The 139,809-nt window shown below is 51.1% G+C and overlaps 3 protein-coding genes and 1 long non-coding RNA gene across 9 annotated transcripts; 2 read left to right on the forward strand and 2 right to left on the reverse strand.

Moving 5' to 3' along the window:
* The first annotated feature begins 161 nt into the window (after window positions 1–161).
* Meak7 (MTOR associated protein, eak-7 homolog) lies at window positions 162–15,653 on the forward strand. Of its 5 annotated transcripts, none has more exons than XM_013115715.3 (8): window positions 162–240; window positions 4,767–4,935; window positions 6,307–6,537; window positions 7,288–7,432; window positions 9,663–10,091; window positions 12,422–12,540; window positions 13,846–14,025; window positions 14,448–15,653. In XM_013115715.3, exons 2-8 carry the CDS (start codon window positions 4,789–4,791, stop codon window positions 14,562–14,564), a joined length of 1,368 nt encoding a protein of 455 aa, XP_012971169.1. In that variant the 5' UTR covers window positions 162–240; window positions 4,767–4,788; the 3' UTR covers window positions 14,565–15,653. The 5 variants fall into 5 exon arrangements, with proteins under 5 accessions (XP_012971169.1, XP_005073147.1, XP_012971170.1 ...); XM_005073090.4 differs by having other exon boundaries at window positions 188–313; XM_013115716.3 differs by having other exon boundaries at window positions 200–384.
* A 4,867-nt stretch (window positions 15,654–20,520) lies between these two features.
* Atp2c2 (ATPase secretory pathway Ca2+ transporting 2) lies at window positions 20,521–77,552 on the reverse strand. The gene is made up of 27 exons (XM_005073089.4): window positions 77,352–77,552; window positions 60,236–60,346; window positions 57,097–57,213; window positions 54,135–54,224; window positions 51,874–51,909; window positions 51,709–51,770; window positions 48,983–49,091; window positions 45,141–45,290; window positions 44,984–45,052; window positions 44,521–44,596; window positions 40,880–40,946; window positions 35,990–36,114; window positions 35,704–35,801; window positions 34,169–34,270; window positions 32,956–33,045; window positions 30,523–30,624; window positions 29,935–30,091; window positions 29,020–29,190; window positions 28,316–28,413; window positions 28,174–28,224; window positions 26,877–27,043; window positions 25,185–25,253; window positions 24,979–25,095; window positions 22,957–23,104; window positions 22,613–22,711; window positions 22,195–22,336; window positions 20,521–20,839 (listed from the first exon to the last, which is right to left on the reverse strand). The coding sequence occupies exons 1-27, from the start codon at window positions 77,442–77,444 to the stop codon at window positions 20,721–20,723; spliced, it is 2,835 nt and encodes a 944-aa protein (XP_005073146.2). The 5' UTR covers window positions 77,445–77,552; the 3' UTR covers window positions 20,521–20,720.
* Window positions 77,553–78,929: 1,377 nt separating this feature from the next.
* Window positions 78,930–99,334, forward strand: LOC121136189. Of its 2 annotated transcripts, XR_005873311.1 has the most exons (5): window positions 78,930–79,521; window positions 82,082–82,412; window positions 83,517–83,564; window positions 93,580–93,675; window positions 99,120–99,334. It is a non-coding gene; the product is annotated as an uncharacterized LOC121136189 (long non-coding RNA). The 2 variants fall into 2 exon arrangements; XR_005873310.1 differs by lacking the exons at window positions 93,580–93,675; window positions 99,120–99,334 and having other exon boundaries at window positions 83,517–84,134.
* On the reverse strand, window positions 91,261–110,573 carry Wfdc1 (WAP four-disulfide core domain 1). Its single transcript, XM_005073088.4, has 8 exons — window positions 110,446–110,573; window positions 110,161–110,321; window positions 99,328–99,517; window positions 97,948–98,031; window positions 96,999–97,139; window positions 94,456–94,497; window positions 92,980–93,052; window positions 91,261–91,538 (listed from the first exon to the last, which is right to left on the reverse strand). Exons 2-7 carry the CDS (start codon window positions 110,278–110,280, stop codon window positions 92,994–92,996), a joined length of 636 nt encoding a protein of 211 aa, XP_005073145.1. The 5' UTR covers window positions 110,281–110,321; window positions 110,446–110,573; the 3' UTR covers window positions 91,261–91,538; window positions 92,980–92,993.
* Window positions 110,574–139,809: the final 29,236 nt, after the last annotated feature.

Raw genomic sequence — 139,809 nt, forward strand, 5'->3', positions numbered from 1 at the left:
CATACGCAGGTGCTCCTCCGGGGAGACTCAAATTCACCGCTCCCAGGCTCCGCCCACTCCCGGTAAACTACAACCCCATTGGTTGAGCTCTTTATTGGGCTCCGCCTTTGATTTGCCCTTCCCCAATTGGTGCTCAGGACCGTCCGTCAGCGCTGTTGCTAGGGAATGGGCTGGGCGACCCGGGCAACCTTGGCCCCTTGAACGCACCGGAAGGAGCTCGGTCCCTGTGAGCCAAGGCCGGTGAGCCGGAGGTTGGGCACACTGAGGGAGGCTAGGGACAGCTCAAGGAAGGAAGGCCTGCGGGGTGGCCTGAGTAAGTCCCCAAGGAGCTTTCCCTCGGTCAAGGCTACTGTCAGAAGCAGAAAGAGCCTGGGAAGGGCGAAGGTGGGCGTGCTCAGGAGTCTGTGGGCCGGCTTTATTTTCCAAGACAAATCCAGCGGAGTTCCTTCAGAGCCGAGCTCAAAACCCCATTAGGGAGAGGCGAGGGACCTCCCTGGCCTGCACCCTGAGGGGGCCCCGCTGGGCTGGAAGGAGAGCGGCTAGTCGTACAGGCGCCATTGGGCTCAAGGATTCAAATATGATGGGGCTGCTCAGATGTGGTGGTGGACATTGACCCCAGGAACTGGACAGAGAGGGGGTCATGATCCCTTGGAGGCCTTATGGAAGAGCCCCGAGGCGCACCCCGGCTCGCCACCAGGAACCTGGGGCTGCAGAGAAGCTACCCCGTGCTTTAGGACAAGCTCAAGGAGCCCCTTTTCATTATTGTGGGCCCACCTGCGTGTTTTTGTCCTCTAGGAAGCAGGACCAGGTACCCTTGGATGGCTTCGTTCAATCTGAAGCCCTAATGTTAAATAATTCACCCGAATTTACTAAAGCATGGTAGGGCACACTCCTCAGTGCGGTGGAGTAAAGGCTTGGTGATGGGATTTCACAATGGAGGAGAGGCTGGGCTCCTCTGGGAATGGATCTCCTGGCTGGGGGAGGAGAAAGGACCTGATTGGCTAACAAGGGCGGTGGCGTATTGCGGATGGGCTGTTGCTGAGACTGGGTTGTTCAAAGAAGTGCACGGGTAGGTTTAGGAGACTTAAGGTACCTCGAGGCAAAGGCTTGCTCCTTGATTGTACCCAGGTATGGTTATGGAACAAGGTGGGGCCACCTCTGCTCAGGTTGTGAATGCAGAGCTCTGGCCCTGTGTGGAGAATGGCCAGGGCTGTGACTATGGGTGACCATCAAGGGGCCCCTCCTGTTTGATCCCTGCCCGGTGTTCTCAAGCCATGGCTGGAAGCTTTGTGGTGGGTGAGGTTCTGGGCCCTGTAAAGTACCCAGAGGCAGTGTCCCTGGCCTCTGCCCAGTGGATTCGAGCAGCATCCTCCCCTACCGCCATTTCTGATAAAGACAATGGCTCTGATCCTCATCGAATGTCCCTTCTGGTTTGTAAGGCTGACACACACTGCTACAAGTGACCGTCCAGTAACGGAGGTGTCTTCACCTAGGAAGGGTGATAAGTTGGCAGGGGGAAGGCTGTCCCATGTACTGAGGTGTCCCCATGGAGACCCTGGACTAGACAGAGTCTGCCTCGGATTGCTATTTGGACATATAAAGGACCTTCCTCCTGGAATCTGACAGATTTATGGCCACATTACAGAGCTTGTAGCGTGCAGGGACAGCGGGGGGGCGGCGCGAGAGCCATCCTTGCTGCAGCTGTGGAAGGAGACGGGCTGCCTTTCAGCTGTAGTGGCTGAGGTGTCTTCCCTGAGCTGTGGGCTTCAGACCTGCACTTCCCCTGTAGGCTGGCCCCGCAGACAGCGGTGTCTGACTCTGTCCTGGCATTTGGCCCTGTCTCCTGCTGCCCCTGGCTTGTTTTCTGTTCAAGGTTGGGTGCTTAGCAATTGATTTCTCAGTAAGGTGGGTCCGCACTGTGGCTCCCTGTTGGCAGGCTATAGCTATGTAGGTGATATCACTGAGCAGGGGCAGGCAGGCCTTGCGTGCTGGAGCAAGTGACGCTGACCATGGGACTCCTACAGGTCACGGTGGGCTTGAACCCTTGGGGGCTGCTTCTTGGGGTTTGGTGGAGAGTCGGCACTGGGAAACCCACAGAGTGGAGGGAGAGGGTGCCACTACCTTTCCTGTCACTGTGACCTGACACCTGACAAAGCGATTTAAGAGAAGGAAGATTTATTTGAGGGGATACAGTTCATCACAGTGGGGAAACCACAGAGGCAGGAGCCCATGGCAGCTGGTCACACGGCGTCCACAGTCAGGAAGCTGAGAGAGAGGAACACGGGTGCCCAGCTGCTTTCTCCCTTTTGTTCAGCCCAGGCCCCCAGCCCTCGGCTTGGTACTGCCCACAGCTAGGGTGGGTCTTCCCGTGTCAGCCAACCTAATCACAGAGACCCTTCGCAGACTCACCCAGAGCTGTCTCCAAGGTGATTCCAAATTCACCTTGATCACAGCCAAGATTAGCTATGACAGAGCAAACCACGTCCTGAGAGACTGCAAGGGAACAGACTCAGCCATCAGCACGTGTGTCTTTGTCACCTCAGGCTGAGGCACTGGATAGTGGTCATGAGTCAGAGTTCCCTTTTGCAGCCTTCACATTGGAGCCAGGAGTCAGACGTGGCTCGGGGAAAGGCTGTGGGGTGGGGGTCAGGGTCCCTGTGGGGCACAGAGCAGGACGAGGAAAGGACAGGGCTTGCCCCTGGGTGGGGACTACCAGGGAGGTCTTCGGAGGAAGTGACCTCTGAGCAGAGTGGTGGCATCAGCTTGTGGCATTTGGTGGCACCTCACTGGAGTCAGCGGACTCAGTGCCGCGGAGCTCGTGGTCAGGAGGGCAGGAGGGCACAGAGGCCACGCAGCGTAAGTGGGAGGGGCTTCATGAATGCTGAATTGTTAGATATGAGAGCTGGAGGTCAGAAGGAAGCCACTCTGAGGAGGACACCCACGATGCCTCAGGAGCTTGCTGGGGTAGGAGCAGCTACCAGCCGGCCTTGAGCCTCCATGCCTGACAGGAGGCTACTGTCTGCAAACCATTCTCTCAGTAGGCTTCTTGAGGTCTGCCACTTACACGAGGCACAGCCCTCAGACTTCTGATGCCCACTTGATTCTAGGTTGATCGATTGAAGGAGACAGGGCCTTATGTATCCCAGGCTGGCCTTGAACTCACGACCCTATTACAGTCCCCCAGGTGCCTAGGTTTCAGGTGTCACTAGCAGGCCAGGCTTCCTTCGGGTTTTCTAGGAGGGGGATGAGCATCTGAAGGCCTGAGCCTTGACCACCAACCATTCCTCCTTCCTAATTCTGTTCTAGCCCTCTGTACCCTCTTGCTTCTCAGGTGGAAAGGAAGCTACTGAACTGTCCCTTCCCTTGGAGTCCTCCCCGTACCACTCAAGACAGCTTGATCCCATTCTGAGCCCTCCATACACCCTGGTCTACTGTTCTGACCCCAGGCCTGGAGCCGTGTTAGCATTTTCCAGTGTCATCATCCCAACCCCACCTTAGGACACTTGACAGTGGCTCCCACTTGGTTCCTGATGGTCGGATGGCTTCAGTGAACTGTAGAAGCAATGTCTCCTTCTCTGCACTTCCAAGCCTGGGTGACTGACAGCTGTCACCCAGGGCATTTGAAATCCACACTTCTAGCTGTTTGGAAGCACCCTGTTCTTCACTGTCCCCTCCTGAGCACAGGACTCGGTATCTTCCCCAACACTGCGTCTGGAGACCACCCTTTCTCTCCTTGCTGGAAGTCAATCGCTGTTTTGTTGCTGTTTAAAATTCAGCTGGGGTGACTGATAACCTGACTGAGTCCCAGATGGCTGAGCTGCTGCTTAGGGTTGCAGTCCCCGGGGGTCTGTTCCGTGTGACAGCATAGGCTGTGTCCCTGGAGGGATGGGGTTCAGCTATGCTGCTGTCTGGTTTGGAGGTGAGGCCAGCCTTGTGCTCCTGGCCGTGGAATGTAGCCTGGACTTGCCTCTGAGTCTCTTTAAAGTGTGTAGGGGGGTGGGGGCTGGGTGAGCCCCCTTTCCAGTCTGCCTTTGTGAGTAGTGCCCCGATGAGCCCTCTGGAGGGACGTGTCTTTGGGGAAACTTGATAGCATGGAAGCCTGTCAAGAGCAGGGCCCTACCTCCCCCCCCCAAAAAAAACAGCAAAGCCCAAGGGTTGGCAGGGCTGTGGAGGAGGGACGAGCTTGAGCTGGTGGGAGTATAATGGGAGGGCACGGTGCAGCAAGAGTTCCACTGCCCCGCGTCTGAGGCTTGAAGCCTGTGGTGGAGTAGAGCGACCCGAAGAGAGGGACTCGAGCACATGGGGTTGCAGCCGTGCTATCTGTGATAGCCCTACAGTGGAAGCAGCCCAGATGCCTGCAGTCAGTGTTGGTGAACAAAACGTGGTGTCCACACCATGGCATGTTATTGAGCCGTGAAAAGGAGGGAGGTATTGGTAAGTGCTAAAGCATTACTACGTAGCCCATTCTGACCTCAAGCTCAAGGCCACCACTACCCCTGATTCGGTTTCCTGACTGTCAGGATTATGGGCTAGGCCACTATACCAAGGAGTGTGGTTTTAAATGAAGGAATGAGGTTGCTTCAGTTCACTCGAGGGATCAGGATGGGGCCGTGGTACTTCACACATGTCAGCTGTTAATTTCTGCCCCATCAAATCAGGATTTCCATCAAAAGTATTTTAGCTGCATTTTGTGTCATTTGCTACCATGGGTTTTCAATATCTTGATGAGTCTCACGCTGTAACTTTTCTCTCTTCCTGGTCTGCAGAGCGCTCCAGAGACCAGGCAAGATGGGGAATGCCAAGAGCCTGTCGGGCCAGAAAATGTGCTCGAAGTTCCTGCCCGAGGAGCAGGCCGAGGTGGACAGGCTGTTTGATGTCCTGTCATCTAATAAAGGTGGCTCAGCAACGGGGACATTCTCTCTGGAGGCACTGAAGGCAAGAGGGACCATGTGGTGGGGACCCAGGGGTCTGCAGCTGTGCTATGCACTGAAAAGCTGGGTTTTGGCGAATGGCCCTGTTTTTGGCATCGTGGGCTCCATGACTATGTCACAGCTATACTGCTCTGTCCTTGTAGGGTGGAGAGCAGCCACGGGCCATGGATGAACTACGCCCCCACTCTGTTTTTTGAGACAGAGTCTTGGTGCATAGCCAAAGCTGGTCTAGCCTGGAATTCACTGGATAGCCCAGGCTGGCCCTGAACTGACAGTGGACCTCTCCCCCTCAGTCCTCTAAGTGCTGGTGTAAAAATACAGTGTCTCGTATGTAGTAAAGCAGGGGCTGGTGTCAGACATGGCTGTGCATGTCTGTGGTCCACACACTCAGGAGCCTGCATGGTGAGGCCTTGGCTCAGAAAAACAGGAGGAAGGGTCAGAGGGAAAGATGGAAGGAAGGAGAGAGGGAACTTGGAAGGCACTGTGACTGGTCAGGGTTCAGGATATTTGTAGTGACATCAGACAGGAGGGACAGCCGCCTCCTGGGGTGGTCTAGAGCCATGCTTGATGCCTCAGCTTCAGTTGCCTCTAGAATGTGGCCTTGACATGAGGGGAGTCGTGGCACTCCTCACTCAACACCAGTCTCAGTTTAAGAAGTGAGAACTGGCCATGTCTTCAGGGTGACTGCCACGCTCCTCAGGACTTGGACATAGTAAACATCAGCTTACTCCCAGAGATTGGGGATGGGGTAGCCTACAAAGCCATTCTAAAGCTTTGTCTTCTACAGCAGTGACCTATAGGTCACGACCACCTTGGGGGCTTTGAACAACCCTTTCACAGGGGTCATCTAAGACCATCGGAAAACACAAATATTTACATTATGATTCATAACAGTAGCAAAATTACAGTCATGAAGTAGCAATGAAAGTAATTTAACGGTTGGGGGTCATCACAGCCTGAGGAACTGTATTAAAGGGTTGTCATCAGGAAGGTTGAGAACCATTAATCTAAAGCCTGCAGAAGGGGCTTTGTGGACCCACTGCTGTGGTCAGCTAGCCAGCTGCTCCAGATGCTCTGGGAGCCCCTCATGTGGTGTATGCTCCACCACTGCCTGGCTTTTCTCCCCCTCCCACTACTAGAGATCAAGCCCTGGGCCTTCCATACGGCAGTGAGCTCTGCCACTGAACTCCACCCCAGCCTGAGCCAGTTCACTCTGGGACCCCTGGTTGGGGACCCCCGGTTGGTGGGATGGTGCTGTGGGGACATAGGAAGGTTATGTATCTGCAGGCGGTGTCTGTGGAGCAGTGGTTGGTCTTGTCCTCAGCTTGATTTCCGGTGGACCCTGCCTAAGGTCTCTTCTGTTTGTCCCCAACAGAGCCATGTCAAGGAGGCTCTTCCTGCAGTGATGGTCACCAGACTATATAACGGCATGTGGAGGGTCAAGCCGACCCACAAGGCACATGAGGGCTGCAGGAATGTTTCCCGGGAGCAGTTCACAGTGTTCCTGTCCCACCTGTTAAAGGGGAGCTTCGAGGAGAAGGGCCGTATGGTTATGAAAATGATCTTGGCTGCAGAGGGTCCTGTGAAGGCCAGAGAAGTCCAGGAGGTAAACACTCAGTGACCTGGTAGGGGACTTGGGACGGCCGGCTTAGGTAATGATGACATCATGATGCTGGCCAGTCTCAGGGAGCTGAGCCCACACAACAATTTGGTTGATTTAGAACTCCTGAACTAGTTCTGGCAAACTTTTAGGTGAACTAAGAGTGTTATTAGAAGATCAAAAGCCGGGGTCTGGAGAGATGGCTCAGTGGTTAAGTGCACTGGCTTCAATTCCTGGAAACCACACAGTGGCTCACAACCATACATGCAGACAGAGCACTCAGACATAAAATACATAAATAAAATCTAAAAAAAGAAGAAGGAAAAGCCATGCCTGGGGGCACAGGCCTGACATCCCAGCTACTGAAAAGGGTCAAAAGTCAGCCTACGCACCTTGGTAAGACCCCGTGTCGGGATTTCACACAAAGAGGAAGAGGGCTAGGAATGTGTTATCATTTGGTAGAATTTTCACATAACATCCACAAAACCCATGGCTCCATCCTCAGTAGTTCATATAACAGGTATAGTGGCCTACATCTGTAATCCCAGCAGGCAGAGGCAGGAGGATCAGGAGTTCAAGGTCATCTTCAGCTACATAGCAGTTTTGGGGCCAATATGGACTACATAAGATGCTAAGAAAAGAAAAATAATACCTGGATAGCTACACAAGGTGGGCGATGCCCCTGCTGAGGTCCACTGCGGTAGATGCTGGGAGTGGGTCGGAGAGGTTTGTCTTTAACAGTGAAGTGTCTCCCAGTTCACAGAGGAACTGGTCACCTCTCTGGTACATGTGCTGACCCACCGGCATGAGCTTCGAGGCTGGACCCGGAGGAACTCCACTGTGTCCCCCACCAGTGTGCAGGTGATGACTGCCCAGCTGCTCTCAGAGATGAAGTTTCAAGGCAAGTGTGGGGCCATCCTCTGCAATTCCAACCTTGGCATGGTGGGGCGCCACAGTTCCTGGGACTGTAGTCTCCCGGGGGAGCTCTGCTGTGGTGTGTGCCTGTCTCCCTTGCTCCATGACTGCTCTGTGGGATGTCCTTGTGAGGAAGCCATTGTGACGACATCACACTTCCTCCTCTGGTTTCAGTGTCTGGAATCTTTCTCTTGGTCAGTGCAGTAGAAAGGGTCTCAATATTTTTGTTGAATTTAAAGAAAGATTTATTTTTAGCCTGGGTGGTGGTGGCGCATGCTTTTAATCCCAGCACTGGGGCAACAGAGCCAGGTGGATCTCTGTGAGTTTGAGGCCAGCCTGGTCTACAGAGCGAGTCACAGGGCAGCTAGGGCTACACAGAGAATCCCTGCCTGTGGAGGCCAGAAGAGGGCATCAGATTGGAGGGAACTGGAGTTGCAGGTGGTTGTGGGCCTCTTGATGTGGTGCTGGGAACCAAACCCAGGTTCTCTGTGACAGCCATCTCTTCAGCTCTTTTGTTAGTTAAAAAGAAAATCTTTTTTTTTAAACGTCTGGGTGATTCTTCTCTCCTGTCTTCCCAGTCCATTTTACTGTTTATTATTTGAATTAAATTTGCTTGTGTCTCCTTATTTTCTCTCTCTGTGGTGTGTTTAGGGTAAAACAGCCAGCAAAAGACACACCCTGGCCTGAAACCAGAGCCAAAGAAACACACTCTGCTCCTGATGAACTCAGCACAAAAACCAACCAATGCCTGAGTAGTAAAGCCAGCCAGTCTCTGAGAAGGAAATCCAGCCAATCTCTGAGATAGTCCAAACTCAGCGATTGAAATCTGGTTAATTTCTACCCTGAAAATCTTCACCCGGAAAAACTCTGCCCCTAAGAGACCCTGTATAAACCCTGTACTTGTTGAGTTGGGAGCTGCCTTTTTCCATCCTGACAGAGCAGCCACCCTCCTGGATCCTTGAATGAGGTTTGGGTGAGACCATCTTTTCCTTGGAGTGGAGCAGAGCAGAAAATAACAATTTTCACAGGAGCTGGAGCAGAGCAGAGTAAAACTGTAACAATTTTTTGGGGGGGAGGGTGTGTGGGGTTGAGTGGGGGCAATGCTCCCCCCTGCTGGAGAAGAGTCACTACATTGGGGAAACCTTTACCTGGAGCAGGGCTGTAAGCTGCTGTGCTTACAGTGACTTTGTGGTATTCCTTGGCTCCCGACCGCCAGGATCTTTTTCCATCTGAGCTGCAGTGTTTACAGTGTATACAAGTTCATGTCAGGCATCTTCGAACTCTCTCCATCTTATTACCGAGACAGGGCCTCTCAGGGAACCTTGGGGCCCACCAATTGGTTAGGCCGGCTGGCCCAGAATTCCCAGGGAGCCACCGGTGTCTGTCTCCATTCCCCAATACTGAGGTTAGACACAGCTGGGGGTCTGAACTCAGGTCTTCAGGTTTGCTTGGCAGGTTCTCTACCAACCAAGCTATCTCCTCAGGCCCCTTGTTTCTTAAGGTTTAAGTGGCTAATTTGTGGTCTCCCTTCTTCAGTTTAGGTGTTTGTAGCTGTGAAATTGCCCTCCAAATGGTCCTTTCGCTGCACCCTGAGGTTGCCATGGGCAGTGTATTGTCAGTTTACCATCTATTTAGTTTTGTTATATGTCTAGTATGTACACATGCATGTGGGTGTCTACAGAGGCCAGAAAGAGGGCATCGGATCTTCTGGAACTGGAGTTACAGGCACTTGAGAGCCACCAGACATGCGTGTTGGAATCCACCTTTATCACAGGGTGTGGTGGCGCACGCCTTTAGTTGCAGCACTCTGGAGGCAGAGGCAGGTGGATCTCTGTGAGTTTGAGGCCAGCCTGGTCTACAAAGCAAGATCCAGGACAGCAAGAGCTGTTACACAGAGAAACTCTGTCTTGAAAACCAAAAATAAAAATAGAACAAAATTATAGAAATAAACAAAGATGTGAGTTTTGCTAATATATCCAAAATATGCTTCTAACCTATATAATGTAGATATTGTTGTATTTTACAGTGTATTTTCATACTGGCTGTTTGAAATTGCAAGTGCTCATTAGACTTAGGACATGCCTCAGCTCAGATGAGCCACCTCCCCAGTTCCACAGCCTCGTGTGACTTGTGGCTCTTAGATTGGTTATCGCAGGCTTGGATGGTTGCTGTCAGGTGACACGGTGTGCTCACTAACGCCGATTCCCTTTCCTTAGATGGCCACAAGTTTCTGGGGCCTCGGTGCCTGGACCAGATCTGCGACCAAACCGTGATTGAGGACTGGGTGTTCCATGTCCCTCACGTGGGCATATTTCTGAGTGTGGTCATCCATCGGGGCCTTCACCTCCTGAACTCATGCCTTGACCTTTCGACGCTGATCCCTGAGTGCCACACGGACCCAGGGCAGCAGTTTGAGAGCATTCTGGATGTGCTCTCTGTCATCTACCTCAACTCCCACCTGGCCGTAGAGCAGCGGCACTGCTGGCGCCTGCTCTTCTCCACACAACTCCACGGACAGAGCTTTTCCCAGCTGTGCAGTCACATCACACACCAGGGGCCCTGCCTGCTGGTCCTCGAGGACAGCGACGGCTATGTCTTTGGTGGCTTTGCCTCCTGTTCTTGGGAGGTCAAGCCTCAGTTTCAAGGTACGACCTTAAGACCATAGTAGGTGCGGTGCTAGTTGGGGTTAACTGTCAGCCTGGCACAGTGTAGCATCTCCTGGGAAGAGGTTTAGGTATTATCCAGAGCAGGTTGTTAGTTGATGTGGGAAGACCCTGCCCATTGATGGTAGTGCCATTTTGTGGGGTGAGCCTAAACTATGCGGGAGTAGCCATCTGAGAGCAAGTGGGCATTGCAGGTGCAGCGTTTTTCCTCTGCTGTGACTGTGGTTGTGGTGTGTCTAGCAGTCTGAGTTCTTGACTGACTTCCCAAAATGATGAACCATAACCTGGAATTATGAGCCCAGTAGCCCCCTTTCCCTATGTTGCTTGTTGTCTGGGTCTTATCACAGCAACAGACACGAAACTGGGATACTTATGTTTGTTGCTGTGACTGGCTACTTGACAAAAGAACAGCCAGAGGAAGGGAGGCTGCGTCATGGCTCACGGTTTGTGGGGTGCAGTTCATCGTGGGCAAGGCGGGGTGGTAGGAGTGGGTGGCTGCTGCTTGCCTACATCCTGATGGGTTAAGAAACACTGTAGTGAGAGGTTGGAGAGATGGCTCAGAGTTAGAGCACTGGCTGCTCTTGCAGAGGCGCTGTGGTTTGATTCCCAGCACCTACATGAAGGCTTACAACTTAGCTCCAGTTCCAGGGGATCTGATGCCCTCTTCTGGCCTCTGGAGGCACTAGGTACATACATACATACATGTAGTAAAGCACACATACACAGATTTTTAAAAACATGCTGTGAGGGGCTGAGCAGAAGGCACTGGGCTATAACCGCTAAGAACTGTCTCCCCAGCAACCCTCTTCCTCCTCCTCTGCGTAAGGTTCCATAACCTCCCCAAACAGCTCTACTAGCCTGGCACCAAGTGTTCAGACAAGTGAGCCTGTGGGAGACTTCTCACACTCAAACCTTAGCAGAGACCCTAACTCTTGAGTGCTTGAAGAAGCTTGGGAAGGGCTGGCCAGGTGGCCACTACCTAGGCACAAGCCCTGGCTTTCATATAGATCTACACACACACACACACACACACACACACACACACACACACACACACACACACGCATGCACACGCTCACACGCATGCACACACACATGCACACACACAAACACAAACACACGTACACACACACACTCAAACACACGTACATGGCTCCTGACCTCCAATGGTTTCTTGACTGAAGCTGCAGTGTTGGTATTATGCTCCTCTCCGGCATCACAGACCCCTTCTTTGACCCTGGCAGGGGTCAACTCTGCTTCCAGGTGACAACAAAGTTGTCACTGATGGAGGCCCAAGAGGGGATGAGAGCTGTTCCTCATGGGGACGCTTGCTCTGCACTGCCCCCCTGCTTTTCTGTTTTTGTGGCTTTGTTAGCTGTAGAAGCGCCATGTGTGACTGAGTCAGTTGTAACCGTCCCTCACTACCCTCACAGGAGCTGTCCTTTCTGGCTGCCCCCAGGCTCCTCCATAGGTGGCAGACTGCCTCCTGTGCCCACAGATGACCAGCTTTCACCAGGGTGCCATCGTGGTGCCCTATGGCACAGCGTGTCTTTGGCCTTCCTTGTCTTCATCCGACAGATGCTGCTCTGGAGGCCAGGGGGCCATGGGCAGGTGTGACTGCCATCCCTGGACTTCTTCCGGTCAGGCTGGCAACCACAGGCCTGGCAGGGAAAAGAGCTGTTGGTTGAGGGTTGTCTCATACGTGCTTACACACACATGTGTTCCCTTGGTTCCCTAGATCAGGTATGCATAGGGTTTGATTTACTGCTACGTTTGGGGTGTTTGAGACCTTTAACCTGTTCAGGGAATGGTGGGAACGGTCCCCAAGTCCAAGTTTCCAAGTGTTGCGAGGCTGGCAGGTGGGTCTGTCTAGAAACAGCAGCCTCAGGATATGCAACCTGTGCTGGTTGCCTTGTTGTCCTAGGCAGAGGCAGCACTGCACCCCACTGGAGACTCTACGGCGGGCTGCACTCCACCACCTCACTGTGTCCCTGCAAGTCAACTCTAGGGTTGAGTGAGATCACAGATGAACGCGATTTCCTCCAGAGCCTTTGTGCTGACCTCAGACAGGGCTGCAGGTCTCAGATCCTTGAGCCCTCAGCTTCCCTATCCAGACTCCTAGACATCCATGCAGCTTGTCTTGTGTGGTGTCTGGGACCTGCCCTCTGATCACCAAGACTCCCCTCCACACCTCTCCTGAAGGTGCATAAGGTCTTGGTTGCTGCCTTCCGAGATGTAGCCCATTGGTGTTTGTATTCTTTGTGTCTGGTTCAGAAGCAGTGACTATTTCTTCGCCTCTCTGTCACTTCCAGGGGACAACAAATGTTTCCTGTTCTCCATCATACCCAGCATGGCCATGTACATGCACACGGGTTACAATGACCACTTCATGTACTTGAATCAAGGACAGCAGACCATGCCCAATGGACTGGTAAGCAGGTGGGAAGGGGCGTCCCGCCAGCCAGGTGGGAGTGCTTTCGGTGTCTGTCCCTTCAGTGGTATAGACTGAGAGCCCATGCCAGGGCCCATCTTCCTTAGTGATAGCTGTGCCTTTGCTGGACTTTCCCCTGGTTTGTGTGCAAATAACCTGGCCCTTTTCATGGACCCCAAATGATTGACCTGTGTCCCGAGAGGGAGTTGGTAGCAGACCCAGTACAAGGCATTGCCATGTATGCTGCGCCTGCACACCAGGGCTGCGTGCTGAGTTTGGTGGAGGTGGGCAATCCCTGAGTCCAGGGCTCTCGGCAGTGAGTTTGGTCTTTGGTAACTTATGAGACAGAAAATAGGCTATGCTTGTGGTGGACATGTTCTTGAACGTTGATAGCCACAGGAAAGAAAAGGGAGAGGAGGGAAGGAGAAGAGAGAAGAGGAAAAGAGGAAGCTGGAGGCCAGGCCAGAAATGGCAGCTGGATGCATGATGGTATAGTAGGGTGGATGCCCACAAGGATGCTTGGCATGGGTGAGAGCCACCCAACCTGCTGGCCTTTTCCTCTTGTCTGTTTCTTGATGAGTCTTCTGGGGAGGCTCAGCTCTGTGCTCGCTGAGCTGAGAGCCAAGGAAATGGTCTCTTCGGCTAGCTAGAGAGGGTCAGAGGCTCCCTTCCAGGCTGTGGGAGGGACATGCGCCCAGCTTCTAGGACACCAGAGTTTAGGCACTGGACCCCTCTCAGAATGAGTCTGGCTGTCAGCCCCAGGAGCAGTCCCAACATTCACAGGAACCTAGGGACCAAAAACTGTTTCTTGACATAGTTCAGATCCCTACACATCCAAGATGGAAGCAGGTCATATCATGTGCTCCAGGCCCACGACAGAGGTGACATCAGGACAAAGCTGTCAGGGGGCAGGGTAACAGCTGGCTTGAGCCAGGCAGTGGGAAGAAAGAATTTGAGCTGCCGCTCCTAGCCTGCCACCTTTCTTGAAGGAGAGTGGTGGGGACAGGACACAGATGGGTTTCCAGGGTTCCCTTGCTCACCTCACCCCTGAGTAACTGCTTGGGACACCCAAGGAGTCTGCAGATTTCCTAGTCTGCTGTCCCCTCTGTGTGGATTGTGATCTGCTGGTGTCCATGACCATTTAGTAACTTGGAATGTGATTATAATCACAGCCCAAGAAAACACCACCACATCCCTACTTCTCCCGTGTCTCAGGCTGGTCAAGAACTCAAGACCCTCCTGGTTCTCTGGTGTGATTGATCAAGCATGGCTGCTGACACTCATCTGTCTCCACTTGCTCCACAGGGCATGGGCGGGCAGCACCATTATTTTGGGCTTTGGGTGGCTGCCGACTTTGGGAAAGGACACAGCAAAGCCAAGCCCACATGCACCACCTACAACAGCCCACAACTGTCCGCCCAGGAGGACTTCCAGTTTGATAAGATGGAGGTGTGGGGGCTCGGCGATCTCTTAGAGACATATTCGGTGAGTTCTGCATGTCAGTGACCTCACGAAGAGCCATGACCTTTCTGCTTTTTCTTGTTACTTTGCCTGCTTCTTCATCTGGGGAGGTTTATCTTTACCAGCTTTGGACCATGCCAGGGTCCATGTAGCAAAACAGAGTGTGTGTTTGCCTGGGAAGTGGGGACCCACCTAAGAGGTGCACCTGGCCCAGCTAGATGGCCCTTTGCCTTCCCTACCTGTCTGCAAGAACACTTGGTTTCTGCATTACCCTAGCGATTTTATCCCAGCCAGGGAGGCTTTTGGGTACCAATGCCACTTGGCCTCTTTGTGGCTCCAGTCTGATAAAGCTGACCGCTGGGAGGAAGTCACTGTGTGGCCCAGGTTGGTGGGAGCTGTTAACTCCCTGTGTAGTCCTGAATACACTCACTCCCCTTCTTCTCAAGGCGAAGAACAAGAAGAGCATCCTTGACTCGAATCCCACAGCCCAATCCCTGTTGGAGATCAGTGGACAGGCTCGTCACAGTGAGGGACTTCGGGAAGTCCCTGATGATGATGACTGAGGCTCCTGAACCATGCACTTCCTGGAGCAAGGGCTGGACTCCCCCCAGGGATGCACAGTGTCCAGATTCCTCACTGCTGGGTAGGCAGAGCCCCTCAGACCCTCTGCCATGACTCTGGATTAGCTTTAATACACAGCCACATGGCCACCTCCAGGCCATCATGGATGTACTTAATCAGAACACAGCCATGCCAAGAGAAACCCCTCTGAAGCCATAATTGATGGGGGTTGCCTCCCTGGATCCTTGAGCATAGGTTAGAACTTTGGCCTTATACTTTGTTCATTTTATGTCAGTGGAATCCAAAGACAAAGAGGCTTGAAACTTGCTGGAACTGGTGATTGTTGGGGGCATGTATTCTTGCCTCAGGAGGAGGCTGTGTGTGGCCTTTGCTCTGGATCCCTGTGAGTGCCCTGATGGCCCATTGTGAGTGGAAAGACGGAGGTGCTCAGATGAGCATCTTGTTACTTTGGAAGAATACCCCCACCCCCAGCATGGAATTTCTGGGTTTGTAGCTAAAGATCTGAAGGTAATGTTTCTGAGGGAAGGATTTCTCTGAACAGGTTTGTGTTGGGGGTTCCCATATAGCTTTTCCAACACTTTAAATGAGTCTGATGGGCAAATGGGAAAACTTGACCTATCTGCCCAGAGACCAAGCCATTACAGTGCTGCTAACTCAAATATGGGGGCGTTTGGAGAGAGTTGAAGTCTCTTCAATGGATGCATGAGACCCATCCCTGGAGTCAGTGGTGGGTGATGTCCAGTGTTGACTGGGCGTGGCAGCCTCCAGCTACCTTCTCTGAGGTCACAGGGCATCTCAGAAAGATGATGAGTGATGGGACAGTGCAGATGTACTTTAGGCAGACCCCAGTTGTCCCAGAAGACTGAAAAGTACTCAGATTGACAGGCTGCCCATCACACTGAGTTATTGTCACCCACTCAGAGGAGCCATGGGCCCCTCTCTGAGGCTCCTACCTCGTCTCATTGCCTTTTGCTGTAAACTGCAACCTTTATCTGATCTGATCTGATCTGATAAAGGTTCTACCTTTGATTGTACAGTTTGCCTCCATTAAAAGCCATGGTAAAGCCGGATATGTGCATTTTTCCAGTTCTGTGTTTTCTACCCAGGAAGCTCCTGGAATACTCCATGTAACTCTCGAGCACAACAGCAGGTCTAAGGCATGTACCTTCCAAACCGAAGTGCTGATTCTATGCATGGAAGGGTAGGTGTGTGGTGTAGACAAGAGATGGGCCATTTGGTTTTCTTGGTAAGAAGCTGGTTGTCATTGGTATGTAGGATAGAGAGAAAATACTGGAATCTTCAGACAACCCCATTGTAATGTCACAGTGCTATGGAGTGTTTTTAATAAAAACGTAGTCATGTCTCTCGTTGGTAGCAGGGCTGTGGTGCCTATGACTTGGTGTGACCCATTGGGAGGTCATGACAACACAGCCCCCATGCTTTCTGACCTCTGGGTTGACTTGAGCTCAAGCCACGGATGGGATCCTGCTTCTCAGAGCAGCACCTTCAAGATGGGAGGCTCTGGTGTCCCTTTTGGAGTGGGGGTGACAGGCTCTGCTTCTCAGCATGCACCTGTAACGGGTCTCTCAGGGCATAAATGTGTGTGGGGTGTCAACCAGACCCCAAGGAACTCCTCATCTCTTCCAAATGAGGAGTGTGGTCTTTTGTGAAACTGGAACAAGAATTCAGCTGTGAGCACCAGAGACCTCCTTACACATGGGGCCTGGAAGGGCAGGAGGAGGAGGTAAGAAACACAGCCCATGCTGCAAACATGGCTGCTGTTAGAATGAATGTTTGAGCGAGGTGCTGGAAGGATGGAGATGGGAGAGGACAGCTCTGGGAAGGCATGCCCCCTCCTCCCTTGGGCTCCTCTGGAGGCCACCCTCTGCACACTGGGGCACAGCTGTGTTTGGACACGGTATGTTTTTCAGTGGGAGTCACTTAGGGTTCCCCATCTCCTTTTCCACTGTTTCTGTCAGCTGAGCAGATGCTCCATCCTGTTTGGCAGGCCAGCATCTTACTGGAGGCTAATTGTTGCCATAGTGACCATCATGTGTCTGGTTGGCATTGTGTCTCTAGGATGAACTGAGTGACTAGTTGGTTTAAAACATGCCCCCCCAATTCTTTTTGGTAATGCTGTGAGAGGCCACCCAGAACTTGGTGCATGCTAGGCAAGTGCTCACGGTATGATGTGTCCCCAGCCCTTGGCTTTTGGGGGCAGGGTCTCCTATGTCACTTAGGCTAGCCTTGGAGTCATGATCCCCCTACTTCTGCCTCTCGAATGCTGTGACCACAGTTGTACCCCACCATACCTGGCTGAGATATGACAGAGTGCCTCCTCACCAAGGAGTGTCAGTGGTGACATTCTTCAGTGTCTGCGATGGTTTGAAAGAAAATGGCCCCCAAAGGGTGTGGCCTTCAGAGGCGTGGCCTTGTTGGAGTAGGTGTTGCCTTGTTGGAATAAATGTGTCACCCTCTTGGTGACACACTTTGAGGTCTCATATATGCTCAGGCCATGGCAGTAAGAAAGTTTGCTTCTTGTTGCCTTTTGGTCAAGATGTAGAATTCTCCAGCACCAAGGCTGCCTGCTCACTGCCACACCCCCAGCTGCCATGTTCCCCACCATGTGACAATGGACTAAACCTCAGAGCTGTAGGCCGCTACCTCAGTTACATGCCTTTGTTTAGAAGGGGTTGCTGTGGCCACACAGTGCCCTCTGGCTTTCTCTAGGGTGTCTTTCTCCACCTTGATTTATAAGAGCATTTTCTTTTCTGAGGGCCAGAGAGAGCACTGGCTGTTCTTCCAGGGGACTGGGGTTCAATTCCCAGAACCCATCTAGCAACTCATAACTAACTGTTACCTCCAATTCCAGGGGATCCAGTGCCCTCTTCTGACCTCCACAGGCAGCAGGCATACACACACACACACACACACACACACACACACACACACACACACACACACACACACACACTCAGGCAAGCCAACATATGCATAAAATAAAAATAAAAATTTCAAAAATTAAAAAAAAGATTTTGTCAAACAAAGCAAAAACTATACTTATTTGGAGTGGTTAAGATTCTTCATAGTTTATTCGGCTTTATCCATGGCGTTTTTTTTAAAGATTTATTTTATTTATTACATATACAGAGGGCACCAGGTTGAATTGTAGATGGTTGTGAGCCACCATGTGGTTGCTGGGAACTGAACTCAGGACCTCTGGAAGAGCAGTCAGTGCTCTTAACCTCTGAGCCACCTCTCCAGCCCCTATCCGTGGCGTTTTTTCTGCATATAAATCTTAGATGTTATATCACATTTGTCAGCATTTTCTCTTAAGCAAACTGCACACCCTCCACTCAGGGGATAGAAAAGGTCACTTCTGCTGTTCCCGTGGTTTCTATTTATACATCTTTGGCCCAAAGTATTTTTAAAAAATATATCTCATCCCTAAAGTTCTACTGCCTTTAAAATTTTTTAAAAATGTGTTTTAATGAAGTTATGTGCGTACGGAGGTCAAAGGGCAATTTGAGGAGTCAGTTCTCCTTCCCACCTGTTGTCAAGGGTCTCTTGTTTCTGTTGCCTTTCTGCACACTGCAGGCTAGCTGGGACCCTGGGAGATTGTCCTGCCCCTGCTGACGCCCTGCTGCAGGGTCGTCGGGTTACATATGTGCACTCCTGTAGCAGGGTCTTTAGGTGAGTTCCAGGGGTTGAACCCGGCTATCAGGCTTTCTCAGCTCCACTCTACCCACTGAGTCTTCTCCTCGGCCTGATAGACACCCCTTGTGTTAAATGGCATGACTTTGCTCTACTTCAGACACCCCTTGTGTTAAATGGCCTAGGTATGTCTCTCCTCTACTTAAGATACTTACTTTAAATTTTTTACTTCTTTATTATATGGAACTGGGTCTTTTGTCTGTGTATATGTCTGCACACCAGAATGGAGCATTGGATCTCATGGGGCTATGGTGACAGATGGTTGTGAGCTGCTATGTGTGTGCTGGTAATTGAACTCAGGTCCTCTGAAAGAACAGTCAGTGCTCTGAACCACTGAGCCATCTCTCCAGCCCCTTAAACTACTTTCTAATCAATTGACTTTCTGTGTGAATTCAGGCATCTTCCTCATGTTTTAATACTGGAGTTTTAGGGATAGGTGTGGTGGCACAGGCCTTTAATCCTAGCATTTTTCAGTGGCATGGTGACCATTTTTAAAAAGCCATACGGCTGAGGTTGTAGCTCAGAGGTAGAGTCAAGAGCCTGCTTGTGTCCATTAACCACTGGTTAAGAAAATGTCCTCAGAAGCTCACCTCACAGAAGCTCACCTCACAGAAGAGTCAGCTGTAGCCAGATGCTGGCATGAAATGAGTGAGCACGGGAGCTGTTGGGAAGATGCTGTGTGGTTTGTACAGGTACAGGCTCACATGTGTGTAGGTGCACATGTTGTGTGACATATACCTGTGTGCACATGTGCATGTGTGATGTCTACCTGTATGGACATGCATATGTGCAGATGTGATGTATGCCTATGTGCAGGTGCATGTGTGTGTAATGTATGTCCTTGTGCAGGAGTGTATGCGTGTGTGTGTGTGTGTGTGTGTGTGTGTGTGTGTGTGACATATACCTTTGGGCAGGTACACATATGCATGTATGACATATGCCTGAGTGTGGGTACACATGTATGCCTGTGTGCAGGTGCTTGTGTGTGTGTGTGTGTGTATATGTCTATGTACAGTACACATATGCATATGTGACATATGCCTGTATGTGGGTACACGTGTGCGTGTGACATATGCCTGTGTGCAGGTGCTTGTGTGTGTAATGTATGCCTGTGTGACTTATGTCTGTGCTGGGTCTGTGTGTGTGTGTGTGTGTGTGTGTGTGTGTGTGTGTGTGTGATGTGTGCCTGTATGAAGGTGCAGATCTGTAGGTGCATTTCACTTGTGCATGTGTGACATATGCCTGTGAGTGTACTTGAGCACACACGGGCATACGTGTGTGAGATTTATCCCTGATTCTTGCTGAATCCTTTTGTCTGCTATTAGTGACTCAGGATCACCTGTCCAGCTTCCTGAGACAATAAAGCTTGGGCTTCACCTCTTGAGAGGAAGTGTGGGGAGACCTGAGAGCCCATGCTGCCAGTTAGTGATGCTACCCACTGCAGGCCCCAGCTCCCTCTGCCAGTGGCCACAGTGGTTTTTGTTCATCTGTAGATTGTCTTGAGTGTGCAGGCATTGCTCCTCTGGTGGCATTATCACGCATTGTGCCATGATTCCTTTGTGGCTTTCAGCATTGGACTGAGCCCAGGGCCTCATTCATGCCAGGCAGACACTCTGTTTTTACTCAGAGGCAGAGGCATGAGTCCCACTGAGTTCCCAGGCTGGCCTTGAACTGCGATCCTTGTGAGTGTGTGCCCAGCTCCATGACACCGACACCTCCACCACACCCTCCTCCCTCTCATGGAGATGCTCTGGTCTTTCTCCATGAGGCATGATGCCAGCATGTGCTTTTGAGGTATCTGGTTTATTGCAGGGGATGGAGCTTCCATGTGTGCTAGTGTTTATGAGGCTTCCATGGCGTGAGAGCTTTGCACACACAAGGCATCCGTGTTCTTCATCACAGTGAGTGTGTAAGGGAGCTGCTCTGTGGAGCTGAGGCTTTTTTGATGACTAATGTCCTATCCCTGCTTGGTGACAGCACCATTTGTTTTCAATAAGATTTTACATAAATCATACTTGTAGAGTATTTTTTTCCTGAACAGTTGGGGATTCAACTCCAAATCATGAGTCATAGCTCTTTGGAGAACTGTCCCTTAGCTCTCATCTTAGATGAGGAAGCAAGGCCTTGAAGGAGACAGCTGTGGGCAGAGTGACCATATTCCTGGTTGCTGTGAAGCCCTGTGCCATCACATGGGGCTGCATTGTTCAAGCACAGACAGACAGGTTAAATAAAAAACACGGTGGTTTAATAAATAGTGTCATGTTTTAGTAAGCTCCATCCTGTCCCGTGCATCCCGGCAGGTCAGGAGGACATGTGGAGCCAGGGTCCTGAGGCTGCATGGTCCTAAAATCTGCTCCTTGGAGTGGACAGACCACAGGCACCCAAGGACACAGGTCACTCAAGGCTGAGACACAGTGGTTCCTTTACACAGCCTCTGGGAGTGTCTGGGTGGTCCTGGCTCCAGAGCAGAACTTTTCACACAGCTTGAGCAGCTCCGACAGAACGAAGACGGACGAGGCCAGGCTGGTTAACAGCAGCAGATCTGTGGGAAGAGAGGCTCAGGCGGCGGCAGTCACCTGCCACGTCCTGCAGTGTCTCCCTCCATGTGGTCTGCCTTTCCCCCTCAACCCAACAGACTTGTGGGGGCTGAGGGGAAGGGGCTGGCCACTCTTGAAGTGGCCAGGGTCCTTCTGTGACACAGGACACCCAAACAAGTCACCATGGCTTTGGCAGGCTGACTGTCTTCCCCACCGTGGAAAGACGGCATAGAAACTTGCTTGGGGGTGGGGGTTCCTTGTCTTTCTGAGACAAGGTAGTTCAAGTTAGCCTCAAACTTACTATACAGCTAGGATGCCTTTGTACTCCCGATCCTCCTGGCTGCCCTCTGGTGCCAGTGCCCGGAGTACAGGCGTGCCAAGGTTATTTGGTGCTGGGTATGGAGCCCAGGGCTTTGTGTGAGCCAAGCAAGCACTCTACCAACAGAGCTGCAGCCCCAGCCCATGGTTTTCTTTGTGTGCAGGCTTGCAGGAGCGGTTCTCACACTGAACCTGGAGCTCACCGTTTTCAGCTCTGCTGGCTGGCCACGGAGTCCCCCAAAGTCCTCCTGTCTCTACCCCTGCACCAGCACTGGCATTACTGGTGCATGCATTCTGAGGATCAGATTGGGGCCCCCCAAACTCCTGGGTTCCTTTTCTTTGCTTGCTCCCATAGGGCACTCGGGGGGCTGCAGTGGTTTTAGATCACAGGGAGGGATGCCCATCCTGGCTTTATCTCAAGTGCTCTGTCTGCATATCCTCACACCCGGGTGACCACGTGGGGTCTGTAGTGAGCTGTGCTGGAGCAATGGCTTGCTCTGTACTGGATCTGGGAGCTAACCCTCTGTCCTCCATTCCTGGGTGGGGGTGACAGGAGGAAAGGCAGGGGACCTACGACTGCTGTGCTTGGGCAGGGCCTGTCCCGGCAGGAGTAGGGACTGCTTGCTTCCTGTCTCCATGTCTCCACTTGTCTTTGGCTGCATCCTGGGCTCCAGACCAGGGCATGCACACAGCGACCTTTGGGCATCTCAGATTGTAAAGTAAGCCCCTTTCACCAAGAACTGTCTGGTGGCCAGCTCAGATGAGCAGCTGTCAAAGTCGCCCCAGCCAACCCCCCAGACTGTGTGCGTCCTGAGGTTCGGGATGGTGCCACCCAATCCTAAGCCCAGGCCCAGCGTTCAGCAGAGGGGCCTCTCTCTGGGCTTCGTTTGTGTTCCCTGTGTCTGCATGTCACCTTCCTACCCTATGTGACAGAGAAGATGCTGCAGACCAAACTGTCTTTGGAGAGTGGCTCTGAGAGTCCCCACTCCGCCCCCCCAGTTGGTGGCAGTCCCAGGTGAGTCTTGCTGTTCCCATCACTCACCGAGAGCTCTCAGGTTTTCCGTCTGGAAGACCTTCTGCAGGGGCGGGGCATAGATCACGGCCAGCTGCCCCAGAAGGGACCCAAGGACTGAGTACAGGAACATGCGGTTCCGGAAAAAGCCAATCTCAAATATCAGCTTGGTCTGTGGAGAAGAGAGGCGTGAGTGGGCTTGCGCAAGCGCGCGCAGTGTTGGGTCAGGGACACTGTGCGGTCTGTGTTCCCCCAAGGTGGCGCCTGGACAGAATGAAGTGCTGAGGCTTGCTGGAGCCACTGGGGACATGAAATCTGATTCCCGTACCCCCTCCCCAAAACTTTGCTAAGAGTGTTGAGAGGCAGTGGAACAGTCCCCATCCACAGGGCCCCCTGTCAGGGTTGGGTCTGCAGGGGCGGGGCTTGGGGCGGGGTCAGCTCTGCTCACCTGAGAGCGGCAGCTTAGGGCGTTGAAGAGGTCGAAGAACACGAAGCAGGTGAAGGCCATGGTGGTGGCACGGGGGGTGCTGGTCCCAGTCTCTGGGATCTGGAATCGGTACACAGGTGTGTTCATGGCAGAGAGGGAGAGGGACTCCCTGCCTTAGAGCTGAGGGGTATGCTCAATGTGCCAGGGGTAGCCTGTGGGTGCTGCCTGAGGATTGCTGGTCAGCCCAGTCCCTAAGCTGTACCCCAGAAACTGGCTCTGTGCGGGGGGGGAGAGAGGAGGAGAGCTCCCAGTCCTGCACAGGGCTCCCAGCCATTCCTGAGCAAGCCAATGCCTGCCTTGCTCACCTCTCTCCAGAAGATAAAAAGGGTCCCTCCTATGATGATGGCAGCTGACAGGAGGACCTTCAGGATCAGGGCTCTGTTCAGGATGGTGTCCCTGATGCTCCGTGGAGGCCTCCGCAGGGCATCTCTGTCCACAGGCTCCACCCCCAGGCTGTGCAGAACAAGACTAGTGACACTTTGAAATAGCAAAGGCCACTTGGAAGCAGGGCCAAGGTGGCACACACCTGTAATCCCAGCTTTTCGGAGGCTGAGACTGGATGAGTTCAAGGCCAGCCTCGACTACATCGTAAATCCCCCAGCTAGCCTGAATGACAGCATGAGAGCCTGCCTCAAAAAGCCAAAAATTTAAAAAGGACACCTGATATTTCCAATAATTTTAGGGTGAAGAATGTTTCTTATTGTAAGAGGGATATTTTCCACAACTCCAAGGGGAGTTCTTTTTCAAATGTATTCAGTGTGGACCTATAGAGTTTGGTTTAGTTATCACTGGTTTTGCAGAAGACCCAAATTGCTTCCCAGCATCCATATTGGATGACACACAAATACATATAACTTCAGATCCTGGGATTTTGATACACTCTTCTGGCCTTCGTGGATACCTGTGTGTATATTGTACATTTTAACTCATGTAGCTTCACATATACAAATAAATCAATGAATGAATGGGTAGATAGACAGATGGAGAGATGGAATGAAAATAAACTAGTGATCAGTCAGTTTCATGGTTTTATCAGATCTTGGGGAGCATATGAGGTTCCTTTTTCTCTTCAATGAAATGAACCCTTGATAAATCCCCAGTATAATACAAATAAGCAGTTATGTCCTATTTGTATTATATTTTTCTCTTTTCTGGTTTGATCAATATACTGAAAGTATTCTACCCTTGTGAAAAGCTGGAGGAAGTACACATGCAAAATGTCTTCATTGGTGTTATTATTTTAAAAGAGATTTACTAATAAAAAAAAGAATGGATGTTTTTGTTGGTGGCTGTCTGTATGTGCCTGAAGATGCAAGAAGAGTGTCAAATCCCATGATGTTGACATTACAGGCAGTTTGAAGCTTTCCAGTTTGTATTTGTGGGGACTGAATATAAGTCCTCTGGAACAGCAGTAAGTGTAGCTTGTTTTTAAAAAAAATAAAAAGGACTCCTGAGACCCCGCCTCAGCCTTGCCCTCCGGATTGTCACCTTGAGCAGGGCCGTTCTTGTCCCCTGTGACTACCCCACAGATAGCCACAGCTCTGTACTCGTCTGTCTCCAAGTGTTTAGATGCAGAGAGGCCAGGCTGCCTAGCAAGGGCCAGCAATGGGCTTCAGCTTTCCCCATGCATGGCCTCCTGACCCCCATGCAGTTCCCACTGCCATGAGGGGGTCCTGAGTGGGGCCTGGAGGGTCCACTGTGTCAGACACTCAGCATCTGCCACTCAGGCACATCAGGAGAGCCCAGCTGCGCATGGGGTAGAGACCTGGGAGCTACCTCACCTGCTGTCTCTCACATACAGGGAGCCTTGTGGCAGCTGCAGCCCTTGCTGAGATCTGGGCTTCCCTCTCTGTGTACCACAGCAGATGATGCTAACAGTAACATTGGCCTCGTTTGGAATGATACTTCCCTGTGCAAGGAACCAAGGCTGCTGGGCACACAGGTCTCCTGTGCCATCAATGAGGTCATGAGCATCTATGTCATGAAAACACCATCCTAAGGGTCAAGGGGCATCAAGTCCATGGTAACCAAGCTACAGTGGGGATGGATCCAGTCAACCAAAACAATGACACTTTCCCCTCCAGGGAAAAGCACGGGCAGAGGCCCAGGGATGAAGCGATCACTGTTAGATGGATCAGGGAGGACTTCTTGGAGGTGGTGACCAGAGCCATGGGCTCCAGGAGTGTAGTGGAACTGAGGGAGCTCGAAGTTCCACCCCTGCTTTCCTTTCCATTCTGCCCTTGAGGAAGCTGCTCACACTTCAGCAGCTGGGAGATTCCTCCACAAGAGGGAGCTCATGTGGTCCTGCCTTCGGCTTGCTGCCTCACCTCTGCGCTGGCGGCCCATCCATGATGATGTTCACCCACAGGATCTGCATGGCATTGAGGGGGCTGGGCAGGTTGCACACGGTGGACAGGGTGATGAGGCTCAGGGCAGCGATGCTCCTACGGGGCACAGGCGACAGGCAGCCCATCAGTTCCTGCACCGGGATGGAATGCCCGCTGACTACGCAGGAACGTCCGACCCTGCTTACGTGCTCAGCTGAAAGCGGACAAAGTTCTTGATGTTGTAGAAGATGCCTTTGCCTTCCTCCACCGCACTCCTGAAAGGAAGCCAGAGTGTTTGTGGGCAGAAAGGCCCTGGGGCTGGGGTGGGGGGCTTAGCCACACGGTGTGGTCAGCCCATCCGCAACAGTGCAGGCAACTCTGGGATACACTGGGGGGAGGTGATGTCAGCCCCTCTATGCAAATCCTGTGTGTGACCCCGCTCAGCAGGAGCCTGGGGCCCCCCTGTGCTCAGGATGCCGAGTGTACAACCCACACAACAGTGAGAGAAACCCAAGTCCCACACTCCGGAGGCAGAACAAGAACACATCACCGTCTGTCCGTCTGTCTGGTGTGTATGTGCAGTTTACGTGTCAGAACATGTTGAATGCCCTGCTGCCTCTCTGCCTTACTTGTTTGAGTCAGTGTTTCACAGCCTGGAGCAAAGCTGGCAGCCAGCAAGCCCCAGGGATCCTCCTGTCTCTGCTCCTCACAGTGACACGGTTACAGGCACACTCCTACGGCTATGTCTGTGGGATGGACGGACAGACAGACAGACACAGACAGACGCGCACACACACACACCACACACACACACACACACACACACACACATGCACGCACACGTGCATGCTCTAAATCATTCTTGGAAGAGTATTTTTAATGGCAGAGAAATGTTGTTATGCTGGTGCCTGTTTAAAACACTCCTCCAAAAGTTCATCTGAACTCTATAATTAAGATTAGTCCTAATTATCAACTAAAATTAAATCCAGAGAAGGGCAACTTTAATTCTCCTGCCTCAGCCTCCTGAATTCAGGAACCACAGGTGTGTGCCTCCTTGTTGGGCCCCCAACTGTGACTTATTTGTGTAGGTGTGCCAGAGGACAACCTGAGTGTCATGCCCGGGAAGGCTGTTCTCTTCCTTTGACACAAGCTCTCTTACTGGCCTGGCGAGGCTGTCTGTGGCAAACCCTGGGGCTGCGGTCTCCTTCACAAAGCAGGGTCAGCAGCCTGTACCACCCAGCCTGCGTTTTCACATGAAAAGGGTCAAACTTGGTTCCGCACGCTCTCAGGCCAAGCACTGTGTTGACTGAGCCATCCCTCCAGCCCGCAAACATGATTTTTAACACCTGTCTCTTGTTACTGGCTAGTCAATGGCTCTAGGCTCTCTTTTTCTTTTTCTTTTTTGGTTTTATGAGACAGTATTATTTTGGAGGCTGTCGGTCCAGCCTGGCCTCGAACTCACAGAGATCCGCCTGCCTCTGTCTCCCGAGTGCTGGGATTAAAGGCGTGTGCCACCAGCGCCCGGCACTAGGCTTTCTTTATATCTCACAGTGACTAACGACAGGATGACCCAGGACCCTGCTGTTTTTGTTTTTTCTGAAACAGGGTTTCTCTGTATTGCTTTGGAGCCTGTCCTGGGACTGGATTATGTTGGTTGACCTCCAACTCACAGAGACCTGCCTGCCTCTGCCTCTGCTTCCTGGGTGCTGAGATTAAAGGCGTGCACCGCCAACACCCAGCCCAGGACCCTGTTTTGAGAGACTCCACACATTTGGAATGGGCTCATCATCACAGTGATGAGCTTGGGATGCAGTTTTCTCCAGGGAGTCCCCTAACCCAAGAAAGCCCCCTCATATCTGCAACAGCACATCCTGGGGATGTTAGTTATAGCAGCTCACATAATGGCTGAGAAGTCGTCATCCACCAGAATCATGTTGGCAGCCTCTTTGCTGACGTCGGTCCCTGTCTGGCCCATGGCGATCCCGATGTCCGCAGACTTCAGGGCAACTGAGTCATTCACACCGTCCCCCGTCATGGCCACAATTGCCCCTGACTCCTGCAAAGCCTTTGGGAAGAGCAGGTGATGAGGTACCACAGTCTGAGGACCCTCTTAGACATTGCTTGATGCCCTGCCTGGTGTACCATGGGGGCACCCGCCACCCACCCGCTAGATGCTGCAGTCGGCTGGCCTAGCCACAGTGGCTCTGCTGCAGTGGCTGTCAGTGTGGGCATGGTCCTGAGCTACTCAACTTTAGTTTCTCCATCTGCAAATCAAGTGACAGCCACCATCCTGGCCTCACAGGCTGTTGTGACACCCAAGCTAGGACGAAAGACGTGGCTTGTAAAAAGTTGCTGTTAGTAAGCAGTAAATGAAGCCATATCTCTGGGCTGGCAAGATGTCTCAACAGGTAAAGGAGCTGGTCACCAGGCTCGATGACCTGAGTCATACAGTCACATGGCTAATAGAGAACTGATCGCCACAGGTTGTCACCTGACCTCCACATGTGCACTGTGGCCTGTATGCACCCATATTCATACATACAAAATTTGTTCTCTCTCCTTTTTTTTTGAACAGGATCTTTCTGTATAGATCAGGCTGTCCTGGAGTTCACGATCCTTCTGCCTCAGCCTCATGAGTACTGGGGTGGCAGTTGTGAGTATTGGGGTGACAGTTGTGAGCCACCATATGTGATTGGCATTTATTCTTCATCACTAAAAACTAAATACCTCAGAACCTCCTCAAACAGCATCCAAGAACAAAACATGGCCACCAAACAGCTCAGCGAACTTCCCAGTACAGCCGCGGGAGAGCTCTGAAACTCACAGGCTTGGCTGACAAAGAGGAGCCATGCAGCTCCGTGCTGGCCTCAGTGTTTTCTCTTTACACCATCTAATTCCCAGGGCCGGTCCCAGTGTCTGTGGCCAGTGGTCCCCAGCCTCCCCACAACTCCATAAGAGGACCCACCCCTGCTTTAACTGTGAAGTGCCCATCCCGCTGGGGATGGCATTTCCCAGCGTCCTCTGCAGCTAAACATGTGATAGCATTTTGGCCAGCAAACAGGGACAGAAACATGGGATGAATGCAGCTGTCTAGAACCTAGAAAAGAAAGCTTAGCAGCCTACTCCCTCCATCCCTGTCACTTGGCCAGCTGAGAGCCTGTTACCCTGGATGGCCCCGTCATTCAGCCCAGTTACCTTTATGATTTTGACCTTGTGCTTCGGGCTGGTCCTGAAGAATATAGACACCTGGCAGAGGGAGTCAAAGAGTCATCAGCGGACATAGGGCTGGAGGACCTCTCTGCGCAGCCCTGCCCCGTCTGCCCCCAGGGGAACCCACCTGCCTCACTCGGGCAGCCAGGGCGCCCTGCTCTGCACCTTCCACCTCCTCCCCTGACATGGCGTTCATCTTCTCCCTGCCCAGGCCGATGGTTCTTCCTTTGGGAGAGGAGTTAGAGCTGAGGAACACCTCCAGGGCCCGAACTGTGGTCCTGTCCCACCCAGCGTGTGGCACACCTGACTTTAACTCGTTTCAGTCAGGGTCCGATAATCACAGTGAACCTGTGTTTGCCCATGATGAGGAAACTACGTGAAAATTGGCTTCCCTGAGGCCACACTGCTGGGACATGCCGCTGGCATCTCACGTGAGGATTCTGATATGCTGGCCTGTGACCTCACAGCACGGGACTGAGTTGGGCAAAGCCAACATGACAGCTCTTAGCGGGAACGATGAGAGGAGGAGAGGCCGCCTGTCATCCCACTGCTGATGGAGAGACTTGGGGAGCAGAGTGGCTCTAGGACTTGTCAAAGATACCCAGCCAATGGACAAAGCCAGACTGGAACTACATGGTGTGGGATGCCACCTGTGCAGCGAGATCACAGTTGAAAAGCCCCTAAACACATAGTAGGTCCTCAGTTTGCATGTGGACTTTTCCCCATTTTGGACATGAGCTGGAGTAGGGAGCACTGGTCTGCACAGCCCAGAGCTGAGCCCTTTCATCTGGGCGCAAGGGTCCTTCACTCCCGGCCGCTGGCCCTGGTTACCTATGGCCAAGGCCGTCTCTAGAGCATCTCCTGTCACCATCTTCACGGACACGCCAGACTCAGAGAGCACCTGGACCGCTTCCTTCACGCCAGCCCTCAGGGGATCAATGATGCCCACAAGACCCAGGAATGTCAGCCTCTCCAACTCGGGCCCAGACGCCAGGGCCAGCACTGTGAGAGACACAAGGGCAGGTTTCTGGGGGTTGGTGACCATCTTTAGTCCTAGCAAGCCCTATTGTGACCTCAGGGCAGCACAGGTACACTGAATAGGGAGGGAGAGGTATGAAAAATAGCTCAGGTGACACAAGGCTGACTGTCCAGCTGAAGCCCCTGGAAGATGGCCGGCAGGCATCTGGGACAGCTTTACCTGCCTCAGAGGCTCAAAGCACACTCATCTGTCCCCAGAGTAGAGAGGCCAAGGTCATGGATAGCGTGAGCCCAGTGCCTCTCCTAGCCCTGCCCCATGGAATACAAATAGTCCCGAGTGTTATGAGATGTTTTCTCCAACAAGGGACAGGGCAGCCAATGGCACAAGGGTTTTAACATCAGCCTGATGGGGAAGACACTGGCCCTGAGCTGAGAAAACGGCACATGCCACGAAACAAAATGTTCTAGATTTTCGTGGCACGAGGCAGGGAGTGAAATAGTGCCTGAAATTAGTGTGCATGGCATAAGCCTCATATGCCCTGGAGAACTTGGCAAGCAACACCCCGTCCATACAGAAGCCACACCTGGGTGAGCCGGTGTCATGGGCGGCTAGGGGTGAGGTTTCCCGTTGGGAGTGGCTGTCAGTTCACCCCTGCCTGCATTCTGACTGGTGGCAGATTCACCAAGGCCTCTGCTCTTGTTCATCCCAGCAACACCACAGGCAAATTCAAGGCCCCAGTGGGCAGGGCAAGGAGCCATGACACCAACCCCGCAGGCCAAGCGAGCCCATCTTCTTCTCTTCCTGCAGCCAGTAGGACTTCTGTTGGGGCGTCAGAGGCAGGGGGATGCCCCCATTGTTATACATGCTACAGTGATGGATCACTTCCTCATAGGCCCCCTTCATGAAGTAAAGGTCTTCCCCATCCTTGGAAAAGAAAAAGAAAAAAAATCTGTTGTCACTGGGTGCTGCCTTCTGCATAGACAGCTAGCTGCCCCACTCTTGAGAGTCCCCAAAACAAACAGGTCCCCGAGGCGACACCTGGACTTTCCAATGCAGGTCCACAGGAGCCTGAGACTCCACATTGCTAATCCCCAGGGACACGGGTGTGGCTGGCTCAGGGTCCCCACTGTGAGCACCACGGGTCACAATGCCAGGTTCGTGGCTGCCACTTCACTTTTGGAAGGCGCTGGGCATGCCATCCTCTTCCCCCAGGTGTTTGTGACTCGTTTTGGTAAGGGAGGACAGCACAGCCATGCTGTGCTCCGGCCATCCCAGCTTTCCATGCCGAGGCAGGAGGCTCCCAGGCCAGCCTGGGCCCCACAGTGAGACTCTGTCCCAGCAAAGGCCGAGCTCACCTCGTTCTTCGGGCTGCACCTCACTGCCATCCACTTCTGCTCTGAGCTGAAGGGAATCTCCTTTCTCCGTGTGTAGGAATCTTTGGCACCACCTAAGTTCATCTAGGGTGTAAGATGGGTTGTTTTCAGGGAGTCATCCCAAGCCAGGCTGTAGGCCAGCGTTCTTCAAGTTCCCTAATGCTGCGACCCTTTAATACAGATCCTCACGCTGTGCTGATCCCTAACCATAAGGTTATTTTTGTTGTTACTTTATAACTGTAATTTTGCTTATGTTATAAATCAAATTGGAAATATGTGTTTTCCGATGATTTTAGGTGATTCCTATAAAAATGTCATTTGCCTCCCAAAGGGTTATGGCCCAAAGGTTGAGAACCACTGCTACATGCTAAGCTCTGTCTGTGCAAATCAGCATCCAAACTACAGAGACCAAGCAGTAGCTACAGGAAGGCTGCCTGTTTTCAACCGTCTTACCCAGGAAACAGTTTCTTTTCTCTTGTCCCAGAACCAAACCTTTGCCTAATTGCCTTTGGAAACTTCTGGGGAACAGGACATCTGGGAAGGTGTAGCCTGGGACCTGCAGAGCCATCACCTGTGTGGTCGTGGTCTTTGATGACCCAAAGGTCAAACTCAGTTTTCCAAAAGCAAACCAGTGTTAGCCAGGCATCTCATGCATTAGAGACAGTGTTTGAGAGAGAAAGGAATTCCAGAAAGTGGGAATGGCTTGGGGAAGGTGGAGTTCTGAGGACCCTGCTGCTCTATTGAGACAGGGTTTACTCTGGCATCCCTGGCTGGCCTGGGATTTACTATGTAGATCAGGCTGGCCTTGTACTCACATGGATTTGCCTAGCTCTGCTTCCCCAGTGCTGGGATTAAAGGTGTGTGCCACCATACATGGAAAGAGTTCTCCCAATACACAGATATGCCAGCAGCCCCCACAGTGGTGAACAGTGGTTGTACTGTGGAATGCTGTCCTCTGAGGAGGGCAACCATCACTATCTGCATCCTAGAAGCTCTGACTCATCCCAAGAGACCCTCAGAATGAGACCTGTTTACCTTCCCTCTGAAGGAGGGGAAGGGCCGGCATCAGACCCTCACCTCCTCAACCCTACCTCACCTGCAACAGGGAACATTCTAGAGTATGTGGAAGGCAGAAGGTTCCCTTGTGTGTGTGTGGGGGCATCAGATCAGGGCTGGGCTCCACAGAGATGTGGCTCTTTGGGCAAACCCAATGAAGTCATTCACCCATCAAGCCGGGCCTGGGTGGAATTGATTCTTTTGGGGGTACCCTATCTGGTTGAGTAGATGTTTGTTTGTGTCACCCCAGGAGATGTGGAGACAAAACATGGAGATGTGGTGGTGATCAGGGTGTGCCTCTAATCATAGCTACTCAGAGGTGGAGGCAGGATTGTGAGTTCAAGGCCGACCTGTGCCACACAGCAAGCGTATTTCTCAAAGTAAAACGGGCTGGAGTTTGGCTCAGGCAGACATGATACGCTGGGTTCCATTCTCCCTACCAGAAACTAATAAAATTGTAAGTGACGTAATATCTAGGGCTGGGGAGCTGGCTCAGCAGGTAAGAGGCCTTGTTGTGTAAACATGAGGACCTGAGTTCAGATCCCAAGAACCCGTGTATACTAGTCAGGGTCCTCTAAAGGAACAGAATTAATAGAATCAATATAATTACACATAAAAGAAAGAAAGAAAACATGAGTATCTGCTTAATATATGTGTATCTATGCACAAACACATTCTTAACAAAAACATGACAGAACATTCATCGATTATCCACCTTGTTTCTGCAATTGGTCACGTGGCCTTAACTGGTATTTATAACTACTTTCCTCTACCACACATTCTGTATTCCCTTTATCCCCAGCAAGCACCTCAGTGGGGCTTTCCCTGGAGAAGCAAGCGATTCACACCTTCATTCCTGAAGGGTCTGTGCCCTCTGTCATCCTGCCTGGATTGGGTTGAACTTTCCCACTGGCTTTAATCACAGGACATGGTAGCACCGAGAGATACCCTAAAGGATCCCCTGCACTCCAGGCAAATCTTCCTCACCACCATTGTGGGGAAGCAATCCATTTTCGCCTTGGTAATCAGGATCTCACAACCAGGGATCAAAAACCCAAAGTGGCAAGCGCGAGCGTGTGTGTGTGTGTGTGTGTGTGTGTGTGTGTGTGTGTGTGTCTGTGTGTGTCTGTGTGTGTGTGTGTGTGTCTGAGCTTCCAGTTCAATGGAATATTTGCTGTGTCTCCTGGCAGGGACACTCTCTCTTTTGGAACCTGTACCCTCAGAGCTGTCGGAGGACAGGTGGGTAACAGGAAGATGGCTAGGGTCTGCTGGCTGCCAGCCTGACTTAGGTTCAGCGAGAGACCCTGTATGAAGGGAACAAGTGGAGAGTCACAGAGATGTCCTCTTCTGACCCCTTACCTTCATGGCCAGCACCATCAAGGCCCCTTCTGTGGGCTGTCCCATTACAGTCTTCTTCCTGATGATAGCATTGTTGGCGATGCAGCCTGCCTGAAGAAGGGTTGGAACATCTGCAGTCAGTACTGGGAACCAGCACCCAGGCCCTGGGCTCACCCACACCATGAAAAGGTTGGATACTGCAGGCATGGCCTTCAAGCTGGGCCAGGCCGAGAGCGTTTCCTTTAAATAAGTTGGTATCTTAGAAACCCACGTGTGTTATTCCCGCCCCCATCTTCAGGTGCTGAACCAGTCCTCTCACATGGTAGGCAAGCTTCTACCACGGAATGGCACCCAAGATTTGTCTTTAGTTTTTTTATTTTGAGATAGGGCTTGCTCAATTGCCTAGGTTGGCCTTGAACTTGCCATCCTCCTGCCTCAGCCTCCTGAATAGCTGGGATGCCAGGCATGTACCACCAGGCTTAGAAGGAGTACTGTTTCCGGATGCTGTTGTAGGGGAGCACTGGGCGCAGTGGACTAGAGTCTGAGGTAGGGTGGCAGGATGGTAGTGACAGCTAGTGTTTCTCCACTTGGGGTGACACTGCCCTGGGGCTGGAGGGTGCCAGTGGCTGCATGGGAAGGTAAACAGGCATCCCTCAAGTCACAGGCTTTGTGGAAGTGTTCTGCATACACAGCTAGCTTAGAGGAAAACCAAGAAACTTGGCAGAGCGTGGGCGACTGGCGCTTCCCCGCCATCCTGGCAGAGCATGGGTGACTGGTGCTTCCCCGCCATCCTGGGAGAGCGTGGGCGACTGGCGCTTCCCCACCATCCTGGGAGAGCGCGGGCGACTGGAGCTTCTCTGCCACACTGGAGCTGAGCTCAGCCCTCCAGTGGCTTCTCTGAGTTTGTTTCTGAGGGGGCTGAGGGGAGGCAGCAGAGCAGGGCCTACCTGGAGGGGGGACTGCTCTGGAGGAGGCCCTGACTTCCGGGGGCCACTCACCATGCAGGGAGGGCAGATGACTTTCATGGAGGAGAACCACACCTGACATGGCTGGCAATGCCAATAGTGACCGCGCAAGGACCTGCACCCACAGGCCCAGTCGGGCTCCACCTTCCCTTCCCCGGCCCTCCTTCTCATCCATTTGGGAGTGATGTCTGCAGCTGTGACAGGCTAACGTCACCTCCTTCATGCCAGGCAGGCTGCACACTGTTCCACTATGGCAACCCAACACTCACCTCCACCAGTTTCCCCACGGAAACGTTGCTGAATTCCTTGACTACTTCCTTGGATGGCAGGAGACACACGGCCCCTTCACCGCTGTATCCAACTCCACTGACCTGGAAGTACACAACACATGGAGGAGGTTATCAAGAGCCAACCCACAAACCCTGGAGGGTACCCGTTCCCTCTCCTAGGGTCCACCCCAAAGCCATGAGCCTACACGTGAGGATAGCTCTGCAGACTGTCTGCTTCCCAGGGCCCGCCCTGACAGTAGCGGCTGCATGCACCATGGCAAGCTGCGTGGCACTCCTGGTGGAGGCCGTGGCTGCACAAGGGTGGTACAAGGTAAGGTGCAACCGGAGATGCTTGGGAGAAGCTGCACCCAAGCCAAGAGGAAATATCCAGGCCTCTGCAGCTCATAAACCTGTCAATCAAGGTAGTGCAGCCTGAGGCTGAAAAGCAACGAGCCATGGAATGTTTACAGACGGCCGTGACAGTGGGCCAAGAACATGGTATCCAGGGGCCAGAGAGGTGGCTCCCTGGTCTTGTTAGGAACCCAAGTTCAGTTCCCAGCACCACCACTAGATGGCTCCAAACTGCTTGTAATGCCAGCTTCAGGGGATCTAACGCCTCTTCTGGTCTCCAAGGATTCTGTAAATATGTGCCTATACCAGCACACAGACATATAGATATACACATAAATAAATCTGGCTCAAAAATAATCTTTAAAAATTAAAAAACCATTATGACAAGAGAAGGCCCCCATTTGCTCACCCTTTACTCTAGAAAGTTCTGTGGAAAAATATCCAGACACAAAATTGCTGGTTAAGTGAGCATGCAGCTGTGCCATGTGAGAGACAGAGAAGCACAGTGACTCAGGGTCAGTTTGTTGTGGGTGGTGACAAGTATTTCTGTAGCTTTTAAATTTTGTAATGAGCTGGGTGTGGTGACTCAGGTCTGGAAATCCCTGCACGTGGGAAGTTGAGACAAGAAGATTTACCACAATTTCCAGGACAGCCTGGGCTACAGCATGAGTTCCAGCCCAACTCAGGCTACAGAGTGAGGCCCTGTTTCAAAAAACCCCAAAGCAGCAGGACCCAGTGGCCCAAGGCTGTAGTCATAGCTTCTAGAGAGACCAAGACAAGCAGATGTCAAGTTCAAAGTTAGCCTGGATACCATGTCTCCAAATGAAAGCGAAGAGTGAGCCAGGGAAGACGGCTGAGTGGCAGAGTGTCTACCCAGCATGCCAGGCAGTCCCCAGAACCACAAAAGCGTGGGATCTTAGGGAGGGGTTGGGAGTGTGGCTCAGTCCTACAGTGCCTGTTTAGCATGGAGGAGACCCTTGGTTCCATCCTGAAAAAATATGAAAAAAATAAAATTTGATAATTAAAAAAATCAAAGAGGCCATCTTCAATTGGTGACAGTACTTTCTTAGACAGACTGCCAAGGTCTTTATTTCTTCCTCGCTGTTCTAGGAGAGTCTGTGTGATCTCTCTGGGCAGGAGAGGACTTCTTTGTCACCTGCCTTGTGAGACAGCACGAGGCTCACCTCAGCGTGGAACCCATCAGATGTGACGAGCTGGGTCGCTGTCATTTCATTGGCTGTCAGAGTGCCTGTCTTGTCAGAGCAGATGACATTACAGCAGCCTGGCACCGTGGGAACAGGTTTAGAAAGATGAGTTGTCACCACCAAGCCTGAGGTTCACGGAACACTCTGCGTGTGAGCAATCCCAGCCCCACACCTCCACCTGACTTAGTCTGCATTGGAGCAGGGTGGGGTGGGGTGGGGTGGGGGTAGGGTGGGGTGGGGTAGGGTGGGGTGGGGGGACCCTCACCAAGAGTCTCCACAATGGGCAGCTTCTTCACAATGACCCGCTTCTTAGCCATCCGCAGCACCCCCAGGACCAGCGTTACCATGACAACGATGGGCAGCCCCTCTGGAATGGCTGCCACAGCCAGGCTGAGTAAAAAAGTCAAATCAGGCTCAGTATGCCAAAGGGTGATGCACAGCTCAGCTAACCCTGGTGATGATGCTTTCTTGTATCGAAGCTTGTCTTTGCCCCGGAGACATTCTGTTCAATTTCTAATCCCACAATGATCTTGCCTCCTTCACTATTTCTGCCCGACCCCTTCCCTGGTAAACCACGTCCCAACCAGGGACAGGACCCCTCCACGCAGGCAGTCACATCTGTGTGAGCTGGTGCCTGTTAAGTCCTTTTACACTTCAGCCATTCTCATTTATCAGCGGCAGAGCTTCTCGGGAAGCACTTGGCAATTCCAGAGTCAGGGAACCAGAGGGAGGGGAGACTGTGGTTGGAGGTTTTGGTTTGTAGACCCTTTTATGGGTCCCTTCAGTCTCAGTAGCGACTGTCCAATGGTTTAGCTACTTTTTCCTGTGGAGACCAAAGAAACCAAAGCAGAGCTTGCTGGCACCCCTGAGCACACCTTCACAATAGAGTAGATATGAAGTCTGCTTCCTTCAGTACCGCCCTCTCCAGTGCTGTGAACCCCACGCTGAGATCTTGGGAGAAGCAGGCCACGCCCACCACACAGTACCCCCCCCCCACCATTTGCCCCTAGAGTGAAGGTGGATATGTGAGACTTGTAACCACAGCAAAATCTCAAGTATTTTCATTAGAGGGAACCTTGCACAGTAATTTATAGAAAGGGACTACTTGGGGTGTGAAAGTGACAGGACAAGCTCTGTTACCTGAGAAGCCACACAAGAGATAAGAGAGGGGACAGCCCAAGTCATGCTGAACATGTGACCTCCAGGCCAGGCCTGCCTAAGGCAAGTCGTCTGCCCAGATGTCTGGGACAAGAGTATTGCTAGACCAACTATCCTTCACAAGAAACTGGAGGCCCAGGTACCATTTTAATACAGTGACCATATTTATTTTTACAAGATAGGGTCTCCGGTAGCTCAGGCTGACCTTGAACTCACCTAGTAGCTAAAGATAACCTTGATCTAACTTCTTGCACCTCACAAGTGTTGGGATGAGACATGTGCAGAGCCACATCTGGTTTCCGTGGCGCTGGAGTGGAACCCGGGGCTGCACGCATGCTAGGCCAGTGCTCAACCATGAGCCACACCACATGTCCAGCCTTCCAAGGACCTAATTTTTAAGCACTGGTAACAAAAAATTGAATATAACAGAGTTCAGATGAAAAGCCGTTTCTGGCAACACTGTTGCAGGGCAGATCTTTCCCTTCTGTGCTCCTCAGGCCGAGGTGTTCAGTTGACACATGCTAAAGGGACAGGTGTGACTCATGCTGGTGCAGAGTGAACACTCAGCTCAGGCAAGTGCAAAGCCAGAGAAATTGTCGGGGCTCACAGGATCCTCATCACCCACGGGACCTCACTGCATTAAATGGTGAAGGCTGTCACTATTTGGTGTCCCACTGAGAAAGGAAAGAGAGTTTGGTGAAATGGTCTAAGTGATAAGGATATCTGGCACCAAGATCTGACAAAGATCTGAGTTCCTTCCCGGGGACCCACGTGGTGGAAGGAGAGCATTGTCCCCTGCAATTTGTCCCCTGACCTCCATATGTGTACTGTGTACCCCCACCACCAAATAAGTAAATGTTAAAAAAATCAGTGTTATGTGTGTGGTAGTTTAGGGTTTCAGATGACATTGGTATAAGCTGCCTCCTGGACAAGCATGGTGGCTCATACCTGCAATCCCAGCACTCAGGAGGTAGAGTCAGGGGGATCACGAGTACGAGGCCAGCCTGAGCGACACTGACAGACCGTGGTCTTAAAAAACACAAAACAAAAAAGGAGAGAGAGAGAATAAGAATAGTGACCTTTCACCCGGAGACAATGGGCCATTCAGAGACAAGTTATATAAAGCAAGATTACTGAATTTGGTCAAGGAGCTTAGGGTGGGGTGGGGGGCATTTCCATGGTGACAGTGAAACCAACTTCCTTGGTTTTATGGCCCGGGCTGGCCAGACCAGCTAAGCAAACATTTACATTAGATTATGAGGGGACACCCCCATATGTCAAGGGATGGGTGTAGTGTGCACACCTGGATATGTTCATAGCAATAAAAAATTAATCCATAAACTAATAAAGATTAGGAGAGATCAGGAATAGTGAGTTCCTTGGATCATCTTTACTAACACTCCGGTCACCAGGGCCAGAGGTGAGATTTTTAGAAGAATGATTCTCCATTTTTATTTATTTTGGAAAGTTTCCTTGTTGCCTCAATTGCCCTTTCGTTCATCCGTTCTGGTGGTTGGGGTGACTAATTTATCACAAAGCTGGAAGGTTTTGCCTATTCAGTGTTCCAGGGAAAGAAATGGATTCTTGTCCAGGTCACCATGAGCCATGTGGGTTGGATCAATGTGGACACTGGGACTTTGTTCTTTATCCTTCAAACATGTCTTTTTAAGCTCCTGAAACTTTTGATGGTTTATAAGATGGGAGAAGATACAGAATAGTAAATTTTTGCTTAGTGGTTTGGATGAGACCCAGAGCCTTTTGCACACCAGGCCAATCCCCTGTCCCTGCACTCTGCATGGTCAAGCCGCACCCTTCTGTGGAGAGTGGTATTGCCCCAGCTCGACTCCTGAGGGCTCTGCTGTCTTAGTAGCCCCTCAAGGCTCAGAGTCCCTCCTCCTCTGCCTCTCTCCATGGCTTCAAGACAGGGCACTGCTGGGGTGTTAAGACCTGCACCTCTGTTTCCGCTTATGCTGGGGCCTGACTGGGGAAGGTTCTAACCCCAATTATGGAGCATGCCCTGGGACTGGCACCCCAGCACTTCTGGGAGCTTGTTAGAGACAGTGTCAGGTGTCAGTGGTATCCTCCTGGTGGCACTGATTTGTTATGCACTATCCAATCCCAGGGCCTTGATACTGCCTGGTGCTTCCTTCCTGCTATTCTGTTCCTGCCTGGTGCTCCCTTCCTGCTATTCTGTTCCTGCCTGGTGCTCCCTTCCTGCTTTTCTGTTCCTTCCTGGTGCTCCCTTCCTGCCTGGTGCTCCCTTCCTGCTATTCTCTATTTTTTTTAAAGATTTATTTATTTGATATGCATACAGTGTTCTGTCTGCATGTATCCCTGCAGGACAGAAGAGAGCACCCGATCTCATTACAGATGGTTGTGAACCATAATGTGTTTTTTGGGAACTGATCTCAGGACCTCTATTTAAAAAAATTTACTTAACTTTATTTTATGTGCATTGGTGTGAAGATGTCAGGTTCCCTGGAACTGGAGTTACAGACAGTTGTGAGTTGCCATGTGGGCGCTTGGAATTGAACCCTGGTCCTCTGGAAATGCAGCCAGTATTCTTAACCACTGAGCCACCTCTCCAGCCCCTGCTATTTTCCTAACTGGCCCTTCTTAACTCCCTACTTTCAATATTACATAGAAAGCATCCCTGATTACCTTCCCAGTCCCACACCCCTTCCTGTCTCCCTCTCAGTCTCTCTCACTGTTAACATTACCCATGGATGCTAAACTGTAATTGCATTGTTAACCCAAACTTAAATTCTTCACAATCACTTTCTCCACCTGTTGAAAACCCCATGCGGGCCCAGCTGTAGCTCAGTCAGTGCTTTGATGATGTAACAGGTAGCCCATCAATGCTCAGTCAAGGTGGGCCGATGGCTGCCTGCTACCAAGGATCCCGTCCTACCTAGAGTCTATCTTCCACTCCTCGATTCTGTAGCCATGGGCAACCACGGAGCCTGAATCTGTTTCCCCACTGTAAAGTGGAGCATGTGTGACCTTGAGGAAAGACCAGCTAGGACCAAGTGTTCAGTTCCAGATCCAGACGCCCACTCCTGGCCACCTAAAGCCCTGGGTTCAATTCCCAACAAGGCTTAAGGCAGCTACATGCAGGGGGATCAGAGCTTCAAGGCCATCCTTGGTTACCTAAGAAGTTTAAAGCCAGCCTGGGTTGCATGAGATCCCCATCTTAGAGACAGAGATCGACCGATTCATCAGTTCCTAACCCTGGATGTATGGCTGACTTTATCCGAGAACTGGGTCCTTGCGGATGTAATCAAGTCAAGGTGAAGTGCTGTGTTGATCTTTTGCCGTGCAGAGATGGAACCCAAGGCCTTGCGTATGCCAGGTACCTACTCTACCACCAACTTTCACCCCGGCCCCTGTTAGAGTCGTCTGGACCATCAGCTTGATTGGATGGAGAAATAGCCAGGAGATTAGTAAATCGTGCCTCTGGGCATGTAGAGGATTGACTAACAGAAAGATCCACCCTGTGTGTGGGCGGTGCCATTCCAAAGGGCTCAGATGCAATGAAGGGGAGATGGGGGGGAAGGGCAGGGGGAAGGGGGACCCGCTTTCTGCTGCCAGGAGGAGCTCTGGCTTGCTACACCTTCTGCCATCATGTCCTGCTCATCACAGGAGCCAGGTGGCCACAGTAGAACTCTCTGAAGCTTTGAGCCAAAATCCATTGTTGCTTCCTTTTCTCGGGCATTTTGTCCCAGTAACTAGAAACTGATTAACAAAGGTCACGCCCTGCCTTGTTGGAGGCACAGTCTGTTCTAGGTGGGCTGCTGTGTGGCCCCGGCCCTCAGCTGGATAGATCCAAACCCTTAGCAGAGAAGGATGAGAAGGGGATCCCAGGCTCTATACGGTGCATCCCACATGCTACTGGAGACCCACTTCGGTGGGGTCAAAGCGTCTCCCGCTCTCTGCATGCCCTGCAGCCCGCCACCTGCTCTGCTCAGGAAGGGGCCTGGGAGCCTTGACTACGCACCTGACCCCGATAGTGAACATGCTGAGAAGGGGCTTGCCTTGTATCCAGCCAACCAGCATCAGGAGACCTGCAAAGACATGACAGTGTCAGCCTGGGCCCCTGTGTCCCCATGGCCTCACCATGCTTTTAGCCCACTTCTTGAGGGGCCTTCTGGGACCCCAAATACTGGAAATAATTAGTGACCTCAGGAGCATGAAACCTCTGGGCTGGAGACAAAGGATGGCCCAGCACGCATGAAATCCTAGGTCCAGTCTCCAGGATGGGGGGTGTAGTTTAGAGGGATTTATATGTAGGCATAGGCTCCTACTTAAATCTCAGTGCTCAGGAGACTGAGACAGGAGGATGGCAAGAGTTTGAGGTCAGCCTGGACCTTGTTTCAAATGAGCAAAAACAAAGAAATAAAAAGAACCTGTAACCACTCACCTTTTTTTTGTTTAAAGAAAACACATTCTATGGTGGGGGGGGGGATCCTGTTGTATTCTTTTAGAAAAGATTCCTGCCAAGCTTAGTGTGAAGACACTGACCACCAGGTCACACCAACCATTTCCGTTATACTCCCATTACTCTTTCAGGGGTGGGTAAGACTCTGTTGCTTTCTCTTGGCCATTCCCGTTATACTCCGTTACTCTTTCAGGGGTGGGTAAGACTCTGTTGCTTTCTCTTGGCCATTCCCGTTATACTCCCGTTACTCTTTCAGGGGTGGGTAAGACTCTGTTGCTTTCTCTTGCGTATGTGTGGTTCCCCCACCCCCCAGTGCTGGGATGGCACCCAGAACCTCAGCACACCAGCAAGTTCTCTACCACAGAGCTGCACCCCAACTCCTGGATCATTGTTTCTGAAATATGTCTTAAGTCCAGATAAAATTTCCTCTTCCTCCTTCACCAATCAGTCATCAAATGTTTACTAAATATCGGGGATTGTGCTGGGCTCTGGATGCATAGGGACAGAAGTGACCTGAGCTACTGCAGGGACTCATGAACAAGTTCACAAGATGTTCCAGCAATGCAGAAAAGTACTGGGGGGTAGTCAGAGGTAGCCTCAGTTTCTATACCTGTAAAATGGGAACATGACTACACCTCCCTGTCCTTAAAATTGATATAAATGACAGTGAGAAGGAAGGGGGCAGGTGGCTTGGTGACTGCACTTAGAAGACGTGCTAAAGGATGCCAACTTTGCTCTGCAGGGCACAGGAAACTGAGAATGGCCTATGTTAGCATGTGCATGTGCATGTATGTGTATGTGTGCCAGTAGAGTTCACAGGATGTGACTGACTGTAGAACTCAGCCCTCTACTGAAATCTTTGCTGGGACCCAGATGAATCAAGATGAAACTGGGGCTGGGCAGGGAGTCCAGAGCCCCCTCTGGAAGCTTCGTCTGCCCTTGCAGCCAGAAGATGCTGTGCTGGCTGGCAAGGCCTTGCAAGGGTCCCATGGCTACCTTCAGTGACCTACCATGGATAGCTTGAAGTTGGCCATGCCAAGAGGATCTAGCCAAGGGAATCGGCAGACACCTCATCTCCTTGAGAGCCTCTGCTAGCTTCCCCACAGCTCCTGTGGGCCCCCAGGAGTCCCGAGAATCCAGCTGACATCCGTGTGATGAGGGCTCTTCCAAGAAGAATCCCCCAGTGAGCACAAGTCTTTCTGTGGGCATGCCGTGGGACTAAGCTCTACTTTAACCCAGGAATAACCGTGAGCCTTCTACCAGGTCATCTGTGTGTGTATGATTGATTGAGTGTGTGCAGGTGCCCATGTGTGTGCATGGGTGTCCATGTGGGGGTCAGAGGACAGCCTCAGCCTAGTTCTTCATGGGGTGTCTATCTTGGTTTTTGAGATGTAGTCTTTTGTGGGCACTTAGGGCTTGCAGCTTTGACTTGGCTGGATGGCAGGAGAGCTATAAGAATGCATCTGTCTCCACCTCAGTGCTGGGATTACAAACACATACCACCACACCCAGTTTTTATTTTGAATATTCCTTTAAAAGTTTTTAAGTTACAAATATCTTTGTGTGTGCTGTATATGTATGTGTACATTTGGATGCACACGCCATGACATACATGTGGAGGTCAGAGGACAACCTGCAGGAGTCAGTTCTCTTTTGACATTTTGACCTTGTGGGGTCCAGGAATTGAACTTAGCTCATCATTGGGATTGGTGGCAAGAATATTTACTCACTGACCCATGTCAATGGCCTTCACCTGGCTTCTTAAATGAGAGTTTTGGGATTTGAACTCAGGTCCTCATGCTTACAAGGCAAGCTTTTCACAAACTAGCTAACTCCCAGGCCCAACATTATCTATTTATTGAGGCAGGTTCTTACTGTGTAGACCTGACTAGCTTGGAACTCACTCTGTAGACCAGGCTGGCCTCAAACCCACAGATATCTGCCTGCCTCTGCCTCTGAGTGCTGGGATTAAAGGTGTATGCTACCACACCTGGCCTCCATCACCGTTTTGTTTTGTTTTAAAGACATTTCATATTGTGGACAAGCCTGCTCCTGTCATCTCCCTGAAAAGGTTCTGCAAGCATGAGGATCTGAGTTCGAATCCCTAGCACCTATCCCACATAAAAAGTTGAACATGGCTGCCTGTGTTTTAATTCCAGCACTGTGGGGCAGAGAAAGGCAGATCCCCAGGGCTCTTAGACCAGTTAGAAAGACTGGAAACCCCTCCCTGTCAGGGCCACAGTAACAACAAGAGATGTACAAGATCTCCCAGAGAGGGGCTCTGTGTAAGTGCTTTATGGGAAACAGTGACCTGTGGAAGGAGGCGGGGCTTCAGTCTGGGCCCCTTTGTTGCTCTCTCATCCCCTTTTCTTTTCCAGATAAAGACATTCTATTTCTCTCACCACCTACAAGCTTTGCACCAGGATACGCGAACCTGGAGCTCTCAGCAGGTGCCTCCCCTAATCTGAGTCACTCCACCAACTGTAGTTACAGGTCTGTAAAGGCCACGAGGATGAGCCACATCCTAGTGGCTCTACTCTAAAGTCGAGGACACTGCTGGCCATTGTCTTCTCCCTTAAGAGGCAGTCCAGCTGGGTCTGTCAGTCACCAGCTAGAGACCACCCCTAGGGAGGCTGACTCATCTAAGTCATCCTAAGGCAGTAGGAGGAATAATTATCCCCATAAGAATATAATGTATTCTTTCTCCCTGGAAAACCTGCCCTTGCTGAACTCCTTCACAGAGCCTCACCAGGCAACCCATTTCTGATCCTACCTTCTTATTCTTTTCTATCTCTCTGGTGGGGAGGGGTACTAGCTAAAGCTGAAACGTTTTCTCTGGTGCTTTGGGCTTTCTCATTCTTACTCTGAAGCCACCCCTGACCTTACCTCTTTCTTCATTTGGCTGCCTGATGACCTTCATGGCAGAACATTCCGGTTTAACTTTAGAAAGGCATGAATTTCTGTCTCCCCTGCCCATCCTTCCCCCTGGAAGATGCCCTATTATTTTCTCTCAAACTCTAATAAAAATGCCCTCAAGCTCCCTTCCAAGTTCATTTTAAAATTCTTTTACTAATGAGACTGAGAACCCAAAGAAGGGACCACAGTTTCCCCAGCCATATATGGTGCCCAATACGGAGCCCCTGAAATTTCACCAGCACAGCCCTACTCTCCAGAACCCAGCAGGAAATGACTCAACTCACCAATGATGCCAAAGGAAAAGATGGTCAGCTGCTTGCCCAGCTTGTCCATGCTCTTCTGCAGTGGGGTTTTAGGTGTCTGCAGTTGGGGGTGTTGTGGAAGGACAATGGTGTGTTAGGACCCCATTTTTTACTGTTCTGAGTGATGACTATGGGGGATACACATGCACATTTATTTGATAAACATGGTGCATTTAATTATTTGGTTTTTGGGGGCGCACACATGGAGTTCTGGGGACAACTTTTGGGAGTTGTTCTCTCTTTCCCACGTGTGGGATCAAAGTCAAGTCCATCAGACTTGGCAGCCAGTGCCCTTACCATTGAGCTGTCTCACCAGCGCATATGCTAAGTTTTAAAATTAAAAACGAAAAGCATGGCCTCCGACTTTCTGTAGATGAGCAGGGTCAACTCTGGCTTACAACAACGCTGATGCAAACAGTAGCCACCCATGGCCCTCTGCCCTCACCTCTTCTGCCTGCATCATCTTGAATACTTCTCCGAACTGAGACTGCTCCCCAGTTCCGATCACAACTCCCTGTGTAGAGGAGAGAGGGAGGTAACACGGGGCCAGGGGCTGCACAGCCAGGACCCCAGGACTCCAGGCCCCCAGGGGCTCTGCTTACCTGGCCCTTCCCACACTGCACCAGTGTCCCCATGAAGACCACGTTGCTCAGGGTACTGAGATCCCCACCGCCCGCCAATGGGCTGTCTGTTTTGCTGCACGGCTCCACTTCTCCTGTGAAGCTGGACTCATCTACCAGGAGGTCTGTGACCTAGGGGGCAAAGGTGAAACTCTTGAGATTCCCCTCTTGCCCTCCAGACACTTCGAAGCTTGCAACAATACCAAAAAGCCCTGTAAGGGAAAGAGCCTTGGAAACCCAGATTCAGAATCACGAAATCAAAAAAGCAAAGAGCTCTGGGCCCCTCTCGGAAGACATGCAAGTCTAACACTTTGATTAATGCTATTTGCAATGTTAGAATCACCGGAAAATATGGCTCAACTGCTGATTGGAACACATCTTTTCCTCTCCGAGAACCCAGGCACTTATTACCCAGCACCTTCCACCACTGTGAGAGCCTCATGGCATGATAAACAAAGGCTCCTCTCCATATGGCATGAGCATCTCCCCTCTCTCTGTGTGCCGAGGTTCAGTTTCCTCTGTGAGGTTAATAGGACATAACAGGCCCAGTGAGATGATACCTCAGCAGCTCAAGACAGGGGGCAGGGAGAAAAGCCCCTAGGAGGAGGCTGGGAGGAAAGAATGACCCGATCTGAGACCTCAGGATGGGGAGGGCTGTTCTCTGTAGTGTCCGTGGCACTCAGCATTACCCTGTGCATAGACACCTTAGATCAGCTGGACCTGGCAGTGCCAGTCTGTCATTCAGAACTTTGGAGGCTGAGGCAAGAGGACCAAAAGTTCAAGGCTAGCCTAGACAACTTAGTGAAACCTGTCTCAAAAGCAAAACAAAGGCGAGAGATGTGACTCAGTGTGGGTTTAGCATGCACGGGGCCCTGGGATGGAAAGAAGAGCTCAAAGAAGGTCCTCGAGTGTGGACCCAAGCAAGACATCTATATCCCCATCTTCAGAACATGCAGGTTAGCAGAGGGAACCTGGACCCAAGCAAGACATCTATATCCCCATCTTCAGAACATGCAGGTTAGCAGAGGGAACCTGGACCCAAGCAAGACATCTATATCCCCATCTTCAGAACATGCAGGTGTGTCACCCAGGTTAGCAGAGGGAACCTGGCAGCTGTGACAGGCATTCTGAAATGGGGAGGTTATACTGACTCCAGAGAGTGGGGCAGTGGTACCCCAAGATCCTTGGGGAGGACAAATGAGCAGAGAGGGGTTAAGGGTTGGAAGGAGCCATGGACTGACACCTCCCATCACTGGGAAGCTACTAGTCTCTTGAGCTGGGAGGAAGCATGGTCTGTCTGTACTTGGACTCAGTCTTGTTACAACAGCTGCTGGTCCCTGATTGGCAGAAGGGACATAGAAGGACAGCCATAGAAGAGGGATGTAAGGACAGTAGATAGGAGCCCCACAGCCTAGGTACAAAGCCACCCTGAGTGCCACCTTAGGAGACTGTATAGCCCTGTAGGCCACCAGGTGGTGCCAAGAGGGACTCCCACAGTGTCAACAGGCTCCTTACATACAAACACAGCTACATGTGTTAACTCTGGGAAAACACTCTGACAAATGTGTCTTCATATGACTTCAATTTGAGTTGACATCATCAAGTGCGCTGACAAAGCCAAGATGGCTGTCACATTACTAGGGGGCCAAGTCTGGTGGGCCACCAGTGTGCACATGGCTCTGGTGGCCTGGAATGCAGTTTGCAGTGTGTGATCATAGGTAAACCCTGGTCTCTTCCCGGGATCCCTGGACAGAGCATCTGAATAAGGAGCAGATAGTTGTGGGGAGGAGGGTACACTCTCCAGGGATATGAAGCAGGGGTTGGGGTGGGGAGACAGGAGTGGATCCAAGATAGAGCTGGGGACATAACCCACACAGCCCCAGCATGACCAAGGCGACTGTGCTGGAGGTCGGGGCCCATGGAGGCTGCCCCCTTTCCAGGCCACATGTGCACTCCCTGTCTCTCCACTCCCCAGGGCTAGGATTTCCTTGGATTTCCGACAACTTCATTCAATTGTCTTCACTGTCGACTCCGCAGGGGAAAGAACAGCCAAGAACTTTTGCCTTTGTTCCCACTCAGGGGAACAGAAGGAAAGGCTTTGTGACCCCATGCAGCCATGCGAGCACAGGTTATTGTGGGCCCTGTCCTCAGGCTTGTGAGCCTCCTGTTCCCAGAACTCAGTGGCCAGGGATGGCCACTCCTGAATCTTGGCACTTAATCAGCGATAAAGGTTTTCTGATGATAATAAACAAAGCTACGGATTGTCCCAGGGAGTTGCAAAATGCCAACAGGGAGATGTGTGGGGCATGATGGTATCACTTTTGCACTAACAATATGTTCAGGGTGTTATTGAAATGAACACAGGGCTTCAAGAGCCAGTAGCAGTCAGGGAAGGCACTTAAACTGATCTAGAGGCCTGTGGTCTGCTCAGGGCTACAGAAACCTGAATCACCTGCCAGTATCTGGCCACTACAGGTCGTGGGTTGCCTGTCCACAGTAACTCTGTGCAGTCTGGACAAATGCCAGTTGTGTAAGGAGACACAGGACCAGGACCTATAAAATACAGGGTTCCCTTGCCCCTCACACACACTGAGTTTCTTATGAGCTAGTCAGTGTTCCCACAGTTCTGTATCCATGAGGCTATTTAATCCCTCACGCTGCCCCAGGCTGTTACCACCTCCTGTGTTAGATATAAGGAAAGGGAGACACAGGGAGTGTAAGCAAAGAACTCCGGTTACACAGTTAGAATCTCAGGCGTTGAGCTCAAAACCAGGCTTATGTGCAGCAGCTCTCTCCTCCCAAGAACACGGTTCCTGCACCGGCATGGTCAGGACTCCGTGGATAAACCCCTCAGTCACCTGCTTACTAAGAGTCCAGACAGTACTCGCCTGTTCTTGGAAGAATTTGTCACTCAGGTAACTATTACCCAGTCCTTTCTCCAGAATAAAGCATCATCTTGTAGAGTCCCAGGTATGAGCTCTGAACCCTTAAGGTGTGGGAGGAGCCAGCCCCATCAGAGCCATAGATTCTCTGCCTCAGTTTCTCTCCTTGCTATGAAGCGGCCCATAGCCTCCCCTAGTCCTGCCCTAAATGATTTTGCCAATGTGACTGGCTCTATAAACCACATAACCAGGACTGGGAGATCGTTTAGTTGGTAAAGTGCTGATTTGAGTCCCAGATCCATGCAGAGAGAAGAAAAAAGAGAAGATGAGAAAGAGGGAGAGGGGGAGGAAGAGGAGGAGGTGGTGACTGTGGCCTCAGGGTGTGGTGGTAAACCCAGAGCTAGGAAGATGGAGACAGGTTCCAGGGCTCAGCCAGTCGAGGCTACTGTCTCTTTAAAAAAACCAAGGTAGACAGCACCAGAGAAATGACACCCAAGGTGGGTCTCCAGCCTCCACTTCCCATGTACACACACGACATCAAGCACACATGTACAGAGCTCCACATGACCAAGATGTGTTAGGTCCGTGCTGGTTGTCCCCCTCAGACATGGGGCTGTGCTCCCAGCTCCCCAGAGGACGCCCAACTATAAGACCAGGTTATAAAAAATGTTCTCTCTGTCTCTGTGTTTCAAGAGGGAAGAAAATGATTAATATTTTTGGGCCACAGTTGTCTGTGGGTAACAAACTGGGAATGGAAGTCACACAGCCAGGGGCAGCTTTGTTCTTAGAAGGCAAGCCACTTGGGCAACTTTGGTGGGGTGGGGGGTGGGGGAGGGCGGGGGTGAGGGAGGGTGGGGGAGGGCGGGGGTGGGAGGGAGGTGGGGCTTTATGCCAGTGCTCCACCTGCCTACTCGTCAGGACCGGCTGTTACATGGGACTCACCTCCGTGAGTCGGATGTCAGCTGGGATACGGTCTCCGATAGACAGGGACACGATGTCCCCTGGAACCAAGTCTCGTGCGAGCATGTGATGGAGTTTGCCGTCCCTCAGGCTGTGTGAGAGAGGAGGTGAATCCCATTTCATTCCCTTTCACAAGCAGATTTAGAGATCAGCTTGGGGTTTCCATCGCAGGCAAACCCTTGAGACTTTATAGTTCTGTTTTTTAAACTCTTATAGCTCAAATTACTTGGGAAGGCAGATGGCTACTGAGAAGCCCTGGGTCTTGCTTGAGAAATGAGGCTGCTGCCTCTGGAAGCCTCTGCTGCTGGAGGCCAGCTGCTTTATGGCCTCTGAATGGCACCTAGGAAAACACACTTTGGTGCTGAGGGAACAGGAAGCCAGGAAGGAAGTACGTCATGGGGGTGGGGTGGGGGGCTTGGCAGCTTCCATTCCTGGGAAACCTGGCCCTCCTCAGTGCATAGCCACCTGCTCTGGGATAATCAGGGACTGCTGGGCACCAGGTTCCTACTGCAATGCCCTCTCTCTCAGTTCCTCTGGCCTCCTGTTCAGCTGGCCAGCAGCCAGGGAGAGCTAGGATGACTTCCCTCATTCCCTCAAACACTCCAGTGGCTCCTCATGGCCTTGGAGGCAACTCCACAATCTGCCACCTGACCTGCTGCTGTTCCTGGCTCCATTCAGGTCTTAAACACACCCGCTTTTGTGGTCTTAGTGTCTTTATAGACCTTGACAGTTAGAGTAGGCGTCCCCTTTATCCTGGCAGGGAACACGATTTTGCTTAGGCCTCCATCCTTCTCCACAGCCACGTGTTTACTCAGTTATAAACATGTGGTATAATCATCAGAGTGGCCCATCCTTGCTTGTGACGGAACTTAGACCACGAATACTTCACAGAGCTCCAGCTTATGAGACATGAGATGCTGGCTGGAGCTTGCGAGAGAGGTTTCCTTTCCTCTGGAGAGATACACAGTCCCTCCAGTGGGACTTTCACAGTTTTGTGTCTGTGATGTCTGGAGCTGTGGCAGCCATATTGGCACCACAAGGGAAGCCAGTCAGAGTGTGATGCCAGCAACCCCAAAATGGCAAAGTAAGGAGGCAAGCCCATGGCACCTTGTCAGACTACCCCCCCAATCCCTTTCTGTGACACAATGTCATTTCCTTGTGCCCTTTGTAATTAAGTTTTCCATTCTTCGTAGCCAAGAGCACCAGGCACACCCCTGCTGCTGCGTGGCTCTCCCTTCAACGTCCTCCCTCCCTCCAGCGTCATATCCAGGCTGTCTGATGGGCTGTTTGGAGCTGTCCTTGTCTCTCCCCACCACTGCAACACCCCTGTGGCTGTTGCTGATTTGATGTGCATGTTTTGGGCAGTGGTCGCCCAGGGAACAGCAGCTACTTTCCAGTTATCCTGTCTCTCAGCTCATTACCCTTCTTCACAGGACGCTGAGCCTCCTCCCTCCTCCCACGGGGATGACCTCATTGTTACACACCAGCTGTGTCCTCAGCACGGCAGACTTCACACAGGCCCCAAAGCTGAGCCCAGTGTCTGAGTCTCAGGCCACACGGGGACTCTAGTCCTCATTTTGAGAAGCATAGGGACCGAGGGGACTCTGCAACACTCAGGACCCTCAGCTGGGTTGGGGGTGGGGGAAGGGCAGGTCTTTCCTGTGCCTCTTCGCAGGCCAGAGGTGGACTGTGAAGCCTATGTAAGGTCCTTAATGCTGGCCCTAGAGCCGGGAGATGACTCAGCGGAGCCAAACCCGACCACTGGCATCTGACCCCTAGAAATCACGTGCCAGGAGAGAACTCACTCCCCGAAGTTGTCTTCTGACAACCATATTCACACAAATACACAAGTAAATGTCAAAATTTGTTTTTGAAGTTGGCCCCTTATGCACTTAGAGTCCCTTCTGTCCAAGTGTCCCACCTGGCCTACACACTCAATAATAAACTCAAATAAAATAACAGAAAATGAGGACTCCATCTCCTCAGTCACACTTGGAGTTCTTGTTAGGCACCCGTGGTTAGTGACCCCACACTGCACAGGGTGGGAGAGAGGACACTTCTAGAAGTTTCTATCGCTGCATGTTGCACTAGCTTGACATGCTATGAAGGACAGACGGGTGCTTTTGTTGTTTCCTGTTTTAAATATCATCAATGGGAGCTGGGGATGGTAAATGGCAAGGGAGGAACGTGTGGGCTGGCAAGAGGCTGTCCAGAGCTGCTGAGTCAACCAGAGAGCACCCTGTGGCAATTTGAAGGAGAATGGCCCCCATAGTTTCATGAATGCGGTACCGGTTTACACATCTGTTTGGGAAGGCTTAGGAGGCGTGGTCTTGTTGGAGGAGGTGTGTCACTGGGCGGGGCGGGGGGTTCCTAAAGCCCATACCATCCCACTTGGCTCTCTCCTTTTCTGCCTCACGGTTGTTGTATCAACGTGTAAACTCTCACCTAGGTCTCCAGCGCCATGCCTGCCTGCACCATACTCCCCACCATGGTGATTACGGACTCGCCCTCTGAAACTGCACACCCCAAATAAACTCTATTGCTGCCTCTTCACAGCAATAGAACAGTAACTAAGATATCCCTCCACACAAAGTCCTGCCACAGCCACACGGTGTTCTGGGCCTGTTACTGCCCTGGGCTTAACTTCTTTTTGAAAACACAGGCGCCCCTGGTCCCTACCTTCAATCAAAACTTAGGTTTCTGCTTACCAGTTGCATTCTGGAGGCACCAGCTTGGTCAGCTCTTCCAGGGATTTCTCTGACCTGTATTCCTGGCAGGAAGCACATGAGATGTGCTATTCAAAGGTGGGAACCCCGACAAGTGCCCATCATGTCCCGGTGACCCCACCCAGATGGATCTCAGGATGTACACACCTGGATGAAGCCAACAGTCACCACGATGAGCACGGCCTGGAAGACAGGGTGCCGGGAAGGGAGGATGTGAGCATGACTTCCAGTGAGTGCGAGGCCAGAGCCAACTACCGGAGCCCAGGGGCTCTGAAAGCGCATTGCACTCCAAGCCCAGAGGTGCAGGCCTGTGATCCAAGCTGCTCAGGAGGCTGAGGCAGGAGGCCTGCCTGGACAACTTAGTAAGACCGTGTCTCAACCTATAAAGAGGACTGCACATGTGTGTGTGTGTGGGGGGGCTCAGGTCTTGAGTCCTTGTCTAGGATCCTCTAGTACATGCTGAGATCGTGGCTTAGGGGAAGGCACTTGTCCTGCATGTGCAAGGTACAGCACCAACAGAAAAGAACACATTGAGAGTTCTCTTTGCAAATCAGCTGCTCTGTGCAGAAACTCAGAAAGCAGTCAAGTGTCCCCTGTCCAATATCAGAAAAACCACCAAATCCCACTCCCCAATGCTCCCACACTGGGGATCCCTTCTGGATTTCTTTGCAGACACACTTTCATCGTGCCATCATGTGACACAGACATGTTCCCTTATAGCCTGACATTTTCTCCCTTCAGCTCTGCCCCAGTATCCAGAGAGAAGCAGAAAATGCTGGACTCCACGTGTGGATGAGCATGGACATAAACAAGTGGACTGAAAGCTGTTCAAATCATCCACAGGGTCAGACACAGGAGTGATTACACCCAGAGACCATTGTGGAGTGGAGGCCATCAGGGCTGCACAGGGGTGGGGCGTTGGGATGGGGTACAAATGACTGTCAATGGCATGGGGTTTCTTTTAGGGCAATGAAAGAGCTTTTGAACTGGACAGAGGTGATCAAACGAATGTGCAAAATCCCACTGAATTCTTCCTTCTAAAACCATCCATTTCTTTTTTTGAGCAGTCTCTCTTTATGTAGCCCAGGCTGTCCTGGAACTTGCTGTGTAGACCAGGTTTGCCTCAAACTCACAGAGGTCCACCTGCCTCTGCCTAGAGTGCTGAAATTGAAGGCATGCACCATCATACCTGACTAAAATTATCGGTTTTAATGTATACCTCACTCAAATGAGAAAAAATTGAAAGGTGAAGTCACTTGTAGACAATGATGGGTTAAGGACAGACGTTGTGGCTTGGATATGAGACACCTCGCATAGGCTCATGGGCTTGAATATTTGGTCCCCAATAATGGTGCTGTTCTGGGAAGCTGTGAAACCTTTGGCAGGTGGGGACCTAGCTAGAGAGAGTAGGTGGGTGGCTGGGGGAGAGTGGAAGCTTATATCATGGTTCTTTTTTATTTTTTAAGATTTCATTTATTATTATACAATGTTCTGCCTACACGCCTTCCACGTCTCATGACAGATGGTTGTGAGCCACCATGTGGTTGCTGGGAATTGAACTCAGGACCTCTGGAGGAGCAGCCAGTGCTCTTAACCTCTGAGCCATCTCTCCAGCCCCTGTTGTCCTGCTTCTTGATCTGCCTAGATGTGAGCAGGCTTCCTCGTTCCTCTGCAGCCACAGCCACATACCGATCCCACGGCCACGCCTTCATCACCTGCTAAACTGACCCCTCTCAAAGCCTGAGTTAAAATAAAGCCTCTTTTTGGTATTCAATTGCAGCAGAGAGAAAAGTAACTAAGAGGAGTAACTGCATTTTCTAACACACTCAGATCCCATAGGGAGGAGAGATGAGGGTAAAACAGTCTGCCCCCAAACATACCCCTTTATACTGGGGCTGCCTATGCCACAAAGACCCCTCAGTGCTGGCAGAGGGGCAAATGGTGGATTTGCCTGTTTTTAACCTGTCTTTTCTTTCTTTATTCACAACAAACTTCCACACTTTTTCTTGCCCACTAACTGGCCACAGGGCTAGGGAGAGGGCTCAGTTGGCAGTGTGCTCGCCTTGTGAGTATGAAGCCCTTAGTTTGAGTCCCAGAACTTAGGTAAAAAGCCAGGCACAGTGCTGGAGAGGTAGAGACAGGTGGGTCCCCGGGGCTCCCTGGCCAGCCAGCCTAGCCTGCATGGTGAGCTCTGAGCCAGTGAGAGACCCTGTCTTCGACAACAAGATGAGTGGGTCCTGAGAGACGACAGATGAGGTTGATTCTAGCCTCTGCATGTGTGCACACATGTGTTCCCACATGTGTACACGTGTACACCAACCATAGTAAGTTTTGAAAAACCATAGGCTGCAGAGCCACGGACATCCCTGGGGATCTCTGTCCAGGGGCCGCGGCCACCGGTCACTCACCAGGGCGATGCTGATGGCATCCTCATACTCCTTGGTGAGGACACTCACCACGGCTGAGCCCAGCAGCAGCAGGATCAGGGGGTTCCTGAACTGGAAGATGAACAACAGGACAGGTCTGATTTCACAGAGGCCAGCACAGGCTCCCACCTGCAGCTGATGGGCAGCTCAGACCTTCACGGGAGGCTGGGCTTCCATCCTCCCTGCGGTGGCTAAGGGCTTGGGAAGAGGGGCTGCTCCATCCTCTTCTATAGGAAGTCCATGGTGGACAGCCTTCTGGGATGCTCCAGACATTGCTCCACCCAGGCCAGGCCCTGACTCTGAATTATTTTTCTTGCCTGACCACACCTCATCCCCTCAGGGGTTTCCTTGGAATACATGGTGGATGCCCATCCTGGCAACCATCACCAAGTGCTCCTCTATTGCCACAACAGACCCCTCCTCACCCTGTGGGCCACAGTCATGCTGCTCCTGTGATAATCTCTGGGGATTCTAGTGATATTCCTCTTAGGCTGACCTCTAACCCTCACATGTGCACATGTGTCACACAGGGTCAGATGTCCCAGAGATTCCTTCAAGAACTTCCGCTTGCTGCTCTTTGTCCCCCAACATCATGATGGCTCATGTTGCAGAGAACCGAAGAGAAGTACAAACACAGAAGCAGAGTCAAAGAGCAGCAAGGAGACCAGGGAGAGCCCTGAAGGATCAATAAGCATATCTCTACCTCTGAGCTTCCCAATGGCCAAGGTGCAAGAGGAAATATGGCTCAGTGCATGTGTCCCACAGCTCGGCAGAAGTACTTCAGTGTGTGCTGGTGTGACAGGTGAAGGGATGAACCCCACCCTTACCCCTAGAGCTGCAGTCTGTTCATGACCCAGCACAGGGTCTAGTGGTATTGTGTGGTGGACAAGAACTCAGAAATCTGGTTTTTCCTGCCTGGCTCCACCACTGGCTCATACACAACCTGGAGCCATCTCCGACTTCTGGAAGCCTGTTTCCCAGGTTGCAGACATGCTGTCTTCCTTTTTCTCCTCTCCCTTTCTCTCACTCTTCCTCTCTTTCCTGGGGGGTGGGGGTGGGGTGGGAAGGGATAGGAATGGGTGGTTCTTCTGGAGAGCATCCTACCACACAGTGGGGTACTTACAAGCTCTGGCACTTGGGTGGGACACATGGGGTAGAGTCTCCTGGCAAGGAGAAGGGACCCGCTCCCCTCAAAGACTAAGACCTACGTCAAAGTACAGATAGATTCATCCAGAAGGCTGCAGCCTTCTTCCTAAGAGGAATGCCACAGGATATCAATGTTTCCTCTCCAGACCCCACCATGTTCCACAGACCTTCACAAGCTATTTAAGGGGACCTGCTGCCCAAAGCAAAGCCAGCCCACCAGTCACAGGAGGGGGCAGATAAGAGGTCTCCCCCACTGTCAGGGGGTCCTGACCAATGCTGCCGGGAGCCTCCAGTGTGCAAGCAAAGTCTCCAAGTAGCTTAGGCAAGGCCGAGGTTGGCGGAAGGCCCCAGAAGAAATGAAGACCGTGCTGGCACCTAGCAGAAGGCAAACGGGACAGAGCTGTTTGACCTCAGCTGGTCTAAGTCTCCATCCTCAGAACTTAACTTCCAGGAGCCTCCATAGCCTGCACAATGGAATTTCAGGAACCTTCTGGGCCTATGAGCCAATTTTGGTGCTAAACAGCCAATGCAGGGCACTGAGGACTGAGTGATGATCAGGATGAAGGCCATAGGAGAGATGAGGATGCTACCTGAACTACATGATTGGTCCTTGAACCAATCAATTAAGAAAGCTTTAAATATAGAACCAATCAGAGGGCAGCCTGGGAGTCTTTAAACAGGAAGAGAGGAGGTCTGGCCTGGAGTGAGAAAGGGAGGGAGAATGACTATCTACCTGGATGGCTCTGGTGCCAGAGATCTCTGCCTGATCATGGGGCAAAGTACAGAACTGGCAGCCATGACCATTCCCCTTTTCCTAACGGTGGCTAGACATTTGACTTGTAGACCGCCCGGCAGCACCAGACCAGCACCAAGTTCAGCAGCTGAGATGGGCGGGTGCTCAGGGACAGGCTGCATCACAGCCTACTTCTGGGTGTCTTTGGGCCCTGCATCCAAGATGAGTGGGTAAATTTGAAATTCAGGACCATGGGGAAGTGTGAAAACGTGTGTGTGTGTGTGTGTGTGTGTGTGTGTGTGTGTGTGTGTGTGTGTGCAGCCAGGGTTTGTTCCTTGGGTATGCCCACCTTCCTTACTTTTTGAGACAGTGTCTTTTACTAGTCTGGAACTCACCAAGCAGGTTAGGCTGGCTGAATCCACCTGTCCCCACTTCCCTGGTACTGGGATTTCAACTGTACACCACCAAACTCAGCTTTTAAAAAGTAGATTCTAGAAGCAAAACTCAGATCCTTGTACGAGTTCAGCAAAAACACTCTACTGACTGAGCTGTTTCCCCAACCCGACAGTAACTTCCCTTTTATAATTTCTTGAAGCACACTTCTACTCAATTGTTTCTTCCTTGGCCTTTTGAAATGCCAGTTTGCCAGGGCATCCGTGTCTCTCTTTGCTTCCTCTAGCAAAGCTATGTGCCAAGCAAAGACTTCCTGCTTCTCTACTATGCTCTCTCCCTTTGCAAATGGCTTTAGGGGGATGATAAAATAAAGTAACACTACCTATTTACTTACCATTCGGCATGGCGCCTGGCCTGTCAAGGGTCCCTAGTGGCCATCACTGCCAGTCAAGGCCATGGCTACCTGTATCTTTAGACACCTATGTAGGATTCCTGCTGGAGGCTCAGAGCATCCAAAATGACAGGACTGTTTATCTTGAAACGTACTCACCCCACACCCCAGGTGGGACCTGTCCAAGGACATCCAGGATCAATATTTAAAGAATGACTGCTTGGCCCGCCCTTCCTGGCTAGAGCCTCTAGTGAACACAGAGAAGGGCGTTTTGCCCCTACCTGATCCAGGTATTTCTTCCACACAGGCTCAACGTTATCAGTGACAAACTCATTCCAGCCATGGACCAACCTGCGCTGGGCCACTGCCATCTCCGACAGGCCACTGTCCAGGTCCACCTAAAAAGAGATATTGGGTGTAGGGTAAGCACACCACTAAGTCCAGTGAGGACCAAAGGAAAAAAATCACAAGTACTGGGAGAGAGCAAACATCTGTGGGGACTAGGAAAACAGACTCATCCATGGAGAAGGTACTGGCTCAGAGATACTGGGACAGAGAGGGAGGGAAACAATGTCTTATTCTTTCCCAATAAGCCCGCAGGTCAACCCACAATGGCCTTGAGTCACAGTGTCAGCAAATGGAACTGGATTTGGGAGAGTAGAAGTGCAGAAACAGGGCGGCGGTGGAGACACCTTTAATCCCAGCACTCGGGAGGCAGAGGCATGTAGAGGCATTTGGAGGCCAGCCTGGTCTACAGAGCAAGTTCCAGGACAGCCATGGCTACACAGAGAAACCCTGTCTTGAAAAAACCAACATAAACAAAGAAAGAAAAAAGGAAAAGAAAAGCCTTGGTGGTGAGGAGCATGGGTCAGTCAATGCTTGCCATGCAAGCATGAGGACTTAGGTCAATCCTAGAACACACTCAGAAAGGGTAGGTGTGGTTGTGTGTGATTGCAATCCCAGCACTACAGAGAGACAGAAAGATCCCTGGGGCTCAACAGCCAGACAGATGAGGACAACCAGTGAACCTCAGGCCATGGAGAGAGCCCGCCTCAAAGTATAAGATGTTTGGCCTCTGCATGCATGCCTCTGCTCTTGTACACACACACACACACACACACACACACACACACACACACACACACAATAGTAAGGGGGAGAGAACCTTGGATGTAGCTGCTACTTAGCAGAATTTCAAAATATTAAACAAAGTTACCACAGGACCCAGCCATTCCACTCTGACTATACAGGCCCAAAGGCGTTGAAAGTGGACACGCTGAGGTGCTTACAACCCCACACTGGGTGCAACATGGGTCTCAACTGTCAAAAGGAGGTGGCAGTTCATATCTGTTGAGGTGAATGGATAAACCATGCCGTGTAGACATGTGACAGGGCTACATAACTTCAGAAAGAGAGATCATTTTGTTGCTAGGCTTGTTAATGGGTGGACCTTGAGAGCAGAACTAAGGGGGATAAACCTGTCCCTAAGAGAAGGCTGTGCAGCTCATACAAGCAGGATGTAAGCAGAGCTGTGAGGCCTGAAGGAGGGAGGTGGAGGCTGCTGTTCATGAGGACAGAGCCCAGGTTTGCAAGATGAGCAGAATTCCAGAGATAGATAACGGTGCTGTTGGCGAAAATTGGCAAAACATTCATTTAAAAAGTTAAATCCTGGGCTGGTGGTATACACCTCTAATCCAAATATTTTAGAGACTGAGTCATGAAGACCAGAAGTTCAAGGACAGCTTCAGCTACAGGGTGAGTTTGAGGCAGCCTGCGCTACATGAGACACTGATTCAGACACCAAAACAAAACAGCACATAAATGGTGAAGAGAGCCTGTGACAGCCCTACTTGGAAGCTGTGAAGTTCAAAGCTAGCCTGGGCTACATACCGAAATCTTGTCTTAAAACAAACAAACAACAAAAACAGCCCCAAACCAAATCCAAACAACAAACCCAAATGGCTTATGTCATCACCAAACTACATCTTAAAAACAAAACAGGCATTCCCTGGGAGATGGAAGTGGCTGAAGTAACTGTATCACATGCCCCATGCCAGATGCTAGCACAGGCCCTCCAGTGTTAGCAAAATCATTAGACACAGACAGTTTGTGTGGTCATCATGTCAGTGAGTTTGTGCTCATGTAGAACTTAGTGAGAATGCTGCCCTCTCCCTGCTGGACTTCCTTTTCCAAGAGCAAGATGAACTATGAGTATGTACATTCCCACGTTCACACATGCACACACATATACCCCTATACCTATGCAGACACGCAATGTCCATGTGACATACATATGCTTCATGTATACATTCATGTATATACATGCAAATGTACATATATGCATATGCACATGCCTACAATACATTTAGGTACACATAGCCCCACATGCATATGCATACTCATGTGCATACATGCATGTGCACACATATGTACACGCACATAAATCACAATACCCATGTACAGATACACATATATCCATGTAACACATATACACATGCACACACATGCCTGTACACACATGCACATGCACACATACATATGTACACAAACATGCATACAACATACCAATGCACACATATGTATGCATACACATGCGTGCACATATGCATACACACATGTACCATAATTTTTGCTGGTGTTCCAAGTAACATAATCTAAAGGTATTATGCTGGCTCCATCCTGTGGCCCCAGAGCGCAGACTCCTAGGCCAGGGCTGGCTTTTCTCCTGCAATGCTCACAAATTCTAATTCCCTTAGGCACTCGTGAGAGTCCATTACTGGCAGTCCATGTCATAAAAGATAAAAAGTGAGAGGCAGGCATGGTGAAGAGTTTAAGTCATGACAACAAAAACCTGGAGGAGCCTGGGCCATGTGACTTCCTAATCATGCTGGTCACTCACTCCAGTTCTCATTGCTTTGCCTGCCAAAGGAACTGGTCTCTAGCAGGGATCACAGGGACTGGCCCTAGGGGCAGCAGCACTGCTGAGATTCTGTGTGGAAATCCAAACCATTCTACACTAACAGCTTCGTGGTACTTTCTCTTAACCCACAAACTACCTCACAATGCTATCAGGTGTGATGGGTCCTCTCATGAACGTGACAGAAGTTAGGCTTCCCATAAACACTTCTGGGTGTGTCTATCAGGGCATTTCTAGAGCAGTTTTGCTGAGATAAGGCCCATCCTGTATATGGGTAGCACCAACCCATGAGTGGGGGGGGGGGCTAGCTGAGCACCAGCATCTGTCTCTCTCTGCTTCCCGACCACAGACGCAGGTGACCGGCTGCCTCACGCTCCTGTCACCAGGACAACCTGCACCTTGAACCAGAAGCCAGAAAGACCCTCCCTTAAGCTGCCTTTGGGAGGCACTTTTGTCAAGACAAGGAGAAAAGTAATAAACACAGATTCAAACACAATTCTTACATGGAAGGCTCTGGCCAAATCCTCTTTGCTGCATTTACACGCTTCCCGGGGCGGCAGAGCTGCGACACTCTTTTCTCTTTCGATGGCTTTCAGCTCACCCTGGTCATCAATCTGTGGAGAGAGCAGCGAGGCCGCTGAGCATGGAATGTTCTGCTGAGAGGTCTCTGGTTAGAGCAGGACACATATGCACGACGCATGCATGCCCTAAATACACACGCCTACCCACGTGATCTTCTTCCACATCTTGAGGCAGATGGCATTAGTCCCCAAGCTCACTCACCAACCACCCACATTTTTTTCCAGTGTGAACTCTACAGAAACCGGTCATGTGCCCAGCACCCTCTGACTGTGCTTTCTCTCCATGTGAGTGACAGTGTGCAGGGTGCCACACTGCTCTCTCCACAGAAGCATGCGTAGATTCTGCTCCATCCCTCCTGCTAGGGGCATGTGGGAGTTATTTATAATCATTGGCTATTATGGGCACATCTGCTTGGAAATAAACTCTTTCTTTTATTATTACTATAGTCTAGTGAGTGTGTATAGTATATGTGTGGTGTATGTGGTATGTGTATGTGGTGTGTGTAGTGTGCACATACATGTGGCCAACACTTGGTATTTTCTATCATTGTTTCCACTTTTTTTTTTTTTTTTTTGAGTCAGGACCTCGCTAAACCTGGAACAAACTATTGTCTAGACTGGCCAGTGAGCTCTGAGGTTCCACTCGGTTCTACATGCACACCTGTGCCCTGGGTTAGGTCACAATTGTATTACAGATGTGGACGCTGGGGATCTGAACTCAGGCCCTCACATTTGTGTATCAAAGCACTTTGACATCTGAGTGACCTGTCCAGGTGCATGAAACAAACTTCTTTAATAGGATTAGGCTGACAGATCAGGGTGGTTTACATGTTTAAAAGCTGGTCCTCACCTCCTCCCCCTCACTGTGGCAACCTGTGGTATCACAGCCTAGTTCCATGAATTTTTGTAAATAATTTAAGGAAAGTGGTAGAGGCCGCCGTTAGGTCCTAGGGGCCTGAGGACCTGTGCCTAGAGCCCCAGGCAATCAAACACCTGGGGGGCCTGGGATACTGTGACAACAGAGGGATCTCAGTGCCAGGACACATCAAGAGATTTGCAATGCTCTTCTCAGAATTGTGGCACTGAGACATGATAGCATCTTTTCCTTCTCAGCCATCACCAGGAACTGGGAAGGCGGAAGGGGCAGAGGCGCTAACAACTTCCTTTAGCTGAGATGGAGTCCAAGTTCCTCTTCCGTTTTCACCAACGCTACACCCCAAATGCAAGTTAGCTCCCAGTGGCCCGTTTGTCCATAGGAACCGCCAAACACACCCAACTCATGGGATTCTGCCTTTGATGCCACTAACCAATAACTAGAGTATGGCAGTGAGGACATGGCTTCTCGCCAGGTTCCGTGGTTCCCCAAATATCCCCACACCAACAGTGAGCTCACTGCAAATGCAACGCTGGGCTGTTAGGCTCTAGGCCCCATCCAGCCCTCACTTTTGCTCCCCCTGCACTGGAGACAGCCCTGGGGGTGAATACATCTGCACCTCTGCCTCTGGTTATGCCACACTTACTTCCCAATTACAGTGTCCTGTGACACTGAAACACCCCCTCTCTGGCTTGGAGACACTCGAATCCTGACTGCTTTCAGGACACACCCATCTCTCTCTCTCTCTCTCTCTCTCTCTCTCTCTCTCTCTCTCTCTCTCTCTCTCTCTCTCTCTTTTACGAGACAGGGTTTCTCTGTATTGTTTTGGAGGCTGTCTGTCCAGCCTGGCCTCGAACTCACAGAGATCCACCTGCCTCTGCCTCCCGAGTGCTGGGATTAAAGGCGTGCGCCACCACCGCCCGGCTTACACCCATCTCTCTTAGCCTGACTTTGGTGACTGGCCCACCCCCTGCAGTCTTTGCAGCCACAGCCTCATATTCTCTGAGGTTTAGCCTCTGTGGGTTTCATATCATAGAATGATAGCTGACCTCCCCGCCTCTGTGCCTCCTCTGTGACCCCAGAGTACTGTTTGCCTGCAGCAAACAGCCATGTGGGACCCTGAGGCAACAGTCCAGGACCCTGAGACTTCTCAGAGAAGCTTCCCCAACAGCAGGCTCAGGCTGGAACTGAGTCTAACAGAGACCACAAAGCACAAATGTGATCTCCCATGGAAGACACAGATTCAACAGACAGCCTGGAGCTCAGGGAAGAGGGAGCATTTGGGCAGCAGGGTACAGCCTCCCTGTCTGTCCAGTGCAGGGATCCTATCCGTGTCACTGAGATCCCAGGATCTCTATCCTGTTCTGGGACTGGTATCACAGGAATTCCTCCTACATACTTGTTAAAACGGATCCCTGCCTCAGTTTCTTCCTCTGAGTAGTAGCATATGTCACAGCAGGACATTACAGAGCTGCAATAGGCTCTTGAAGAAAGGGAGAAGGAAGACCCACGTGCAGTTCCTGGCCTCAAGAAAGCCCAAACACAGGTGATGAGGGAGCAGCAGGTTTCCTTTCAGAAACTAGGGTCCTGAAGACAGTGCCAGGCTTCGCAAACAGGAGCTCAGAGGCCCAGTCCTTCTGACACTGAGATGAGTGGTCAGGAATTCCTCTGCATGTGTGTGTGAACCAGGTACTGCCAGAGACTCACATCCACTAAGAAAACATTAGTCCATCTGGGTATGGTGGCATACATCTGACATCTCAGCACATGGGAGGCTGAGGCAGGAGGATTGCAGAGAATTTAAGGCTGGTGTGAGCCACAGAGCAAGGTCCTGTTTTTAAAAAATTAACAACATGGTACTGCCTTGATGGAGTCATTGAACTCTGTGATGGAAATGGAGGAGTCCCAAGCTAAGGACAGCAGGTGGCCTCCCTCAGCTGACAGGGGCAGGGAAAGAGCCTCCCCCCACTTCGACCTTCACAAGGAACTCTCCTAGTCAGACTGCCTTCTACCTGTGAGACCCAACCACCAGGGTGTAGCTCGTAGTGATGGAAGTGTGTGGTGTTATGTTAAAGCAGCAGTGGTACCCTAATGTTTGTCATCACCTGCTTGCTGAGCTCCAGACTCCGGCCCCTCCTTGTACCCAGACACACAAGCCTGCTGGCCCATATAGGCCTCCCACACTTCTCCACTGGCCTCATGGGAGAGGAGTGCCATCATCCAACGTATATAGGAGTGTTGGAATAGTACATGCAAAACGGAAGGTGCTCCGGCATGCTGTGGAAAGGAGAGAAGATGAGAACAGCCTCAAATGTTGATACTAGAAAGGGAGGGGTCTAGTGGCCATAACAGCGCATGCACAGCCAGAAAGACAGTCAAAAGGCACAGGCACAGGAACAGGCAGGGAGTGGCATTCACAATGCAGGGTGCCCCTTATGCTGGCACCACCCTCATCCCCATAGAGGCCAACGCCTGTGCTGTGGCCTCTGCAGGAGGCACAAGTCTACCCTAACAATGCTTCCTTGGCTTGCTCCTTTATTCTCTGGCTTCCTCCTGAATCAGAGAGCCCTGCCCGCTGCCTGGGAGACCACAGTTCCTGAGCTGTGCCAAGAAATTACGCAAGCACCTTCACTTAAATCAACAAGTAAGAACACAGGACAAAGACAAAGCCATCCAAGTGCAGGAGGAAGCAAAGGCTTGCCTTTTCTTAGGATGGCAGAGTGAGAAAGGGCTTTCTAAGTACAAGATAAAACTAAGATAAGAAATAGACTCAAGTCCCAAGTAGAAAGGGGACTGGGCTGTGTAACACACAGTTGGAGCAGACTCCAAAGATAAAACTGCTGCAGAGCCCCAAGACAAAGAATTTAGCAAAACAATGTGGGTCTCTGACCTGTGAAAGGAGAAGGTGACTGCCCATTGTTTTGGTTTTTTCTTTTGTGAAAACTGGGAAAGGGGTATATAATAAGAATGCAAGCCCCATGATAAAGCCAAGGACATCCACACACTGGCACTGGTGTTGGGGAGAGCTCCCACACAGCTGTGGGGGGTCAATCAGGACAGTCCCCACTGCAGAGCATGTGGCATCATTTGAGTGGGAAATGCTCTGCTCACGTCTTGTTCAGAGGCCCTTCTTACAGAGGGTCCTCTCAGAGCCACACTGCACAGTTCTGTTCATAATGGTTCTGGGTTGGCGTCAACACACACTCACTACAGGCTGGCTGGCTAACCGTGAGACCACTGTACCGTGTGGCGCAAAGATGCCCCTGAAAAGAGACCCAGTGACCTCCCGAGTTCCCTGAAGGGAGATGTGAACTGTGTATTGACGTATACCTGCCATAGTCATGTGTTTAAGTCATGCACAGCTGTGTGGAGACGCACATGCGTGCATGTCTGAGTGAGCACCCTCAGAACAAGGATAGAAACTTACAGCTCCCAGAATCTTCCTGCCGCTGGGTCCTCTCTCATGCAACACCGTCTAGAAAGATTAAACATGCTGACTGCTTTGCACATGGATCTGCTCTGCCTGCTTCACAAACCCATAAAGTGTCACACCCAGGGACCCCAGTCCTCCTGTTATCTTTGTGAGAGTGGCTGTTTCTCTACCAGTGATGGCAGGTCACTCTGCCGCTGTGTGGGGCTATGGACATTTCATCCCATCACCGTATAGCAACCTGGCATCCTGATTTATTAGCTGATTGCAAGAACTTGCATGTAGGCTGTGTCCTGTTTATGTTGTTATATCATACAAGGCATTTTAGTCTCTAGGGCAGACATTTAGCTATAATGGACGCTTACACAGAATCTTACCCAAATAGTGGTACTATTAACAAGAGATAGAAAAGGAAAATTAGAGGTGCGGGCCACTGTGCAAAAGGTGGCCCATGTAAAACACAGAGGAAAGAAGGTGGAAGAGACACTTCCGGCAGAATCCAGTAGACTCACATAGTCTTTGGGTCTGAAACCCTGGTAGCTGAAAGCAGGGACAATGGGAAGTGCTTCTGTGCTTTTGTGAGTCTTGAGTTACAAGTAAGAGTTACTGATTCAAAGCAGGGGAAGCCAGTCCTGGCTGACTTGGGGGCAGGGATGGAGAGAGGGACAGTGGCTTCCCCAGGAAGAAATGCCTAGTGGCCATAAGACCTTGTTCACTAGGGAAAGGGCTCCAGGTGAAAAGTCTCCGTTTTCCTCCAGCAGGCCCAGAGGGAATGCTGCAGGGTGAAGAATCTATGGTGGAGCCTCAGATACTGTCCGTCCTGAGAGGCAGGTCACTTGCCATAGCTTAAGTGCTGTAGAGAAAGGAGGGGCAGATTGTTGTAAAGTGAGCTCAGTAGGGTCCACCCAGTACTTTTTAGTGTCAAAGAAAATTTTTTCAATGCAACAACCTAGGCAGCTGAGGATATAGACAGGCTAGCCACTTGCTCAGAATTCAAATTCTGGTTCCCTACCTGCTTCCTGGGCCTCCCTCAGGAAAGCCTATGGCTTTCTTAAATCATAGTGTATTATCCTATGACATGAACTTAACAAGAACACGCAGTCAAGACTGCAGAGAGAATACCTTTCCTGGGCTGCAATGGTGTCTAGAGTGTGTGTGCATGTGCTTGCATGCGTGCATGTGCGCATGTATGTTCTCGTGTGTGAGAGAGTATGCACACGCATGTAAGTGTGTGCACATGTATACAAGGCCTAAGGGAGAAGCCAACTCTCAGCAAGACAGACCATGACCCACTATGTGTGCTATTCAAGAGGAACAGCATAGGCAGGGACAAGAGTGGCAGCCAATATAATTAGGAACTAACCAGGAGAGGAGACTGCTCACACACAGGGAGATTATATGACTCATAAATAGCCTGATAACCATGGTGACTGGTGTTCTCAGGGAAGTACTCAGCGGGCAGACACGGACTGTTAGGGATTTATTGGATTGGGATGTCCAGGTGTATATGGGCACAGACACAAAACTGAATATAGACCAACAGTGTGTGCATGCACACACCCCTCCTCCCGCTACCAAAGGCAAACATCGAGATAGATTTTTGTTATTGTTGTTGTTTCTTGACACAGTGGCCCAAGCAAAATGCACATCCAGGAGCCAGGAGCCAGGGCTGCTTCCCGGGCTGGGGAGGTAAGTGTAGAATTTCTTCCTATCTCAGCAGCAGCATCTGATTCTGGGGCAGGCTGGGAGGGCACGGAGGCCTTAGGAAGGGTGTCTCCTAAGCCAGGTCTGGGCAGCAGAGCAAGCTGGAAGGAATGCTGACAAGGACAGACATTGACAGAAACAAACAGGAATGCATGTGTTCACACAGGTGTGAATGACTTAAGGGCTGGGGAGGAGAGGACGCTTTCCCTGGTTAGGAGGGTTAGGAAATCACTCCATGACGTCTGTAGTCAGAGAAGCATCGCCCATGCAGCCTGACTTAAGAGAGTGACTGACACATTAGTTACAGCTGAGGATAGGGGATGCCACCACCAGCAATGGGACAGACAGCATCACAAGGACGCTGGGGACATGGTTCAGTTGGTAAAGGGCTGGCTACATAACCATGAGGATCTGAGTTCAATGCCCCCAACATCCATGTAAAAGCCAGGCACGGCAGAACATGTCTGTGATCCCTGTGCCGGGGAAGCAGAGGCATCTAACTGAACCAGCAAGCTCCAGGTTCAGTGAGAAACCGGAAAAGCGGAGTGGAGGATGGAGGGAAACACCCAACATCAAGCTCTGGCCTTTGCACTCACGCAAGTAAGCCAACACCACCTCAGGCTTCTTGACAGTGCAGAGAGTGGAACTTATCACTACGCCCTCCATGAGGTCCTCAGGAGAAAGGAGCCAGTGTCTACCTGAGGAAATACCAGACCAACCCAAGTTGGGGAAACATTTCACAAAGTCATGAGCTTGGAATCTTAAAGATTCTTTAAGAACTCTGGGCACTTCAAAGACCAGGAAAACCCAAGGAACCATTACATATACAGGGGACACAGAATGTATAATCTACAAGGTTCCAGACCTGGGTGAGTCCACGTCCCACATGAATGTGCCTGTGGCTGAGTGGTGGTGTAAGTGGACTATAAGGACTTCCCTGTAATTAGGAATGAATGTCTTCAAGTGCTTGGGGGCAATGGATCACCATGTAATTTGTGCCCAAATGGGGGTGGCAAGCATGAAGGTAAGGTAGTCAGCATGGCCACGTGTTAACTCCAAGGGCCCGGTAGAGGACTTTCATGTCTGTTTCATGGTCTCCTAACAGTCCCCTTTGTAGCTGCAGACCCAGTTTGCATTCCCTGAGCACACCTGGCCCTGCACAGCTGTCAATTCTGGATGCCCCAGTTCCCAAGTCTAACTAACCAAAGGCTAGGCTAGCTGATGATGTGCAGTGACCACTTTGCTGGAGGGGAAAGTGGTGCCCCCCCATCGAAAGACCTCAGTGGCACAGTCGGCAGGTTTTGAGTGAGGACTGAGCCTCCCTTTCTGTTGGACAGTGGGCCCCCCAGGCTACCTCCCTGCCTCTCAGACAGAGATGGCCTCCATCTCACCCATGCATTCCGTGTTCAGTTGTGCAAGGTGGGTTTCCTTAGGACCTGCTGTGGCCTGTGCAGCAGGAAGTGGCTGAGCCCTGGATGATAGGGAAAGGGCTGCAGGAAGTACCACACCTGTATTCCTGGAAGCAGAGTCATGCTTCTGGCTTCAGGTTCTGCCTGCCTGTCTTGAGGCCACTTCTGTGGGCCTCATTTCTGGAGATCAGTGGATCAGTGTGGCTAGCTTGATTCCTCTAGCCCTGGGAAAAACCTTCCTGGCTCTTCCTGCAAAGCCAAGGGCCTCCCTGTGGGGCAGTATCTGACCCCGAAACCTCAGTGATGCTAGGTCTCTGACCCCTGGTTTTGGGAGCATTTAGCTCAGATCCCTGGCTACAGCAGCACTGGACTGCTGGGATCATCTGGCTAGGAGGAGACAGGAAGCATGACTGGATTACTCACTTGATAGTCAGTCCAAGTACCAGGGGCTATTTGCATAAAACGTTTTGAAAGAGCCTGTTTCAATAGCCCAAGAGATTAATTAGCCAGCAGCACAGAGAAGTGAAATTTAGAAGACAGAGGACTTCCCTCCAACTCCCAGGCAGGTTGTCTCACTCTAGACAAGCTCCTGACATTTTGGAACCTCTGGTTGTCATGGGGATTTTTCTCTAAGGGTTCAAAACGGAAAAAGGAAGACTAGCCAGGTGGTGGGGCAATGTGTACCTAGCTACCAGTGCTGCAGGACTCAGGGGGGGTTGGGGAGACCAGGGCGGAGCAACTGGGATGGCTTTCTGTAGGTGGGGAAAAGGTACAGTCAGAGTCATGCAATATTCTGTCCTGTAACTAAAGAGGAACAATGGGGACTGGGGAGATGGCCTTCAGGTGTGAGGACCCAAGTTCAGGTTCCAGAAACCACAAGGCTTCAGGCAGAGACAGGTGGATCGCTGTCTGGCCGACCAGCCTTGCCTACTTGGCAATTTTCATGCCAAGTGGGAGAGAAAAATGGTGTCTGAGGAATGAACTCGAGGTTGGGTCCTGACAACCACACAGGTGCCTGCACCTGCATACACACGAACTGCCCGCAGGTGGCGCCCTCAATGCTCACTCCTTATTTAATATTTCATCACTATTTAATGATTTAAATGTTTAATCCTATGATTAATCACTCTTCCTCAGGAGGCACCTCTGATGTACATAGTTTATCCCGTTGTACAGAGGGTAGATCCAGGCATGGGGACATGAAGACATTACACAAGGTCTCGCAGGGCCAGGTGTAGTGATAGAGTCTACAGCAAAGCAGCCAAGGTATCTTGTAACATAGCCCACAGCCTTTAGAGCAGTCTAGAGAAAGAACCAGAACATCCCTGCATATCACAGCCTGATTGTCACACAGTGACAAACCAGCAGTGCCTGGGGGGGGGTGGAATGAGACCAAAATGTGTGGTGGGGGTGAGGTGTGGCACTGTGCCCATTGAGATTTGTTGTCGGTTCATGAAGGAAAAAAATTACAGGTATACAAAGGGTAAAAGGGGGGAGGAATGGAAAGAAAAAGAGGGAGCAGAGAGTCACATTCAGTTCCAGGAGGTTCCGAGACAATAATTAATAACAGTGGGCCCGGGCAGAGACGTCAGGACACCAAAATTTCACGGCATTAATACTTGGGGATGGATTGAGGACAGCTGTGAGAAGTCTTCAGAAACCAGAGGGAGAGTGACATAGAGGGGACCAGCCCACAAGGCTTCCTGGGGAGCAGGCACCTCCCAAATCAAGGAGGAGGAAGACTGACTTAATTTCCCAGGAATCCGCCCCCATGGCCAGGCTGTGGGCTCTATGGCCTGCATGAAGTGTGACCCAGGAGTGTGTCAGTCAAATGCTAAGCTCATTTCTCTGTGCTCCACCCCTGCAGAGAGCATCTGTGTCACAGCAGAAGCACCAGGCTTTGTCTGTCAGGCTCTGCCCTCCCTCATGGGACCTACCTCAAGACACTGCATAGTAGGACAGGCAGTCTGCTGACTCCTCACCCCAGAGAGGGAGCACAGGGGGTGATGTATAGCCAATGAGAAGCTGCTGGCCTGTTGAGTGGGTCTCATGGCTCAGGGAGTGCCAGAGCCACCAAGGCCAGCAGAGCCAGTGCGCCGGAGTTGCCGTAGGTGCCCGTGTCTGAGGTCTGGAGCACTCTTCACATGCTCCCAGGGCTGCTCGGAATCAGTGCAGCATCTTGGTCATTCCATTTAGTTACAATGGGTGCTGGGGGAAGGTCCATGGGTGTGCAGGGTCCATGCGGACTCTGCTTGTGCTGCCTAAGTGCTATGAGGAGCTAGGAAGGGGGCAAAGGAAGAACCCAGAAGCCTGGGAGTGAACCTGACTCTCATTGACTCTTATGACAAGTCTCTCCTTACACAGTAGGATATACCAGATGAGGCAGCCTCCTTTGTCATACGTCAAGAAGGGGCCGGACTGCCAGGTACTACAGATGGGGATCCCGGTCAGGGGTGGTCTCAGATCAGTACTCCTTCCCCCAACACCCACGAGACTCCCACATTAGATCTGTCTAGAAGCAAAGACTTATGAATCCTGGGGAATACGTGAGTGGTCTTGTGGGTGATGGACAGACCACCCAGGCCATATTCTCATACTCAGAGATCATGTTACACTGACCTTGCTTCTGCAAGTTTTCAGAATCACAAGTCCTAGGCATGTTTCCCCGTCTACACTTAATTGTGCGTTGCTGGGCTCTCTTCCCTCTAGTAGGCTGGCCCACCCCAGAGCATCTGCACCATGAGCAGGACCCACCCAGCTGGGTCCTGCAGATAGGAAGCAGGCAGAAGGCCAGGGAAAGACCCCAGCCCTCTAGCTCTGGAGGCCATAGTGGCCTCAGGCCCCATTGCATGGTGCTGGGTTCCCTGCTGTCACTCCCAGTTTTGAACAGGTCAAAAGCCCTGCAACGGGACTGGTGACATGGCTCAGTGAGTAAAGGTCCTTGTTGTCCTGGATCCAGATGGTAGAAGGAGAAAACTGACTCCCACAAGTTGTCCTCTGACCTCCACATGCACAAAAACAATACACAAATGTAATTAAAAGCAGCACAGGGGCTGCCCAGTGCAGCCTGAGGCATCGCAGGCCACCATTGTGCTTTGCTATTAGTCTTCCCCTTCCTCTTGTGATCCTCCTGACTCTGCCTCCTTCAGCAAATCCTACCAGCGTGCGCCACCACAACCGGCCCCCTTCCTCTCAGTACAGACCACTGCTGTGCTTCCTCTCCAGAGGGAATCCAAGGCATGTCCCACTTTGTAGTTTCCTGGGTGTGAGAGGACAGGTGCACAGAGATCCCAGCTCTTAAGGGATGGGAGAAGAAGTGGCACCTGGAGCTCACTGATGCATGCTAACCATCATGATTTACCTTCAAGTTTGTGCCACACAGAGGTCTATGGCGACAAAGACACATGCTTAGCTTGGCGATGGGTGGCTCTGCGCATGCAGGGTTCCACTTCCCATCACCCACCTCACTCCCTCTGGGGTCTCTGCATACGCCATGTAGGTATCTACAAGGTACAACACTAAGAAGCAGTCAAAACCCTTGGCAAGGCCATTGCCATGACTGGCGTTCAATCCCCAGGTCCCACATGGTCCCAATTCCCAAAAGCTGTCCTCTAACTTTCCTATATGTGCCATGGCATGCATGGCCCCTGTCCATTAATCAAATTTGTTAGGAAATTGAGGCTGATGAGATGCCTCAGTAGGTAAAGGCACCTGCATTGCAAGCTTGGAACCCTTATAAAGATGGAACCGACTCCACAAAGTTGTCCTCGGACCTCTACAAGTGTGCTGTGCCCATATACACAGTAATAAATGAAATAATATTGTGAATGCCATGACGATGGGAGACAGGAAAACATTCTCCTCCTTTGTGCATAGGGACCCTGCATTTTTCTCTCACACCCAGTCCCAGGAATTAGGTAGCCAGCTCTGCTCTCACACCAAATACCATACCTATGGTAATGCCCCAAAGTGATCTCTGTCAGGAATCACTGGGAGTGGGGAAGTCTAAGAATGGCAGCCTGTGACACCCAAACCATCCTCTTCCTACTGGCACCCCATGTGACAGTCTGGGGGCCTGATGGGGCCCCCACTCACTTCCACCTTACCCAGTTACTGCAACCCTTAGCCCTTGACTCCGTCAGGGTTACTGGCCAAGGCCCCCTTTGTCCCAGTTAGGTCCCTGGCTGCACTTTCTGCCAGCTCTCATTTCAATTGGTCATTGTCAGGGCAGAGGAAGAGCTCAAACACTTAGGTACTCTATAGACCAGGCAGCTTTGAGTGTGAGACAGACAAGTTCCTACCCTGGTGGAGAGTAGAACAGACTACACCCATCTATCTGGTGGATAATTCTGTTCTCACTGAGCATGCTCAGGAGCCCCAGCCCCCCAGCTCTACACCCCTTCCCCCTAGACACACACCAAACACTTCACTTGTATAGATCCTGAAGGCTTCTTCACCCTTCAGGACAAGGCTTGTGGCATTAGGACTAGACAGATGCCCTGGTGGCATTTTTGGACTGATTACCCAGGACTTTCAGGTTTCCTGAGAACTTACTAAGTGGAATCTGTTCCAGTGATTGGCCTGATAAGCACGGCCCTGGTGGCACCAGTAACAACAGTCTCACCACACCTTGTTAACAGGGGGATGGAGACATCCATAGCTGGGGATTCTCAAGTATAAGCTAGAGAGGTAAGAGGGGCAGAGAGGGGCAGTCAGCTACAAGCAGGTGACTTTGTTCCTGCTCCCTGCCTGCCACCAGCAAGCAGCCTGGGAGTGAGTTTTTAAACACACCAGACTGAAGTGAAGAGAGACAATATCTCTGCAGTCCAGATGTTCCTTGAAGAGACACCATCTCTGCAGTCCAGATGTTCCTTCTTTGCAAGTGGCCAAGCCAGTTCTGCAGCTATGGGTCACAGTCTGCTTGCCACCAGGTGTCACAGGCCTGAGACTGAGCACCTTAAACCAGCAAGCTCCTGCATATTGACATCGTATTCTGGACACACATGTGGAAATGGCCATTCTCGGCATGAGTGTGCTCAAAAACTCTGAGACCAGAAACAATAGCATTAAAGGAAACATCACAAAACTAGGGAACTTCTGATCAGATTGTGTGTGTGTGTGTGTGTGTGTGTGTGTAGCCTTTTTTACTTTGAATCACTTCAGCTAAAGAAATCATCCTTTCTTTTCTGTCTTTTTTTGTGGCGGGGGGAGGCAGGTAGGGCCTCATGTAGCCCAGGCTTTCCCCCGAGCTGTCTATGGAGCCAGGGATGACTTTAATTGTAGACCCTCCTGTTTCCACCTCTGGAATGCTGGGATGACAAGTATGTACCACATCTGGCTGGAAATCTTCCTGACACTGTAGGAGGGCAGCCTGAGGGAGCCCCTAATTACCACCTCTGTCCCCTAGTAGTCACTCAAGCAGTGTCATCCCTTCCCTGTGGAGGGGACTGAGCCTAGGCTTCCTCCCCAGAATTGCAGAAGTTGTAAGTCCTCACTCTCAGTATAAGTTGTGGCTCTTCTAAGTCTGCCTTCAGTCTTTCCCACCATGCAGTCTGTCTGCTGTGTAAGAAGGAACCCTGTGGGAAGGACCATGTGGCCAGGAAACAGGCCTGCCACAGCCCAAGTGCTTAGAAGTCAGTGCTCCAGGTGAGTCCCCAGCCCTGCACATAATGCGAGCACCACTTTGTGAGAGACCCTGAGCCAGGAGCACTGGGCTAGACAAGCACAAGTACCTGTGGCAAGCCTGGGGACAAAGTGTTATTCAGCCAGGGATGGAGAACGAGCCAGGCATCTAACACCATGGGCTGGGTCTTAAACCTTTCCGGCCCTGTTAAAAGCAGCTTCGAACTTCATACTTACAAGCCTGTGTTGATTGGCTGGTTGAATGTTAATATGGATTGAAGTCATGCCTCAGTGTAAATTGTTGAAGATGACAAGGGGTGGAAGGTGCAATTCTTTCTCTGACATGCCCAGGTATTGGTGAAATTTGAGGGGTGTGGGTCAACCTCAGGCTAAGAGTATGTATGTATAAATCCTGTGATATGTGGTGGGGGTAGAACCCAGGGCCTTGCACATGCTAGACAAGTGTCAGGTCTTTTATTTTAATTAATCTGGGAGCTAGAGAGATGGCTCAGTGGTTAAGAGCACTGATCTCTCTTCTAGAGGTCCTGGGTTCAATTCCCAGCACCCACAAGGCAGCTCACAACTGCCTGTAACTATAGTTCCAGGGAACCCAGCACCCATGCCAAAACACCAATATACATAAAATAAAAATAGATAGACTTTAAAAATTAATCTTCATTTTTAAAAAAATGTAGATGGGTGTTTTGTCCATGTATGTCTGAGCACCACACGCACACAGTGACCCCAGAGCTCAGAAGAGAGCATGGACCCCTGGAACTGGAGTTATAGATGGCTGTGAGCTGCCATGTGGGTCTGGGAATTGAACCTGGGTCCTTTGGAAGAGCAACCAGTGCTCTTAGCTGAGGAACCATCTCCTCAGCCTGAGCGTCAGGTCTTAAATATACAACTCTGTGATTGCTGTCTTCACTGAGCCACTAAAGTCTGGCATGAATATGAATGTGTGAACAGCTGCCAAGTCCTGATTAAAACCATTCAAAAGCCCCCACTACTGTAAGCAGAAAGGCCAGATTCTTTCTGATAAGACTCCTGGGGTCACCTGTGCAGCCTGACCTTCTGAGAGCAGCCCCTGTACTTTCCTCCTCCCGTGGGGAACTCTGCCAAGCTCACTCATCTTTCCACTCCTGTTAATCTCAGACATCTCTCCCTCCCAGCTCTCCCTCCCAGCAGTCAAGGTCAGCTATGCCCTGCTTTCGCCCACCACAACGGATGCCTAAGGGCGGAGAAGGCGTGCGGTTTTCCTCAGGTGCTGGAGTCTGGGTTGAATGACAGGCTGCCCACTGCACCTGCCCATCTACTGGCAGCCGGACCTGGATCTGGAGAGCTCAGAAGGGTGACAAGGTCAACAGCCAGGATGGCAGGACAAGTGGGAGTCACACCCACCTCAGGAGCAGCCTCAAGGGCAGAGCTGGCACCTGGCCTTCCCAGAAACAAGAATTTCTAGTCTAATGTTCTCCTACTGTGCAGGACATCAGAGAGAAGCTTTGTCCAGCATCAACACCAAGGAGGCTTTCAAACTCCTTTCTACTGGTCACCCTGGAAACACAGCAAAAAAGAGGGATCTTCCCAGGTGGGGCGCTGAACACCTGTAACTTGGCGATGTCCCCATCTCTGTGTCTCAGCCTCTTGACTCCTTCCAGCCTCTGGCCTCCTTCTTCAGGTCATCTGTCACTCTCCTCACCTTCCTCTAACTGGTTTGTGAATACCTTGATCCTCCGCACTGGCCAAGACTGTCCGGTCGATACTCAGCAAGAACCAAATGGCGCCAGCCTGGGACCTTGGCACTCTTCTGTCCCAAAATTGCCATAAAGCTCATCTGGAGGCTGGAGGCCTAGGAGGGGACCCAGTCAGTTCTCAGGACTGTTCTCTCTCACATCTGTGTGTGCTGTGAAGTCTGCAGCACCTGGGACTCAGCACACACCAAGTGCTCATGAAGCCAAGTCAGGATAATAGCAGAAGTGACCCTATGGGAACCAGACATCCTTCCATCCTTCCATCCTTCTCTTGGCCGGGGACAGGGTTCCAAGCCCAGCAGGGTGCAGTGTCTCCTCTGGTCTTCTCTCCTCATTCCCAGGGACTGGTTTTTAGTGTGGTTGTTTGGTTTCCTGTGGTACTGAGGAGGGAAGCCAGGGCCGGGTTCCACTGCCCCAAGACCTGACTATGCACCCTTATTGTGTACCTTGTAGGGACACTTTGCAGACAGCGCACCTGCAAGAGCTGGCCTTTGCTGTGATCTCCCCATAGGTCTACAGTGCTGGTCACCACATGCCTGGGCTCCCTCACTGCCAGTGTGCTGCAGAGAACATGGCCAGGTGGCGAATACGCCTGCAGACAGGTTGGGGAACACGCCTGCAGACAGGTTGGGGAACACGCCTGCAGACAGGCTGCCTTTGAACAGCTCAGGGGAACGAAGTCCACCTGGCTCAGAGCATCTGCATGTGGTTCACACCAAACCCACACCTGCACAGTCTTAGACTCCCTGAAGACAACCAGCTACGAGTGTGCCAAACATCAAAAGATGGAGAGGCAGAAATAGAAAAAGGTAGAAGGAAGCCATCTGTGTCAACAAACACACGCTAAACCCCTGCTAACAACACATTACAAACATGTAAGGACACACTCGGCATCGGCAAAGGATTACGGTACACCGCTAACCCACAAAGCTACAAGCAAACATGGATGGTTTTGAGTCCTGCAGGTCACAGCCCTAGCGCCAGAATTCCTACATTGACACTGATGCATACAATAACAGTTGTAAATAAAGTGCATAAATATTTAAGAGTCATACCATCAAATGTTTTGACTGTGGCATTATTTGAGAAGAAATAAAATTGAAATGCTGGGCGGTGGTGGCGCACGCCTTTAATCCCAGCACTCGGGAGGCAGAGGCAGGTGGATCTCTGTGAGTTCGAGGCCGGGCTGGACCAACAGCCTCCAAAACAATACAGAGAAACCCTGTCTCGTAAAACCAAAAAAAAAAAAAAAAGAAATGTTACAAAACATTTTCTGTCATTACAAAATTTAACCTGGATTCCCCACCACGAAAAGACCATATTTGGGGGGGTTGTTCCCCAAGGGCAAGCATGGGAGTTCTGGATGTGCCAAGGGATTCCACTCTCAGACCTCATAAAGCCAGTGTGGGGGAGATGCCGTTCTGGGTCACGAACCCACTGGCTGTACCCCAGCTGCCCCATCAGAGGTACAGAAACAACTTTATGGTTGTTGGTCCTGGAGAGAAACTCCTGGTACCACAGTCCTGGAGAGTTATCCTAGAAGGTTCTCTGAAGGTTCAAAATCATCCTACAACTCAGCTCAGGGTGGCTTCTTTTCTTTCTTTCTTACTTACTTACTTTTTTTTTTTTTTTGATACATAGCCCTAGCTGTCCTGGAACTCACTATGTAGACCAGGCTGGTCTCAAACTCATAGAGATACACCTGCCCCTGCCTGCCAAATGCTGGGATTAAAGGCGTGGACCACCATGCCTGGCTCAGAGCAGCTTTTAAAAACCACGCTGATGTAGAGGAAATGAAGCCGGTGGCTCTACTGTGCTGCTTCAGTTTTCACTATTAAACCTGGGCAAGATTTTGTGTGTGTGTGTGTGTGTGTGTTTTTTTTTTTATCCCCACCAGGACCCACTCTCCTCCAATTCCAGCAGCTTTCAAAAGTTCATACAACTGCCTGTGTATGCAGAGGCATTGAAATTCCCTGGAGTCGGAGAAACCTAAGTCCCTGGCTAGGTGGCCTGCCAGCTGTGAGCCCTTTAAGGAGCACAGGTCAGTTTCTCATTCCCCAAATGGGCTAGCCTACCCAGGGTAACTGGTGAGTTAGGCGCCTTGAGCCGGGTCGAGCTGCTTTAAAGGAGGTGCTGAGCAGAATCTCAGTGCCCAGTGACACATGGGGTTCCGCGGGTCAGAGGCAGGATCTCAGGGGACAAATGTGGAGTCCGATCCCATGCCTCATACCAGATCGCTCAGACTCACCAGGGTCTCCACCTCGTCCCTCTCCAGCGCCTTGTACCGGTGGTCCTGACCCAGGAAGGGCAGTTTCTGTAGAAACTTGAAGCGTCTCCCCATGGTGAGCGGGTGTCCAGGCTGCTCCACGGCCAGGCGTGGGGCCGGTCGCAGTCCCTGCCCGCGTCCCTGGGGCCCAAGCGAGGCCGCGACTGCTGCGCGCCCAAGCTTCCCGGGCGGCCAGGTTGCCCGGGAGCTGTCTACCTGGTCCCCAGGTGAGCTCCGCCCCTGGGCAGGGCCGCAACAGCACCGCCCTCTGTACAGCTGGCCCGCCCCGCTGGCGCTAGGACCCCAAATTCCCAGGGTCAATCCCAGGAATTCTGGAAGGGCCGGAAGCCACTGTGTAGTCTCAGAGCAACGGTTCTCGTCCAAACCTGCCAGAGCATAAGAATCACCTGGAAGGGGGAAGGTCCTGAGCCAAAGCCTTACTTGGGATAGTGTAGCTCTGGGCCAGTTACTGGCCTCCCTGAGCCACCTGGCTGCATCTGTAATTGAAATGGAGCAGAAGGCTGAGACCTTACCTACAGTAACCTTACCCACACGATACCTATTTAAGTGTACCCTTGGGGGCAGGGAAGCTGTGGAAGATCTCCAACTTTTATGTTCACCTGTCATGTCATGCACATTCTGTCCTTGCAAATGGTGGGTGAATGCTGTGTGTTTCCTGAATCTTTGGTTATTGCCCTGCCAAATAGCCATCAGGACAGCACCCTCTTCCCAGAAAACCTGGGGATCCTGAAGGCAGTGTGATGGGGCATCCTGCAGGGCTCACACGGAGCATGCTTGTGTCAGCAGCTTGCTGGTACACCGTGGTGGATGTCACTCAACTCCCGAAGGCGCTGCAGGAGCACATGTGCCACATAAACTGCTTTGGGTTGCCCAGTGTGTGCTGAGGAAAGCCAGAAGGCTTTAGGGTGAACCAGGGTCTCAAACTCCACAGAACAGAGGTGGCCCTGGAGTAGGCTGGGCCATGCTCCATCCTGGGTTTACCTTTGACCATAGGCAATCAATCAACTGACTGCATTTGTTTGTGTGACTAAACTGTCCCCTTTGAGCAAACATTTGCCACCTGCCTCACTGGTTCCCCCAAGCGGCCACGCGGTAGCCGTTCCAGTCCTGGTCAACTGATGGGACACTCCAGGTGGCTTCATGTCACCCCGTGTCATCGTGCTGCCCCACCCCATGCCTGCTTCCATCGTGAGACCCCTCCCTTAGCATGTGACTTCACCCCCATCCCCAGGTCTAAAAAAAAAAAAAGAGAGAGAGAAACTACTGAACTCCCTCGACTTTGCAGTCCAGGCCACATAGTTCCAGATGTGTGTGAGCTAGGGTGACTTTTCCCACCTCACTCAGCCTCAGTTTACTCCTCCATGAAGACAGAATGACACTACCTATCTACCTGTGTGAACTGGGGTCCCAGAAGGAAACAGCACCCCGAAACTGAGTGATCTGGGAGCTGAAGTGAGAGACTGTCCCCAAAGATGTGGCCACAGGGGAGGTGGAAAGGACCTGGAGTGGCCATAGGGTGAGCCTCCTAGAAAAGGCAGCTAGAGAGGAGAGAGCCACGGTGTGCAACTGTGAGTCTCAGGGAAGAAAGCGGCTCTGAGGGAATCCGGCAAGCCGTCAGTGCCTCGCTCTGAGAGAATCCGGCAAGCCTTCAGTGCCTCGCTCTGAGAGAATCCGGCAAGCCTTCAGTGCCTCACTCTGAGAGAATCCGGCAAGCCTTCAGTGCCTCGCTCTGAGAGAATACAGCAAGCCTTCAGTGCCTCGCTCTGGGAGAATACAGCAAGCCATCAGTGCCTCGCTCTGGGAGAATACAGCAAGCCATCAGTGCCTCGCTCTGGGAGAATACAGCAAGCCATCAGTGCCTCGCTCTGAGGGAATCCGGCAAGCCTTCAGTGCCTCGCTCTGAGAGAATACAGCAAGCCTTCAGTGCCTCGCTCTGAGAGAATCCGGCAAGCCATCAGTGCCTCGCTCTGAGAGAATCCGGCAAGCCTTCAGTGCCTCGCTCTGAGAGAATACAGCAAGCCTTCAGTGCCTCGCTCTGGGAGAATACAGCAAGCCTTCAGTGCCTCGCTCTGAGAGAATCCGGCAAGCCTTCAGTGCCTCCTGGTGGGCTGAGTCCCTAGGAGAAGGAAGGGTAAGAAGGTGTTCTGTGGAGCAAGAGAGAAACTTCCAGGGCCCGTTGTGCTGCTGGTGAACGCTTGTGCAGTGGGAAATCTGTGCCCCTGCCTAACACTGCCCCACATGAGGTCTCGGGAGTCTGAGGCTCATGTAGAGAACGCTCGGGAACTTGGCTCTGTTATCTCCTGGGTCTCCTGTAGGTTGCCTCCTCTGGTTCTAAGACGGGTGCTGTGGTGGGGAACCTCTCACCTTCCTGGGGGTGTTGTTGATGGACCAAGGCAGACACTGGCATCAGCAGCAATGGGTTGGTTGGTCAGCACCTCCCCTGAACAGCCCAGCTTCTGAATCCCATCACCACAGTCCCACCAGGGGTGTGGAGGCTAGAATTTGTGGGCAGGCATGAGAATGCACAGGAAGTACGAGATGGCATGAGAATGCATGAGATGGGACACGGGGTGGTGGATGTCATGGAGCACACCCAAAATGAAGCAGATCGTGAGAAGATCAGCATGGTGACTAGGTGGGCACACTCAAGCTTCGGACACTGGGGTTGTGGTTTGCATTGTGTGAGAACATGTAGTCTGTACTCATCTCTGCTAGAGTTTAACTTACTGAACCCTTATCACTGCTGTGCAGGTCATGTTCTTAGGCCATCTCCACGGCACTGTTAGCTACATGCAAAGTGTGTTGTTGGTGGGCTGACTCTGTGAGCTGGAACTTTCTGGTCCTGTGGAGTTTTTTTTATTTGTAGCCATGTGATCTGACACGGGGTGGGGATGGGGGTTCTGAAGTTTCCTTCCCAGCTGTTCTTTTGTCCCGTCTGAGTTTGCTTTTCCCGTGTTAGTGTGTCTGGCTGGCCTCTCTCCACCTCTCTCATGCTTCATGCCTGCTTTTTGAGGTGAATGCTCTCGTCTTTCATCTTTTACTTTGATCTGGAATGAGCAGGGCTCTAGTGCAGGTGTCCCCAGTACTGACACCTGGGGCTTCTGTTTCTTTTCAATCTTTCTTCTTAGTCTTGTCACTTGGCACACTATGGCCATTCCTATAGACTCGGAGGGTTTTTTATATTTCCTTTGAGAAGTTTTGATTATTTTGTTTCTGTCTTTACCTTGGAAGATTCTAGAACCCACATTTTAAGGAATGTCCTCAGACAAAGCAACCAGCTGGGAATTCCTGAGAGGTGTAGGTTGGAGATGGCCCTGACAGCTGGGCTAGGAATAAGAGTCAAGGGCGGGGCCTGACTAGAAACATGTTGTCTTTCTTGAAATGTCTGCTCTGGACACCTTGAGCAATGAGTGAAGTCACACCAGTCAACTCCCTTCACTCTCTCCCGAGAATGCAGCTCTCAGAGCTGGCTTGACACAGTGTCAGGGCAGCTGAAATTTATCTGGTCGTAAACTGCACTCCCGGGTTTGACAATTGAGGGCTTGCTGCCCACAGGTGCGTTTCAGACATGTTTTAAGGCTGCTGTGCGGGGCTGTGGGGAAGGAGCCACAGCACAGCAGACTCCGTCCCTGTCCTCTCCTGGCGGGTGAGATGGGTTGCCAGGTTGCCTTGAACACGAGTGGTGCAGCACTAGGCAGCGAGGTAGCAGGCTGAATAACGGCTGGGTGCAGACATGTCCGGCCCTCGTGTGTCATTTTGTCAAGTAGTGACAAAGTGCCTGACAAAAGCAACTTAAGGAAGGGTTTGTTTATTTTTTACCCACAGTTCCAAGAAATACATTCGATCCTGGCCGGGGGGGGGGGGGGGGAGTCCTGGTGGCAAGATACTGAAGCAGCTGGTCACATTCTCCCCACAGCCAGGAAACAGAGAGAGAAGGATGCTGGCACTCAGCCAATTTCCCCTTTTTAGGAAGCCTAGGAACCCAGGAGCCCAGCACACAGCTTGGTGCTACCCATATTTAGGGTGGTTCTTCCCGGCTCAATTAACCTAGATGCCTCCTCAAAGACATGTTCAAAGCTTTGTTTCCATGGTGATGCTAAATCCTGTCATGTTAGCCATCACATTTGAGAGTGGGCCTTTATCTGAAATGAGGATCTTCATAGAGCACTTATCCTAGGCCTCTGGGAGTAAATTCAACCTGGGCTGACTGTTGTCCTTGTTGTGGGGTATTCCCAGGAAAGACTGCTTGGACATGGGCTTAAGCCAACAGAAAGTCTTTATCAGCCAGTTGGCGATTACACTGGGTGTGTTCAGTGCCATTGTAGTGCCAGGTTTTTTTGTTTGTTTGTTTGTCTTTTTTTTTTCAAGACAGAGTTTCTCTGTGTATCTTTGGAACCTGTCCTGGAACTCACTTTGTAGACTAGGCAGACATCGAACTCACAGAGATCCACCAGCCTCTGCCTCCTGAGTGCTGGGATGAAAGGCGTGTGCCACCATCGGCTGGTGCACTGAGCCTTTCTCGGGGTGAGCTTTTAAGCACAAAACCATGTACTGGGTGGACACGCTTCAGTTACCGAGAACAGGGAGCCGGAAGTGGAGCTGCAGATGTCAAAGGGCAGGGCTAGTCCATTTAGAGACTCTCCCGGAACTCTGCCCTTTGATGGATTAGGCCTTTGCTTTGGTTTTGGCAGGTGGTGCTGTCTGTGCTGAGCTTCGCAGCCTGAATGGCACTTCTATCATGGAGTCAGTTGTGCTAAAGTCTCCGGGCCCACTAGATCTAGGACCCTGTTACCGTTCTGGCTCCAGAACTGGTGATGCCATCAGAAGTGATGGAAAGGGAAAGAGGTGGTGAGGAAGGCAGAAGCTGAAGTGTCACCACGGCAGACCTGAGGTCACCCAAACTCGGAAGGAGCCAGAAGGATCCTGCCCCAAGCCTGCAGAGTGTGTGGTCCTGTCAGGACCAGATTTCAGACTGACTTCAGGAACTGAGAGAACAGATACCTGGGATTTTGGGCCACGCAGGTAGGTGCTGTTCCCTGTTATAGCCCAGAGCTAGAGACAAGCAGCCATGCCATGAAGAAAATATTAAAAAGAGCTGACCCAGGCTCAGAAAGACATTTCGTGTTCACTCTCGCACATAGAATGTAGCTTCTAATTATCAAAAATGAGTGTTGGTGGGTGAGAGTGGAAAGGAAAAGGGTCCATGTGACAGAGGGAGGGTGCGTGACATGGAGTGAAAGTGGACAGGAGAATACTGGGGGGTGAAATGGCATAGCAGGCGCAGGGCTGGGGAGCAGAGAGATGGGGGAGGGTATGCTAAAAAAAAGTAGGGAGATGGCTCAGCAGTTAAGAGCACTTACTCTTCCAGAGGATCCAGATCAGTTCCTAGCTCCCATGGCAGGGAGCTGACAACCACCTACAACTCCAACTTCTCACATACTTTCCTGGCCTCTGGGCATCAGGCTTGTACATGGTAGATGTGCATACATGAAGGCAAAACACGTATGCACATGAAATAAGATGACAAATCTTTATAAAAGAAAAACAAATAAGCCGGTGGCCTGGGTGGGGCCTTCATGGTTAGGAGGGAATTCGGGGACAGGGAACTGAGAGGGATTTGGGGGGAGGGTAGACTCTATGCATCAAGGGGCTCAGCCAATGTCAGAAGCAAAGGCCTGGCAGCCTGCGGCACAGCTGTGAGCCCCAGTTCCTATATTTGCTCTCAGCTGTGGTCATGCTTGCAGAATCGTCTCCAGACCTGTCCTGCTGTGACCACTCCTCCACAGCTGGGTGACACCAGTGGTCTTGCAGGGTTTTCCTTCTAGCAGGAGGGATAAGCCCCAGCCTGTGCATGGTGACACCAGGGATTCAGTGAAGGTGCCCCAAGGACTCACTGGAGCCCAAGGGGTAAACACATAGCTCAGATGCCTGGCTCCCTCCCCCTCCTCCCACAGCCATAGGCATCTTTGTTTGGTCACCAGGTCACAGCAAAGGTCATTTTCCCTGGGCTGGGGCAGGCCTGGGAACCCTTCCTTCATCATTCTTAGTAGCCACCATAATTGTTGACACCTGACACATAAATGCATCTGTCTAACAAAGGATCTTATTTTATTTTATTTTTTACAGGAAGAAGGCAGATCTTGGCTGGGAGCACTTCAAGGAAACCTCCAGAAGGTAGAGACACAGATGAAAATCTCTGAAATTTCTTTTCACACATTCTTCACAGGCCAGCGTCGTCTTGGTGTGGTAGGAATTTGTGGTTCAGTATAAATGGCTTCAGTGGGCTGGAGAGATGGCTCAGTTAGTCAGATGCTTGCTATCTATGCAAGAGTGAGGATCCAAGTTCAGATCCCTAGAACCAAGTCAAAGCATGACACAATAGTGTGCGTCTGTGATCCCAGCACCCCTACAGCAGGACAGGACACAGACACAGGGGCTTCCTAGAAGTGCCTGCATTAGCCAGCTTGCTCTATGCAGTGGTGAACAAGAGATCCTGTCACAAACAAGGTCAAGGGGAGGACTGATACCCAAGTTTGCCCTTTGATACACATGCATCCCCACTCTCACACACAAAGATGAAGATGAGGAAGAGGTAGGCAGGTAATTAAAAAAGACACTTGTCTCCAGGCATAGTGGTTGGCACATGTCTTTAGTCCCAGTACTCAGGAGGCCCAGGCAGGCCCATCTCTGTGAGTTTGAGGCTAGCCTGGTCTACAGAGCTAGTTTCAGACCAGCCAGGATCACACAGAGGAACCTTGTCTCAAAAAACCAAAAGGAAAAAGAAAAAGGAAAAGAAAAACAAAGACATTTGCCGTGGCCTCTGACTTCTGCATGCTCACGCACATGCATGTATACATAAGAACAGATCCACAAATAAAAGTGAAAATAAATGGCTGTTCTTCATGGCTCCCCTGGACTCATTTCCAAAACCTGAAGTGCTGGGAATACCTTGAGACCTGAGCCAGGATGCAGGTATCTCCCTTTAGTAACTTACCACTAGTTCTGGCCCACAGGCCCCTTTGTTACCCTCTCCATGCCAATAGCCCACATTCCAGGTTGCTGTTCAAAGGACAGCTGGCCAGTCCTGCCTTCCAGCCTTGATGTTCATGGGTTTCTCAGCCAGGCATGATCTCCCCAAGCTATTTGTGGGGGTTCCCTCTCTTTTTCCAGGACTAGGCATTAAGGTTTCCTCTCAGAGAAGCCTTCTGGGAACCCTACTGTGACTGTTCCCCCTGGTCATTGCACATCTGTTTTCTCCAGTTTGCAACATCCTCTCAGTGAGGGAGGAGGAGGCTCATGAGAACCACAGGGAATTTAAAATAATCGCAAGGCCCCTCCTGAGGTTATATAGGCAGTGGGCAATCGCTGGGGGGAGGAGACTCTTCAGTGGAGCTGCCTACAAACTGTGCCGGAGACTCCAGAGAGGTAGGGTTTTGTGAGTTGTCACCTGTGCTGGGGTGGACGTCCCAGTCTCCTGTAGGTAACCTCAGTGTGGTCACAGACTCACAGAGGGACTGCGATGGATCCCTTTCTTTAGTGTGTTACTGTCCTCTTTATCTGAGGTGAATGAAGACTCCCTGGGGAAGTCCAGCAGTGTGCACACCTCCAGCTAAATTCTGCATCTTTGGGAGTTCTGTAAGGGCAAAACAGGCGGGTCAGTGAGAAAGAAACCCTCCACAAGGGTGCCCATAACACTTTCCAGTCACAAAGGGGAAGCAGCACCTCACAGGGAGACACCTGACAGGAGCCAACCTAGCTGTCACCCTGAAGGAACAGGGGTGTCCTATGCCCTGGTAGGGCATTTGCATGAAGGAGGACACATGTCACCTTAAGGGTGTGCCTGCCTAAAAATCCAGCCGGAATCTCAGTCCTGTGGTGGTAAGTGATTCTTCTTGGAGAGTCTTCCTTTGTTGTTGTTGTTTCCTGAAACTCTGTAGACCAGGCTGGCCTTGAGTGCTGGGATTAAAGGTGCAGGACACCACTGCCCAGCTGTTGGAGAGTCTTTCCATTCACCCCAGAGAGGGCAGTAACAGACTGAAGAAGAGATTTTACACACATCCAGACTGGTGAACCATGAGAACATCAGGATCAGCCATGCCCAGCTTGGTGAGATGGTGAATGTACTGGGATTATTTCCAGAAGCATGGCAGCCTTGAAGGTAGCACACCATCAATGATTCCCACCCCAGCATGGGTGATGCACAGATGAGTTCCCATCCAGTCAGCCTTCTCCTCCTGAACACTCTAGTGTCTTGGCCAGCAAGTGGTTGTGGTCTCGAGTGAGGGTCTGATGTCCCCCTATTCCATTCTGCCAAGGGTCTCAGGAGTCTGGGTGATCACAGCTGCTCTGAGTCTGAGTCAGCAATAACCCCCTCACAGTGTTACACAATGGGGACACCAGTCCCAAAGGAAAAGTGTCCTAGAAAGTACTGGCTCATTTCTTCAAACAATGTAGCCATCAGGCATCAGGAAGAGGTTGCAGAGTATTCCAGAAGGATGGTGATGCACCCCAATGAAATGCGGCTCATGATTATGGAACCAGAGAAAATGTTTGTACCTTCTGTCATAGAGGGGGGGACAAATGGAGGGAGGCAGGGGAAGGAAGTGAGGGAGAGAGGGAGGGGGAAGGAGGGAGGGAGGGAGATTCTAAGCTCCCTTTCCAGCACCATGTCCCTGCACACCACCATGTCCATCATGATAATAATGGAAAGAACTTCTGAACTGTAAGCGCTCCAATTAAATGTTTTCCTTTATAAGAGTAGCCATGGTCACAGTATCTCTTCACAGCAACAGAACCCCTAACTAAGACAAAAAATAAACGCCAGGAAGAAACAGCATGCATGCTCATCTCCCTTCCTGAGCTCCCCTGTGCCCCCCACAGAGTGTCCCCCAGGGGCTGTCAGCTCCTTGAGAGCCAGGCAGGATCTGCCTTTCCCAATGACACCCTAGACTCTGGAAGAACATCTGGTACACAGAAGGTGCTAATATGTTGCTAGATAACCAAATGAGAGAGCTGCAGCTATCCTTAACTCAATAATTAGCCAAGGATGAAGCAGAACTTTTGAACCTCTTGCCTTTACCCCCCAGTTGCTAGGATAACAGGTGTTACCCAAGAAGCCAGTTTATGCCATGCTGGGGATTGAACCCAGGGTTTTTAGCATGGTAGGGAAGTATCCTATCAATTAAACTACATACCCAGCCCACAGAGAGACTTTTGGTCCACAATTTGGACAGTGCAGGAAGAGCAGGAACCAACAACCTGGTTTAACCAACAATTATGTCTACAGAGAGCTGAAGGATGAGGGACTTGTAGCTGGATAGTGACACCAGTGGCAACCCTGCAGAATGGAACCTGGCTCTGTGCTTAGGTTCTGATCCTCACTGTAGCTTGGCACCCCATTCTACAGCAGAGGAAATAGTATCAAACAGTGAGGGGCCCCTCCCTTTCCAAACATCATGTCCAGACCTTCTGGGAACCAGTCAGAGACAGGATCTGAGGTACAGAGTGGCTGAATAACTACCATAGCCACACAGGGGAGAGCAGAGGGCCAGTCAGATTTCATGGCTCTGATGTCTGTAGACTCTCTAACCACAACAGCTCCAGGTGGGGCCGTATCTACGAGTCCATCTGTATAACTCTCCATCCACCTGTCTGTCTGGAAAACTAGTTCAGTGACTCCTCCTGCAGGCATGGTAGGAAGCCGGGGGTCAGGGTGAGTGTGGAGATGAACCAGTGCCATCCTGATTCTTGGGTCCCTCCTTGGAAGCTCTCAATCTTTTTAGGAATGCAGGTCTGACCTGTCCCCTTAATCAGTTACTGATTCAACGTCACTGTCAAAGACCTACTGTGTACCTGGAGAGATGTGAGGGTCAGAGATGCACAAACTTTCTCTTTGTCCTGGAGAAAGAAAGCCATGAAGCAAGGGTCACAGTGTCACCTTGCAGGACCTGAGAACACAGTGCCATGTTGTTCTACCTGGGAGACCCAAGAAATGGGTCTAATGACCTTGGAGGGGTCTTGTTGGGGGAGTGCAGATGCCCTAGGGAGGGACTGTTACATAATAGCTAAAGCTCTTGGTTGGACCAGAACAAGGGCAAGCAATCAACAAGCTTTCTCTTGGCCTGCTCTGGAGGAAACACCTACAGAGATGGCTCCCTTCCCCAGCAAACGATAAGCATCACAGCCTCCACGTGACAGCAGGCCTGAGCTCTGGCCCCAGAGAGACTCCTGGAGTCACTGGTACCTCGGACCACACACGTTACCCTCAGTCTCAGATTCTTATCTACCAAAGGGTCAATCCATATGGGGCACAGAATGTCACATAGGACCCATGATCATCCCTAATGTGGAGAGCCTGGTGCACACCACTGGGCTGCCAGGTGTGCCTGGGCAGCGAGGGGAGCCCGGGGCCTCTAGCTACATGCTGCTGTGATGGGCACAGCATCTCTTGATCCTGCAGTGCGTCGGTAGTGTTGAACCATGCTGGGAACTGGCTGGGGAGGGGACATCACTGTCCATGGTGAGATCCTCAATGGGGAGCCGTTCATGGGAGCCCACAAGTTCCAGGCTCCTCCATTAGACTTTGGACGTTATGATGGTAAATTGCGCACTGCTGTGGAAAGTTGAATCAGGGAACAAGGAGGCCTTTGTCTCCTCCCAAATCCCCTGGTGAGACTGGGCCCCTGGCACTGCACACCCCCTATTCTAGCTGCTTGTGATACCGGGCCACTTGCCCATGGCCTCACGGGGTGCTGGAGTAAAGAGAAGGTGGAAGGTAATTAAAGAGGGAACTCCACCTATGCAGCTAAGGGGAAGGCATCACCATTGGTGGGATGACAATTTTCAGTGATGTTTCGCCTTTAGTATTACCCATGCCCTGCAAGTAACCCTTCACCCATGTTCTGTAAGTATCCTACTTTGTTTTCTGCTGCTGTGATAAAACATGGACCAAAAACAACTTGTGGAGGAGAGGGCTTATTTGGCATACATTTATCCAGGTCAGAGTTCGTTGAGAGAAGCCAAGACAGAAACTCAAGCAGGGCAGGAACCTGGAGGCAGGAGTTCCAGCAGAGGCCATGGAAGTTGCTACTTACTGGCTTGTTCTTCATGACTTGTTCAACCTGCTTTCTTTAGAACCCAGAACCACCAGCCCAGGGGTAGCACTGTCTCCTAGTGGGCTGGGCCCTCCCACATAAACCATTAATCAAGAAAGTGGCCCACATCTTTGTCTATAGGCCAGTCTGATGGGCACATCTTCTCATTTGATGTTCCTTTTCCCAGATAACTCTAGTTTATGTCAAGGTGATAACAAAAGCTAAGAAAAACAGTAAACAAGGACAACAAACTCATTGGTGACCTTATTCCTTCAGCCGTTAAATACATACATACACACATATATATTTGTGTGTGTATGTATACATTTACATGTGTATACGAGTACATGTGAAATATGCTAGTAGTAAGCTTTGTTGATTTCACAGAGGGGACATTCTGACTTCTTGCTTGGAGCCTGGGTAACAGGATCAGGAGGCTTCCTGTGGCATTTTTGTGGCAGCTGGTGACTGGTGACATGCAGGCGGTGGACAGGTGCTGCATGGCTTGGTTGTGACTAGTGAAATGAGACAGTCATCCTGCCCCTCCTTTCTCTCCGTCTCCAAGACCAGCTAGGGTGGCACTCCTTCATCTGAGGGACAGGGCGTTGCCCATCTCCAGGCACCTGCTGAACCACTCTGAGTGTGACCTGGTCAGAAGCCAGAGTCTCCATGAGAAGGAGAGACAGGTGTGGGGTAGGTGTAGATTGGAGAGATGGTTGTGCCTGTCCCCAGCTACGACACTGGAAGCATGGCAGCCTGGCCACCAAGGAGCTCCATTATTGCCTGTGACTGTGGCCTGCTGGACTTTCTCTCCCTAGTTTCAGGATCCAGGGCAGGAGATTCCCAGCATGTAGTTCCAGGGAACTTCTGACAGACTTCACAGAGTCCATCTGCCAGCCTGTCCCAACCTAGAGGTTGTATTGCTTCGATTTTGTTGCTTACAAACAAGATAAATCCACTGAACAAGTCCAAACCAAGTCAAGGGAGCCAGCTACTGAGGACCCCGGAGTCCCTGCCTTGACTGCCATGTGGGTTAGAAGCCAGTCCTGGAACATGGCCAAGAGCTGTGCCCCCCACTCTCCTCTCCCTTTCTTCTTCTGCTCCCCCCAGATCTGTCTAACCCATTCTCTCCTAACCTGGGGTTATACCTTTCGCCACTGGCATTCCACTTAATCCCACAGTAGTCAGGGGGGTGTGGTTTTCATTGTTCTAAGGACTGGACAGGCCACAGAAAGCTGCACGAGGTCACATGGTGAGGACCAGGCTCTTAAGCCAGGCTCAGTCATGTGCTGTGTTTCTGCTGTCTTCAGTTACTTGGCCGGTGACCACTGGGGATGGCAGCCCCAGAGACCAATACTCAGAAACTGAGCTCAGACCTTCCCCACCTCCAGGAAGCCCTCTCCAGCTCCTCCCCCAGAGTGCGTGAGTGGCTTATCTCAGCACCGGAGGGCACGGACACAGCGCATCTCCTTGACTCTGCCAGGTTAGGTGGCTGTGCCTGTAGGAAGGAGGGTTCTGGGGACAGGGGTCATGTGACTGCCTCATCGAGCAGCACAAGAGGACCTCCCTGGGAGTCATAGATGCTGTTATCCTGCCCTGTGGCCACTGAAGGGACCTACCTGCTCTTTGCTTACACCATCCAATATACTGATCTTGTGAGAATGTTCTAGGGACAAAAAAAAGGACAGGTTTGGGGAGTTAAAGCTGGAAGAGCTGGTGGAAAACCCCCAGAGAGGACTGGGCCGAAGCCAGCAGGACCAGAGCACAAAGAGATTGTTTAATTAAGTCTGTTCCAGCAGGGAAGTCCTTGTTAAGGGACTTGGCCCAGGGGAGACCACTGGCCTGGGGCAGCTCCCAGATCACTTACTCTCCCCAGCTTCCCAGCGCCCCTCTTTGCTGTGGGGAGATGTACTGGGGCTCTGGCCTCAGGAGGCACAGCATTTCTGCACTCCTAGCTAACCACTAACGGGTAGCCTCTAGCATGGCACATTGAGGATATTTAATAGTTAAAGCCCTGACTCAGGCTTGATATGACTCAACAGAAAAGATGCTGACACCAAGCCTGACAAGTAAGGTCAATCCCCCACACATGGTGGAAGGACAGAACCCACTTCCCTGAGTTGTTTTCTGGCCTCCATGCACTGGCAGTCTGTGGGAGGCACAGAGGTTGTTGTCTGCACAGACAAGCACTAGGGGAACCTGGAATATTAAACACACAGGAATGTTCTTTCAAAGGAAGGGATGCATAACCTGTTATCCGCCCAGAAGGCCAGGAGGGGGTGTGGTTAATAGCCTGGTGACCTTTTCACTATCTGTGTGACTGAGACCACACCAGATCCTACTGCAGACTTTTCTGTTTGCTTGTCAGTCTTCAGAACCCATCTTTATGGAAGGTGTCACATGTTGTCAGTCTACAGAACTCATCTTTATGGAACATGTCACATGCAGTTTACAAAGAGTTTTGATATAGTCACATCTTTGCCTTATTGCACACCGGAGATTGAGTTAGTTATCACCAGGAAAGTTTTCACCAAATTGTGCTGTGCTTAAATATGCCTAAAATAAACTACTTGGGGTCACTCCTGAAGTGTGAGTCAACACCAGCTACTTAGTCATGTCAAAACAAATGACTTCCTTGCCTCCTAAGGATCATTGCTCTGCTGGCCCTGGTGGTGGCAGAGATCCCTGCAACAGAGGTACACACACACATAAATAAATGAAATAAAAAATTGAAAAAACAGCTGTGACTCAAGTCTGATAAAGGAATTCACCTCTACTACGTGGTGGGCAAGTTTATTTTTGGAACAATCAGGTTGGATATGTGTCCTCCACAGCCATTATCTGTAAAAGTCACCTAGAAGCTGCAGGCTCATGTGACCAGGATGCTGAGCAGGGACCCAGAGCTTGTCAGAGGTGTCCCCCAAGTTACCACACTGGGAGTTCCTGGGAGCTCGGGAACTCTGTTCTGTGGAACTGGGTGTGATGTCTGGGGCCAAATTCTTTTACTGTTTCCAAGGGTTAGCATGTGGAAAGCATGGGAAGGGTCCCTCAAAGGCTGTAAAGGAAGCAAAAGGGGAAAGGATAAATGAGTGGATTGTTGGCAGGACAAGCAGCACAGGCCATTTACATTTCCATCTGCCCTGGACCCATCAGAGCACCAGAAAGATGTGCTTCTGCAAAGATGAAACCCTCAAGCCCCTGCGAGGTCTCCATGGCCCCTGGTTAGCTGCTGACCCATCATTCCCATCATCCCCATTTTAGAGAGGAGAAAAGCGGTTTGGAGAGTTGAGTCCTTCACTTAAGGCTATCCAGTAGGGAGCTGAGATTTACAGTCGGGCCCCACTGGCCCCAGAGTCTGAACTTCTAACCATTCTCAGCTATGCTTCGAGACCATGCTGAGCCTGGGCTGGAAGGCCCTAATGAAAGCTGAAGGTCTGGATGTTACCCGACACATTCCAAGCCTGGCTCCTGACATCTGCAAACAGCAGACAGGATGGCATCAGTTTCCTCCTGTTCCACAGTCTACCGGGGATTTAGCTCAGGATACCCTGGAAGCTGGACCTGCTTCCTTATCCTCCTGCCCTGCCCCCAGAGTGCTGGATTAGAGATATCCACCACCACCACCAGGCTGCCTGCTTCCTTTTCAATGACCCCTGCGGAGCTGCAGCTGTCATGGCTGCCATTTGCTTTGTCAGCTTGCTGAAGTCTGGGTGGGTTTGAAGTTGGGGACCCTCCGGTAGTTGCTATGCTGCACCTTTGCATGTTTCAGCATGGGTGTCTTGCTGGGCGGCCCCCTAGGCAGATAGCCTCCTTTGACATCCCTGTCCCCTCAGTAGCCCCCCAGTTGTTCCTCACAGCTGAAGTGACGCACCATGGGGACCACAGTCATCACTTCTCTCCACCTGGTGCCAGCCTGTCCTCCAGCCTGCTATCCCTTCTACCCCTGGAATGAAGTTATGAGCTCAGTGTTCGTTCCCCGCCCCCTGGGGGGGGCTCCCTTATGCTCATTGGAGGCAGCTCCTGCACCCTACCCTGCTGGTTGTTCCTTGCACAGTCCCTGGTATGTCTGTGGTCTCCCTGTTGATCTACCGTTGGCTGGCTTAGACTCCCTTCTAACAGGATGTCAGCCCCACTTTGTGGGATTTGTTCCCTATGGTGTAGAGTAGAAGCTAACTGCTACTGCTGAGCAGTGGGGTTCAGTAGATACCACAGCCAGTGCTGAGCCAGAGAGTACTGGCACCACAGCAGTCAGACAGGTGCTCCCTACATATAGTACTTTCTGGAAGAATGGGGGAGATTTGTGGGGCACAGAAGGCACCACTGGCCTAGGCGTGGAGGCAGCAGAGTAGGAGGGAGACGACAGTCAGCCAGGCCTCTGGTCTAGGTTCTGTGGCTGACCTACTGGGACTTTGGAGGGATTGTGACAGTCTGATGTCGCCCTCTTGTGGCCGACATGGGGACAATGGCTGTCAAGAAACCACCTCACCTCCACTTACCTGGAGTCTTTGCTCTATTGAAAGTGCCTCTGTTGTCCCTTTCCAGGTTCTGCCACATTCTTGGAGTCACCTTCTGTAACAAGAACACAGCTTCCAGGATAGAGGTTCTGTTGGAATTTCCACCTTGGTTGCCCTGTGACCACCAGAGGTAGTCTGGAGAGATGCCTTGGCACAGACAGCATGGCAGTCTGCACCTGTATGCATCTCTCCCCTTACCTCAGCAGGGCCCCAGCCTGTGTTTCTCTGTTCCTCCTTTAGCATACTGGAGACTGAGCTCAAGGCCCCAAACACCACGGGTGCTGTGCCTTTGAGACAATCCACTCAGATCACTCACACACTGCAGCCACGGGGACAGCTGCACCTCACCCTGATCATCACACACGCCCTTCCACTGCCAATGCCTCCAAATTCCATAGGCTGAGTTTTCTTGATCCCTCCTTAGAAAGCTCTTCTAGTCTAAAGGGTCCTCATGGTATCTGGCATGTGACATCTGGAGCCCTTGTCACCAGTACCAGGAAATAACCACAGAGGCTTTGCTGAGTATTTGAATTTCCTCCCTGAGCTACTCTGGGACAGGAACTGGGTTTGTTGTGTTTACAGATGGAGCCACAGCCTCCAGCCCTGAGTGGCGAGCAGTGCCTGATAAAGACATGCTGCATGGATGGAATGGTGATGGACAGACAGGTGGACGAGTGGGTAGGTGAGCTGTGGACTCATGGCGGAGTGAGTGGGCAGGCGGATAGATGAATGATGAATGAATGAAAGAATGATAGATAAAAGAATGGATAGATAGGGTAGAAGAGTAGAAGAAAGGATAGACAGATGATGGGGAAATGGGTAGATGCATGGATGGGAAAGGAAGATCAGAGAGAGGGAGGCAAGGAAGAATGGATGGATGGGTGGAAGAATGGATAAAAGGGTGGATGGAAAGAGGTGGATGGGTGGGTGGGTGAGTAGGTAGATGGATGGATGAGAGACTGGATGGGAGGATGGTAAATTGATGGATGGATAGATGGGTGGGTGGGTAGTTGGATGGATGGGTGAGTGGATAGGAGATTGGATGGGAGAATGGGTAAACTGATGGATTGGATGGATAGATAGATGGGTGGGTGGGTGGATATAAGAATGGATAGGTAGATGAATGAGTGGATATATGTATGGATTCTCAGATAAATGAACAACCTGAAAGATGGATGAAAGCTCATCTTTTCCAATAACCTGAGTGAGGGTAGGAGAGACATAATTGTGCCATCCTCAGATTCTGACCCTAGGGTGAGGACACGGTTGCCCTGAGCCCCTCTGTGGCTCACATCTGTCCTGCCTAGCATCATAATGACAGGGCTCGGTTGTATTTCTCAAACCCAATTGACATTTTGTCCTCTAGCTCAGCCCTGGACTTTGATATTTTCTTTGTCACTTAAATGCTTGTCCCCATTCTGTGTGTCTTCGGTAGAGAAAGTGCCTTCTCCCTCTTACCTGGGTATTCCTTGTGAAGTTTCTGTCGCAGGATCTGCCTCTCTAGAAAATGAGCAGGAAGAGAAAGATTTCAGGTGCTAGTTGTTTTCCAGTTGCAGTGTTGTGAAGATATTTTGACATTATTTTGAGAGTCAAGGGGGACCTGAGACCAAAAAGTTTGGAAACTACTGCCTGGACCATAACGCCATCCTGACCTTTGACCCCAGGAGAGCTGGTAGCAGGAAAGACTATGCCTTAGAGTGGTCATGAACCCGAAATTGTGTGTTTGTGTGTGTGTGTGTGTGTGTGTGTGTGTATACGCGCGCGTGCACGCGCGCACACCTGCGCATGCCTGTGTGTGCTTGGAAGCTATAGAAGAACACTGGGTTTCCTGCTCTATCATTTTCTACCTCATTTCTTTGAACCTGGGGCTATGTTGGCAGTCAGCAATCCCCCTGATTCTGCTTGATCCACCCCAGTGGTGGATTTCACACCTGGCCACACTCAGCTTTTTTTTTTTCAGGTCCTCATGCTTTCTTGGCAAGGGCTCTTACCATTGAGCCATCTATGTAGCCCCAGCAATTAATTCTCAAATGGCCCACTTCTATGGAGAAAAAGGGAGGGAAAAGAATGTTTTAACAGTGCCGGGCCTGGAGATGGTCCCAGTAATGTTCCTGCAGCTTTTCTGTAAGCCTGAGATTACTCTGAATATGCAGCTTAAAAAAACTTGTTAGTTTTTAACTGTATCTCTCAGTTACTGTGGCATATGTGTTTATACTCTGCTAAGAGTTTTGCCCTAAAGGAAGGTGAGGGACTTCGAGATGACACCAAACTGAGATATAATTACCACCAATTATCCCTAAGTGGCAGCCCTGAGGTCAAGGCTGGGAGAATTTGCTTCCACCTGGGAGTCTGGAGGTGTTCCTGTGGGAGAGGAGGCACATGCAGCCCATGTGAGCATGTTCTGGTGTGAACACGCACAGGTGCATTCACACACAGGTGCAGTCACACACAGGTGTATGCACACACAGGTGCATTCACACACAGCTGCAAGCACACACAGAAGCTCAAGCTTCAGAACCTGCCCCTGCAGTAATTACTACATTATCACCCATTTTACAGCTAGAACAACTGAGGCTATGAAAGTCTGGTGACAACGGCAAAGCCTCCCAGGAAAGAAGCAGGCTGTGAGCTGTTCCTGAAGCTCCGAGTCTGCACTCTTGCCTCCGGTACACTTCTGCTTCAGGCTTGCTCATTGAGGGTGTGGTCTTGTTAGATCACACTTCAGGCTTGGGCATTGCTGGACTTGTTGGACTGCCTGCTCTCTAAGCTCAGCTTCCCCCAGGAAATGGACTGGGTTCAGACTCCCTAGAACTGGTCTGAACTGGTTTGATTTACACTGGTCTTAGAAATCATAGACCCAAATGAGCAAGATCCGGGGACTAGAAGGGTCTTTCTGGGGTTGGGATGCAGCTCATTCTAGGGAGTGCTGCCTCCCTACACAAAGCCATTCGCTCCATCTCCTTGGACAGAACCCAGCACAGTAGCTGATGGTGTTGACCTGTAATCCCAGCACATTAGGGCAGAAGAATGTGAAATTCAAGACCATCCTTAGCTATAGTCTGGGCCAGCCTGGGCTACATGAGACCTTGTCAGAAAGAGGCAGGGATGGGGCTTCCAATGTGTGAAGCATCCTTAGCCCAGGGACCTCACATGGACAGCATCCCTCTGTCCTGCAGCCCCAGAAGGCTGCCTGTCTTCAGGTGTTCTATATCTGCTGGTCCATCCCCTCTACCCCCTTCGTTGTGACCTGGAATCTAGGGACTGGCAGCAATAAACGGGAAGATTTGTGGAGCTATGGTGGTAACAATGTGCGGGTGTTAGCCTGGCTGTTCCTTACAGAACCCCAACTCGAAGCTTGACCCCTCTGCTCTCAGCCCATTCCACACAGACTGGAGCTTGTGATTCAGTGTTTCATCCACGACCTCCAGTGACAGTCAGCCAGCTGCCATCTGAGAAGCAAGGGTTCTCAGACAATTCAGATTCTAGGAGGTTGGGCCTCATAGATGGCTCAGCGGGGAAAGGTGCCTGCTGTGTGCCCAAGCCTGATGACCAGAGTTCAGAACCCACATAAAGATCCGGGGAGAGACTGGACTCCTCAAAGTTGTCCACAGACCACACTTGTGCCGTGGTGTGTTCCCTTGCTCTTCCCTGAACATATACACAAACACAATAGCAATAGACCTTAAAAATTCAAACTGTGTGGGGTTAAAGAAAGATCTAGAGATGGGCACACAGGATCCAGCGTTCCCCAACCCCTGTGACTGCCTGGCTCCACCCCAGAAATCTGCACATGTTCTCACCTGATCCCGTGACAACACGACATGGCTCCCATTGTACAGGGGAGGAAACTGAGGCTCAGAGAGATGAAGAGACACAGAACTGGGGTTACAGGTGGGGGCAGGACGCAGAGGGAGCAGGGAGGGGCTAAGGGACTCTGGGCAAGGCTGGAGTGACAGGCAGTGGGGCGGGGCCAGGGCTGAGTTTGGAGCAGCAGCACTCACCTGCTTGTGGCCGCTGCTTGACACACTGCCCGTGGTTGGGTATGCCCTGGGCTGGGTCCCCTGGGCGCAGGATGTGGCACTCATAGCCTGAGGGACAGAGTAGTGGCTCTGCCCCATCCTCCGTGGTGCTGCATGCCTCTGCTGTGGAGGGACACAGGCCAGGTCTCAGGTGGCAGATCTGGGGAGCAGACAGTGTACCCTATCCAGAAAGGCCAATTTCTAGCCCCACCCAGATACCAGCACATGCCTGTGCCTCTCACACAGTGCACACATGTACACTCAGATACCAGGAGGCCATGTTTGTACATACATGTGCACCCAGAGAGGCTACTTCCCACCTGCTTGCAGACTGCAGGCTGAATCTATGCCTTGCACACAGACACTCTGAGAGACCACTACCCACCAGCACCCAGTGCACACATACACAGTCATGGTATCCTAAACATACCATCAACCAAAGAGCAACATGTGAATACATGCACACTGACACACCCTGAAACAGACATGCACAGCTACAGCCACATGTGTAAGTACAACATACCTACAATCAACACATATATACACATGTGTTTATACACAGGCACACCCACATTCAGTCACATACACGAGAACATAGGTGGCATACCCTGATGGACATGGTCCACATGAGGGAATGCAAAGCCACAGGCCCTTCCTCTATAAACCCGTGGCCCTCAGGCCCATATGTGGTTCCTAAGAAACTGCCCTCCATGCCATCCACACGAGCCTGTCTGCATAGGTGGCAATGAGGCCACCCGGTCCCAGACCCCCTTCCTTCTCATTCTCTACTGAGATGGAGGCCCATTGTCAGGGAGAACCTTGCTGGTTGCTGCACAGGCCATAGACTGGGTTCCCAGCTAGCATCCTTATGTCCCATGGAAGGCCAGCGAGATGGAGCGCCAGCTCTGACTTGGGGACCCATGGCAGGTACCTTGTAACACCTCCTCAGGACCATCCAGCAGCCAGCCGTTGCCACCAAGCCATCGGGGTTTGGGCTGTACCAGCCAGTCTAGAACTGACAGAGAACTGGGTAAGATGGAGGCCTTCCTGGGGCAGTTTGATGTGACCAGCCTTGAGGGAGGGGCGTGCTACCCCACAGAAGAGGTGAGGATGGTTCCAGCACTCTGCCCTGTGGAACATGCTACCGGCCTACAGCATCCAGGCCAACCTCACCCTCCTGTCCCCCAATCCCACAGCCAAGTGCTAAGGCTGAGGGACCTGAGTGAGATGTCATCACTGTCATTATTACTAATTGATACAATCACCCCTGCTGCCAGGAAATGAATGAGTGATACATCCGTGTTCACCGAGTGCCTTGGGTGGTTCAGAGACCACGGTACTGGGATATGGAAAGGATTAGAGTAGCCCACCCTCTGTACTGTGGGGCTGACTCCAAGCGGGGGACGCTAGGTACACACGACAGTAAACCCAGACTTCTGCAGCATGTCACAGTGGCAAGAGAGCCAGGATCTGCTGGAGGAGGGGCTGTTGGCAAGGGAGCGCCTCCCAGAGGAGGGTCTAAGGGCTGTGAGGAAATGAGCCCTGTAGGCATCCAGGGAAAATGGTAGGGGCACCCAGGCTGCCTAGGAAAAAGTAGAGGAGCTGCCCAGCAGGGGACATGGTGCATTGGCCAAGGATTTTAACGAGAAGTCCTCAATCTAGATTTTATTACTATTATTTTTTAAAACATTTAGTTCAGGCAGACTTTGAACTCCTGAGGATGCCTTGAACTTCTGATCCTCCTGCCTCCACCTCCTGAATGCTGGGATTACAAGTGTGTACCACCACACCTGGTTTATACAGTGGTGGGAATCGAACCCAGGGCTTTGTGCTTGCTGGGCAAGCGCTTTAACAACTGAGCTACATTCTCACGCTGGATATAAAGTGTGTGCATGCATGCGTGCGTGCGTGTGTGTGTGTGTGTGTGTGTGTCTGTGTGTGTGTTTGTCTCTGTGTGTGTGTATGTGTGCACACGCGCGTGTGCGTGCATGTGGAGGTCAGATGACAACTTGAGTGAGTGTCATATGGGCTCCAGGGATGGAACTCAGGGCATCAGACTTGGTTGCAGGTGCTCTGACCCCTTTATCCCATGCTCTCTTACAGGTTGAGCCATCCTACAGACTGTGGAATCTTATGGTCGTGACACTGGCCCTGGAATGTGTATGTTCCATTCTGGGGGCTCCACGCACCCAGCAGGCACTGCAGAGGTGCGGCTGAAGACTCCGAGTGAGCACCCAGGCTGGGTAGTGGTAGCTCAGTTCCCTCTCTCCCTCAGGCCAGCATTAGGCCCACCTGACCCAGCTCGGCTTACCTGGTGGAGGTGGCACAGCCTCCAGGCAGGCATAGGCACAGCCATTGTAGCAGCAGCGCCTGTGTCGGGGGCACTCGGAGTCGGCCTGGCAGCGTGTGGCCTGGCAGGCACCTGGAGGCAGCGTCCGTGGGGGTGGTGGGCAGCGGTCTGCGTGGGGCTGCCTGGGGCCTGTTGGTGTACCCTCCTCAGCCTGTGGGACATATGGGAGGGCATTGGCCTAGACTCTCAGCCCAAGCGTCCTGCCTGGGCACACAGTTATCTGGGCAGAAACTGCTGCTGTGATGAGCGGGTGAATAGAGCAGTTCTGGAGTTGACTTGCTGTTTCTCTGAGTCCCCAAAGAGATGGCTGCAAGAGGGAAGCAGGGAGGGAGGGAGAATGGAGGAAGGGAGGCATGGGAGAAGGGAAGGGAGGTGGTTTTGGAGTGTGCGCTAGAGTCTACATGACCCTCTATGAGCTAGCTCTCCTGTCTACATGTGTTTGCACATACATGGATATACATGTGAACACACATGCAGATACTGCACATGTATATTTCTGTGTAAACATTTTTTTTTACAATCCATCCACATGACTAGAGCTTTGAGAATTCACAGATCACACACAGAATATGATCACAAACATCTTGGATAAGTCTCTCACACTAACATGGAGGTGGGAATGTCACTGGAGAGCATCTGTGTACCCTCTTTTGTTACGCTAACCCAAAGCCAGGTAAAGCAGACACCTGGTGTTGGGAGTCAGAGAGGCTGCTGGTGGCACTGACTGGCCAGCCAGGGCAGGTCACTCCAGGCAGCCCACTTTGGGTCCCTCTGACAAGACTCCATCCGTGCTGATCACAGTGTCATGATGGTATGTGAAACGTCGTGAGGAGAGCAGATCATTAGACATTCTCACACGCACACACGCACACACACACACACACACACACGCACGCACATACACACACGCGCGCGCGCGCACACACGCGCGCGCACACGCACACACGCACGCGCACACACGCATGCACCCACGTAGAATGCACATACACACAGGTGCTTAAGCAACAAGCAGCTGTGGTTGCTAAGCATCTTCCTCATGGTGTCGGCTGGGCTGCATGAGAGAAGTCCAGCGCAGGGGAGAGTCTAACTGCAGTTAAGGAGTCAAAAGACCCCAGTGTCAAACTTCTTAGCTTATTCAAAGAAATAAAAAAAAGAGTCAAAGGGTCCTTTGCATCAAAAGCCCATCATTGCTATTAACAGTACTTTCCCTGTATTTAACCATGCTCTATCTAATTCATCAAGTTCTATCCCGTTCTACTCTGTAGTCATGGTGGCTTCAAATCTGGGTCCTGGGAGTTAGCATTCTCCTATGTGACCTTTCTCCATGTAGGGGCAATATATCACCTCTCTCTTTGGGTGACTAGACACAGTGAGACACACACAGTGTCCAGTGTGACTTTTGTCCCTGTATGGAAGCTAGCTCAGTGTCACCAGTGGCCACTCCTATAAAGTGGTCTTTTGCCTGTAAGACTGCTCCACGTCCATCTTCTGGCTGGATCACCTTCTAGCCCTCAGCATAGTGGCCTTCTTTCACTAGCAGAGGCATGGATCTTTCTCTACAATCCATACCCACACACCCTTTCTGTGCTGCCATCTCTGAGGCTGTGAATACCATGCACTACAACTGGTATCCTGCAGGGGGAGTCTGGTCACAGGGAATAAATCTGCCTCCCCCCAACCCCCAGATAGCATCAGAGCAGGCAATGACTTTTGGATTCCTGCCCAAAAGCTGGCACACAGGGAGAACCAAAAGCAGGCAGGGTGGGGGCAGCCAGGATGGGGGTGCTCTGGCTGTAGCCTGCTTCACCCAGAGAATCTCTCTTCTGCTTGCACAGATTGCCCATCCAAATTTGTGAAAAGTAGGGGGCTCAATAAAGAGCTTGCCTTGCAAATGTGAGTACCTGAGTTTGATTCCCAGAATCCTTTTAAAAATTCAGGCCTACTGTAAAGTGCTTGCATTCCCAGTGCTGGGTAGGCAGAGACAGGCCAGACTAGCCTACTTTGTGAGTTCTCTGTCTCAAAAAAACAAGGTGAAAGCCGGGCAGGGGTGATAAACCCCCTTTTAACCCCAGCACTCGGGAGGCAAAGGCAGGTGAATCTCTGAGTTCAAGGCCAGCCTGGTCTACAGAGTGAGTTCCAGGACAGCCAGGGCTACACAGAGAAACCCTGCCTCAAAAAAACAAAAACCAAAACAAACAAAACAACAAACAAACAAAAGCCCCAAACAAAGTGAACAGAGCCCGAGGAACAGCTGATGTTGTCCTCTGGTGTCCACACATACGCATGCACCTGCACCCACACAGGGCAATACATCTGCCCCCCAAACACATACAAAAGTATAGAAATGAACGATAAGAGAGAGCATTGCTGAGCCACTCTGGATGTGGAGAGGAAGGTCTGAGGCTGGAGGTCCCAGAGACTCAAGGGAGACTTGAGTGGGGCCTCTGACCCTTGGGTCTTCAGTCTCCAGCATCCCGCCCCTCTCTGGTTCCCACACTCATACACTGTCCTCAGTTGCTTGGCAACTACTGGCAGGGGACATAGCCCCTCACCCTCCACTTCACATTCATCGTTTACAGGATTAAGAGAACTTCGTGGGGTTCAGCTTCACCACCCCTAATCCTGATCCACCATGACAACCACGCTGGCCTCCTCAGAGGGTGACTGAGAGCCACTGGGTACTGTCAGGGAGGTGATGGGTTTTCTTCCCAGTAGGTCCCGTGTGCAGGCACTGTGGTGCTTGGGGGTCAGCAACGACCTCTTCTCTAACCTCCCTGGCCTCCTGGCTCATTAGTCGGGGTAGCCTGAGAGAAGGGTCTGGAGAGATCAGTTTTATACTGGCAGCTGTTGTTCCATGGGAACACAAGCCTAATTCCCAGGATGAAGATAAGCACCTTAGGCATCTTCCTGACAACAGAGGTTCCCTTGGGATCGAGAACTGAGGAGCCCTGATTAAACAGTTTTGAAGAACATTCCATGTCCTGCAAGGTGACACTTAGAAAAGCTGTCAACAAAGGTACTTTCTGAGATCTGAAGAACTCAAGGAAACACAGGGTGTGCTCTGCAGCCCAGCCCAGCCCCATCTCAGATTAAAGGCTCGACAGTCCCAAGGGTCAGGCCAAGACTGGCTCCCTAAGCCCCGCTCCATCCCTCCCCTCTTCCCCTCTGTCTTCCTACTGCACCCTCCCCAGATGTCCTGGTTGTTCCCTGCTAGTCACCTACCGCCTGCCTGGATGGTCACTGTGTACTCCGCTCACATACAACACCCCCTCCAGTCTTCTGTCACTCTTGGATGCACGTGTGCGTGTGCGTGTGCGTGTGTGTGTGTGTGTATGTGTGTGTGCGCACGGTGTGTGTGTGTATACATTTGTCTGTATCTGTGTGTGTTTGTCTGTTTCTGTGTGTCCTTATCTTCCTAGGACTCTCCACTCTATAGACTAGATAGGGCTAGCACATGGGTCGTATTTCAGAGGCTGTCATGGCACTACCAATATCTGTGACTTGCAACAGTCCTATTCTTCACATGTGCTGTCCCCTCTACCTGCTGCTTCCCCAATACCCTTCACTCATCCTTTGTGTTTGAACTCAGGAGCGGGGTCTACCTCTAGGCAGACTCAAGAGGAATGGATCTAAAGCTGTGAAGAGTCAAGGCTGACATTAAGGGCTCTGGTTTAAGAATTAGACCAGTCTGGGGTTGAACTTTGGAGCTGTGGGACCAATTCTATAGGAAAAATTATTTACTTTCCTGAGACTTAGTTTTCCTCCTCTTTAAAATGGGCACGATAGCAGTAGTCGCTGTGGTTGTGGTGAGGTGCCTAGCTCAGAACCCACAATACTTCACTCCAGTTGATACTGATCACCAAGTTTGACTCCATGGGTTCAGGGGTCTCCCTTCCCATCTCTATAACATTCTGTTCAACTACACCAATGCCCTTTATCACTCCCTGCCTCCCTCCCACACATCACTCACAGGGGGCGACTGGCTGGGCTCTCCCAACACCATGGACTGGGGTGTGATGCTAAGACAGGTTCAAAAGAAGCCTTCAGGGATGGAGAGATGGTTCAGTGGTTAGAGCACTGGCTGCTCTTACAGAACACCAGGGTTCGATTCCCAGCACACACATGGTGGCTCACAACTGTCCGTAACTCCAGTTCCGGAGGATGCAACACCCTCTTCTGGCCTCTGTGAGCGCTGCAAGCACACAACGCACAGACTTGCACACAGGCAAAGCATCCATAGACATAAAATCTTTAAAAAAAAAAAAAAGAAGGAAAAGAAAACTGAGTCTCTGGTCCCAGGAGCACTGGTCCAGCTGGGCACACAGGACATTCAGAGACAGATTCGCAAGTAGCAGTGTGGTGGTTATGTGGTAGCCTCCTTGTGACAACCTCAGGGTGGCAGAGTTCTTAGGAGATGAGAGGGAAGGACACTGGGACAGGCTTCTGTGCTCACACCACTCTGACAATTGTTTGGTGTGGCCTTGTCCCTCTCTGGTAGGCACTCTTGCTGGCACTGCCACACAATGCAGAAACTGAGGCATATGGTCACCACCCAAGAAAGCTCCAGACTTAGAATTTGGGCTATCTGGTGCACAGTTGAGGCCTGAAGCAGTGCTTGTCAAACAAACTCTTAGCCCACTCAGGAGTCTGCAGCACACCCAGATAAGGGTGTTATTAACCCACTTTACAGATGGGGAAACAGAGGCTTGGGACTGCAAAAGGCATCTTGCTTGAGCTTATACTGCTTTCCACAGACAGAGGCAGATTGGATCTCTCTGGCCCTGAGGGTTTTTTATTTCACACACCCCAGCTTCCACTGTCCTGGGGAACAGAATACAGTTAGGTGTCTGCCATCCTCATCCAGGTACATTCTAGAAACAGCTCATTCCTGACCCCGTTTGTGGCTGTAACCCACCCTTCTCTCCTACCTATGTTGCCATCTGGCTGGAAATGAAACAAGAGCACGTCAAGCCCCCCATGGAAGCCAGAGGCTCAGCCACAATGGCAGCATCTTTCATGGGTCCTTGGCACCCCTTCCCATGAGGTCCAGCCTTCGTCTCCATCCCCACTAAGGACCATATCTTAAGGGTGTCCCCAAACACCTGCCTGGCAGAAACTCTGGGTACCACTCTGACGTCTCAGCTCCACATGCCAGACCTGAGTAGAGAAATTCCCCTAAGCTCTTCAATATCCGGGTGGCTAGTGAGATTCTGGTACCTGTACAGGTCACAAAGCCCTTTTTGGTCAAGGCCACCCACAGGAAATGAACCAAGGATATGCCTTCTTGGGTCTGAGAGGGAAGAGTCAGCAAGTTGAAGGTCAGTGCCTTGAACAGCCAGAGGCCGGGTGGATAGGTGATGGGTCAGCTGCAGGTTGGAGCATCATATGGGCCTTGCGGGAAGGACAAGAACCAGACACAACCACAAACCTGCCATGTGTTGTCATGTGCAGATTATGTGCAGAGTGAATCTGCCACGCACACAAGGAGACCCAGAGCAGGGAACCCACAGAGACAGAGCTGCTGGGAGAATGAAAGCAAATGCTTCTTAGGTCTGGATTTCCTTTGGGGAGGGAGAGAAGGAAACACTTTGGGAGCAGGGAGAGCTGATGACTTCATAGCACTGTACATGCACACAAACACACACACATAGGTATACACACAAACACATGTACACAGAGACACACACATAGATACACACAGAGAGACACACATATAAATACATATACAGTCACACACACACATAGATATACATATACACACACAAGACACATACCCCCACACACCAATGGCTTGTCTTGGGCCATGGATGAAATTTAGTTGGTACTGTGCTCACCTAGCATGCCTAAAAACCAGGGTTCAAGCCCCAGCCCTGAATAAATTGGATGTGGTGCACATGTCTGCAACCCCAGTGCTCAGGAGGTAGAGACAGGAAGATGAGAAGCTTGAGGTCATCCTCAGTGACCTAGGGAATTCGAGTCCAGTCTGGGCAACACAAGATCCTGTTTCAAAAACAAACTGAAAGTAAAAATAAAAAATGTTTTGTGTCATGCAAGGTTCAACTCAACTTAGCCATTTTTAAACAATAAGAATGAAAAGAAATAAATGTGCTGATGGACAGGGCTCATGAAAAAGCCGAGGTCCACACAGATAAGCGAAGGCACGAGAACCGTCCTCAAGCCTCTAGCTGTCTGGATTCTTATGGGGGTAAATGTCAGTACTGCCCCCATCAGAGAGAACTGTGGAGTGACCTCCATCTAGGGAGCTGGCACCCCACCTGCAAGGTTGCCCTCACCCCATGCCTCCCCTACACTCTCCACCCCTTCATTCCACAAGAGAGCTTTGCCCTTCTTTGGAATGTTCTAGAGACTTCATAGCTAGACCAATAAAAATGTCTTCCAGGTCTGGTTTTCATGGTGAAGGAAGAAAGCCAGCTTTCCTCAGAGCCCCACTTGCCCTTCCTCTGGAATTTGGACGTCAGAGATCTAAAAATAAGTACCTCCCTGGCCCCACAGCACTGGGCTCAGTGTGAGGATACTCTGTGCTTCCACTGCAGGCCACGGGGCCCTTCCCAGAGGGGTGCTCCAAAGACTTCAGCTGGAGCAGTGTCTCTCAACTGCACAAGTGATGCCTCCCTAGAACTTTCCATGCTTTCCTTTATGTTCTGGGCTGGACCCCAAGACACTGGCCCTGCCTTCACTTGGCCCAGTTCCAGACATGGGCTAACCCTCCCCTGACACTAAGCAAGTGAGACCCACCCTAGAGCAATCCTCTGCTTCTTTTGTCTTCTACAAAAGCAGCCAGTGAAAAGATAAACAAATCTTGCCGATAAGAACAATAGAGCAAAGAGTATGGTCAAGATACCCCGAAAGCAAGCAGGGAAGTGGGGTGTGGTGGGGAGGAGAGGCAGAGATGACTCATGTCTGGGAGGTTCTGGGGTAAGGGGCTCTGTGAAGGGGACAAAGATAGTCATTGCCCACAGTTCCAATTGTCAGGGCCCCAGGTTTCACACACAAGGAGACACACAATATATACCCTAAACACACACACACATATGTGCATATATAGGTATACACATGTATGCAAGCATACACCCATAATATCTACACATACATTCCTGAACATACATACACTCAAATGTATATGTACATATGCAAACACACACAGACATATGCATGAATATGTGTACACACACACAAAGTGGTATCAGGCACAAAGCAATGGTCTGGCCTTCTTTAGTTTGTGTGTGTGTGTGGGCATTTCACCTACATGTATGTCTGTGAGCCATATGGTGTGCTTGGTGCCTGCAGAGGCCAGAAGAGGGTGTCTGATCCCTTGGAACTAGAGTCATTCAGTAGTGAGCCACCATGTGGGTGCTGGGACTTGAAGCCAGGTCCTTTGAAAGAGCAGCCAGTGCTCTTAACCTTGGAGTTGCCTCTCCAGTCCCAACTTGATCTTTTCCTGAACCCACAGGCACCTGCTGTTGTATTCTCCACTGCAGATGTGGAAACTGAGGCTCAAAAAGATGACAACCCTAAGGAACTCACTTTGTAGACCAGGCTGGCCTCAAACTCAGAAATCCACCTGCCTCTGCCTTCTGAGTGCTGGGATTAAAGGCGTGTGCCACCACCACCCGGCATCCCAAGGTTTTCTTTAGGGCTTCACTTGGGAAGACTGGGTTAGAGTTCCTGTCTGTCCACTACTGGGAGGCACTCAGGAAATGGGCAGGCCTTGCTCTGGAAAAAATCCAGTCATCAGATACAAGCCACTCCACTGAAGTACATTCTCGGAGATGGGACAAACCAGAGGAGGTAGGCAGCAGTGCCTGGCAGGGTTTAATAATCATCTCCCCTCTGCGACCTGGGCTGTCCACCGGGTATGGCTGACTCCAGGCCATGAGGAGAGGAGAAATAAACACTATCACCCCATTAACCCCCACAAGTCCACAGATGTGTAAGTCTCAGGAGCAGTGAGGAAGATAAAACAGCCAAGTCCTCAGAGTGCCCCTCCTAACTGTGAGTGAGTGGACATTCCGGCACTGTAACAAAACACCTGAGCAAGTCAACCAGAAGAAGGAAAGGTTTGCCCTGAGGAAGGGGGTGGAGAGCCAGGAAGTGGGAGGCAGCAGGGAGGAAAGGGCAGGGACAGACTACCCCTTCAAATTCGTGACCCCAGCGAGCTACTTCCTCCAGCAGGCCCCAATCCCTCAAGTCCTCAGGACATCCTTGTCTCCTGACTGTCCATCCAGGAATATGCCCATTAGGGGTACTAACCCATCCAATCCTCAGAGCTCTGACCTGTCAATCACCTCCCACAGGCCCCTTCTCAACACTGCTGTGTTAGGGTTCAGACCTTCAACACATGAGTTTTTAGGGAACATTCCAGACCAGACTATAATGATATACTGTGACTCCCCTCAAGGCTAAGTCTGCTCCAGATACCTATGGATGGGGTCCCAGTTCTGACCAGCCCACAGCCATCAAGGGTTCACAGCAAGCTGCATGAGGGGAGTGAGGCTTCGGGTACATCTTACCGCTAAGCCAACGTGGGTTGTGTCTCTCTTAGTTACCCTCAGGTTAAAGGATGGCCTGAGACCCAGAGAGGGCAGAGAGGGGCCCAAGGTTGCACAGCTCTTGAGAGGTCTATGCATGAGGACTTCCAAGCCTAGCCTCTGAGTTACAGCCTCCCCAAGGTGTGCTCTCTCCCCTACTTTCTTTGTTTGTCACCTATGACTGAGCAGCAGCGAGGGGCAGATAACATAAAGTTCAGGGATTGTGTCCAACGTTGAACAAGATACAAAGAGCTGGATCTGGGGGAAGCAATAAAACCCTTTTCCTTGCAGTTTGGCCCCGCCCTCCGGCCATCCTTCCGTCCCACCCCCCTCTAGATGGCCTCTGAGCTTTAGCTCATGATGGCCGGCCAGCTGGCCGAGCCTTCCAGAAATGCCCCCCTTTCCTCCTAATTCTTAATTCTTCCTCAGGCTCCCTTCAGGATGCCCACCTCTTCCAGGAAGCCTTTGGTAGTTACATGTCTCATATGAACTTCATCTCCAACTATTTCACCCTCTGACTCCCCTCCTGTGACTTCCTGTCTCTTGCTAAGAACATCCAGCCAGCCCAGGCCAGTCAAGTACTGGTTAATATCCCGGCTCCGTGCTTCTTGATCTGGCAAACTTATATTTGCCCTTCAAAGCCCCAGGTCAAATGTCCCCAGCCCTAGAAAGTCCTTCCTGTTTGTGGCTCCTGGGCAGGGCTGAACAAGCTCACTCTTTTGTTCCCATTGCACGTGTTTTCAAGTCATGCACAAGAATGTCCCTGGTCTGACTGATGGCGGGAACCTGGAAGAATGTCCCTGGTCTGACTGATGGCGGGAACCTGGAAGAATGTCCCTGATCTGACTTGATGGCGGGAACCTGGCAGGGAGTTCAGCAGTCCCAGCCCCAGGAATCTGCCTTCCTCCCAGGAGGCATGCTTTGGCATTTAATCATTCTTTGATTTGAAGCCTGTGAGACACACCAGCCATTCTGAGACCCCGGCCCTTTCTGTACACCAAGTCCCACATCTGCCCGGGTGTGTGAGGTGTCACTACAGGTGCGCTGTCCCCTTGATCTGTGCTCCCTTAGAGGGTGCCCACCTTACACCCACCCCAGCTGTTTCCTCATTATCTGTCTCCTCAATGCTCAAAAGCTAACACACCCCAGGGCTTCCTTCCTCTCATTCATGCTCTGCTGCCCACCCTGCTGCGTAGACACCCCATACAAGCAGCTGGCAGACACGCGCCCCACCCAGGACAGTGCCTGCCAAACAGCAGCCACCACCAGCAGAGCTGGGGAGAAGCCACAGTGGATGAGGCACCTGCCATGTGAGTGTGGGGCTGGAGTTGCAATATCCAGGATGCATGTAAAAGCTGGCAGGGTTGGTCGACGCTTGTAACCCAAAGACTCGGGAGGCAGGCAGGATGCCCAGTCCAAGCTGGCCAGCTAGACTCGCCCACCTAGGGAACTCTGGCTTCAGTGGGAGACCTTGCCTCAGTAAGCAAAATGGAGTGATTGAGGCAAACAGCTGATACCAACTGCCAGCCTCCACAGGCACTTGCACATACGTGTTCATGCATACACATGCATGCACACACCTGTAAACACACATACTTGCATGTCACACACAACAACAAAATCTCCACACGTTTACTGAGAGGAACGCATCACTCTGTCTTTAGCAGAGCGAGACTTGGTGTCCAGAGAGGCCAAACAACTTGCCTGAAGTCACACAGTCAAAGACAAGTCCTGACTTAGACTCAGCCATAAGCAGACTGTGTCTGCTTCTCACTGACGTTCTTCTCAGAACCTTCCTGGGTATCGCTGTCATTCGTCCCAGGCAGCCTGCTTCACCCACAGAGGGAGAGCAGGTCTCCTCATCTTGTTCCTGCAGGTTTGCCATATACAACTTTGCCAGCATACTTTCCACTGAGTGGTTCCTCCTTGAGTGAGGCATCATGGCCAGACTTCAGCACAGGGGGGGGGAGGGGAGCACACCGAACGCTCACTAGACTCTGCTTTCCAGGAAGAAGGATGCTTCAGCTAAGCTTCAAAAGCAAAGTCTCCCATGGGCAGACATGCCTCTTGCCCCCTCGCTGGCAGGAGAGTGTCCTTGGAAGGCACTGAGTCCCCTCTGTCTACCACCGCTACAGTTCAGATAGAGGAGACGCCCACCCTGCTGAGAAACCACAGTATCTGAGGACCTGTGTCCCCTGGGCCACCTCCCACCCGCAGAGGCCCCTCCACCCATCCCGGCACTTACTCGGGACTTCTCCGCCAGCCTGGCCGGCACCATCGCCTCCCAGGTGCCCTGTGCAGAGCTGGCGCCCAGTAGCAGCAGGAAGCCCAGAGCCCAGAAGACCTTCCTGCCGCAGTGGTCCATCCCGAGGCTGGTGACAGGGTTTCCTCCAGCACGAGTGACCTCTGCAGGCCCAGGAGAGGAGGCAAAAGGGGTTAACAGGGAGGAGGGACGCTAGTCTGGGTGGGGCCTGAGAGAGGACAGAAGTCTCAGGCTTGGTCCTTCACACAGAGACCCTGGGATCCTCACCCCAGCACCTGCACCCTGGGTGATGGTTGGTCCTCGGGTTATTTTTAGCCCACCCCGTAGCTCCAGTGATGAGGGTGGCTGCAAGCTGGACAGCTCAGCTCATATGGCTGGGCAGAGGGAGGAGGGGGTACCAGCAGAGACGTGGCCGGGAGGGGCCTGCCACTCCTCTCTAACCAGCATGCTGTTGCTGCCTCCGGCTGGGCTGGGTTTGGCTGGGCTGCTGGTTGTGGCTGCTCTCAGTACTTTGGTAACTGCCTGTCCCAGGAGCTGCTTTTAGGGGTGCTGCAGGGAAGAGGCAGGGGACCACCGGAGCTTGTGGCCCTGGTGTGGGGAGGCAGATCACGCCCTTATCTCTGGGTTCCTGCTGTGATATGACTCTGGGACAGAGTGGAAATGCACAGCAAAATGCCTTCATCTGTCTGCACTGAAGGTCCTGATGCGAAACCATTCACAGTACTTAGCCCATCACCAACATGCTTGCCTGCCTGCCTGTGCACAGGCAGATGCAGCTTGGATGCCCATTTCTCAGAAGGGGCCATAGAGGCGGAAGGAGGTTCCATGTTTGCTCTGACAGCAGGCAGCAGTGTGGGGTGAAGGTGTGACCCCCAGCCCCAGAGGACTGCCTGAGGGGCTCCCCTGAAGAAAGAGAGGTCAGTTCTCCCTGCAGCGACAGTGGCACTTGCAGCAGGGTAGGAGGCCCCAGGACACCACACACAAGCCTCAGTTCTGCCACCTATGAGAGAGCTCTGGGGCACATCCTGTGAGGCAAAGTGGCACCGGCAGGGTGGGTACCCATGAAGACGGGTCCATCCTCACACCCACCACCAGCAGCACCTGGGACCTGGGCCCTTAAAGCAGCCCCCAGCCCCCATTCTCCACATGTGCCTACACTACATTCTTGGACAGCAGGCTCTTGGCCCAGTTCCTGGGTCTCTCTGTGGGTGGCCTGGCTTCTGCCTGAGCTGGGACGGTGCTCTGGGATGCCCTCCTGACCTTCCTCTGTCTTCGCTGTGCCAGGTCTCCTAGTTCTCCACCAGAAAGGCTTTTCCTCCCAGCAGGCCCCTATCACAGCACTCGCTCTGGTCCAACAGGTCCCTCTGCCAGGACCCCTGCTTTCCCACTGTGGCTCCTGATAGGGTCTTTCGTGACACCACCACTGGGCGCATCTACGCTGATTGGAGTGCTGACCCTCTCCGTCTTCTGAACTAGACATCAGCTCCACCTGGTGGGTCTTTCCTGTGCTGCTTCTTGTTGGCCTCTTTGGTCACTCTGACGTCACAGATATGATAGGTAAGGGTGTGCCCATGTGCAGGAGATGAATACTTCTGACCCTGCTGTGCCTGATGCAGGTGCAGCTGGGGTCCCCTTCCCATTTTCCAGCACCTGTGCCATTGAATACACAGTCACAGGACCATTAAACATGTGCCAATATGGCAGCTCCAAGTGAGAACAGCCCTAAGTATAAAGCAGGCGCAATGTGCCAAACACAATGCGTGTGTGTGCGTGCGTGCGTGCGTGCGTGCGTGTGTGTGTGTGTGTGTGTGTGTGTGTGTGTGTAAGGCCAGAGGACAAACTCACTCACATTCCTTAGGCACTGACCATTCACTTCATTTTTTTAGTTAGTTCCTCGCTGGCTGAGAATTCTTCAAGATGGCTGGGCTGGCCAGTCAGTGAACACTGAAGACCCTTCTGTCTTGACTTCCTCGGCGCTGGGGTTATGAGCACACACTACCACACCCTCCTCTTTGTATGTGTCCTGGGTATCAAACTCAGGTCCTTGTGCCTGCAAGGGAAGCATTTCACCAGCCAAGCCATTCACCTCAGCTCCCACAATGGCCCAGAGCACTTTGAAAACTGGTGGGAAGTGAGTGTTTCCTTGATGTTTGATTGTGACTACACTGAAAACTGCTCCACTGGGTCAAACGGAACCAGGACTGTGTCTGAACCCCACCCCCGCACCCCCATTTCCTTGTATGGTCAGACACAGCTACTAGGAAAGTCAGTCACTCTGTGACATCTCATCGACCTCTAACACTGGCCTTTTCTCACGTAGGCCTGATCAAACGTTGATCTCACTGTGAAACCACCGGTGTGACTCCCTCCTCCACATCAGACCACAGTTAAGAATTCTAAGAGACTGAATGCAGAGGGTCATTTTTCCAATAACAAGCGACCAAGCACTTAAAAACTAAAGGGGGTAAAGAGAAGATTTGGGACTCCTCTGCCCACTGCCAACATCCAGGATTGCGCCCCTGGTGCAGTGAGGCAGCTGGGCCACGTTGCCACAAGCTCCGCAACATGTGGCCATTTGTCACACTGGGGAGAGGAGGTAGGGACCCCACCTGGGACCTGGGCTCACCAAGACTGTCTGAATCTCCTCCAGCTGCTCCTAGCATCTGTACTCAGCGAGTGCTTGCTGTTGGCCAAATCTAATCTTCTCAACCACGAAGATTCTTCATATCCCCCAAAGCTAGGCCTGCAGCCTGAAGCCCCAAGGTACGACTAAGCTAGCATGCTGTCCCCTAGATAACTCCAAAGGACCAGGCATACATTAGGTGCTCAATAAATGCTCTTGAGTTGAGACACCAGTCCCACAGTGGCATCCAGAGGCTCCGAACTGTGACTCCCAGTTAAGTCTTCACACTCGTATGATATAAAAGGACTCTGCAGAGGCTTCTGGACAAGAAGAGGACTGCTCAGGGGACTGAACCAGGTGCTGCGCTGGGAGCGCTTTGTGTGGAAGGAAAGAGGCCGAGAAGCAAACAGAACAAATCTGCCTGGGGAGCCAGCTCCTCTTTTGATCAGGGATTTGATGTGGCTGTAGGGTGACAGCCATGGGAAGCTTCCAGCAGGGAGGGGTCCCAGCGTGAGGTCAGGGCCAGCCCCTTCCCAGCTTCCTGCCTGCAGAAGCCTTTCCAGACTACTCAGGCAACCTGACCTTTACCCTCCTCCTGTGACCTCTGGTGTACCTCCCTGAAGACTTGGGGGTGAGGCTTTCTCCAGGGAACCCCGGAGGTTGTCTCTACCAAGGACGTCCCTACCTCAGAAAAAGGAGAAAATTTGCACCTTGAAGACATAGAGTGCTGTTCTTGGGGACTCGAGGTCAGGAGGCAGAGGACACAGGGATTACCAAGGGCCACAGTCCTCCAGGGAGGCAGAACAGTGTCAAGCATGCTGATCAGACCAGGCAAAAGTGGTCTTGATTCGCTGGGCGGTGGTGGTGCACGCCTTTAATCCCAGCACTCGGGAGGCAGAGGCAGGTGAATCTCTGTAAGTTCGAGGCCGGGCTGGACCAACAGCCTCCAAAACAATACAGAGAAACCCTGTCTTGTAAAACAAACAAACAAAGAAACAAAAAAAAAAACAAAAAGAAAAAGAAAAAAGTGGCTTTGATTCATACCTCATACTACACTGCAAATGACTTCCAGCACAGAGAAACATGACAGCATAGGTGGTGTAGAGTTCATTTGTTTGTTCATTCGTTCATTTATTCATTCATTCATTCATTTATGCCTTTGAATATCTACCTGTGTCAGGCCTAAGAACACGTGGGAGAGTGGCCCAAGCCCCACCTCTGTACCTCTGTGGCTTAAGACCAAGTGGAGGACTCAGATATTAACCCATAGTTCTGATAAACATACCGATGTCAGGCCCCATTCTGAGGGCTTGGACAATGTCCTCTCATTTGAACAGCCCCCGCTCTGCTCGCAGACCAGCCTCTTACCTCAGGTTAGCGCCTGGTGTGATAAGAAGACTCACTCATTTAAAGCTAGGCATGGTGGCACACAACTGTCGTCCCAGCCTCTGGAAGGCTGAGGCAGGAGGATTACAAGTTAGACAGCAGCTAGAGCTACAGAATGAGGCTGTGTCTCAGAGGGAGAGTACTGGTCTCACAGTCACTGCAGCGACAGTGTCAGGTAGGCGTTTCCATCCTGCAGAGGAGGTTGGGGGTCTGAAGGGCAAGAACTGGAGAGAGGACACAGCAGAGAGGCAGGATGGGGGACCGGACAGGGACCAGAGCCTGTGCTTAGAGCTGCTGTGCTGTGTGACTGTGGGAGATCAGGGCACTTGAGATGAGGGGCTGGAGCCAGAGGCCCCAGGAGGCTTAGTGGAGGCTGGGCTTGTGGGGAGACAGGCCTAAGAGACCTCAGATTCAGAGTTCAAGGGTCTGGAGCATGGGAGGGCAGAGAGGATGCAGGCAGGGGACCACAGCCTTGGCTGGGTGTCCCCAAGTGGCTGGGTGGTACCATACAGAGCCATTGTTTTGCTAGATCGAGGCTGGCTTGCCGCTGGGAGCCCTTCCTGTATTAAAAATACACTAACAACATCCCCTCACCCTGTGCATTGATAAAAGACCAGTTTTAACCAAAGCTACATCACATTTTTTTTTTTAGAAATAATTCTTTTTGAGAAAGGATCTCATATAGCTCCAGGCTGGACTTGAACTCCCTATATAGCTGAGGATGACCTTTGAACTTCCTTTAAAATTACACTTATTTATTTTTGGAGAGGGGCACGATGGCGTGGGTGTGGAGGTCAGCAGGCAGCCTATCGAGAGTGCCCCATGTGGGTCTCATGCGGTGGACTCAGGCCATCAGACTTGGCAGCAAACACCTTTACCCATGCATGGAGCCATCGCATCAGCCCTGGATCCTCCTGCCTCCACCTCCCGAGTTACAGCAGTGTGCCACTGGATGTGAAGAGACATTCAAACATGTTGGCAGCTGGCGGCTGGGAACTCGGGCCTTGTGTCCAAGCACAGCGCTGTGTGACCTCTGGCTAGCCTCTAACCTCTCTGAGCTGAGAACGGAAAGAACGGAGCTCTAACACATCAACCCCATGAGGTGCCTTTTACCACTGTGGCTCCCTTGCTGTGCTCAGCAGAGGCAGCAGGGGAGGGGGGGTGAGGAGGGGGAGATGGGGGCAGGGGTGGGTAAAGCCTCCCCAGTTGAACAGGGTGGCCGCCCCGCCCCACTGGCTCCACTCCTGGCCGGGAATGGAAACAGATGTTGTCCTGGGCTGCCTTGTCCTTCAAGAGCCAGACCCTGGCTGCCCGGCCACTGACCTCCACTTAGCATCTTCCCAGTTCACTGTCCTCTCAGCCAGAGAGCTCCCCACTTCCTCCCCAGCCTGCAGCGGTCTCCCCTCCCTTCTGCTAGCCCAGATTGACCCATCCGGGGCCAGACTGTGGGAACTGTCCCAGGATCAGCTCTGGGTCCTTGTCTTAGGGACTGCTGCAGAGAGGACCCCCCCTTTTCAGTCAAGGGGCATCCCAAGGCCAAAGGCACTGAAGTCCCAGGGCTGGGCTGGCCTGGTTGGGCCCTTGGCCAAGGCCCCTCCACTGCAGACTCAGGCCTCAGCCATGTCCCGCCTTCCTGGGCACATCCCCAAGCTTAGTGGGTGACCTGGCCTTTCTTTGTGTACATTTCCCTCTGGAAGCAAGTCTGAGCTAAACCACAAGGAAGGCGCAGCAAGGAAGGCTGCTCCTCTAACGCCAAGGGGTGGGGCCTAGTGAGAGGTCTTTGGTCTCTGAAGAGGGTTAAGGAAGTCCTTCATGTGGTTCTTGTGGGATGGTGAGTCAGTTCTCACAAGAGTTATCGTCTGAAGCACATGCCTGATCTCCGCATCACCTGTCTTCCATTCAGCATTGTGATCTCTCCCACACACCCCCACGTGACACAGTTCTCTCTGTGCATCCCTGACTGACCTGGAATTCTCTGTGTAGACCAGGCTAGCCTTGAACTCAGAGATGTACCTGCCTCTGCCAGTGCTGGGATTAAAAGTGTGTGCATTCACCACCTGGCTTTGGTGCTGTTAAGTAGTCACAGATTTCTGCCCTTGAAGAGGAGCGTTCAGGCTCAGCATCAAAGCTTGCTGCTGGAGCGGGGAGTGTGGGAGAGAGAACCCTCCCCATTCTGGGACTTTGCTTACACAGCAGGGCACAAGGAGGCTGGGCTGAAGCCTGGGTCATCAGCCATCATAGCAATATTGTCAGTGAAGTTTCTCTGACGTGGGGTACAGTTATGGTGAAATTGCTGGGTGGAAGACAGCAGGAGACAGAAATCAGAACCCCCAGAGTGGAGTCCTTTCCCTTACCACTGTATTCCTAATCCCACCTGGCAGGCCCAGGATGAGATCCCAGATTCATCCTTGTCTTCAGCAGCAACGAGGGAGAGCAACGAGGGAGAGCAACCCTCCTCTGCCCTCCATAGGCACCAGCTCTCACATATACAATGCCAGCCCGCACACATATAGATATAAATACAATCATTTGTAAGTTATATAAATAAAATAAGCGAAATTAAAATCTACTTAAATAACCCCCTCTCTTTTGCAATCACCTGTTTCCTAGTCTTTTTTTTTTTTCTTCACAAGACAGGGTTTCTCTGTGTAGCTTTGACTGTCCTGGAACTTACTCTGTAGACCAGGCTGTCCTCAAACTCACAAAGATCCATCTGCCTCTGCCTCCCATTGTTTCCTATTTTTGTTCCCTTCCCCAGCCACCAAGTTCCTTCCTCAGGCCCAGGCCCCTCAGCCCCACATTCAGCCTCCTCTTCACAAGGCCTCTGAGCAGATGTGAACTTGGGAGTTCAGCTGGGGAGTTACACCATTTACCCTGTGTCCTGGAGTCAACCTGGCCTGAGGGGAGAAGGAGCTCTCTGGAAGGCTACCGGGAGTGCTCACACTCTGAACACCAGAGACCATGTCCATATTATCTGGAGGCACCTGGAGCAGTCTCTTGCTTATGGATCTAATTCCCAAGCAGCACAGGCTCACTGGACACTATAACTTTGTCTATGACCTCCCCCACCCCAAACACCCATCCTTACTAAATCCCACTCAGATGATAGGGCCTGGGTCCTCTCCATGCTGGGAGAAGCAGGGGCATCTTAGGGGAGCTGAGTAGGCATGGTTCTACCACCCTAGAGTACTGAACGACTCCTGCAATCAGTCCAATCTTATGATCCATCTCCAACAGTGTCACTCACCCACCAAGGTCAGGGTTGGGCAGGTCAACTTGACACAGACCAGAGTCCTCTGAGAGGAGGGAGTCCAAGTTGAGGAAATGATTTCATAAGACTAGGCTGTAGCCAATCCTGAAGGACATTTTCTTAGTTAGCGATTGATGGGGGAGGACCCAGCCCATTATGGGTGGTCCCACCCCAAGCTGATGGTCTTGGATTCTATAAGAAATCAGGCAGAGCAATCCATGAGGAGCAATCCAGTAAGCAACACCCCTGCATGGACTCTGCATCAGCTTCTGTCTCCAGGTTCCTGCCCTGCTTGAGTTCCTGCCCTGATTTCCTTCAGTGATCAGCAGTGATAGGGAAGTGTAAGCAAATAAATCCTTTCCTCCCCAAGTTGCTTTGGTCCTGGGGTTTCATCACAGCAATAGAGTCACGGGGGGAGGGTGGCACAGCCGTGTCAACACAGTTTTAACTAGCACAGCAGACACTGGGCAGCTCCCTACCAAGTACTTCCCTTTCCAGCAGGGTCTCACTTTCCTCTCCCCATGCTGACATAGGTGCCTGGATCCCTACCTTTCCCTGGTCCTCTTCATCATAAAATGCAGCCTCCTAGTGCTTGTGCCCTAAGCCACAGTGACATTGTCTTTGTTAGGGTCACCATTGCTGCGATGAAACACCATGATCAAAGCAGGCTGGGGAGAAAAGGACTTATTTGGCCCACACTTAATACTTGCATACTTGTCACTCTTCATCATCAAGGGAAGTCAGGACAGGAACTCAAACAGGGCAGGATCCTGGAGGCAGGAGCGGATGCAAGGGCCACAGAGGGGTGCTGCTTCCTAGTTTATCCCCACGCTTCTTATAGAACCCAGGACCACCAGCCCAGGGATGGCACCACTCACAATAGGCTTGCCTCCTCTCAGATAACTCTTCCTGTGTCAAGCTGACATAAAACCATGCAGCAAAGACGCGAATCCAGTGTCCCTGTCCTTTCAGGCTGGCCCCTTCTGTCTGACTACTGCTCATCTTAGAGTTGGACAGTGGATAAGGGCATTGAAGTCCTCACTTTCCAAACCTTGATGCCATCTCTTGTCTCCCTACCTAGGCTCCGTCTGTGTGTGGTGGTGGTGGAGTTGGGGTGTTAGGTCCCATGAAGAAGCATCTCATGGGGGCTGAGCATGAAACTACACTGTCCCTTGCTGGCAAGGCATGAGACGGAGAGAGTTGCCCACCCTTTGTCACCCGGTTACACAGGTTATGTGGCCGGCAGACGACCACCTACAGCAGCAAAATGTTCTGTGCACCAAACAAAACCAAACAAGCAAATAAACAAACTGCTATGCAGCCCCACATTGCTCACAGGATGATTGTGAGCTCTGACTGCCTTCATCTGTCACGTGATACTCTGGTGCCCTGGACCGCTGCTTCCTGGTGGTGTGCAGAGCCGATGTTGTGGAAAGCTGAGCTGGGCTGCAGAAGAGGGTGAAAGCAGAAAGAAAAGAGATGTGGGACTGCCCACCCACACTGAGGGGAACCAGGGACCTCAGACACCAGCCTGGGTCTCTGTAGAGTTGGCTCATGACGCCACCTGCTGGACCCAATCAGTATCCTCCGTTTATCAAAGAAAAAAAACGAAGGCTATTCACCCAGCAGAGCAGGAAATAAAGAATACAATGGGAACCAGGCATGCCAGAGCCTAACCTTCAACTTTTTCCAGCTGGCCTTCACCTCCTAAAGGCTCCTGCTGTGGTCCCAAAAGTCACAGGGTGGGACGGGACAGGGGCGGGGAGGGTGGGAGGATGGCACAGTTATGTGGGAGCCCTAGAAGCCTACACAAGACTGGAGGCAGGGGTTTGGACCATAGAGAGAGGGGCTGTGGTGGAGCAGAAGCAGCCTCCAGGAGCTGGGAGGACACAGTGGGCCTCCAGTGGGAACCAGGAGCACACAGTGGGAGCACACAGTGGGAGCACACAGTGGGCCTCCAGTGAGAACCAGCCGATGCCAGCTGTGAGACCCACTCTCACACGTGACTTTGGCCAGGCGGCCAGGCCTGGGAGCAGATCAGCTTGGAGATGCTCTGTCCTCCACCTTGAGCCTCCTTGACAGACCTGGCTCACTCTGTCCTCCTCTGACTCACTGCCTCCTCCCCTCGGCCCAGCCCCTCCAAAGGCCCCAGTGCCTTCCTTGTACTTGCTCTAAGACCGGAACACCCCCCTGAGGGAATGCCACCCCAGTGAATACTCCCCCAGAGTAAGAAAGTGTCAAGCCTGCCTTCTCATCAAGGAGGCATCAGCAGAAATGCCGCCTGTCAGAGGCCTCCCCAGCCACCCCAGTTAGTACAGCCCCGTTATTGCTCAATTTCAGCCCCCCCCCCCAGCACGCAGGACTCCGTGTTTCCCTGTCTGCTTTGACCACTGCCTAGCTCCTGCAGGAGTGCAGTGGCCTTGCCTGCTTTGTACACTAATGATTCTCTGAGGCCCAGGGGCGGGGTGTGGACTGATATTCAAATGTCAGATGGCTGAGGCAGGTGGATTAAAGGACAGTTGGACAACAAGATTCATGCGAGGACAGAAGTATGGGGAGAAAGGAAGAAACAAATAGTTGGCTGGAAGGATGGATGGGCAGAAACCTGTTCCTGTAGAAACCTGTTCCCGTAGAAAGGAGGTTCCCACCCTTCCTAATGCTGGGACCCTTTAAAAAGCTCCTCCCTCATGTTGTGGTGACCCCAACCATAAAGTTATTTCATTGCTACTTCATAGCTGTAATTTTCCTGTTGTTATGAATTATAATGTAAATATCTGATATGTGACCCCAAGAGGGTCGTGACCCATAGGCTGAGAACTGCTGCCTTAGGAGGAAATGGAAGGTCTGGTGGAGAGGGAAAGATGTGGCTGGAGGGATGAACTAAGATAATGGGGGTTAGGGCTGGAGATGGCTCGGTGGCTAAGAGCACTGGCTGCTCTTCCAGAGGACCTAGGTTCAATTCCCAGCACCCACATGGCAGCTCACAAGTGTCTGTAAGTCCCGTTTCAGGGGATCTGGTGCCTTCATGCAGACCTAAATGCAGGCAAAACACTAATACACATGAAATAAACATATTAAAAAAAGGTCATGTGGGTAGATGCCAGGGAGGGGAGAGGGAAGAGAGCTGGAAGGGTAGGTGGGTGGAAGACTGGAAGTTTGGAAGGAAGGAGTGGTGGACAGCAGGGTGGACAGAGAATGGACAAGTGACAAATGGATGGTGGGCAGTAGGCAGGTGGAGGGTCAATGGGTGGAAAGTGGGAGGTGAGAGTGGGGGTGGATGTCAGGCGGGTGGACGGGGTGGAGGGAGGCAGGGTGGACATGGGGTGAGTGATAGAGGAGAGTGGATAGGCAAGTGAAGGAGGGGTGTATACAAAACCCTCTATGATCACTGGCACTGCACTGTGTATGTGTGTGTGTGCACGCATGTGTGTGCGTGTGTGTGCGTGTGTGGCTGCTCTACCTTCTGATAGACTTTACTGCCACGTGACAGAAGGCCATAGCTGTTTGCACCTCCAACCTTCAAAGCCGTCACCATCTTAACTCCATCCATATTTACCGAGCTTCTCCCCTGGTGCTGGCTCCCCATGCAGCAGTGATTCAGCCTCTTCATTGCCAGAATTGGATAATCAAAGTGTGGGTGATAACTTCTGATACACTTGTGAGGTTGCCTCCCTGGTCAACACCCAGACCCCTGTGGTTCGCAAGCAAGAACGGCTCCCAGACACTCAGAGCCTGACGTTCCCAGTGCCAGCCCACCTCACTAGCTTCACGTCTCACCCCGTGTAAGCCCTTCAGAGCAGTGACCCCCACGCATCCCCACAGCCCGGCCTTAAGTGTCTGCATGCTGTTCTCTCATCCTAGATCACTGGTTTTCTTCTCTTCCTCCAGGACAGTGGTTCTCAACTCATGGGTAGCGAGCGACATTTGGCCGTGACATATTAGATATCCTGCATATCAGATATTTACATTATGGCTTATAACATAGCAAAATTAGTTATGAAGTAGCAACTAAATAACTTTATGGCTGGGGTTAATCGCAGCGTGAGGAACTATGTTAAAGGGCTGCAGCATTAGGAAGGTTGAGAGCCATGGCTCTAGGGAACGCCTCTAACTCTTGAAGCCCAGTTCTGGCTTACACCATCTTTCAACCTCATTTCACCCTAACCCTGCCCAAACCGATCCCTCCACATCATCCATGTTCTTGAAGGATCTACCCTGCTGCCCAGACCAGAGCCCCAAGGGGATCCCAGGATGTCTGCTCCTTCATGCCCGTCACACACCACAGGACCACAGCAGTCCTCACACAGCCTTTGCTCCCACGGCCATCTGCCACCGCAGAGGCACGGTGCCTCCCCCACTGGCTGCCGGTCCCACCTGTGCTCCCTCCAGTCACACCCTGGCAATCTGCAGTGGTGCTTCAGCTGGGGCCACCTCTGCCCTGAGAGGCTTAGAATGAACCCCCCAGTCTTTTCCTGGTGACAGAGTCTGTCCCTTGGGCCTGGGACCACCCAGTTCTCGAACCCTCTAAGCAGCAGGGCTGGAGATAACTGCCTTGAGAAGAGTCCATTTCTTCCACCTCCTTGGCCTGGAGATCCACAGTAATTATCACCATCGCAGTGCAAAGATCACAGCATCAGCTGCCGTTCTAGAAGTTACTCTGCTGGGCTCAATGCTTTCCAGGCAAACTTAATGGGTCCACACAGGACGTGAGACCTACTGATCCATGCCATCCTCATTTGATCAGTGAGACGACTGAGGCAGAGCACCAGGCTCCACACAGGCAGGCAGGCGGGCGGGCAGGCGGGCGGGCGGGCGGGCAGGCAGGCAGGTGGGAGGGCGGGCAGGTGGGCAGGCAGGCAGGCTCTTAGCAAGTGCAGTTGACATTTGAGTCCAGGTTGCCTGGTGTCAGAGTGGTCACAAACATTTACACACTCGTGAGCGCATGGACAAAGGCACACACATGTACCAGTCCTGGCACCATGCACTAGCCTTGTTTTGCCCCTCCTCCAGGGTTGGCCTTGTGGCTTACTTTGACCAATAGAAATCCGGGAAGCATGAAGGCCTGCAAAAGCCTGTGTGGTCTCTCAGCACTAAGCAGCCATTCTGGGAGGAAGAACAGGTTAGATGCTGAACTCCTCCAGGCAAAGTCCTGCAGGTGGAGGCCACCCTAAGCATTCAGCCCCAACTCAGCTCGGTTCCAGTGGCCAGGCTTCCCATGGCATAAGCGAGCTCCAGAGACATCAGCAGCGAGGTGCCCCAGTGAGCCCCAGCAAACCATGAATTTGAGAGAATATCGGAAGACATGAGCAACCAGCTCAGGCCTCTGGCTTGGCTCATATTTGTTCTATTTTGTTTGGGGACTCTTGTTTAGACAGGGTCTCATGTAGCCCAGGCTGGACTGGAAGTCAGTAGGTAGTGGAGGATGACCTTAAATTTCTAATTCTCCCTCCTCTACCTACTAAGTGCTGAGATTAAAGGAGGCACCACTATGCTACACCTTATCCTGTGCTTCGAATGCTAGGTTAACACAGCTGGTGGCTCATCTTTTAACCTCAGTTTCCCCATTTGTAAAACAGAAACAGTGCCTCTGGCCTTCCAGGTTTGCTGTGAGGACTGAGTGTAGGTGACTTCCCTAGACAAGAAAGATGGTCACCAGTGAGTGGGACCAGCATACAACCTGATGCATTGTGACTTAAGTCCAGGCCACCCCTCCATCCCCAGGTGACTCAGGAACTCTGCTCCTTCCTGGTATTGTCCTGTGTGTCTGTGGCCCATGTGGTGCTGGGCACGTGGCGCCAGGCAGGATGATGCCTTCCATGCCCTAGAGCATGTGAGCAAATTTTACAGAGCAGATGTGTCGTGGCCACAAAAGAAGCCTGGCCTGCTCCAATTGGGCCACAAAGCACATCCACATTTGAATTCTCATTGTGCCATGGCTTACTCAGGCCTGCTTGAAGCAGGAAAGCAAGAAAGCAGGGCTGCTGTGCTGAAAACACTGCCAAGGTCACTGTCTGTTGGGCGCCAACCCCACGGGGTCTCTGTGAGTTGCTGGTCAGCCTACAAGTGCAACTTGTTTTCCAGTTCAAGTGCTTTCTGTTTTCTAGTCCTGGCTTACTGCCCTGGCTTTGACCCTCTGACATCAACATCTAGCAGGAGGAAAACGTGCTCTCTTCTACCTGGGGTTTTTTCCACTATACTGTAAACCTGTATATAAAGCTCCTCCCTCCTACATGGGAGAGACCTCTTAGCACTTGCAATGAAGACACACACACATTCTCCTGGCAATAAAGGCAGCACATGCATTCTCTTAGTACAAACAGCTGGACGTCTGGTCTCTCTTTTCCTGATACCTTGGAGTTGCTTGTGGCGCTGGCGCCACAACTGTCCCACAAACCAACAGTGTGTACGGGGCAGGTGAGTTCAAGACAGTAGCCCAGGAGCTCAGCCCAAGCTTTTCCCCAAACCTCCCCCCATACCTAACTCCCTCCACTTCCATTACACACTGCGGATATTTCAACAATGGCTTTTGTTTGATACAACCTCTATTTGTGCATTGTTGTCTGGGGTTGGGGACCAGGGACTGTCATTGCCAACAGGAGCCTGCTTTCTTTTTGAAAAAAGGAAATTATCCCCAAAAGAGATAGTGGTGTTAGCTGCACAACTCTGAATATACCGATGGTAAACCACGGAGTCACAGGCTCCAACGGAGTGGATTTGTGGCACATAAATTGTCTAAAATCATTCAGACTGTACTCTTCCAGAGGACCCAGGTTCAATTCCCAGCATCTACATGGCAGCTCACAACCACCTATAACTCAATTCCAGGGAATCTAATGCCCCCTTCTGATCTCCTTAGGCTGGTTGCACATACATACAACATATACACATAAAATAACTAAATGCAAGTATGCTTTCCAAATTAAAAAAAATATGGATCTGGGGATGTGGCTTGGTGAGTAGAGATCTTACCTAGCATGCATGAAGCCCTGGGTTCCCAGTGCCACATAAGCCAGAGGTGATGGAGCCAGCCCATAATCTCAGCTCTCAGGAGGGAGAGGCAGAAGGAGCAGAATTTCAAGGCTATCCTTGGCTACACAGTGACTTGGGGCCAGTCTGGGCTACAAGAGACCCTGACAACAAACAAAGCAAATTGGTGGGAATAAGGGGAAAAGATGACAGAGCTTGGAGGATTTTGCATCAGATGCATGAAGGTAACCCTGATCCTGGTTAGTTGTGGAGCAATACAGCTTCTATGGAACCCTCCACCAGGCTCCACCTCCACCCCCACTCCTGTCCCCACCATTGGGAGGTAACAATGGCCCAGACTTCTGGTGCAGGAGCCAGTTAGAGTCAGCCGGGTGCTCATTCTTCCAAGCCTGGCTCCACGCAGCCAGTTTGTGAGCTCCACCCAAGCCAGCCATCTTCAGGGCTCTAGCAGAAGCTCTGCCCACGAACAGCCCTAGGATGTTGCCAGTCCCAGTGGCGTGTGCTCAGCTTAGCAGACACTACTCCAAAGCGCTGGTTGCAAGCCCGCCTCAATCCCACTGTGTTTCCATCATTTCCAGACTAAATCAAGTCACAGCCACAGGCTGTTTTCTGGCCTGGAGCTGCCAGTCTCGAAGTCTAATCTCCATATTTATTTTACATCTCTGTCTGAAACCCACCTCCACTCCTCTGTGGTTGCACATGGCTGCTGCAGCCGCTGAGAGCCTCAAGCTCTGGAACAAATTCTTGGAGTTGCAAAACTACATCCTCAGCTGGGCAATGGGATGACATCAGCCATTGCTGGCAGGATCCAGAGAAATGGTCCAGGAAAGCATGTTGTCCAGGGCTAGACTTAGTGACTGCAGCTGCTCCAATTAGCCTGCAGCCCACATAGTCCCCAAACTCACTCACTCCTTTGAAGAGTCCCTGCTTAAGAAATGAGATCAGCCCCTCGAAGCGCTTCCTCGCCCCTACCCTCCTCCTTTCCTCCCTCCTACCCTCCTTCTTTCCTCCCCCCTGCCCTCCTCCCTTCTTCCCCCTACCTTCCTCCCTTCCTCCCCCTCCCTCCTTCCTCCCCCCCTTACCCTCCTCCCTCCCTCTTTCTTTTGAGAGAATATCTCATGGAGCCAGGCTGGCTTTGAACCACCGCCCTCTTTGCTGGATCACAGCTGTGCCTGTGATACCTGACTTGTACCAACAGTTTCTTATCCTACCACCCATGTGTCTAGCAGAAATATCAGGCTTTAAGGTCAAGCTCTGCTATGTCCTCACAAAGCCTGAGACCTGACCTTAGACGCGTATGCAGTCTGAGACGTGCTCTGCCCCTAAATGGCCTGTCATGCTAGTCACATGCTTCCCTTTCCTATTTTAGAATCCTATCATGGTTGAGCCGTTTCAACTTCTGATTTTCTAAGTTTCTCAAGGCCAAGTTTATAGTAACAGTAAATATGTATGCATTTTCTTCAGGAACTTGGATAGCCTAGAGAGGGCTCAGAGGCTGACATTCAAGATCCTGTATGTTTTAAGATGCCTCACTCTTCCTCGGTGACCTTATGGAAGTATGAACTTCCCAAGGTACCATTCACCCCATTTTCTAGATGAGGAAACTGAGGCCCAGAGAGTACCATTGGTCAGTGGTACTTTTGCAGCTGGTAAGTGATTCAGGAGCTTACTTCCATCAGAAAGCAAGGAGTGGGGTATGGGGTCTAGCATCCATCCCAGCTAGTAGGGGAAAGGTAGAAACAGGAAGGTTAAAGAAATTGGAGGCTGGAGGGCAAAAGGCCATGTAGAATTTGGGCTTATGACCCCTGGGAAGATTAGGTTTTAGGCAGGGTTGGTGGTGGCACCTTTCCACGGCAGGTGACAGCTGAGGGTGGTGTGATATCCTGCAGCTGTGTTGCAGGTGGTCCATGGGAACCCTAAGTGCTTGCCTTTTATCTCCCCTAATTCTCTCTTGATGAGGACTTAGCATAATTGAAGTGGTGGCATCTGAGAGAGAAATCAGCGGGAGCTTCTCCCGCTGAGCTGCTGAGGCACTGGGATCAATCAAATCCCCAGCTGAGATATTAGGTCATTAGCGCCTCCTTAATCCAGAGGCGCTTAGCCCAGCCTGTCTCACTTGGGAGCCTGGTGGGGCAGGGCACCAGGACACCAAGGCTGGTGCCTACACAGGACTCCAGGGATGGGCATGGAGCAGGTGGTTCTCTGTGGCTGAGGTGAAGGAGGCGTTGGGGGGTAAAAACAAGCAAAGATGGCAGATGCTGAGACCAAAGAAGCAACTTAGCAGACCAGCTGCACTCAGCAGCCCGAGCTTCTTGCTCCTCACCCCCCCCCACCTGCCCAAGATGTAAGGGTTGCCAACTATGCTGAGAGGAATGTAGGACCTCATCTCTCTGATGAGGCTGATGTACAAGTGTCTTAGGGTTTTCATTGCTGTGAAGAGACACCATGAACACGGGTTCTCTGTGTAGCTTTGTAGACCAGGCTGGCCTAGAACTCACAGAGATCCGCTTGCCTCTGCCTCCCAAGTGCTGGAATTAAAGGTGTGAGCCACCACCACCCAGCTCGACCATGGCAACTCTTATAAGGAAAACATTTAATTGAGGTGGCAGCTTACAGTTTCAGAGGTCCAGTCCATGATTATCATGGCAGGGAGCATGCAGGCAGATATGGTGTTGGGTGAGTAGCATCTTACAGGCAACAGGAGAGCAACTGACTATCACACTGGGAGAAGTGTGGCCAAAATAGACCTCAAAGCCAGCAGTTCCACAGTGACAGGCTTCCCCGAACAAGGCAACACCTCCTAATAGGGCCGCACCCTTTGGGGATCATTTTCTTTCAAAGGACTACAACAAGTAAGTTCCTGAGCTCACTTAGCACCTGCAAAAGTCTAACAGTCTCCCTGGGCCTCAGTGTCCTCATCTGGAGAATGGGGTAAATGATAACCTGTCTCCCATAGAGTAGTAGGAGCTAAGGAACATTCCAGAAAGCTTCAGGCAGGCCTGGCAGCTGGTTGTTGGCCAGCGACTCCTCCCAGGAACAAGTCTCTAAGACTGCTAGCCAGGAAATACTTGAAGGGCACATGAGAGAGAAACACGTGGACATTCTTCTTTACATGGAAGCCCTGGTGCGTGGAGAGATGACTCGGTGGGTTTGAAAAAGAGATGGCCCTGGGTTTGGAAGCAGGAGGACCTGAATTTGAGTTCCAGCACCTGGGTAAAGATCTGGGAATAAAATGGGCATTGGTGGTGCACGCCTTTAATCCCAGCACTCCAGAGGTAGAGGCAGGCGGATCTCTGTGACTTCAAGGCCAGCCTGATCTACAAAATTCTGGGACAGGCTCCAAAGCCACAGAGAAACCCTGTTGCAGGGGTGAGCTGGGCATAACTGCATGTTCCTGTAATCCCAGCACAGAGGGAGGGTCCTGAAAGTTCTCTGGTGGCCAGCCTAGCTGGAAGACTGAGCTTCCAGTTCAGTGAAAGACCCAGTCCTAAGGCAATAGGGCAGAGAGCAATAGACCAAGACACCCAAAGTCCTGCTTTAGCCTCTGCATGGGTATTTAAGTATATGTGTAAATGTACACTCATGTGCATGTTACACATGCACACAAACACACACATGTAAGCACCATACATTTTTGTATACCATACACACCACACACTTTACACATACATACCACACACCATACATAAATATACCATACCATATACACAGACGCCATACACACATGCATACCATATAGAAATGTACACCACATACACCATAACACATCATAGACAAATACACACACAACAGACAGTACACACGCCACCACCACCTGGCACAGGCCAAGTCTTAAGTGATTTTATAACATATTGTTAATTGGACTGTGCGGTCCAGGAAAAGTTTCAGGCTCTTAGCTGGGTGTGGTGATGTACACTATTGATACCAGTGCTCTGGAGGCAGAGGTGGGCAGATCTCTTTGAGTTTAAAGCCAGACTGGTCTATATAGTGACATACTGGACAGCCAGGGCTACATAGAGAGATCATCTCAAAGAAAAAGTCAGAGGATTTTAGAATGTAAGAGGTATTTCATAAAAATGTACCACCATGTCACATTCCATTCAAGGCTATCTGCTGTTGAAAGGAAAGGTGTCCACTGACATAAGCCCACAGAGAGTGGGAGGGGGGTCCTTCCAGGGGACAGATGCTATCAGTCACCACTCAGTAATGGCAGCTTCAGTTTTGCATTTGAGGAAAGTTCTAGAGATGAGCAGTTGCCATGGTCTGCTTGTGAAGTGTTCCCCACGGGCGAGTGTTTTTGAACACTTCACTCCCCAGGTGCTGGTGCTGTTATGGGAGCTTGTGGTGCCTTTAGGACTGGAGGAAGTGGGTCACTGGTGACAGGCCTTGAGGTTTTACAGTCTCACCCTGTCTGCTCTGTGCTTCTTGTCCTGCCAGGATCCGAGGAGTGAGGAGATCTAGCTGCACACTTCCACGCTGTGGCCCCATGCCTACCCTCAGGATGGACCATATTCCCTCCAACCATGAGCCCAAACAAGCCCTTCTTCCCTGGAGTTGCCTCTTATGGGGTGCTTGGTCACTGAGATGAGAGAATCGCTGACATGATGCCATTCATCAGTGAACGGTGCTAGGCACCATGACATGGTAAGAAGGCAAAGGAAATGTCATGTCTGTTACCACAACTAAAACAAATTAAGTGGGGCTGGGGAGATGGCTCCGTGGTCAACAGCACTTGTAAAGCAAGCCAAGTGGTGGTGGCCCACACCTTTAATCCCAGCACTCAGGAGGCAGAGGCAGGCGGATGTCTGTGAGTTTGAGGCCAGCCTGATCTACAGAGTGAGTGTCAGGACAGCCAGGGCTACATAGAGAAACCCTGTCTGGAAAAACCAAAACCAAACAAACAAAAAGAGGATCTGAAACATCTGTCACTCCAGGGGCTCTGATGCTCTCTTCTGGCCTCTATGAGTACCTGGACTCATGCAAATACCCACACAGAGACGCAAGCACACTTAAACATAATTTTAAAAAGTTGAAAGGAATGAAGTGCCCCCAAAGAACTTACCTGAGTATGAGATGCTGCACGGACCCAAAGAAGATGCCAACCTGTGCAGTGGTTTGGGGTGCCTACCCACTCTGGAAGAATAGTCAGGGGATTCCTGGATTGTCCAATCCCCTGCTGAGCCCTTGGTCTGGAAGAGTCGGCTTCAGCTGGTATGATAACTGGCTGGAGCCTGGGAACCTGGGGCTGGGCAAGCAGCCCCCCAGGATGGGCTCCTGGCTCCTTAAATGTCATCATGATGGCATCAAGGGTCCAAAAAAGAAATGAAATTTAAGGAGTGCTATAGGAAGGATGACCCCCATGCTCAGAAGTCCTGGTCTGGGGCCACACCTGTGGATGTGTGTGGAGGCGGGGTCTGAATCTGATGCTTTAAATGTTTTGTCTGGGCAGTCAGGTAAGTGGGTGTGTGTGTGCATGCCATAGCACATGTGTGGAGGCCAGGAGACAATCTCCGTGCTACCATAAGGCACAGACCTCTGCTGAGTGGAAGACTATCATGCTATGTATAGTATTTCACCACAAGCAGTTAATTTCAGATACCACCTTCATTGAACAACTAGGTACCCAGGTAGTTGGTCAAATGGTATTTGAGGTATTTCTGGAAGAGAGGAACACACTGAAGTTCCAGGTGAGTGCATTTGGGGGCTGCCCTTCAACCCACTGCCCTCAGTGATAGGTCTAACACTGCAAGCTCACTGGATGCTTGCTGCTTCCCTGGCAGGTGTCAGCAAGCTGTTCTCTCCACAGTGACACACAAGAAGCACCACAAAAGGCTTGGATGGGAAGGGAGCCTCACTGGAGACCACTCCTGAAGATAACTCCAGTAGCACAGACACTGAGATTGACAAGTAATAAATGGGATCTCCTGAAACTGAAAAGCTTCTGTAAGGCAAAGAACACTGTTAATAACAGCAGACCACAGAATGGGAAAAGATCTTCACCAACCTCACATCTAACAGAGGCTGATCTCCAAAACATACAAAGAACTCAAGAAACTGGACATCAAAACACCAAATAATTCAATTTAAAAAATGGGGTACAGGTGTTGGGAGTATTATTTTAAGATGTGTGGCTTTTGTTTATGCTGTATATGTTTAACTCTGAAGCTGTGTTGCTGTACCTGTCTAAAACGTCTGGTGGCCCTAATAAAGAGCTGGATGGCCAGTAGTGAGGCAGGAGCCAGGGCAGGTGGGGCTGGCAGGCAGAGAGGATAAATAGAAGGAGAAAAGACGAAGAGGAGGAGAAATCAAGAGGACAAGGAGAGGACGGCTGGGGTCAGTCACCCAGCCACCCAGTCAGTCACCCAGACACCCAGCCACCCACTGAGTAAGAGTGAAAGTAAGATATACAGAAGAAAAGGAAAAAACCCAGAGGCAAAGGGTAGTTGGGAAAAATTAAAGAAAAGCTGGCTAGAAACAAGCCAAGCTAAGGTGGGACATTCATAAAAAAGAATAAGCCTCTGCGAGTGGTTTATGTGGGAGCTAGGTGGAGGGCCCCTCAAAAAGACTGAAGAGCCAAAACAGCAAAACATCAACAATATACAGATTTAAAAAGAGAATTCTCAACAGAAGAAGCTCAAATGGCTGAGATACACTTAAAGAATTGTTCAACATCCTTAGCCATCAGGGAAATACAAATCCAAATGGCTCTGAGATACCATCTTACACCAGTCAGAGTGGCTAAGATCAAAAACACTAATGGCAGCTTACTCTGGAGAGGATGTGGAGTAAGGAGAACACTACTCCACTGCTGGCGATAGTACAAACTTGTACAGCCACTTTGGAAATCAGTATGGCTGTTTCTCAGAAAACTGGGAATCAATCTACCTCAAGACTCAGCTATACCAATCTTAGGAATATACCCAAAGGATGCTCAATCATACCATGAGGATACTTGTGATATTTTTTTTGTGCTCTAACAAATAAATCTTGCCTAGAGATTAGAGTAAGGAGCTAGCCACTAGTTAACCATAGAGGCCAAGAAGTGGAGGCACACACATTTAATACCAGAACTTGGGATCTCATACCTTTGATCCCAGGACTTGAGAGGCACACACCTTTAATTCCAGCACTAGGGAGGAGGAAACAGAAAGTGATATGGCTCGGCAGGGAGAGGAATATTTGGCAGGTGGAAACAAAAGCTTGCCCCTTTTTAGGTCTGAGGTTTTCGTAGAGGTAAGAACTTTTAGTGGCTGGCGGCTTTACTTCCCTGATCTTTCAGCTTTCACCCGCTAATATCCGACTCCAGGTTTTTATTATTAAGACCAATTAGAATTCGAGCTACCACACTTGGTTGTAGCATTATTCATAATAGCCAGGACCTGGAAAGATCCTAGATGCCCCACAACCAAAGAATGGGTATAGAAAATGTAGTACATTTACACAATGGAATATTACTCAGCAGTAAAAAACAAAAACAAAGACAATGACATCATGACATTTGCAGGCAAATGGTTGAAACTAGAAAAAAAATAATCCCGAGTGAGGTAACCCAGATCCAGAAAGATAAACATGATAAGTACTCACTTAAAAGTGGATATTAGCTGTAAAGTAAAGGATAACCATGCTACAATCCACATCCCCAGAGAAGGCAGGTAACAAGGAGGAACCAAAGAGGGATACATGGATTTCCCTGGGAAGGGGAAATTGATGAGATATCCTGGGTAAACTGGGGGTGGGGAGGAGAGGAGATGGGGCATGGAAACATGAGGGATTGGGTTGGGAAAGTTGGGGATGGGACTGAGGGGGAGAGTAATGAAAGAGATATCTTGATGGGAGGGCATTTTGGGGCTAGGGAGAAAGATGGTGCCAGGGAAACTCTCAGGACTCAAGGTTGATGCCAGCTAAGACTCCTAGCGATAGTGGAGAGGGTGCCCGAACTGGCCTTCCTTCTCCTGTAATCAGGTTGGTGTCTATCTTAATTATCATCAGAGAATCTTCATCCAGTAACTGATGGAAGCACTGGAATGAGCTCTGGGAGTCCTAATGAAGGGAGGGAGGAGGGATTGTACAAGTCAGGGGCGTCAAGATCATGATGGGGGAACCCATAGACAGCTGACCTGAGCTAGTGGGAGCTCACAGACTCTGGAGTGACAGCTAGGGAGCCTGCATGGGACCAACCTAGTCCCTCTGCATGTGTGTGGCAATTGTGTAGCTTGGTCTGTTTGTGGGGCTCCTAACAGTGGGTTTAGGACCTGTCCCTGGCTCTTGAGAGCTAGCTTCGGAAACCTATTCCTCATGCTGGGATGCCTTGATGTAGGGAGTGGAGTTTGGTCCTGCCTCAACTTGATATGCCATGCTTTGTTGACTCCCCATGGGAGGCCTGCCCCTTTCAGAACAGAGGAGTAGTGGATGGGGTGGTAGGCGGGAGGTGGGGGAAGAGGGAATAGATGAGGGAGGGGAGAAACTGTGGTTGGTATGTAAAACAAATGAAAAACATAATAAAAATGGGGGGCCTCCATGGAGAAAGAAAGCTACCTGCCATTAGGAGGCACAGAGCTGGTTTGCACATGGGTCTGGGCAATCACTCAATGCTTAACTGTGCTTGCAGATGCTTCCCATTAAACCACAGTTACTGTTTTGTCCTCCAAAAAATCTCATCAACGCCGGATGTTTAATAACATTGAGCAGAAAGGATAATGAGGTTTGCTGGTGCTGCGTCCAGATGGAAGAACAGTGCTACACTGAGTGACGCCCAGCATGACACTGGAAGGAGAGGCACCAAATTGGCCCCTCCTGGCGCCATCCTCACCAATTGATTCCATAACTAATGGGCCATATCCTACTAGAGCCATAGTGAGCCGCTCCTGTAATTTCAGATAGTTTAAATGCCTCATTGATACCATGGAACCTATTTTTCTTTCTCATCACATCTACAAATAGGTATTTCTCAACCTCAAATAAATGCAGTGGGCATAGGGACACTGAGTCATAGAGAGCCCTGGGGACCGATTTCTCCAGGAATGAATACATCTTTCTACCCCAATAGTACCCTGAGGAAGGGACAGAGATATGGGTTCAAATCTCTGTCCTGGCCTTTTGAAACTGTGTTACCCTAGGCAGGGCACCCAACTTCTCTGTGCCTAGGTTTGCTTATATACGGGACTGGAATGACATCCCAAGTCAAGGTGCCTCAGTCAGAATACCTGATGTAGAGATCAGACCCTGATCATTTGCTACATATGAAGAACTTGCTACTGGTAATTGGCAATTTAGACCTCCTGGTTTTTAATCTAAGTTCAGTTTGTCCCACTTCAAATGTGTGTCTTTAAATAATTAACTTCAATCTTCAAAGCCCTCAATGCCTGAAGACTTAGCAAGGTGCTGGATATGAAAGCAATTAAATTCTCCCCAGGGCTGATGGTGGCTGGTGGCTGGGGGTGGGCAGCCTAGAGTTCAGAACCATGGAGAACTGTGCTGATTAGTTTTGTGACAGCTTGACACAAGTTAGAGTCATTTTGGAAGAGAGAACCTCAATTGAGAAAATGCCCCCACCAGACTGCTAATAGGCAAGCCTGTGGTACATTAGGCAAGCCTGTGGTGCATTTTTCTTGATTGATGGTTGATTTAGAAAGACCCTGCTCACTGTAAGCTGTGTGCCTCGCCCCCCCCCCCCCGCTGGTAATCCTGGGTGCTATAAGAAAGCAGGCTGAGCGAGTCGGTGAGCAGCTCAACTCCATGGCGTCTTCTTCTGTTCCTACTTCCTGACTTCCCTGGATGATGGACAAGCTGTAAGATGTAATAAACCCTTTCCTCAAGCTGCTTTTGGTCATGGTGTTTTATCACAGCAACAGAAAAACAAACATGGACAGGTATCCAAATGACAGAGACAAGCTTTTGGGGTCCAGAGCTGAACAGTAGCCACGGACTTCAGGGTTAGGCAGGGTCTTACTATGAAGACAGCTGGCCTTGAACATATTATGTAGACCAGGATGGCCTTGAACTTGCAGAGATTCACCTGCCTCTACTCTCAAGTGCTGGGAGAGAAGGCATGTGCCGCTACACAGACTTTATGGGGGGTTATCTTTTGGGTTGACCACATCACCCTGCTGCAGTGACCCTAGAAGTCTCCCTTCCAGGGTGTCCAGAAGGTCAGTCGGGATTGTCACCCCATCATCTTCCCAGATACCAGGACTAAGTCAGTCAGCAGTCACAAGCCGGTGGGTACCTGTTGGCAAGCTGTCATCTCTACCTAGAAAAGGTAGTTCACTTTGCAAATCAGCAAATAGATTCACAAATTAATTCTCTCATGAAAGAATGGGACAGCACAGTGGGTCTTTAGGCTATGAGTTTGGGATGCCTGTATTCAGACTCAACACTGACCTCAGCTGCTTTGTGACTTATGGCTTGGATATGAAGTGTCCTCCCCCCACACAAAAACTCAAATGGCAGCATTTGGTCCCCAGCTGGTAGGTCAATCACTGATAAGGGAGTGGAGGCCACGCCTAATCAATAGGTTCACAGTTTGATGATGTTACTGGAAGGTGACAGAAATCTTAGAAGGTGGGGCCTGGCTAAAAGCACTAGGACAATGAGTAGTGGGTAGGTGGGAACATTTCTTTGAAGGGTGTGTGTGTCCCTGATCTCTGTGTTTCTGTCTCTCTCTGTGTGTCCGTCTCTCTGTGTGTGTCTGTCTCTCTGTGTGTGTCTGTCTCTGTGTGTCTGTCTCTCTGTGTGTGTCTGTCTCTCTCTCTGTGTGTCTCTCTGTGTGTATCAGTCTCTCTGTGTGTATCAGTCTCTCTCTGTGTGTCTGTCTCTCTCTGTGTGTCTGTCTCTCTCTGTGTGTCTGTCTCTCTCTGTGTGTCTGTCTCTCTCTGTGTGTGCGGCTGTCTCTGTGTATCTGTCTCTCTGTGTGTATCTGTCTCTCTGTGTGTATCTCTGTGTGTGTCTGTCTGTGTATCTGTCTGTCTCTCTGTGTGCCTCTCTCTGTCTCTCTCTCTCAACTTTCTCCTCACACTTGCCACCATGATGCTCTATCTTCCCACAGCCCGAAAACAAACCCTTCCTCTGTTGAAAAGTTCTCTTGGGGATTTGCCACAGTGAAAGGAAGCCAAGTGACATGATGGCAGTGTTGTCTGGGCTGTGGTTCTTGTCTGTGAAAAGACGATAGTCAGTCTCTCTCTCCTGTCTGTCTTAGTCAGGGTTTTTTAGCTGTGAAGAAACACCATAACCAAAAGCAACCTGGGGAAGAAAGGGTTTATTTGACTTACATTTTCATATCACAGTTCTTCATTAAAGGAAGTCAGGGCAGGAACTCAAGCAGAGCAGGAACCTGGAGGCAGGAGCTGCTGCAGAGGCCTTGGAGAGGTGCTGGCTGGTGGCTTGCTCCCCACAGCTTGCTTGGCCCACTTTCTTGTAGCACTCAGGACCACCTATCCAGGGGTGGCACCACACACATTGTGCTAACTTTCTCCTATCAGTCGCTAATTTTAAAAATGCCCTACAGGCCTGTGTTCAGCTCAGTCTTATGTTCAATTCTATGGAGATAATTGTTTTTTACTTAATGCTTGTGCTCCCTCCTCCAAAAGTGCAGAGGTTGTCACCCTAAGCTCCAGGGGGATGGAGTTAGGAGGTGATGCAGTCATGTGGGTTGATTAGTGTGTGTATGAAAGGGGCCCGAGACAGCTCTTTGGGGCTCTCTCTGTCACAGAAGGGCCAAAGGCCAGAGTCTAGAGAGATCCCTCCCCATAACCCAGCCATGCTGGGGCCTTTCTCTTAGATTTCCAGCCTCCAGAGGGTGATAAATAAATTCCTGCTGTTTCCATGTTAACCAGTCTATGGTACTTTGTTCTGCCAACCCAAACTAAGACAATTCACACTTGTTAGAGAGAACATGGGACTTTATTTGCAAGAATATTAATTCTGCTTTGCTTCTCAGTAGCTTATTCAAGCTGTATTTTTGAAAGTAGCATTTCAATTTGTGCAGAGACATATTTTTGAAGTCAAACAAGACTCTATTATAAATCCAGTGCCTGTTTTTATTTTGATTTGATGAGCCCCACATTTCACCTTGTTTTCATTTTGTCTGATATTGAGACCTATTCAAGTTATCTTAACCTTGACCTAAATGTCTCCCAGAAAACTGATAGCTCAAGACCCTCAAAACCTGCCAGGCGTTGGTGGCGCACGCCTTTAATCCTAGCACTTGGGAGGCAGAGGCAGGCAGATCTCTGTGAGTTCAAAGCCAGCCTAGTAGACAGAGCAAGCTCCAGGACAGAGTCTGAAGCAATACAGAGAAACCCTGTCTGGAAAAACCAAAACCAACCAACCAACCAACCAACCAAAAAACCAAAAAAAAAAAAGAAAAAAGAAACAGACACTCAAAACCCAAAACTTCAAGCACCATGGAACATCAGAAGAAAAAGACTCAATATGGGTGTGTCTACCCACTGCCCCTCCATTCATCTATCCATCCCTTCATCCATCTCTCCATCCTCCATCTCTCAGTCCTTTCCTCCATGGATGTCAATATGCCCATTCCATGCCAGCTCTGGTGCTAAGTGTACAAATGAAATCCTGGCGCTAGTTCAAACCTACCTTCTGCAGTGAAGCGAGATCAGATCTAGGTTAACCTGGTCCCCACAGCACACCCATGCTAGAGTGTCTCAGCCTGCTAGTCCTGCTGGAACCACTTCCTCCAGCAATGGGTCCTGAGCCAGACTTGCCTTAAATCTACACCACATTGTCCCCGTGTGTCCTTCCAATCTATTTCACTAGGAGGGACATTGGCTGCAAAAGCCAACATTCTTGTTGCCAGCAAAACAAGTGGGGCAAAGCATTGCCTTTTACGATAAAGAGTTCCGTGTCTTAGCAAAGCATGAGGCTTCTGCATTAAAATGAGAATCAGGTCAATTATTTTATTGCTGTGGTGTCTCAGTCTTGTCCGAGTAAGTCCTCGATCTAGAACGCTGAGGACAAGGACAACAGATGTTCCTTGTGACCTTCCTCCTCCCTCTGAGGAAAAGCTCTGTCCTAGATTTTAAACCTTTACGAAGGCAGAATGTGTCCAGAGCAAATAGCTCTCAAAAAAAGTGTGAAAGCAAGTCAGGAGGTTTTTCCAACAAGAAAATGGGATTTGTACTCTTGGTGAGGCAGATACATGTGTGCATTCATGTGCATGTACACACACACACACACACACACACACACACACACGCGCGTTGTTGTAATCAGATATCAGGAACATGTATTTATCTCCTTTAAGAGTTACTAATAAAATAACTAAGAATGATCCCAGGCTGCTTATCTCAAGGCCAATACAAAGATACTTTGCTTACACGCATATCTTCATCTTCACAACAGCTTCCTAGGTGGATACTGTGTACCTACCACATCTCTAGAGAAGCAGAGGAACGTGGCCCAGGTTGCAAAGGCAGAAATTACAACCTGGACATTGACCCAAGGTAGGATGGTCCAGAGCTGAGCACTTAATCTCCAGGAGATAACTGAGCTATAGAAATGAAAGGTGGCACACACCTTTAATCCCAGCACTCGGGAGGCAGAGGTAGATGGATCTCTGTGAGTTTGAGACCAGCCTGGTCTACAGAGCAAGTTCCAGGACAGCCTCCAAAATCACAGAGAAACCCTGTCTTGAAAAACCAAAAATAAATAAATAAATAAATAAATAAATAAATAAATAAATAAATAAAAGAAAGAAAGAAAGAAAGGTGACTTCTCAGAGAAAGCCACCTAGCACCTGGCTTGCCTTCTTCCTGTTTTCTTTGATTACCGTAGTATGGTGACTCTGTTATGGCTAGGTATTGGCTTGGCTTGGGTTGTATTTTTAATTCTGTTGGCATGTTTGGTGCAAAAGCCAACATTCCTTTATAGCAAATCAAGCCAGGAAAAGTGCTGCATTTTACAATAGAGTTCCAAGTCATCTGGCCTTGGGTATGCCCGTGGGGGCCTCAGGGACCACAGACCTGAGCCAAAGCCACTTGAAGCTTCGAGTCCTGACTCTGGAACCCAAGGCTTTCTTTTCCTAATCCATGTGGAATAATGTTAGGTGACATTCCTGGGGACATGTGACAGAACATTTATTCACACTAGATAGGGTACTGATGACAAATAAATGATATTACCCAAGTCCAGCTTAGGTGAGGGGCTACTTACAGGACCACAGGTGACTCAAAGGCAACTACATCATTGAAAAGTCCACCCCACCTTGAAGAACTGAGACAGAGCCTGGCCTTGGACACAGGAACCACCTGACACCAATTCAAGGCTCAGGGTTGCCACACCCATCTCCCAGGAACCATCCACACCTTGAAGCCATGAGTCCCCTAGCACCCCACAGCCCCATAGGTCTCCACTTGTCCTCTCTACATCTTCAGGAGGCATCTGTAGCTGGCAGAGGACATCTAGCTGGTGTGGTAGTGTACACATATAATTTCAGCACATAGAGGTGGAGGCAGGGGGATTAGGAATTTCAAGTCAGCTTTGACCACATAGCAAGTTGAAGGCCACTGTGGACTATGTGAGACCACATCTCAAAAACATAATAAAAAATATCTTCAAAAAGCCTTTTAAATGCTTCTCATAAAAATAAAGACTAAACAATCATCAAAATTCCATTGCACTCCTCACTGCGGGAACCCAGGGTGGTAAGCTGCTTCCAGAAGCAACTATGGATTGGAGCAGTGACAGGCACTGGAGCAAAACAGCACTTGGAGTGAGACAAATCTGGGCAGTGACATGTGACTGTGAGTGGCTTTGCTGGCAAAGAAAAACCAGTTTTTATCTCTGCAAAGAACCTGTTGACTGTGGAACCTGGGACTATCTGGCTACAGAAAGCTCATTGGGCTACTGCCATCTCCAGAGAACCTCCCAAACCAGCCCGCTATGGAAGCAGTAAGGGAAATGTGGTAGTTGGAATGAAAACGCATGCTCACAGGGAGTGGCAGTATTAGGAGGTGTGACCTTGTTGGAATAGTGTGGTCTTATTGGAGGAAGTGTGTCACTGGGGCAGGCTTTGAGGTTTCAGAAGCCTGTGGCAGGCTCATGGCGGTGTCACTCTCTCTTCCTGCCTATCTGGATGTAGAACTCTTGGCTCCTCTCCAGCACTGTGTCTGCCTGCATGCTGCCATGCTTCCCACCATGATGACAATGGACTAAACCTCTGAACTGTAAGCCAGCCCCAATTAAATGTTTTCCTTTATAAGAGTTGTGTGGTCCAGGAAAATAGGAACCCTAAGATGGGAGTGCTGGGAGGTGGGGACATGTAAGCACTGCCCACCTCAGCCCTGGTTTACATCATCTTTCCTTTGGAGAGCTCTAGAAGTGAACACCCACTGTTTTATCCACACCAGTCAAACACAGAGCCAAGCTG

Source organism: Mesocricetus auratus, unplaced genomic scaffold (genome assembly GCF_017639785.1).
Source record: "Mesocricetus auratus isolate SY011 unplaced genomic scaffold, BCM_Maur_2.0 Super-Scaffold_6723, whole genome shotgun sequence".
NCBI classification, from domain to species: domain Eukaryota; kingdom Metazoa; phylum Chordata; class Mammalia; order Rodentia; family Cricetidae; genus Mesocricetus; species Mesocricetus auratus.

What these genes read in the sequence shown, in the direction of transcription:
- Atp2c2 (XM_005073089.4), bottom strand. Translation starts at nt 77,444, where the DNA reads ATGGGGAGACGCTTCAAGTTTCTACAGAAACTGCCCTTCCTGGGTCAG. An exon ending in GGGACGAGGTGGAGACCCTG is followed by an intron (nt 60,347 to 77,351) that starts GTGAGTCTGAGC and finishes CTCTCTCCACAG; the next exon opens with ATTGATGACCAGGGTGAGCT. An exon ending in ACAAGGTCAAAATCATAAAG is followed by an intron (nt 27,044 to 28,173) that starts GTAACTGGGCTG and finishes CTCTTCCCAAAG; the next exon opens with GCTTTGCAGGAGTCAGGGGC.
- Meak7 (XM_013115715.3), top strand. Translation starts at nt 4,789, where the DNA reads ATGGGGAATGCCAAGAGCCTGTCGGGCCAGAAAATGTGCTCGAAGTTC. An exon ending in GGTCAAGCCTCAGTTTCAAG is followed by an intron (nt 10,092 to 12,421) that starts GTACGACCTTAA and finishes TGTCACTTCCAG; the next exon opens with GGGACAACAAATGTTTCCTG. An exon ending in ATCTCTTAGAGACATATTCG is followed by an intron (nt 14,026 to 14,447) that starts GTGAGTTCTGCA and finishes CTTCTTCTCAAG; the next exon opens with GCGAAGAACAAGAAGAGCAT.
- Wfdc1 (XM_005073088.4), bottom strand. Translation starts at nt 110,280, where the DNA reads ATGGACCACTGCGGCAGGAAGGTCTTCTGGGCTCTGGGCTTCCTGCTG. An exon ending in TCCTGAGGAGGTGTTACAAG is followed by an intron (nt 97,140 to 97,947) that starts GTACCTGCCATG and finishes GTCCCTCCACAG; the next exon opens with CAGAGGCATGCAGCACCACG. An exon ending in ACTTCACAAGGAATACCCAG is followed by an intron (nt 93,053 to 94,455) that starts GTAAGAGGGAGA and finishes TTCTTGTTACAG; the next exon opens with AAGGTGACTCCAAGAATGTG.